Consider the following 144,179-nt stretch of genomic DNA (forward strand, 5'->3'; position numbering starts at 1 on the left):
AATATGCGGTCCGCTAGGACTACCCGAAAAAGATTGAGCAGGGTTCTTCCCACGGAAATGCATTTTTGGTCAGCTCCTTGAAGATTATAAACAAACACAAATCACTTCCCTTTAAAAGGGTTTTCAACGGACAGACAACCAAAAAAAAACCAAGCAGATAGAATTGCTTTTGAACATCGATCATCAAGCGGCGTGGGCCTACCTGGCAGAGTCTCGAGGAGTCGATCGCTTTCCAGCTCTTTCGTCTGACTTTCGCTTCCCAAATTTGTCTTCTGACTTTATCACTTGGAAATCTATACATCTTATATTTCCCAGATTGGTTTGGACAACCAAAAGCAGAACAACCAGTCATTTTGTTTGGCAATAAACAACATTCCCGTACCAAGCTGACGTTCACGCACGGTGAAGTTAGACACAAAATGGCGCCACGAAATCACGTGACCAGAAATCTCGGGTCAGCGCATGGCGCAACTCTCTTTATACAGGGACTCTAATGAAGGCTAGTGGAGGCTCGGCGCACGCTGGGTTGCTGGCCGAAACGTTGAGTTTTTAAAGACAAAGCTATAGGTTGGAGAACGGAAAAATGGATATCGTGGATATATATATATATATATATATATATATGTATATATATATGTATATATATATATATATATATATATATATATGTATATATATATATATATATATATATATATATATACACAAAGAATTAAGTTAAGCACCCCCCCCGTTTTTTTACAACCTCGCACATTACAAGTTTGTTGTCGTCAAAACAGTGTAATATACCCATGTTATTGCTATATTTTCTGGAGAAGTGATATTATGGTCACATAAAAACATAACGATCATGCCGTTTTCAATATTTTATTCTGAATAATTTAAGGTGAAATTTTTTGGGAATTTTAGGCATATTTTCACCTCAATTTAAGTATGGAGCTATAGGTCCATCACGGACAGTGTGGATGACGTTTATGTTTTCTAACGTACAGTCATTGTTCTGAGAAGACCTCTAGCGATCTTTGCGTCAATAACGTGTGTAGGACCCACGTGATCGGATCACTGACTCAACCCTACGTCTCATAGACCCTGTAAGCCGTCGTATGCGTTGCTGTGGCAGGTTGTTCCATTCCCGATGTAATGCACGTTCCAATTCATCCAGATTGGCTATTGGAGGGACCATCTTCGCAATTTGTCGTCCCAACATGTCCCGAACGTGCATTACATCGGGAATGGAACAACCTGCCACAGCAACGCATACGACGGCTTACAGGGTCTATGAGACGTAGGGTTGAGTCAGTGATCCGATCACGTGGGTCCTACACACGTTATTGACGCAAAGATCGCTAGAGGTCTTCTCAGAACAATGACTGTACGTTAGAAAACATAAACGTCATCCACACTGTCCGTGATGGACCTATAGCTCCATACTTAAATTGAGGTGAAAATATGCCTAAAATTCCCAAAAAATTTCACCTTAAATTATTCAGAATAAAATATTGAAAACGGCATGATTGTTATGTTTTTATGTGACCATAATATCACTTCTCCAGAAAATATAGCAATAACATGGGTATATTACACTGTTTTGACGACAACAAACTTGTAATGTGCGAGGTTGTAAAAAAACGGGGGGGGTGCTTAACTTAATTCTTTGTGTATATATATATACATACATACATACACACACACACACACACACACACACACACACACACACACACACACACACACACACACACACACACACACACACACACACACACACACACACACATCATCATCATCCATCATCTACTTTCTAAGAGAGCCGTTGGTCTGTCTGTCGGTCTGTGTCGCCATTTCTCTCAGAGATGCCTGAATGGGTCTTCATCAAACTTTCAGAGGTTCATCGGTGAGTGCCTGGGAGTGTTTTAGCCAAAAAAAAAAAACAATTGGGAAAAAAAATTCGTTGTTTTGGATTTTTAAAAAAAAATCGCTTTAGTGCCGAAACCTTTTAAAATTAATGTCAGTTAAATACAAGTACACATTCGCATAAATAAATGCAAAACAATCACCAGACATTTGAACACAAATAAATCAAACAATTCCGGAAGTGTACAAAGTTGGTGGTAAAGCTTTTTCTTCTTCCTGAACGAGATCATAATTAAATCAGAAACGTGATGAACGGTACATTCATCAGAATATATTCAACGAAAAGTTAAAATGATGATTTGACATTTGTGATGGATTCTGATTTGGATGTAATTGCTTTTCCATTATATTTTCTCTCATTTCAAATATGTCAATGGTTCTTTTTCTCTTGAGCAACGCCGGGTACACCAGCTATAAACGCGTATGTACTTTACTCGGGGTACAAATACAAACACAACTTTGTCTGGGGGGTAAAATAAACTATGTGGCCGCGGCCTCATTCGGGGATGTGGGGGACTGTGAGAGGGGCGTAAATTCTCTATGTAAATGTATATGTCGATGTCGATGTGCCACCATTACCAGGTGGCGCTACCGTGTAGCGCCACCTGGTGATGGTGGCAGAGGGTATTACAATTTCCTTTTTTACAAATGCAACACTGAGGTTAAAGTGCACTATGCACAGGTAAAATTTTCTCCTTCTCATTCCCCTTCCCCCAAAACGTAGGGGCCTATCAAAGCCACACCCCGCCTCTACCCCCCCAAAAGATGTATATGTCGTATATCTTTCCCCTCCCTCTCCCCTCACCTCTCGCATCCCTCCCCCTTCCACTCTCCCCACTCCCTTCCTCACCCCTCCCTCTCCTGCCTCCTCCCTCCCATACTCCCCCCCCCCCCCCGCCACCCACCCGCCCAGCAATGCCGGGTACTTCTCCTCATAGACTTCTAAATATAGCAGGATATCTCAAAATGTAGTAGACGGATGATTTTGATTAAATGTGATTCTATGTTGTGATTTTCTGGTCTACTCTGGGATAGAAAACGTAAGCTGTTCACCTGGCGGAGGTATGCTCTCTAGTCAGTGCCGTTCTAGTTAATGAGGTTTTGACATGGAGAAGACCAAGCAGAAGTTCTATCATAATCAGGTAGTGCAAAAGCGGGTCAGCAGGCACCTCTAGTTTAGTGTCAACAGGCACCTTTAGTTTAAGGTCAGCAGGCACCTCTAGTTTAGGGTCAGCAGGCACCTTTAGTTTAGGGTCAGCAGGCACCTCTAATTTAGGGTCAGCAGGCACCTTTCGTTTAGGGTCAGCAGGCACCTTTAGTTTAGGGGGAGCAGGCACCTTTAGTTTAGGGTCAGCAGACACATTTAGTTTAGGGTCAGCAGGCACCTTTAGTTTAGGGTCAGCAGGCACCTTTAGTTTAGGGTCAGCAGACACCTTTAGTTTAGGGTCAGCAGACACCTTTAGTTTAGGGTCAGCAGGCACCTTTAGTTCAGGGTCAGCAGACACCTTTAGTTTAGGGTCAGCAGGCACCTTTAGTTTAGGGTCAGCAGGCACCTTTAGTTTAGAGGGAGCAGGCACCTTTAATTTAGGGTCAGCAGACTCCTTTAGTTTCGGGTCAGCAGACACCTTTAGTTTAGGGTCAGCAGACACCTTTAGTTTAGGGTCAGCAGGCACCTTTAGTTTAGGGTCAGCAGACACCTTTAGTTTAGGGTCAGCAGACACCTTTAGTTTAGGGTCAGCAGACACCTTTAGTTTAGGGTCAGCAGACACCTTTAGTTTAGGGTCAGCAGACACCTTTAGTTTAGGGTCAGCAGGCACCTTTAGTTTAGGGTCAGCAGGCACCTTTAGTTTAGGGTCAGCAGGCACCTTTAGTTTAGGGTCAGCAGGCACCTTTAGTTTAGGGTCAGCAGGTCCGCATGGAACCATTTGTAGGCTCTAGCCAATGGGTTCATGGTTAGATCATACAAAAACACGAGTCGACAAGGTCATACGTGCTCCGAGCAGGTAACCGTTGGTTTGCTATGTGCACGAAGCAGATATTGGAAGCTCAGAGCATGATGAGCGCAAGGACGCTTCCTCCCCTTCTCTTGTCACCGATGATGCTCTCTGTTGTGTTTGGTGATCAGCTCCACGAGACTGTTACCTACACTACTCGCTCAGGCCGTGTTGCTATTGTTAAACGTCCGGACAAACTTAACCTTTGATTGAATTTTCATCCTGAAAGAGAGGAGCTTTCATGTAATGCTCCAAGTAATGCAGTTCCTGCTACATGTTTGTGTGTTGGCTTCATTTTTTTAGTACTTAATCGAATAATTAAATAATTAATCGATTAATTGATTAATTAATAAATCAAAAATAGCCTATGCAGTCAAATCACTTGGTCATTAACATGTCCAAATATCAGCTTCCTAACTCAAAAGGTACCTGAGATAATGGCCAGAAGAGAAAGGAAATGTATAAGTACTTAATTAATCGCTAATAATTAAATAACTCATCAATTAATTGATTAATCAAAAAACAAAAACTACCGTTTTTGACAAAGCACTTGCTCACGATTGTGCCGAAATTTCAGCTTCCTAGCTAAAACGATGGCTGAGATATCGCCCGGACAACCAAGAAAACAACCAGAGTGAAAGCTGAGTACTCCCTTTCAGCGTGCGTCATTGCCGAGCCCCCATCGGTGCCCGGCAATGACGATTTGCAATGCCTGGAGATGGCATAGGAAAGGAGCGGTGTACAATAGGGGGGTAACATTACATTTGGCTAAGCTATCTATAGCACTCTGGTTCAAAATAATCCATGATTTTCGTGATCTGGCATGTACTGCATGTATGATCATTGATGGCGTGTATGATCATGGTGAAGATCAGGATCCGGATCCGGCGAGTAGAATTTTTTAAATGATTCTTCACCATTGAGTGATATGGCCAACCAGGTGGAGGTATGCTCTCTACTGAGTGCCGTTCTAGTTTTTAATGCATCAAACTCTATGAGAGTTGATTCTTGGAAGCTTTGTGCAATTTCATAAGATTTCGAAATGTAAACAAAATTTTGGCAAAAAAACAGTTTTGGTTTCTGTATTTTTTGGGGATATATATGGGTTTTATATGCATATGGAGCATTATTGTCTACAATTTGGTACTATCTAGACGAGTAAATATTAGTGTCTGCAGGTAAAAATTATTAAATTTGGAAATATCGCAAATCGCGCACATGAGCCGCATGCTCATAAGTCGGTTATTGAAACCTACAGAGAACGACAACAGGGCATTTCCATGATCCCAAAGGTCCCCTATAGCCAAATCAATATGTTCTAGGTCCATATACACGGATGTGTGAACGGAATTTATGAAATGGGTCCCTGGAGTTTCCCACACTATAACAGGACTGATAAAACAAATCCTGTATAATATATTAATAGTGATCACTTATAATCAATATTCGATAATCACTTTGCTTTGTTAATTAAAATTTATTTACATTGGTAGTTCACACGTGATAAAATATATTTCATTGATTGCAAAATTAATCAGACGTTGTTTAACCACTTTAATTGGACAGGAAGAGTCGTTTTAAGTTTGAATTTTGAATGTGGTGCCTCAACACGTTGGGAGGGAGGGAATCAATTCTGATTGGCTTGGTCGGCACGAATCGATTTCTCCCGCTTTCAGCACGTGATCTGTGCGCATGCGCAGTGATGTGCATGGGAAAAACATCGTAATTATAAACTGGGAATTACATAACTATTAAAGTGTTCAAACAGAAAATTGTACGCAATCCTATTTTGGACGGCAAGAGGTGGTTATCTTACGATTGTTTCTGGAATTCAGAATTCTGGAATATAAATTGCGATGTTCGATGATCGGCGTGACGCTTGGACCAATCGCGGTAAATTTGGATTGTGAACTGAAGAAGAAGAAGAAGAGGCGGATCCTTATAAAAGGCAGCCTGAAGAGGAAGACGGCGGCTCAAATAGGAAAAACAAGACAGCAAAATGGCAGCGCAAGTGTACGACTACATAGTGCTGGGAGCTGGAGTGCACGGCCTGTTCACTGCGCTCCAGCTGCTCCGCCACGAACCTGGAGCCAAAACACTTGTCCTGGAGCAGGTGCGTCCGAGCCGTTCTTGTGTATAAACCTGTCCATTCCCCTCGTATTGATCAAATGTCAAAAATCATGGAAGTAAATATTCCCAGTATGGAGAACTCGCCGGACAGTATGAGCGAAGTTAGGACATCATCTTTTTTTTTTTTTTTCATACTAAGTCGAGGCTCATACAAGGGCGAAAACTGAACCGCTGGGTGGTAATGTGGTATAATAACAAAAGTTTACTGTACAAGAGCCTTTATCCCTCTCCTAAAACTTGTGCCACTTCTGCGACCAAACTTGGAGGGACACAACTCGATAGGATAACATGTAATGTAATAATACTAATAGGGGTTTGGATGGACGGAAATCCTTTTTTAAAAAATACTATATGCTTAAATATATATATATATTGTGGCGGACACGAAAGCTCACTGGCGTGAGGGCATCATTCCACGCACCAAGTGGGCGGCGGCCACGCCCGAGGGGTAGGCATGGCCGCGGGATATACACTGGGCGCACAGCCCGGAGCGCGCCAGTGCAACAGTGACCTCTTTTAATAAAGACACTTAAACTTACCGCTTTGTCCGCTTCCTTCTTGTTGTACAAGTAAGCGCGCGTAGCACCGCGCTTCATTTGGTGACCCTCCGACGTTGGATCAGCCGTCGCTGACCGACCGAATACGCCATCGCAATGGCAAACAACGCGGTTACGATCAAACTCCCCGAGTTCTGGGAGACGCAAGCTGAAGTATGGTTCCTGCAGGCGGAAGCCCAGTTCCGACTTCGAGGCATCACGGTGGACGAGACCAGGTACTGCCACGTGGTCGCCTCCCTCGGGCCCGGCACGGCCGGCCGCGTCGTGTCGGTCCTGAGGAACCCACCGGCCGACGGCAGGTACGAGGCGATCAAGCGTCTCCTCCTCGCCACGTTCGGCCTCACGGTGGACGCTCGGGCCGACCGCCTCCTGGACCTCCCCGAGCTCGGTGACACGCGGCCGTCGGTCCGCATGGACCATATGCTGTCGTTGTTGGGCGACGAAACCCCGGACGCTCTATTCCGGGCGTTGTTTCGACGCCAGCTGCCGGCACGAGTCCGCCTCCCGTTGGCCGGTTCTGTGACGACGGAACCCCAAGCTCTCGCTGCCGAGGCCGACAGGTTCTTCGTGGCTTTGGACACCCAGGCGAGTTTTGGCGCAGCCGTCGCGGCTATCGGGGCTGATGCTGATGCACCACACCTCGTGGATCTCGAGGCTGATGCGCATTTCGTGTCCGCCGCCACGCCCCGCCCGCCGCCGCCGCCGCGGAGAAAACCGCGGACTCCGCCGCCTTCACCGCAAACCTGGTGTTTTTTCCACGCCCAGTTCGGCCACAAGGCTCAGCAATGTCGCCCGCCGTGCTCATTCGGCAGGTCGGGAAACGCCCGGGCCGGCCCTCGGTAGTGGCACTGAGCGCCGGCCGTGCAAACAGCCTACTGTTCATCACGGACACCTTATCCGGGCGCCGTTACCTGTGCGACACGGGAGTGCAGGTGAGTGTCGTTCCCGCCGGTACGTCCGACAAGCAGTCCGCGGGCCGGGGCCCCGCGCTGCTTGCCGCCAACGGTACGTCCATTCGCACGTACGGAAAACGCTGCCTTTCTCTGCGGTTCGGAGGGCAGGTTTTCCGGTGGTCGTTCGTCACTGCCGACGTGCCTATGGCACTGCTCGGCGCGGACCTCCTCTGTGCCAATGGCCTGTTGGTCAACGTAAAGCACAGAAGGCTTGTCCAGGCTGAGACGTTCAGCTCGCTCGTTTGCGCGCTGCCCGTCTGGTTGAGCGGCTTGCTGAGCGGTTCGGTTCCGGCCAGGTTCATCTGTATGCTTCCGGCAGCGAACGAATTCACCCGCCTCCTCGCGGGTTTCCCGGCCCTCACGCGGCCCACCTTCTCGGCGGGGGCCGTCAAGCACGGGGTGGAACACCACATCCCCACCGCCGGGCCACCGGTCTACGCCCGGGCACGCCGCCTTGAGCCGACGAAGCTCGCCGTAGCTAAAGCGGAGTTCGCTACGCTGGAGCGGCTCGGCATCGTGCGGCGCTCCGAGAGTGCTTGGGCGTCGCCGCTTCACATCGTGCCAAAGCCCGGCGGGGGATGGCGACCGTGCGGGGACTACCGGCACCTCAACGACGCCACCACCCCCGACCGCTACCCCGTCCCCCACATCCAGGACTTCTCTGCCCGGTTGGCGGGCATGTCCTCCTTTTCGAAGGTGGACCTCATACGCGGCTACCATCAGGTCCCCGTCAGGCCGGAGGACATCCCGAAGACGGCGGTCATCACGCCGTTCGGTCTTTTTGAATTTCTTTGGATGCCCTTCGGTTTGAAGAATGCGGCTAAGGCGTTCCAGCGACTAATGGGACAGCGTCTTGCGCGACTTGGATTTTGTCTACGTCTACCTGGACGACATCCTCGTCGCCAGCGCGTCCCGCGAAGAGCACCTTCACCATCTCCGCACGCTCTTCGAACGTCTGGGCCAGCATGGCCTCATCGTGAACCCCGCCAAGTGCCGGTTCGGCGTCGCCGACATCGACTTTTTGGGGCACCGTGTCACCAGGCACGCGGCCGTCCCCCTACCGGCCAAGGTGGAGGCGGTGAAGGGGTTTCCGTGCCCCCTCACGATCAAGGGGCTCCAGGAGTTCCTGGGCATGGTGAACTTTTACCATCGGTTCCTGCCCCGCATCGCCCAGCTCCTGCGCCCCTTGCACGAGGCCCTCCGGGGGAAGGTGACGGTGACATTACCTGGACCGAGCAGATGGACGCGGCGTTCGTCGGCGCGAAGCTCGCCTTGGCCAACGCACCATGCTCGCGCACCCGGCGCCCGATTCACCGATCGCCCTCACCACCGATGCCTCGGACTACGCGGTGGGCGCGGTGCACGAGCAATGGGTGCGTGGTGCTTGGCAACCACTGGCGTTCTTCAGCCGGCAGCTTCGCCCGCCCGAACGCCGCTATAGTACCTTCGACCGCGAGTTGCTCGGGCTTCACCTGGCGGTCAGGCACTTCCGCCATCTGCTCGAGGGCCGTGCTTTCACGGCCTTCGTCGACCACAAGCCACGCCTTCGCGATGGGCAAGGTCGCCGAGCCATGGTCGGCCCGGGAGCAGCGTCACCTCTCGGCCGTGTCCGAATATACAACGGACATCCGGCACGTCGCGGGGAAGGACAACCCGGTGGCGGATTGCCTTTCCCGGGCCGTCGCCCACGCAGTCCACCTTGGCATCGACTATGCCCGGATGGTGGTGGACCAAGCCGCCGACCCCGGCGTCCAGGCCTTGCGGACCGCCGTCACGGGCCTCCGCGTCACCGAGGTGCCGTTCGACGGCGCGGCCCTCTTGTGCGACGTCTCCCTCGGGCGGCCTCGCCCCATCGTGCCCGTGGGCTGGCAGAGCCAGGTTTTTGATGCCATCCACGGCCTGTCCCACCCAGGCACGAAGGCCTCCCAGAGGTTGGTCGCTGACAAGTTTGTCTGGCATGGCCTCCGGAAGGCCGTCCGCGGCTGGACCAGGACGTGCCTCGCGTGCCAGCGCGCGAAGGTGCACCGGCACACCCAGGCCCCATTGGCCCCGTTCACGGTGCTGGAACGAAGGTTCGACCACGTACACGTGGACCTGGTGGGACCTCTGCCCCCCTCGCGGGGTTTCACCCCATGTCCTGGCAATGGTGGACCGCACCACCCGGTGGCCGGAGGCCGTGCCTTTGGCGGCGACGACGGCGGCGGATGTCGCACAGGCGTTCATCGCCACCTGGGTCGCCCGGTTCGGCGCCCCCTCGGACATCTCGTCCGACCGCGGCCCCCAGTCCACCTCGGAGCTCTGGGGGGCGGTCGCGCGGGGGCTCGGGGTCCAGCTGCACCCAACCACGGCCTACCACCACCAGGCCAACGGCCTGTGCGAGCGGTTCCACCGCTCGTTGAAGGCCGCGCTCCGGGCCACCCTCTGCGACGGCGGCTGGGTCGACAGGCTCCCCTGGGTCCTGCTGGGCCTCCGGACGGCGCCCAAGGACGACCTGCGCGCATCCGCGGCGGAGTTGGTCTTCGGACAACCGCTGCGGGTGCCGGGCGAGTTCCTCCCCGACCCCACGGCACCATGGTCCGCGGCGCAGGAGCGCTCTGCGCTGCAGGAGACAGCCCGGAGGTTCGTCCCGGTGCCGCCGGCGCACCACGGGCACCCGCCTACGCACGTCGCCCTGGAGCTTCGCACCGCGGAGTATGTCTTCGTCCGGCACGATGCCCACCGGACACCACTGCGGCCCCCATACGACAGGCCTTTCCGCGTGCTGGAGACCGGGGCGAAGCACTTCACCTTGGACATCGGCGGTACTCTCGACCGCGTCTCGGTGGATCGCCTCAAGCCGGCCCACCTCGACGTGGACCACCCACCGCCGGTGGCTCGGCCCCCGCGTCGGGGCCGCCCCCCTGCGGGCGGACGCCCGGCACCGCCCAGTACCGCCGGCACGCTGCCCCCCGGTCCTGCACCCATCCCGGGTGCAGCCGGAGGCATCCCGGCTGGCATCCCTGCACCCCGGACGCCGCCGGTCGCCAGAGGGCGCTTCGGCCGAGTCATCCGTTTGCCCCGCAAACTGGCCCTCCAGGTGCGCGGGAATTCTGGGGGGGCGCGTGTGGCGGACACGAAAGCTCACTGGCGCGAGGGCATCATTCCACGCACCAAGTGGGCGGCGGCCACGCCCGAGGGGTAGGCGTGGCCGCGGGATATACACCGGGCGCGCAGCCCGGAGCGCGCCAGTGCTACAGTGACCTCTTTTAATAAAGACACTTAAACTTACCGCGTTGTCCGCTTCCTTCTTGTTGTACAAGTAAGCGCGCATAGCACCGCGCTTCAATATACTATTTTTAATATACCATAACAAGCTTTTTACAGTTTCAGGGAGTTTCACGACGAGTCAAGAAAGATTTTCAGGATGGAAGCAGACCTGGACGGGTCGCCACTGATATCGGATACTCAACTGAAGTTGCAGGAATTTCGAATTCGGCCAGGATGCTGGATATAACTTGCTGCCGCTTCGCGAAAGACTGTAGGGTTTTTATGCCTCTGCCGACGAAATCGCCGGAGTCATGTTTTAGGGTTGTCCGTCCGCCCGTAATAGGTTCCTGTTACATCCATAACTTGAGATGGCCGAAGGGATCTCAGTCAAAGTTGCTGCAAGTATGTATAATGATGTAAAGATGAACTGATTAAATTATGGGGTCAAGAGGTCAAAGGGCAGAGGTCACTTTAGGTATAAATTCTGTTACCGAACTAACTCGTGAATCAGTGATGGGATTTTGAGCAAAGTCGTCACAAGTATGTATTATGATGTAAAGCTGGACTAATTTGAGTTTGAGGTCAAGAGGTCAAAGGCCAGAGTCTGTAATAGGTTTATAACTTGAGAGCAGCTGAGGGGATCTAAGTCAAACTTGGTACAGGTATGGATAATGATGTAAAGATGAAGTAATTAGATTTCAGCCTCAAGAGGTCAAAGATCAGTGTGTAAAAGGTTTTTTGTTTTTTTACCCTGTTAACTTAAAAACGGCTGAAGGGAACGAAGTCAAACTCGGTACAAGTATGTATAATTATGTAATGTAAACGGATTAGATTATGTGGTCAAGAGGTCAAAGGTCAGAAGTCCCGTTAGGTAAAAATTGTGTTACCGCGCCAACTTGTGAACCAGTGATGGGATGTTGATCAAATTTGGGATAAGTATATATTAGGATGAAAAGCTTAACTGATTAGATTTTGGCATAAAAGGTCAGAGGTCATGTCAGTTAAAAATGTGATACTTGAGAATAGCTGAAGGGATTTAAATCAACCTTGGTGCAAGTATGTATAATGATGTAATAATATGGGCGGAGGCATATCGGTTGATGTCGCGATGTCGAGGAGTGCCGTTCTCGTTTTTAGCTCACCTGGAAAGAGGTTCAGGGGAGCTTATGCGATGGCACGTTGTCCGTTTGTCAGTCCGTCCATAAACACTTGAAACTTCTTCGAAACCGCTGATGGGATTGCGAACAAATTTGGCACAAATTATATCTGTTGTGTTCTGAGTAAAGTTTGTTCACGGCATTTTAAAAAGTTGGGGTCAACGTGAATCCAGCTTTGACCACCCCCCCCCCACCCCCAAATAGGAATTTGCTTTTTCCTCTGAAACTACAAACATTATTTCGATGAAACTTGACCACAACCTTCACCACCCATGGTATACCAAAGTTTGTTCAAGGCATTGGAAAAATTGGGGTCTGAGGTATATGGGGTTGGGAGAGGGGGGGCGGTTGCCCCCCAAAATAGGTATTTTCTTTTTCCTCTGAAACTACACACACAATTTCGATGAAACTTGACCACAACCTTCACCACCCGTGATGTAACAAAGTTTGTTCACGGTATTTAAAAAATCTGCCATTTTGGAGGTCGACGGGGAGTTTCCCCCCAAAATAAGTATTTGCTTTCGTCTCAGAAACTACACACACAATTTCGATGAAACTTGACCACAACCTTCACCACCCGTTATGTATCAAAGTATGTTCACGGCATTAAAAAAATCGGACCCTGAGGTGTCTACTCGGGGGTTGCCCCCCAAAATAGGTATTTGCTCTTTTCCCTGAAACTACATACACGATTTCAATGAACCTTCACCACAACCTTCATCACCTGTGATGTACCAATGTTTGTTCAAGGCATAAGAAAAATTGGGTTCTGAGGAGGTATACAGGATGGGGGGATGGGGGGTTGGGGTGGAGGGTTTGCCCCCCAAAATAGGTATTTTGTTTGGTTGTTTGTTTAAAGTTTTATGAATATGTTAGTATGATTATACATGCTGCCATTTCTTCTAGAAACCATTCAAATTGGTTTAAAATACCTTTAGTCAGTGCAGTATACTGTTTATTCTACCAGGTGAGTGCCAGGCATATTGCACCTATTTTTTAACTTCTACCACCAACCATTGTTGGCAGGAAGTTATTGGTGTTAGCGTCCGTCCGACTAATGGCACACATGTTGATGCAATGTCCAGCATGTGAAACACCATTACATTGGATCGTTTATAGCTGGGCTGAGAGTCAAGTCCAGGCTTGACAGCTCTAGCTTATGAATCCATTCCCTAAAATAATAATTGGCATTTTATAATTGATTGGATTTATAAAGTAATCCTCCCAACTTTGCTTGTGTATTTCTAATCATTATTACACTGTTACAGATTCATCATGGGTAGGGATCACGAGTGGAGTTGTCAAATCCACTATCTGGTCGATGATACCGAAGCCGACGAACCACAGATAACTCGGTGGCGTGGCAGGTTGCATCACAGATGCCATCTGAGATGCTTTATTTAGGTAGGATCCAGCGTCCAATTCTGCTTTACCTTCCCGGCAAATTAATCACCCCAGATAAGGACTGTGCTTCCCGACATGCCACCTTGATCAATTATGACTGAGCATTACCGTAGGTATAATGGTATATACACCGGCTAATGGCTAAGCCATATCGGAATGGCAGGGACGAACTCCATGTTACACACACTATGTTTAACCAATGGAGCTGACAATCGGACTCAACTATATTGAGTTTACAAAAGGCACGTATTTTCGAGGCAGTATCACACAAGATAATTCCTTACCCCTTGCACAGAAGCCCATTCTTACTCAGTCATTTACCACACGTCTACAAGTGGGCGTCTTGGTCATACCGGACACAAGGCAAGGAAGAGGGATAGAGAGAGGAGAGAGAAAAGTATGAGGCATATTGTCGGCCTCTCGCTTGCCGTACGTAAGTCGGCAGGCTCATGTTAGTCCCAACAAAAGAGGGGAGGGGGAAGGAATGAAGAAGAGAGGAGGTGGTGTGATGCAACGTGTGGGAAGAGGTACAGAGGGTTACTGGGATTTAGAAGGAAATAGCTTGAGGTGCGACAGTGTGCCCTGAAAAGGACAATGGGTAGTTGTTGAAAGCTCGGTGCGTTCAAAGGAAACAAAGTAGAGTAGGGATAGCAAGAGACGGATACCGTGGATCAGTGTGTATGTGGTCAACACGTCTGGGAATTCTCCGCTGGCTGGGTACTGTCACCTTCACGGAATCTGGCTCGCTCTCTCACACTCCTTCACCAGCCCTCCCCATCGCTACTGTCACCAGCTCATCCTAAATGGTTCACGAGTTTGTTTGTATAGATACAGAGTAGAGTGAGCTCTGTTCTATGCTCCGGTTCAGGTTTTTATAGGCTGTGGGGAGGCGTGGAGTTGTGACTGTGCTGCTTCTTCTGTACTGGGAAGCACTCTGGCATTGCCGCGATTCCACCTTCTCAGTCACTGATGGGGCCAGCAGGGTTTTGCCCTTCCATTGGACTGCTGCATCTCCCGGCGACATCCATTGGTTGCGCTCAGGTTCCGCAGCGTGTTGATGTTTCTGGCTGGTATTTGGCCAGTTTCAGCTGTCATAGTTGGATGGTGCAGAGGTCCCCCAGCAGTGCGGTTTATGCAGCGTGTTGACGTTTTTTCTGTCTGGTGTTGGGCCAGCCTCTCTGGTTTACAAAAAAACCAGATACAAAAACTGGTTTACAAAAACCTGGTTGGTTTTGTCCATTTGAGGCTGTTGCTTTTGTCATGTGGTGTTGTGTGAAGCGTGTTGTAAAACGTGTATGGATGCACTGTAGAGATGTGAGGAGATATTGAGAGCGAGATCCAGAGAGATAGAAAGATAGAGAGGCAAAGAGTCACAGTGGGGTTTGATTTTAATACAAACACAATGCATATTCCCTTCCTGCTGACACATGGGGTGGGGAGGGGGGCAATTTGGCTACACAATATACTACTGAAATAACTGCACTAGGGTTCCCTATGTCTTGGTATGTGCTTCCCTGGGGTCTATGAAAACCTCGACAATATTATAATTCGAGAGGTGTGTGTTTGTGCTTGTTTTCTATGCACTCATGAATTGCTAGAAGGAATCGGTGGAAAACTTGTTCTTGTCCTGGAGTGTTCACACCCCAAAGGTTTTAGGCAGTAAAAAAAAAAATCATAGTCCTCAAGGTGGGGTGAGCACCCTAATTCACTGTTATATAAATGTGCGGCATAGCGCCGCTCCCGGTGGGAGGTAGTCATACTAAAATATGCCATTTCTGGGGCATTATCCCATCAATAATTCTGGGGGAATTATCTCGTTTGTAAGGATGGGTGTTTGGCTTTTCTTTTCTTTTCTTTTTTCAAACTGTATTTTTGTCATTTTTTTTTAGTCTGTCACTGGACTTCATATTCTGTTTTTGACTGTCACGATACTTCCTTTCCAGTTTGATTTGGGACATGCACGTGGAAGCTCGCATGGAGCAAGTCGTATTATCCGTAAGGCATACACTAAACTCCATTATTCACAGATGATGGACGAAAGCTTCTCCATGTGGGAATCTCTTTCCCGTGAAGCTGGCATCAAACTCATTACGTATGTCAAACTCACCGAATACTGAGCACGTACTGAATTTCCCGGTCCAGACTGATGTGCTATTTATCATTATTATGTGCCCAAATGGTGATGCGTTTTGCATTGGCGTCAACTACTGAATGTTTGACTGTGTGTGTGTGTTGTGTTCCTCCCTCAAAGGCTTATGTGTCTATCTGGATAAGATCTACTAAGATTGGTGCTGTCTTTACCTCTATTTAGTATGTTATATAATAACAGCCCGGTGTTGGCTTAGCGGTTAGGGTGCCGGCTTAGGATCCTTGGATCCTGGGCTTGAATCTCGGTCGATCGCTGAATTAACGCCAGGGGGTTGACTCATCCTGTCATCCTTCCGAGGTTGGCAAATTGAGTACCAGTTCATTGATAATTCCCTGTGTGTCGCAAGAGGCGACTGACAGAGTTGGCAGCAGGAAGAGCATTTGGCCATAACACATTGCTTCAAAAAGGGGGCCACGGTGCCCGAAAAAGGCCAACCCCTGCTCTGTGGGGGAAAATGGCCTCTAAAGGTGGTTCAGTATGTTATATAATACCACTATGATCAGCTTACTACCTGTTCTGTCTGTCTATCCATTTCTTCTTCTTTTTAACCAAAGGCCCAATTTTTCGAAAATTGGAGTTTATGTTTGATGGTCTTTTTCTGTAAGTTGAGATTGTCTTCCACTTATCCAGACATCAATCTGTGTTCATTGAAAAGCCTTGTGATTGAGCCAGCTTTGGGCCAATGTTTCCATTCTGCTTGGAATGATTACCAACCATAATACTTTGACAATTGTGTCAATCCAGAGGTATTGCATTTTGTAAGCCTTGCATGGTTTTCACCAACAACAGCACACCCATTTCTACCTTTGTTCTTCTCGCAGACCCACAGGTCTGCTTATTCTGGGACCCCCAGATGACTCCGGATTGCAAACTGCAGGGGTTGTCTTACAACAGACACCAGGCAAGGATCAGGCAGCTCGAGTTCCCAGCCTGAACCCGCATGCCTCCTATGGACTATGGGACGAAGATGGAGGAGTCTTGCATGCGGAGAACGCTGTGAAGGCATTGCTGGTGATGACAAATTTTATTGTTTTTAGAATATAAACGTACATCTAAAATATTGTTCAATGAAATGATGGAAAAAGATGAAAGGGAATGATCTCGGGATGACGTAGTGATCGTTTAAAAAAAAAATTTATGGCACCCTTGCACGTTTTTCAAATAACTCACAATTTCTCGAAATACAAGTTGAAATTGACAAAAGTATTTGGTCTCCACAATTCTTTATTTCACTGTTAATATTACAGAACCTTTGTTTTTGATTCAGAACTTAATATATCCTTTTAAATCAGAAAATAAAAAGAAATTGCATTGAAAAAATTATTGACACCATCGACTTAATATTTGGTAGCACAGCCTTTGGACAAAATAACTGCAGTCAAGCGCTTCCTATAGCCATGAATGAGCTTCCTTACACCTCTCTACTGGCAGTTTGGCTCACTCTTTGTGTGCAAACTGCTCCAGTTCTCCCAGATTTGAAGGGTGCCTTCTCCCAACTGCTGTTTTCAGATCTCCCCACAGATTTCAATGGGATTTATATCTGGACTCATTGCTGGCCACTTCAGAACAGTCCAGTGTTTTTTGTCTTGAACCATTCCTGGTGCTTTTTGGCGTCAGGAAGGGCATCCGGCCATAAAAACATTGCCTCAAACAGGGAACCATGATTGTCATGGGGCCCGCAAGGCTAACCCCCGCTCTAGCGGGGAAAATGGCCTTAAAACGATCATTCTTTCATTCCTGGTGCTTTTTGAAGTGTGTTTGAGGTCATTCTCCTGCTGCAAGTTGTTATGACCTTTGACGGAGACCCAACTTTCTGACACTGCGTTCAACATTGGACCCCAAAATGCCTTGGTAATCTCCTGATTTCATGATGCCATGCACACATTCAAGGCACCCAGTGCCAGATGCAGCACAGCAACCCCAAAACATCACTGAACCTCCTCCATGTTTGACTGTAGTGAAGGTGTTCTTTTCTTTGAAGGCTTCATTTTGTTTTCTGTAAACTTACAGATGTGCTTTTAATGACTAAAGCCATGATTTGGTGTCATCTGTCCACAGGACATTCTCCCAGAAGGATTTTGGCTTGTTCAGGTGTGTTTTGGCAAACTCCAGTCAGGCTTTCTTATGTCTCTCTCAGCAGTGGTGTCCTCCTGGATCTTCCACCATAGAACCCCTCCTATCATTGAGTTGGCGACGGATGGTGCGAGTTGAAACTGTCGTACCTTGTGTGTCTGAAGGTCAGATTGTATATGTTTGGCAGTTGATCGAGGTACTTTCTCCACCATTCAAACAATCCTTCACTGCAATTTTCGATCAAGTTTTCTTTTGCGGCCACGTCCAGGGAGATTGGCTACAGTGCCATTGGCCTTTAACTTCCTGATAACATTGTGTATGGTTGACACAGGAACATCAAGGTCTCTGGAGATACTTGTAGCTTTGAGATTGTCCATGCTTGGCTACAATCTTGTGTCTGACCTCCTCAGACAATTCTCTGGTTTTCTTTCTTTTCTCCATGCTCATTGCGGTGCACACAGTGACACAAAACAGCAGAATGACTCCTTTTCTCTATTCAAACTGGTTGAATGAGTTATTTTTATATTGCAGGTACCTGCAACTCACCACAGGTGATTTCAATTCCAAAGTAAAGGAGAATCAGCTGCTTGAAATCGAATTATTTCTAACAACTTCTAAAAGGTGGCAATAATATTGTCAGGGCCATTTTAGGATTTCCCTGTGGAATAAGCGAAGATTTAGTAACTTTTTTCAGCTTTTTTTTGTTTTGTTCCACTGCAAACCAAATAATACATATGTGGATACCAGAAGATTTTTGAATTTCAACATTTTTCTGGAAGAAATGGTGCATTATTTGAAAAAAGTGCAAGGGTGCCAATATTTTTGGCCACGACTGCATGACACTGAAAATTATGGAGAAACTGAGAGACAAAAGCAGCATGAATGTTGAGAAGCAGTTGAACCCAGTAGTTCAGGAAGCAGCGTGGATGTAATTGCTGTAATGTGAGTGACATTGAGCAGATTCATGTCTAAAGTGGGAAATGTGAATGGGGCTGAAGTCATGTTGTAAGTGGGTTTGATGGTCAATCTTCAGTACTTGTTTGACCTCTGCAGGTGTTTCTGCAGAATTTATTATTTTCAAGATTAGCTGCAATATTACGAATTGTCACCTGTAAAAAGAAAATCAAGTTCATTCTTCTCTTTGCTCATCGGGCTGTGAATTGCCAAATTGCTGCTCATCCTGTTGTGAATCACCGGTGTGTACCCCGGTTTAGAATAGGTACACCATATCCCTGCGTGTCATAAGAGGCGACTAAAGGGGTTGGCGTCAGGAAGGGCATCCGGCCAGAAAAAACATTGCCTCAAAAAGAGAACCATGACAATTACGACTACATATGGGCAGGGTACAGCCCGAAGTACCCCGTGGGGGACCCCACTCCCTCTCGTCAAAACTCAAGGTGGGGAACCCGATCGAAGCAAGGGTGGAAATCATTCCATTCATGACGACGAAAAGTCTGATGCCCGACGTGGAGATCGGTTTCTGAGGTTTGGGACATGGAATGTAGGGACAATGACAGGGAGATCAGGAGAAGTGGTGGAAGTATTGGTCAGAAGAAGAGTGGACATATGTTGTGTGCAGGAGAGAATGGTGAAGGTGAAGGGTAGGCAGGGACAGAAATACAAGTTTGTGTGGCAAGGGTGCCTGGAGGGCGTGAATGGTGTTGGTGTCATGTTTTCTGAGGAGTTTGTAGACAGTGTGGTGAGTGTGACTAGAGTGAGTGAAAGGTTGATGATGGTGAAAATGATGATTGGAAAGCTCTTGGTGAACATCATCTCGGGATATGCTCCGCAGGTTGGTCGGAGCGATGAAGAGAAGGACAAGTTCTGGTGTGGTATAGAGAAGTTGATGGAAAACGTGAAAGATGAGGAAGTTGTTGTGGTAGGAGGGGACCAAAATGAACATGTGGGAAGGAGTATAGACAGTTTTGAGGGAGTTCATGGGGGTTATGGATATGGTGTGAGAAATGGAGAAGGTGAAAGGATTTTGGAGTTTGCTGATGGAGCTGATTTGTTGATTTATAATACTCAGTTCCAGAAAGAGGATAATAAGCTTGTTACATACACGTCAGGTGGGTCGACGACAACTGTTGACTACCTGCTGGTGCGTAGGCGAGATAGGGGGCACCTCCGGGACACAAACGTGATCCCGGGGGAGGAGGCTGTTTCACAGCACCACTTGGTTGTCTGCGACATAAGGGTGAAAGGTGCGTGGAGAGTTCGGCGGGTGAAGCACCAACCGAGAATGAAGGTGTGGATGTTGAAAGAGGTGACAGTGAGGGAGACATTAAAAGAGAGGCTGAGTATGGTAGAGGATGATGTGGTTGAGCTTGAAAGTGGTTGGATGTCAATGAAAGATAGTCTGTTGGGAGCCGTTAATGAGGTATGTGGATGGACAAAAGGACCACCGAGGCACTCGGAAACATGGTGGTGGGATGATGAAGTTGGAAATAAGATTGACGAGAAGAGGAAGAAGTTCAAGGAGTGGCAGAAGGCGAAGGGTATGGGGGCAAAAAAGGCAGAGCATGAAAGTTATAAGGCAGCCAAGAAGGCTGCAAAGAAAGAGGTAGCAAAGGCACAGGAGGCATGTAGGAAAATGTTCGGAGAACGCTTGGATTTGGAAGAGGGTCAGAGAGCGGTATTCAGGATTGCAAAGCAGATAGCGAAAGAGAGGTGTGATGTGATGGGAGTGAGTTGCTTGAAGGATGAAGTGGGACAAATCATTGTGGACCCAGATGGAATTAAAGGAAGATGGAAAAGATATATGGAAATGCTGTTGAATGCAGAGAATGAATGGGATGGCAACATAGAGAGTACCCCAGTTTTCGGACCGGCAGAGAAGATAACCGAGAAGGAAGTTGAGGAAGCGATAAAAGCAATGAAGAGTAGAAAAGCGGGAGGGCCGACGGGAGTTGTGGGAGATATGTTGAAGGCAGCGGGAAATTGGGGTGTGAAGAGAATGACAGAGATCTGTAATCTGGTGGTGAAAGAAGGCCGCATTCCAGTGGATTGGGAACTGAGTACCCTTGTCCCTCTATACAAGGGGAAAGGTGACCCTCTGGACTGTGGCTCGTATCGAGCGATAAAGTTATTGGGGCATGGAATGAAGGTATTGGAAAGGGTGTTGGAGAGGAGGATAAGGAAGAAAGTGAAGATTGACGAAATGCAGTTTGGATTTATGCCAGGAAGAGGAACGACAGACGCGCTTTTTATTGTGAGGCAGTTGCAGGAGAAGTATGTGGAGAAGAGGAAGAAGTTGTTTCTTGGGTTTGTTGATCTGGAGAAAGCATTCGATAGGGTTCCACGTGAAGTAGTGACATGGGCATTGAGGAAGTTAGGAGTGGAGGAATGGTTGATCAGAGTAGTGATGGCAATGTACAAAAGAGCGCGCACAGCTGTCAGGACGAAGGACGGGAACAGTTGTGAGTTTGAGGTGAAGGTGGGAGTGCATCAGGGGTCGGTACGAAGTCCACTCCTATTTGTAGCTGTGATGGAGGTGCCTGCTCAGAACGTAAAGGAGGGTTTACCGTGGGAGTTGTTGTATGCAGATGATCTGGTGTTGATTGCAGAAAGTATGGATGGACTGAAGGAGAAGATGAACAAGTGGAAGGAATGTATGAAGACAAAAGGTCTGAAGGTGAATATCGGAAAAACGAAGGTGATGGCAAGTGGTAAAGCATGTGGTGAGGTGGAAATAACTGGGAAGTGGCCGTGTGCTGTGTGCAGGAAGGGTGTCGGAGTGAATTCCATTCAATGTACAATGTGCGCTGAGTGGGTTCATCAAAAATGTAGTGGTTTGAGAGGGTCATTAACCAGTGTGGCAGCTACATTCAAGTGTAAGGTGTGCACAGAGGGAGCTGCAGATGGAGGAAATGTTGAGTTGGATCTTGGAGATGGCATGAAGCTGGAAGGTGTGAAAACATTTTGTTACCTCGGAGACATGCTGAATGGAGAAGGTGGATCAGACTCGGCAACGGTTGCTCGAGTGAGATGTGCATGGAAGAAGTTTAGGGAACTGAGTGGCGTGCTGACGAGGAGGGGAGTGTCGTTGAAGCTGAAGGGAAAGGTGTATGCTGCATGTGTGAGAAGTGTTATGATTTATGGGAGTGAGACATGGGTAATGAACGTAGAGCAGCAACGAAGGCTGGAAAGGGTGGAAATGGGACTGGTTGGCTGGATGTGTGGAGTATCGTTGAGAGAGAGAGGAAGACAAATGATGAATTGCGAAAGATGATGGGAATAGAGCCTGTGATGGTTGCTGTGAAGAGAAACAGGTTGAGATGGTTTGGTCATGTGTTGAGGAAGGATGAAAGTGACTGGTTGAGAAGAGTGATGGAAATGAATGTGGAAGGAAATAGGGGACGGGGAAGACCGAGAAAGACTTGGCTAAAGATGGTCGAAGAAGAAATGCGGGCAAGGGGGTTAACAAGGGGAGATGCAGAAAATAGGGCAAAATGGAGAACATTGTCATGGGGACCGCAAGGGTAACCCCCGCTCTTGCAGGAAAAATGGCCTTAAAATGCCTGTTGTGTTGTTGTTTCTGTTGTGAATCAATGAGAATGTTGAGTAACAATAGCTGTTATTCTGTAATCCGACCAAGCGGTGGTCTGTAGTCATTCACTCTGTCCTCTTTCCTAATTTTGAAAATCGGAGAAGTGTGTGTGTGTGTGTGTGTGTGTGAGTGTGTGAGTGTGTGAGTGTGAGAGTGTGTGTGTGTGTGTGTGTGTGTGTGTGTGTGTGTGTGTGTGTGTGTGTGTGTGTGTGTGTGTGTGTGTGTGTGTGTGTGTGTGTGTGTGTGTGTGTGTGAGACAGACAGACAGACAGAGACGTACCATGTATACTTCAAGCCCTTCTCACCTGGAATGGTGACTATAGATGCTCATGCCACACTAGCACTTGCAAGTGTCCTAACCAACAGGGCATGCCTGTCACACATGCATCCTGTTTGGATACCCATAGCCTCAAGTGGGCTGACGGTCATCTCTTGAGGTTGTAGTTCAGACCTCTGCTGATTTGAGGAAACCCCTCTGGAAGCCCACCTGATCTGAAATCGAAAAATGTAAGACCAAGCGATCCTGCAGACCATCGAGTAGAAGGGCTGTATCGGGTTTAAGAGCAATCGTGTGTAAATAAGAGACGAGTATAAAAAATATCAAAAAGTTAACAGATGACGGGACGGGTGAACATCACGACCCATTTTACAAGGTCATCTCTGACATCAAGATGAGATGATCTAATAATGTTTAGTTGTTGCTGCCATTGATCCATCTGGAAGGCACTGAGAGCCATCTTTGGGGTTCGTTCTCAGTTCAGAGGAGATTCCTTTGCATGGACGATGGGGTGAGAAAATAAATTTTCGTGGAAGTGGCTGTGGGGTCATCTTGAACTGAGGTGTTGTTGGTCTTTACCATTGAGTGGAGAGTGACTAACCTGTGTGCTGCTACTGCCATCTGGTGGTCATGCTTTGATGTTCGCGAGAGCCCCCCACGGAAGGTGGGGCGAATGATCAATACTTTGGAGAGCGAAGTTGACTTCCGTTTCCGGTCTTGCTGGCGAGGGTTCGTTTATTCTCAGCTCTCCATGCTATCCATCGAAATCGAAGTTAAGTAATTGTTCCCATTTGTATTTTCGTTTTAACTATTTATTTTATGGTGTATATTGTTGCGAATATGGAATTTGGCCTCCATATCCGCTTGTAAATATTCCCCTATTTCCCCAATACTCCCCAACTATCCCCAATCCCCCATTCCCTAGTCCCATTGTCTGTAAACAACAATCAGTAGAGCCGACCTTCCCCTTTTTCCCCCATTAAATGTCGTGCCCAGGTCCACCGCATCTCATGTAGACAACTTTCGGACATCTTGCTAGTTATTCTTAGTCTATGTCAGTTAAGGACTCCTTTCCATTAATTCTGACTCTTCGTTGCACCAGAATGTGATTATATGGCACCAGTAGTGAGTTTAGGACCTTTCCCATACCTCCTTCCATCTTCTTCCCCAAACAACAACTACAACTACAACTACAACAACAATTACAACAACAACGACGCTGCGCGGGGGGAGTGTGCGTCATCACACCGGCTCGGTTAGCCGCCATTGACAATGCGCGCCGGACCATGCGCTCCACGGGGTTACCACGAAGGGGCTCCTTGTCAGTCCCCCGTCGAGGGCGGAGCCGGTAACCCCCCCTGCACGCACCCAATGAGAGGCGACGTGCCGATTCCATCTGGGGCGGAGCTAACGAGCCGAGGGCGTGTCACTCCCCGCCGGAGATACGAAGCGACTCACCGGATGTGAGGTCAGATGCGCCCCCAGCCTGGAGAGAGAAGTTGCCACGTACGAGTGCTGAATACCTCCCCGCATCTCTGGACCGGACCGAGTCGATTCTGACCTTTGAGCCCAGGTGCACCTGGAGCCATCGATCCTGCCTTTCCTAGCCATCAATCCCCGTGTGAGTCAGCCTTTTGTCCCGTTTATCTGTCGTCTGTTGGGGTTAATATAAGATTGTGTCTAAGTGCTTGTCTTTCTATGCTGTACCTCTCGTCCTTGTAATCTAACCTTCCGTAACAATATAACCTCCTCCGGAGGTCTTGAGAACTGAACCCTGGTGTCGTGTCATTTGAATCCCAGCTGTGTGTCTTTTCCTTCATTGACCTAGCGTAGCGCGATTAGTCAACGTTCGGGTATAATCGGGTAACTTGTGCAGACGTGGTCATACCAAACCGCTCGGTAAATAACATCTAAGCCACGTCTGTAACAATTGGTGTCGAGGAGTGGAATTCGGACCCGGGACTAAATTTATTAGGCCCAAATTTGTAACAATTAGAATCGATTCGGAGCGCGTTTCCCGCGCGAAAGTATAACGGCGAAATTTGATTTTGTTATACGGAAATAAAAACCCGAATTTTGAAAGTCGCGCTATGGCAGACCAAGACAGCTGGGGTCCGGTAGGGGAGAGTGAGGCAGGGTCGGTCCAGGACCAAATTGAGGGACAAGAGGAGAGCGAAGCAGTGAGGGTAGCAGATTCGCAAAATAACGTCGTCACGCACGAGGTAACGGGCGCGCGAAATGGCGCCTCGCACATAGCTACGGCGGCCGCACCCGCTGCACAAGTGGGAGGGATGGCCCAAATGCAGGCCCTCATGGAGCAATTTATGGCGCAAATGCAGGCGTCCCTCAACCTGCAGAAGGACGATATGAGGGCTAATAGTGAGCAAATGAGGGCCGATAGTGAGCGATTGGGTGAGCGATTGGAGGGCCAAATGGGGGTAATGAGGGACGAAGCGAGGGCTCGGAGTGAGCAATTGGGGGTAATGGGAAACCAAATGGGGGTAATGGGAAACCAAATGGGGGTAATGAGGGACGAAGCGAGGGGTACCGGTGAGGGATTAGACAAGAAATTTGGGAAGTTAGACAATAATTTTGAGGAATTAGACAAGAAATTTGGGAAGTTAGACAATAATTTTGAGGAATTAGACAAGAAATTTGGGAAGTTAGACAATAATTTTGAAGGGCTAGACAACGGGATAAAAGAGGTGAAAAATGGGTTAATGGGGGTAGAAAACAGAATGGCCGCTCAAGAGAATCAAATGGAAGGGATGCAAAAGGGGTTAGAGGGGTTAGAAAACACCATGGAAGGCAAATTGAGGGACATGAGGGACCAAGCGGAAAGGGAAGTTAACCAAATGGGGCAGCAGATAGAGGGGGTCAGAATGGGGGTAGAAGCCAAACTGGATGCTCACAGGGAGGAAATGGAGCAGATGAGGGTGGCATCTGGGCAGGAGATGCAAGTGATGGGAGAGGAGATCAGAAGAGGAGTGAGTGAGGAGGTCGGAGGAGTGCGCGAGGAGGTGAGGCACTGTAAGGAGCACATGGAGAAGGAGGTGAGAAAGGGGACTGTAAAGTTACAAGGGGGCATAGAGGTCCTGACGCAGGAGGTGGAACAGCTGACGGAGGGACAAAAAGAAGTAACAGAGCAGGTTCAAAGGAACACTGCGGTAATAGGAGGGTTAAGAGCGACACAAAATGACTTAAAAAATGACTTGGTAGCGACGAAGAGGGAATGTCAGATGGTACGTGAGGGACTGACAACGAGGCTGGACGAGGTGATAGAGGTAATGGAGACGAAGGACCGGCAGGTGAGGACGCACATGGAAACGGTCAAGGTAGCCATAGAGGATGAGCTTGAGGAGACGTACCGGGGAATAAAGGAGGTGAAGCAGAAACTAGAAGAAGTTGAAGAAGGGATGAGCGAAATTAAGAAGCGACGGAGAGGGGATAAGAAAGAAATAAAAGAGGAGATAAAAGAATTGGTCCAAAGTCTGTGTTTGGATCGTGATGATGTGCTCATTAACCGGATGAGGGATTCGCAGGTGATGGAGGAGAAGCGAAGAGGAAGAGGACCCGGTGTAAGTGGTGACCAATATGGTCGTGCGTATGATGCGCCAGGGGATTTAAGAAGCTTGGGGGTCGAGATAGACCCGGGTGTTCGTGAGAGGCCGCTGGTGAAGTGTGCGACAGGTCTGGTGTGCGAAAAAAAGAGGTGTGCGAGAAAGTCCGACTCTGGGGTGTGTGAGGAAAAAGTGCGTGCCAAGGAGTGAGGGTGCTGGCGAGAGTGAGTCGGTCGTAGCGCGTGTGCGAGGGGGCACATGGAAGCGCGGTGTGGTGAGTGTTACAGAGGATGTAACGGGAGAGTGTGCGCGAGAAAGGTGTGTGACGGACAGGTGCATGGGGAAAGAGTGCGCTGTCAAAAGTAAGGAAGAATGCACACCTGTGGTGAGTGTTACAGAGGATGTAACGGGAGAGTGTGCGCGAGAAAGGTGTGTGACGGACAGGTGCATGGGGAAAGAGTGCGCTGTCAAAAGTAAGGAAGAATGCACACCTGTGGTGAGTGTTACAGAGGGTGTGACGGGAGAGTGTGCGCGAGAAAGGTGTGTAACGGACAGGTGCATGGGGAAAGAGTGCGCTGTCAAGAGTAAGGGTGAGTGCGCTGTCAAGAATGGAGGTGAGAGTAGTGAGAGTGACAAGGAGAGTGAGTTGGTTGTGACAGGTGAGCGAGGATGTACACCTGGGATGGAAGGATGCACACCTGGAATGGTAGAGCGTGAGTGGGAATGCACGCTGGAATTGGTAGTGAGGCACGTGGTAGGATGTGCGAGTGAGAGCACACCTGTGATTGTCACAGAGGAGGTGACCGAGGAGGGGGCGCGAAGAGGTGTATTGGTGAGGTGTGCGAGTGACGAATATGTGCCAAGGTGTTCGGTGGTCAGGTGTGTGACCAAGGCTGTGAGTGGAATGAGTGTACCGAGGTGTGTAAGGAAAGGTACGAGGAGCATAGAAACGGCTGGAGGTGTGAGCAAGGAACGGGCTGCGGGGTGTAAGCATGCAGGTGAAGCATCGACGTTAGACGGGGTAGAGTTTAGAACGACTTGTAGCCGAGTCGGGCCCTCGGTGCGTGCTGGGCCTCGCTTTGAACGGCCGCGTCCGTGCTCCACTAGGCGGAGCGGGCAGCCCGATAGAAAGGGTCGTCGTGGCGACCACTTTTTGTTGAGGCATTCCGGCAGGCCGAGATCGAGCCATGGGATGGCTCCGTGCCGAGATGGTGCGTGGGATCTCGGCCCGGGTAAACCCCCGTCCCTGCACCGAGTGCCGGACGCATCCAGCCGCTGGCACAGAACAACCCGCATTCATGGCTTGGCTTTACGAAGCCGGGCTTTGGACAGGAATTGGCGCACCGAGAGGCATTCGTGAGTAGACTGGGTGATGAGGTTAGTGTTTTGGCCCCAAAATTAGAGAAAAATAAAATTTGATGATTGGCAAAGGATTGGCAGTAGTGATTGGCAGATGATGGGTAGTGATTGGCAAATTTTTGATTTGTTGAAATTTGATGTGCAAAATTGGTAGTGAGAGACCCCCGATGGGGTGGGATGGCAAATCTGCCACCCTTCCCATGCTGGGGGCAAATGCGCAATAGCTTATGGGGTGTATGGCAGTGAAAACTAGCCCGGGTGGGTTAGGTTATATTGATAGGGATCTAGCGAAGATGACATTAGGTGACGATAAGGTTAGGTAGTGACTGATACCTGTAGTGGGGACGCAGGTAGATTAGTATGGATGATAATGACGTGGGAGCGCAATAGTTTAAAGGGACGACTGGGAAGCGCAAGTTTCAGAAGGGAGTAGTTAGCTGAGATGATGCCGTGTGTGTGAGGATTGAACAGGTGAGAATGGAACAGGTGTGATTGCACAGGTGTGCAACTGGACAGGTGAATGGAGCAGTGTATGAGTAGTGAGTGTTGTGGATCAGCGCGAATGCGCTTGGGGAGAGAAGGGTGCAGGTGGCACCAGGTGTGAGAGCACAGGTGTGCAGGTACAGGTGTGTGGAGAGAGTTGGAGTAAGTGGTACGGAGTGGTGTGCATGGTGCGAAGGTGTGGATGGGGGAAGAGTGGACCCCTTTCACGAGTACCCGGGGCGGGTAGTGTAAGTGTTAGGCAGAGGGTATAGGTAAATTGTGGTTAGATATTGGCATCTGTGGTGCGGTTGCAGAATGGTGTTGTGGATGGGTGCATTAGTGTTGTGGAAATGGCTGGGCGTGTAGCCTGTTAGTGTGTGTAGTTGGTTGGGCACTCCACCACTGTGAGGATGTCGGCCAGGTGAGGCCGCAGGTGGGCTCTGGGAGCCGGTAGAGTTGTGGATGGGGCCCGAGGATCCGGAGGACGGACCCGGGTAGCCCAGTGCCAGAGAGGGCACCGAGTGGGGAGAGTGCGAGAGGGCCTTCCCCAGGTAGTTAGGTTAGGGTAAGGAGCAGGTAAGCTCGGAGGCAACTGCAGTGGTGGAGGTGTGCAGGTGGGTAGACCCGCTGGGAGAGGTACACGCCACAGCCCAGAAATTGTGCGAGGGCACCGGGAGATGAATCGGGGGAGTGAGACCCCAAATTGAAAAGCACCACAGTTTGGCCAATGGGAATTGGTTTTTAGAACCCATAGTGTAAGAGGGCCAATGGTTTGGCCGGAGAAAGACCCCGGGTAGTGTAAAGTTGTTAAAGTCACTTAGGAAATAGTTAGGATTGATGAACCTGTCGCACCATACGCAGCCACTTACCTGTGATGATGATGATGACTCCACACCTGTGTTTTCTTTGTTTGTTGCAGGAAATGAGATTGCTGTGGATTTGTGAGACGCATCACGATGTGGATGAGACATTGGGGTGATTCCATCTCTCCCTCCCTAGGAGGGACTGATGATGAATTGGTAATGGCAAATTTTGATGGTGAGAGTTGAAAATGGCAAATTTGATTGGTTAGGAGGGAGAGAAGACGAATTTGGTTTATGGGAGGAACGGGGAAGACAGTAGGGATGTTTGTTGATTTGTAAAGTAGATGTTTATGGGTAGTGTTGTGTTGTGTGGATACAGTAAGGGGTAAGGGAGGGGCCATGTAGGTTACCTGGTGGGGGGGGGGGGGGGGCGTACGATAGGAACGTACCTGTCTCACCTGGTTCCCATGTGCCCCCAGTGTGCATCATCTTATATTGCGTGCACTTTTGCGCCCTTACCACCTTACTCACTTGTCTTCTTCTTTTGTCTCCCACCTCCGAGGATCTGGCTTTGGGGTAGAGAGAGAGGAGAGAGAGGTGCTGGCTTCGCAGTTGTGGGCCTGCACTTTCGCTGTTTGCTGCTTGGATCGATACACCATATGGACCGCAATGTTTGTGGCCACCCACAATGGACCGCAGCTCTTTTGCGGCCAAGCACCACCCGTGGAAGGACCTATGGGTCAACGTGGCACCTATGCCAAACAGGTGAACCACTAACAGTTGGCCCCCTGACGGCCACAATAAAGAAATGGACGCGGTTGGCGCCTTTCTTTATTTTTAAAAAGAAGTAAGAAGGCCAAGTGCACCACACGAAGGCAAGACCAGCGGCAGAACATCGGCCGGCTGCGACACCACACAATGATTTATAGACACTTTATTGGTGCACCGGATGGTGCTCACTGTGTGATGGGGTGGTGCTTGATGCTTGGAAGGGGTGCTCTGCACATTATTAAAGGCCGTAGGCCACAGAGCACTCGTGGGTTGGTGTATCGATGCTAGCATGCGTGCTCTCTCTCTATGCATAACATCTGCATGTGTTCCTCCAAAAACAGGTCCTGGATCGTAGTGTAAATATCAGCGTAGTCTTGTGTAAATAATGCTCCCTACCGGCTGTATGTTTAGTTTGAGGATTCTTTCCGGATTCGGTTATCCTGTGGGTGTGTTTCTGTGAGGAGAAGGGTGCAACGTCGCAGGGGGACATATTTACTCATTTGTGAATATCTGTAAAACTGTCGCACTCAGGGTAGAGTTAATAGTAGAGGGAACTACATTGCGTGCCACACTAAAGTAGGTAAAAATTTATCGGGTCGGGACGCCCCGAGGGTAGAGAAGGGTGCAATGTTGCGAATATGGAATTTGGCCTCCATATCCGCTTGTAAATATTCCCCTATTTCCCCAATACTCCCCAACTATCCCCAATCCCCCATTCCCTAGTCCCATTGTCTGTAAACAACAATCAGTAGAGCCGACCTTCCCCTTTTTCCCCCATTAAATGTCGTGCCCAGGTCCACCGCATCTCATGTAGACAACTTTCGGACATCTTGCTAGTTATTCTTAGTCTATGTCAGTTAAGGACTCCTTTCCATTAATTCTGACTCTTCGTTGCACCAGAATGTGATTATATGGCACCAGTAGTGAGTTTAGGACCTTTCCCATACCTCCTTCCATCTTCTTCCCCAAACAACAACTACAACTACAACTACAACAACAATTACAACAACAACGACGCTGCGCGGGGGGAGTGTGCGTCATCACACCGGCTCGGTTAGCCGCCATTGACAATGCGCGCCGGACCATGCGCTCCACGGGGTTACCACGAAGGGGCTCCTTGTCAGTCCCCCGTCGAGGGCGGAGCCGGTAACCCCCCCCGCACGCACCCAATGAGAGGCGACGTGCCGATTCCATCTGGGGCGGAGCTAACGAGCCGAGGGCGTGTCACTCCCCGCCGGAGATACGAAGCGACTCACCGGATGTGAGGTCAGATGCGCCCCCAGCCTGGAGAGAAGTTGCCACGTACGAGCGCTGAATACCTCCCCGCATCTCTGGACCGGACCGAGTCGATTCTGACCTTTGAGCCCAGGTGCACCTGGAGCCATCGATCCTGCCTTTCCTAGCCATCAATCCCCGTGTGAGTCAGCCTTTTGTCCCGTTTATCTGTCGTCTGTTGGGGTTAATATAAGATTGTGTCTAAGTGCTTGTCTTTCTATGCTGTACCTCTCGTCCTTGTAATCTAACCTTCCGTAACAATATAACCTCCTCCGGAGGTCTTGAGAACTGAACCCTGGTGTCGTGTCATTTGAATCCCAGCTGTGTGTCTTTTCCTTCATTGACCTAGCGTAGCGCGATTAGTCAACGTTCGGGTATAATCGGGTAACTTGTGCAGACGTGGTCATACCAAACCGCTCGGTAAATAACATCTAAGCCACGTCTGTAACAATATATTGTCTCCCGACAAAGATTTTCGGTGCAAATCTTTCATACCTGTATTGAAAATCGTGTTAATTCGGGTCGTGTTTTGAGGCCTTGTAGTTGTACAGTGAACACTGTACAACCTTGAGGCTTTGTTTTTCTCTCAGCGGTCCGTGTTTTTGTGATCCAATAACTTTCGTTCTCTGTTTTCCCAATCTTTTCACCCCATAGCCCTCTTCCTTGTGTAAATCACAACTCAAAAAAATCCAAAAAAAAAACATTTCCTTCTCTGTTCTCATTCGTTTATTCATTCTTATTCGTTTGGTCGTTCGTTCTTCGACCACGTGTTTCTCCCCCATTTCCCCAGATAGATTGTCAAATTTCAACTCGTTATTTTATCGTCCATGCGTTATTGTTTTGACTAGGATGTGCCCGTACGTGGGTGCCCGTTCCGTGGCCAAAAAAAAAAAAAAAAAAAATTTCCAAATTTAAATCAAGTGTACCTCCCTGTCTTTGCTAGCCATGACATTCGATGCCATTGACCATTGCCACTCCTACGCCACGGTGAGGCGACAGGGTAGGATTTGTAGGAGACCTGAAAGTGCAGTGTCAGTATGTATTCCATGTTCGAATTGTTTTAGTTTTAAAATAGTTAAAAAAAAAAAAGGTTTGCAAAGCATATCACCAAATTGAAACAGAATTGAAACAGAGCAGAATTCGTTATTATTATTATATTACTACAAATTATTACAAATTATTACATTACAAATTTTATTCGTTAATGTTAATTCCCTGCCATCACCCACTGCCATCACCCTCTGCCATCACCCTCCCATCACCCTCCCATCACCCTCCCATCACCCTGCCATCACCCTCCCATCACCCTGCCCCATCACCCTGCCCCATCACCCTCCCATCTCCCCCCCCATCACCCTCCCATCACCCTCTGCCATAACCCTCTGCCATCACCCTCTGCCATCACCCTCTGCCATCACCCTCTGCCATCACCCTCTGCCATCACCCTCCCATCACCCTCCCATCACCCTGCCATCACCCTCCCATCACCCTGCCCCATCACCCTGCCCCATCACCCTCCCATCTCCCCCCCCATCACCCTGCCATCACCCTCTGCCATCACCCTCTGCCATCACCCTCTGCCATCACCCTCTGCCATCACCCTCTGCCATCACCCTCTGCCATCACCCTCTGCCATCACCCTCTGCAATCACCCTCTGCCATCACCCTCTGCCATCACCCTCCCATCACCCTGCCATCACCCTCCCATCACCCTGCCATCACCCTGCCCCATCACCCTGCCCCATCACCCTCCCATCTCCCCCCCATCACCCTCCCATCACCCTGCCATCTCCCTCCCACCACCCTCTGCCATCACCCTCTGCCATCACCCTCTGCCATCACCCTGCCATCACCTTGCCATCACCCTCTGCCATCACCCTCTGCCATCACCCTCTGCCATCACCCTCTGCCATCACCCTCTGCCATCACCCTCTGCCATCACCCTCCCATCACCCTGCCATCACCCTCCCATCACCCTGCCATCACCCTCCCATCACCCTGCCCCATCACCCTGCCCCATCACCCTCCCATCTCCCTCCCAAACAAAGAATAATAAAAATTGTCTACATGTACATTGTACACACCTTTATGTCGTTAGCACCACTTCATAAACAACATTGCAGAGGAAACGGCGCTTCTTCTTTGTTTCCTCGTCCTGGGCAAGAATGCGGAGGCTGCTGGATCTGCCAACCCTACAGGTCGCCACGTAGAACTGGCAATGGCTGAAGAAGTCTCTTGGGCAGAAGATCCCAACATGGTGTAGCGACTGCCAAAAGAAGTTGTGCACTTATTTTGATGAAATCTTTTCGTAACAATTTTTCTTCAATCAATAAATAAATAATAAGAATTGTCCACATGTACACACCTGTATGTCGTTAGCAGCTCTTCATAAACAACATTGCTGAGGAAACGGCACTTCTCCAGGAGATCCTAACATGGTGTACAACTGGCAAAAGAAGTTGTGCACTTTTTTTGATGAATTCGTTTCGAAACAATTTTTCTTCAATAAATAAATAATAATAAAAATTGTCTACATGTACATTGTACACACCTTTATCTCCTTAGCACCTCTTCATAAACAGCATTGCAGAGGAAACGGCGCTTCTTCTTTGTGTCCTCGTCCTGGGCAAGAATGCGGAGGCTGCTGGATCTGCCAACCCTACAGGCCGCCACGTAGAACTGACAATGGCTGAAGAAGTGTCTTGGGCAGAAGATCCCAACATGGTGTAGCGACTGCCAAAAGAAGTTGTGCACTTTTTTTGATGAAATCTTTTCGTAACAATTTTTCTTCAATCAATAAATAAATAATAAGAATTGTGCACATGTACACACCTGTATGTCGTTAGCAGCTCTTCATAAACAACATTGCTGAGGAAACGGCACTTCTCCAGGAGATCCTAACATGGTGTACGACTGGCAAAAGAAGTTGTGCACTTTTTTTGATGAATTCGTTTCGAAACAATTTTTCAAATTTTCAAATTTCAAAAAACAATTTCAAATTCAAACAAAACAATTTCAAAATAAATAATAATACAAATTGTCTACATGTACATTGTACACACCGTTATCTCGTTAGCACCTCTTCATAAACAACGTTGCTGAGGAAACGGCGCTTCTTCTTTGTTTCCTCGTCCAGGGCAAGAATGCGGAGGCTGCTGGATCTGCCAACCCTACTGGCCGCCACGTAGAACTGACCATGGCTGAAGAAGTCTCGTGTGCAGAAGATCCCAACATGGTGTAGCGACTGTCCTTGGGATTTATTCACAGTCATGGCAAAGCAGGGTCGTACCGGAAACTGCCGACGCCGCAGAGTGAACGGGAACATGTTGTCAGATGGACTCAAGGTTATGCGTGGAATGAGCAATGTGCGTCCAGAATTGACACCCATCACAGATTGTGCAACCAACAGATTTGGAAGGATCTGAAGTATGATGTACCTTGAGCCATTGCAGTGCCCGCTTTGCTGGTCGAAGTTTCGCAGCAGCATGATTACCATACCCACCTTGAGAGAGATTCGATGTGGCGGCATACCAGATGGACAGAGGGTGTTCAGGAACTCAGGCGGATACAAATGATCACCCTCAGATTCCGCGCTCAGATTCCGCTACAGCAAACATGTTCCTCCCCTGGAAATATGGTCGTCATGTAGGCATTTACCTGATCGACTTCGGAATTGGTCGGACATAGTATAACACGCTCGCATAGCCACTTGGGGTTGCTAATGTTGTTATGCAAGTCTTCGTACACCCAAGTGACAATATCCTGAAGTTTTTCACCTGGAAGAATGAGCGGTTCCCTGAGCTCAATAGCAAATTCACCCTCTTCTGGATTGACAGGAATCTTCCCTTCACCCAGATCCAGCAGGAATTTTGCAAAATCAGATTCGTCCTGTTGTTCTCCAGCACCCTGCATGATCCTCATGTTTACTCTGAGATGAAGTATCTGCACTTTTCTCCACAGGTATGAGCTCTTGAAGCACCTTCCAACTATGTCAATACGGCTACCGTGTGGCACAACAGTAAGGATCTGCCTCCAGTCACCACTGAAAACCATTGCGATGCCGCCAAATGGGTCCTCTGAGCCCCGAAGCCACTGGAATGTTCGATCTGCTGCCTCCAATGCGCGACGATCCATCATTGAAACCTCATCCACCACCATTAGATTAGTCATGCGTATGAGTGCTGCAGTGGTGTCATTTTCACTGATGTTGCAAGTGGACTCATCAGTGAGAATGAGAGGACACTTGGTCCTACTATGGAAGGTGGCCCCTTTAGGCAGCAGCGTAGCTGCAATACCACTTGCAGCAGTTGCAAGAGCCACTTTGCCCATTGCTCGCACTTTGTTGAGTATATGAGACAATGTGAATGTTTTCCCAGTCCCACCACTTGCATCAACTGCAAGCATGCAGCCATGTCCGTGTTCCACACTCCGCATCACTGTATCGACAACAACGCGCTGCTCGTCATTAAGAAGGCACTCTGTTTGAGCGATGTGAGCCTCAAGTTCTCCTATATTGTGCACTGTTTCGTGCTCGATGACGCGCGGAATGCGAGACTGGAAATGAACTGGTTCAGGCTCAGGAAGGCCAAAGGTCTTACTGAGCGAAAAGCCGTGGCACTCAACTTTGTTCCTCAGCTCTAGTAGCACTGCACTCACAATGCGTCCATTTGGTTCATTCACACCTGCTGCACGATGAAGTCCTCGCACAGCACATACTTGTGCCTTTCCCAGAACTGCACCTGGTTGCCTCTGAGAACGAATATGAGCATGTTGGCAAATACTTCGCGGACTGCAGGGCCAAATGCAATATTTGCAGCCTCTTCCATAACAGAATCCACCTCCTGGTCATTGTCAACGATGCCATATGCAATGCAGGCTGCCAGATAGGTCTCCATGACCCTACCACCAACACGACGGAGATCCTGAAAGCATGTGGGGCCAGGCACGCGGTACAGTAGCATGCGGAGATAGTACAACTTGGCAGTATGTGAGTTGACGGGAATAATGGGGAGCCGCCCAACCGTATCAGCCTTACGGTTATCCTGGAAACTCAGCCTTCTCTTCCGCAATTGAAACCTTTTCCTCAAGTAGGTGAAGTGTTGGAATACATCTGGATATAGAACATGACGCATGTGTGGATGGAGATTCATGGCTTCGAAAAAGGCGGTGAGGGTTGTTGCAGGGGGTCCTGACTCTGCCACGTTCTGTACGGCACCTTCGTCATTGAACGTGATCACCTGCTCATCCTGTCGATGGAGTGCCAGCATCTCGACTGGTGGGTACTTGCGTTGAATGGGGAAATCGTATATGCGCCAGTATCCCTCAGATGCGGTGATGTAACGCCCTAGTTCGTAGCGTGCCACTTCATCATGTCGTAATGCCTCTCGCATCCTCTCATGAGGCTCAAGTCTGACCAGGCACTGGTCCGGGCCCTTTTCAAGGTATTTGTACAGGTACTTGACACAGGTGACAGCACAGACGATCTCAAGGTTGATGTGAGCATCGTACCTGAGGACAATATATGGATTGTAAGGCACAACCCATGCATTGTTAACTAATACGTTAGCACCGCCTCGTATTGTCTTCATGATGGGATCACCAGGTGCAGCTTCTGCCCGTCTTCTGTACAGGGGATAGGAGTCATCAGAGAAGCTTGTCGTTTGTCGTAGGGCTTTGGGATAGTCCTTTGTGCACTTCCGGTCTGCCATGCAAGGGCTCAAGATGTTCCATTCCCCACATGGGCCGTGAATCATGTGTGATGTCACAATACGGTGTAGTTCCGGATTTGTGAGTCTGTCAGGAATCTCAGCAGAGACCACGCGATCGACATCTGCTGGTGTTCTGGGCTTGTCGCGAGGTACCACGGTCAGGAGCATGTGTATATGGGGAAGGTGACGCTTTTGCGTTTCCTTCACCATCACGTAAGCGTCCACATGCCCCAAGATGTCATGCTTGAGGATGTCTGCGAGGAGTGCTTCCACCTTCATATGAAACACCCGGGCGATGATATCAGGTCTTGCATTGGGTGGCTGACCCTCAAAAACCGATTCTTTAATTTCTGGCCACTTTGGGTTGCAGGTGAATGTTAGGAAAAAGTCTGGCTTTCCCTTGACTCGGACTAAAGCCATTGCATCCTGAAACTCTTTGGCATACCAACGTGGCGACCCATAAATTGACGGTGGCAGAATGGTGAGGCGTCCAGGTAGCACCTCAGCATCACTGTTCAACGCATCAACGATGATCTTATACTTTTCTGCCTTAATTGACTTCTGGTTGCAGCGAATCCAAGTGAGACGGTGTGACTCAATTTTTGCCATCATGTCGCATACGTACTGCTGTGTCAACCTTCCACCACGAAGCAGTAGATTGAAGTGATGAGTAGGATCACGTACTTGTAGATGGTAGCGGTAGAAAGTTGTTGGCGTTGTCCCTGCCAACTCAGTGTGGTACCCCTGAGAGCCGCAGGGTAGCAGAAGTATGTATGATAGTGGGTCAAACGCTGGATGCATGGCGTCTATTGTCTGTAAACCTCCTCCTCTGAGGTGAACAGCGACTGCCAGCCTTCCAAACTGCTCAGTTGTCATTGCCCCTGGAGCAATGACAGCCACATCGCTGTCTGGGGAGGGAAGGTTGACGGTACCATGATGAAGGTCTCGGCGCCGCGTGCGACCTGTTAACACAATATTCAGTTCATTGGCGCTATCATTATGAACCACATACTCAATGGCTGATTTGAATTGCTGGACGTATGGGTTGCACTCATGAATGGCCTGTTGTGCTCTTAGCAAAAACTGCTCATTCAGGCCACTGTTCGAGGTGTGGGCACGACGATAATCCAGCTCATGGGCTGGATCGTGAAAGTAGATCTGAGCAAAGCATGGGGTACAACCCAGATCGGCAAGAGGAGCACCAATGTAATGGTAAACCTTACCTTGTATGCGCACTCCAGGATTGAAGCCAGGCATACGTATCTCTCGGACACCGATACTTGCCATTGCCAGCGCGTTGTTGTACTGTTTCGCGTGCTTCACAAAGGCCTGGTTAAGGAAAAGGTTTTTAATAGCATCTGGAGGATGTGATGGAATTGAACCGGGTTTTGGATTCGTAGGATCATGCATAAGATCGACCTTGCCGTGGTTGCAGCAAAATCCTCTTCTCTCCTCATTCCACACCAAAGCAGCACAATGCGAGCATTTAGTGCATTGAAATATTGAGGTCCTGCTCAGCGCGTGCCTGTACTCACCATGAAGTACCTCTCGGAAGAAATCGGTATCATCGTATCGAGCAAGGTTGCGATTGTCATGGCGAGCCTGCTCTAGTCTCACACGGTGTACATCCTGATGGCGCAGGGCATCCCTTACTTGCCGGTCTTCTCGCTGGTGAGGGATTTCTTCTGCACGACGCCTTGTCTCGCGTCCAGTGTTGTCTGCCAAGCGAGCAGTCCGTACCTCATCCGTTTCTTCTGCACGACGACTTGTTATGCGTCGAGTGTTGTCTGCCAAGCGAGCAGTCCGTTCTTCATCCGTTTCTTCTGCACGACGACTTGTTATGCGTCGAGTGTTGTCTGCCACGCGAGCAGTCCGTTCTTCATCCGTTTCTTCTGCACGACGACTTGTTATGCGTCGAGTGTTGTCTGCCACGCGAGCAGTCCGTTCTTCATCCGTTTCTTCTGCACGACGACTTGTTATGCGTCGAGTGTTGTCTGCCAAGCGAGCAGTCCGTTCTTCATCCGTTTCTTCTGCACGACGACTTGTTATGCGTCGAGTGCTGTCTGCCAAGCGAGCAGTCCGTTCTTCATCCGTTTCTTCTGCACGACCACTTGTTATGCGTCGAGTGTTGTCTGCCAAGCGAGCAGTCCGTTCTTCATCCGTTTCTTCTGCACGACGACTTGTTATGCGTCGAGTGTTGTCTGCCAAGCGAGCAGTCCGTTCTTCATCCGTTTCAGCTGCACGACGACTTGTCACGCGCGTAACGTCGCGTGTCAGGCGAGCAGCTCGTTCTTCGTCAGATTCCATTGCGCGTGCACGCCGTGCAGCTTCGTTCCTTCGTTCTCGTAAACCACGACTCGATTGGGGCATTGTATAATAGATAATAGAATAGATAATAGAATAGAATAGATAGATAGAATAGATAGATATAACAATAAGACAGTGGGAAGATACAATCGAGACAGTAAGTCGGCACTTTCGTAAGGCCGGAAGTGAAGTCCTCACTGTCCGGAAGTTCGCATGTCGCAGTTACGATTATTCGCCATTTAGTGTTAAAGATGCCCAATTATTCAATTAGCGCCAACGTATTTTGGCTGTTTGCAATTTAAGCGCAAGGAATCAATCAATTCAATGAAAAAAATGAAAAGGAAAAACACGCAACAACAACGCAACAACGTGTTCCGTGATTGGCTGCGGGAAGTGAGGTCTTTGGCTGATGGGTGATTGGCTGCCGGAGGAAGGTCGCAAATCGCAGTTACGATGAATCGCAAATTAGTTTTAATTAGTTTTAAAACATAGTTTAACGGCAACATAGTTTGCCGACGGGAAATAAATGAATACGCTCTCAAATGTGCCATCCGAGGCAGAGTCTGTTCGCCACGTTCGGCACACGTGATAGCTCGCTGCTCTCTGATTGGTTGAATCGTTTTTTGGACATAGCTCGGTAACTACTTCTGCGATCGCAAATTAGTTTTAATTAGTTTTAAAACATAGTTTAACGGCAACATAGTTTGCCGACGGGAAATAAATGAATACGCTCTCAAATGTGCCATCCGAGGCAGAGTCTGTTCGCCACGTTCGGCACACGTGATAGCTCGCTGCTCTCTGATTGGTTGAATCGTTTTTTGGACATAGCTCGGTAACTACTTCTGCGATTAATTTAAAACCTTGAAAAGGCACATCCTCGGGTCCCCAGCAATATACCTGGCAAGTTTCAAGTATATCGGACCGGTAGTTGTCGAGAAACAGCGGTCACAGACAAACATACAAACATACAAACAAACATACACACAGAGATTAGTGGAATTATAGATAGATTATTCAATTAGCGCCAACGTATTTTGGCTGTTTGCAATTTAAGCGCAAGGAATCAATCAATTCAATGAAAAAAATGAAAAGGAAAAACACGCAACAACAACGCAACAACGTGTTCCGTGATTGGCTGCGGGAAGTGAGGTCTTTGGCTGATGGGTGATTGGCTGCCGGAGGAAGGTCGCAAATCGCAGTTACGATGAATCGCAAATTAGTTTTAATTAGTTTTAAAACATAGTTTAACGGCAACATAGTTTGCCGACGGGAAATAAATGAATACGCTCTCAAATGTGCCATCCGAGGCAGAGTCTGTTCGCCACGTTCGGCACACGTGATAGCTCGCTGCTCTCTGATTGGTTGAATCGTTTTTTGGACATAGCTCGGTAACTACTTCTGCGATCGCAAATTAGTTTTAATTAGTTTTAAAACATAGTTTAACGGCAACATAGTTTGCCGACGGGAAATAAATGAATACGCTCTCAAATGTGCCATCCGAGGCAGAGTCTGTTCGCCACGTTCGGCACACGTGATAGCTCGCTGCTCTCTGATTGGTTGAATCGTTTTTTGGACATAGCTCGGTAACTACTTCTGCGATTAATTTAAAACCTTGAAAAGGCACATCCTCGGGTCCCCAGCAATATACCTGGCAAGTTTCAAGTATATCGGACCGGTAGTTGTCGAGAAACAGCGGTCACAGACAAACATACAAACATACAAACAAACATACACACAGAGATTAGTGGAATTATAGATAGATTATTCAATTAGCGCCAACGTATTTTGGCTGTTTGCAATTTAAGCGCAAGGAATCAATCAATTCAATGAAAAAAATGAAAAGGAAAAACACGCAACAACAACGCAACAACGTGTTCCGTGATTGGCTGCGGGAAGTGAGGTCTTTGGCTGATGGGTGATTGGCTGCCGGAGGAAGGTCGCAAATCGCAGTTACGATGAATCGCAAATTAGTTTTAATTAGTTTTAAAACATAGTTTAACGGCAACATAGTTTGCCGACGGGAAATAAATGAATACGCTCTCAAATGTGCCATCCGAGGCAGAGTCTGTTCGCCACGTTCGGCACACGTGATAGCTCGCTGCTCTCTGATTGGTTGAATCGTTTTTTGGACATAGCTCGGTAACTACTTCTGCGATCGCAAATTAGTTTTAATTAGTTTTAAAACATAGTTTAACGGCAACATAGTTTGCCGACGGGAAATAAATGAATACGCTCTCAAATGTGCCATCCGAGGCAGAGTCTGTTCGCCACGTTCGGCACACGTGATAGCTCGCTGCTCTCTGATTGGTTGAATCGTTTTTTGGACATAGCTCGGTAACTACTTCTGCGATTAATTTAAAACCTTGAAAAGGCACATCCTCGGGTCCCCAGCAATATACCTGGCAAGTTTCAAGTATATCGGACCGGTAGTTGTCGAGAAACAGCGGTCACAGACAAACATACAAACATACAAACAAACATACACACAGAGATTAGTGGAATTATAGATAGATTATTCAATTAGCGCCAACGTATTTTGGCTGTTTGCAATTTAAGCGCAAGGAATCAATCAATTCAATGAAAAAAATGAAAAGGAAAAACACGCAACAACAACGCAACAACGTGTTCCGTGATTGGCTGCGGGAAGTGAGGTCTTTGGCTGATGGGTGATTGGCTGCCGGAGGAAGGTCGCAAATCGCAGTTACGATGAATCGCAAATTAGTTTTAATTAGTTTTAAAACATAGTTTAACGGCAACATAGTTTGCCGACGGGAAATAAATGAATACGCTCTCAAATGTGCCATCCGAGGCAGAGTCTGTTCGCCACGTTCGGCACACGTGATAGCTCGCTGCTCTCTGATTGGTTGAATCGTTTTTTGGACATAGCTCGGTAACTACTTCTGCGATCGCAAATTAGTTTTAATTAGTTTTAAAACATAGTTTAACGGCAACATAGTTTGCCGACGGGAAATAAATGAATACGCTCTCAAATGTGCCATCTGAGGCAGAGTCTGTTCGCCACGTTCGGCACACGTGATAGCTCGCTGCTCTCTGATTGGTTGAATCGTTTTTTGGACATAGCTCGGTAACTACTTCTGCGATTAATTTAAAACCTTGAAAAGGCACATCCTCGGGTCCTCAGCAATATACCTGGCAAGTTTCAAGTATATCGGACCGGTAGTTGTCGAGAAACAGCGGTCACAGACAAACATACAAACATACAAACAAACATACACACAGAGATTAGTGGAATTATAGATAGATGTATATGCATGACTCACCATACAAAACATACACGACGCAACACGTACAAAATTTCTCGATGACAGCAAATAAATTAACAAGTTATTAGAACCTGGATAATATGGTACCAGTAAAATTCGCCGTGTTAAGCTGACCCACATTACCTACATTTAATAGCTCATTCATTTTATGTCCTGAAGGATTTACCCAATATTGACGTTTCATGCACGTCTTCCGAGCTTCATTGAATGCTGGACAGACAAGAAGATCATGAAATTCGTCACCAGTTGCACTAAATAGTTTTCTAAGTACAACTTGTTCTAAAATAAACTGCAATCTGAGGGGATTACGAAATAAAGTGTTCAATTTCCCTGGGAGATTATGCCAAAATGTTCGAGCCTGATATGCGGGATAAGTTGGAAAGCTTTATTTAATAATGTTATCTTCGTTTTAAAAGAGTTTCTGAGTTCGGCCAGGCAGGGGACCATAAGACTAAACGATACGAATGGACATCCCATCATCTAGTGTGTGTGTGTGTGTGTGTGTGTGTGTGTGTGTGTGTGTGTGTGTGTGTGTGTGTGTGTGTGTGTGTGTGTGTGTGATGGGAGTGTGTAATGGGAGTGTGTGATGGGAGTGTGTGATGGGAGTGTGTGATGGGAGGGTGTGTGTGTGATGGGAGGGTGTGTGTGTGATGGGAGTGTGTGTGTGTGATGGGAGTGTGTGTGTGTGATGGGAGTGTGTGTGTGTGATGGGAGTGTGTGTGTGTGATGGGAGTGTGTGTGTGTGATGGGAGTGTGTGTGTGTGATGGGAGTGTGTGTGTGTGATGGGAGTGTGTGTGTGTGATGGGAGTGTGTGTGTGGGGACTGTGTGTGATGGGACTGTGTGTGTGTGTGTGTGTGTGTGTGTGTGTGTGTGTGTGTGTGTGTGTGTGTGTGTGTGTGTGTGTGTGTGTGTGTGTGTGTTGGGGGAAAGACCTGGTACTGGGGAAAGAGTGAAGCCTGTGGATTATTCAAAGATACTGTTTTGCATTTCAGTGTTTCTTCAATACAAGACCTGTCGCTTCGCTGAAGGGAATACCAATGTTTGTGTAAAAAAACAAAACCAAAAAAAAAACGGTTGTTGTTAATGGGAAAAAATAAAATTAGGTGGTGTATGAATATCGGCCTGGCTATATACTCAGGGAGTGAAGGGGGTGGGGTGGAGAAGGTGTTGTTGGGATATTCATCACAGCCTTTATAGATGCTGAATTGTGAATAATATACAACACACTAAATGGAAGATCAAAATAAAAATAATTTCTCGCCCTCCCGCTCCCCCTATCTTCTTTCTTTTGATCAAACTGTCTGTCTGGCTATTCAGCATGGACCATGGTAGGAAACAAACATTGAGGTCTCCTCGTCTCTGCCTTGGTGTAAATGCTAAAAAAAACCAGGGCTTTCCTTTTCCTCGGCATAGTTGTGATGGCTAATCTATGGAGCAAGAACAAAAAGGATTCCTGGGAGATCCTGCCCTCTATGCGGGGATAGCCAGCGTTAACAAGTTATTAACAAGTGTTACGGATTCGTCACTTCCATCTTTGTGGTTTTCATCCACTGGAAGCATTTTTAGTTTCGTATACTATTATTGTTATAGTTTGAGTGTGAAATGGAGATAACTGTCTTCAAAGGTAAAATTAGTGTTTTAAAAGAAAAACGAAATGGATCGGGAGAAACCGGAAGAGAAGAGAGAAGCAGCGGATCAAGTGAGATCGGGAAAGAAAGGCCGATCTGCTTCGAGGTGTCGAGCGGACGCTGGTGGACGTTGGTCACGAGCGAATATTGGTTTCCCCGGGAAAGGGATTCCTGTGACAGTGTCGATATTACTGTGGCAGATAAACCTGCGTGACGGGTTTTGCTGTTGGTTCCGAAAGTGAATCATTGTTGGAGAGCAGGTACGCCTCCATTGCGGGCCCGTCCGCCATTTCATCTTGCACCAGCCATTGCACCTCGCTCCAGCCGTTAGCCTGGTTCTCGTGTGTGTCGTGGATTTCGCTTGGTAATTCGTGGCTCTCCGCTTGTGAGCCGTTGATCGTTCATGTCAGCGTCATTGTCTGGTGAACTGAAGGTGTGAATTCCCAGTCGCCTTTTGGGTGAACTTTTGCCTGACCGACGTCGACCCGACACCTCACCAAGCGGCTCCTCTGCAGCGTCGACTGTCAGCCGTCCTGGGTTCAGGTCTCAGTACGACCTGTTTTCTTGTGATCACCGGAGCGTGGATCGACTTTGGCCTGGTGTCGTGACAATGACTTTGAGGGTGTTACAGTTCGCTCACGTGGAGTACCCTGAGTTATTGAGTGAAGAAACTGGTGGTACCATCTTAGGAATTATATGGTGTTTGTTGTGCAATTGAGGTTTTATTGTACTTGTGCAATTTGTTCTTATTGTGTGATATTAATACAATACTTTGGTTTTGTAACAATTGATTGGTGTGGTTTCACCATTGGTCATTGGCACACATAATAGCACATCTTTCTGCTGTGACTCCTTTCGGGGCTCGGAGGTACACCGTGACCGGGGTTTGGGGAGGAGCACGTAACAGAAATTGGCGGCTCGTCCGGGATCGAATTCCCGAAAATTCCCAAAATTCCCAAATTTTGAATTTTCTAACATTCCCAAATTTGTATTTCTGAAAATTTGGAAATTTTTGTGTGAAGGTTAACAGGTGCTAACTAAAAGTCACCATGGTGTTTGACGTAGAAAAGTTTGTGACGTCCCCTAACGAGGCACAGTTCCAGGCGTTAAAAAGATCGGAACTCTTGATATTGGCCAAATATTATAACTTGGAGGTCCGAGTTAGTATGAAGAAAGCAGAGATTCAGATATTGGTGGTAGAATCTCTCGTGGGACAAGGAACATGGGAAGAGGTAGCCTTGGATTGGTTACCAGAGGAAAAAGGCAATCTGGAGCTCCGGAAAATGGAGATGCAACTGCAGGGCCAGGAAAGGTTAAAAGACTTGGAATGGAAAGCAGAAAAGGAAAGAGTAGAACAGGAACGAGAACTCGAGGAGAGAAGAGCAGAGGAAAGGAGAGCCGAAAGGGAGTTAAAGGAACGGGACATGGAGTATCAGAGGGAACTTAAACTCAAGGAGCTTGAATTACTGGGGGAATGGAGAGAAGTAGTATCCATGCCGGCTAGTTCGACAACCAGTCAGAACTCTTGGGATGTTGGTGGGCATGTGAGGCTGGTTCCACCCTGAAATGAAAAGGAGGTAGCCAAGTTATTTTTACACGTTGAGAAGGTGGCTCAAATGTTAAAATGGCCTGTGGGGTCCTGGACTATGTTAGTACAAAGTGTTCTGGTGGGTAAAGCTCAAGATATCTATTCGGCTTTACCGATTGACCAATGTGCAGATTATGAGATAGTGAAGAAAGCCATTCTCAAAGCCTATGAATTGGTCCCTGAAGCTTACCGACAAAAATTTAGGAATACCAGGAAGAGGGAGAGTGAGATCCATGTGGAGTTTGCCAGAATGAAGGAAGCTATGTTTGATAGGTGGTGTGACTCGATGGAGATTGGGAAAGACTTCAACCGTTTACGACAATTGATCTTGGTGGAGGAATTCAAACAGTGTGTCCACGTGGACATTAAAGTGCATCTGGATGAAAAAAAGGTACCGGAGTTGTATGAGGCAGCACCAGTGGCAGATGACTATGCCTTGACACACCGGATGGGGTTCCACAAACCTAACTTCCCGCCTAGAGTTAGCCAGGGGAGTTACGGTAAATCAGGATCGGAGAACAAAATTTCATGCAGGCGGCCTAGAGAGGACTATGGGGAAGAATCGGATACTGCGACTTTTTGGGATCAGAAGACTGCAGTTCCAAGGCAGACCTATCTTCCGGGGGGCCCGAGGCAGACCATGGGTTTTTCCTCCGGGCCTACTTGTGCTTTTTGCAAGAAACCTGGGCATTTGATGTCCCAATGTTCCGCCCTGAAAAGGAAAAATCAGGATCTGAGTCAGGTTAGTGCAACTCCGAATGCGTTGGCCAATGCGAGAAATCGTCCTTGGAGGACAGTGCCTTGTGAAGGTTCCCGTGCCAAAGTTACGGCATCACAGAACGACCTTGTCCAAGAGGGTTACAAGCCTTTTATTTCCGAGGGATTTGTGTCACTGGATGGGGACTTAACGAACCAGAGACCTGTTAGGGTATTGAGGGACACAGGAGCACATCAATCTTGGATGCTTGAGGGCGTTTTGCCATTGTCGGAGAAGACGGCAACTGGGGTTCGTGTTCTCTTACAGGGGGTTGGTGGCTATGTTAAAGCTCCCCTTCATGTCATCCATTTAAAGTCTGAGTTGGTGTCAGGACCGGTCACTGTGGGGTTACAAGCCACTCTTCCTGTAGAGGGAATCTCTTTTATTATTGGGAATGATTTGGCCGGGGGTCGAGTTTCTGGTAATCCGATGTTGGTTGAAAAGCCCAGTATGGAAAATAACACAGCACAGTTAGAGCAGGAGATTCCAGGTATCTTTCCATCCTGTGCAGTGACTCGTGCTACGGGTAGGAAGTGCTCTGAAGAGAAGGAGAAGGAAGGTGATGTGGATTTGGGTTCCATAGAGATATTGGAGGAAAAGTCTGGAAGAGGTAATAGGAAAGGGAGTGACATCAAGGAACCTAAGGAAAAGGTGGCATCTGGACCAAAAGAGAAAATGGAGTGTCCGTCAGAGACATCTGGGAACGAGGCTGAACAAACGGTGCTTGTCCGAAAGAGACTTGTTCAAGAACAACACAGAGATTCGGAGCTCCAGAGTTTGATTGATAAAGCCATTACAGAGGAAGAGGCTATGAAGGTACCTGTTGGTTACTTCATGTTAGGGGAAATACTCATGAGAAAATGGAGACCACCAGAGGTGCCAGCAAATGATGAGTGGAAAGTTCATTACCAAATTGTGGTGCCACCGCCGTACCGGAAGGAGATATTGAGTTTGGCACATGAGACACCTTTGGCCGGGCACCTTGGAGTGAACAAGACATGTGACAGAATTTTGGTACATTTTTTCTGGCCAGGATTGCGATGTGATGTGGCGGAGTTCTGTAAATCTTGCCATTCTTGCCAGCTGGTGGGAAAACCTAATCAGAAAGTCCCTTCTGCACCTTTAAAACCAATTCCAGCTTTTGAAGAGCCATTCAGCCGAGTCATTATTGACTGTGTAGGCCCTTTGCCTAAAACTAAGGTTGGACATCAGTATTTGCTGACCATCCCATCATGTGCGCTTCCACGAGGTTTCCAGAAGCAGTGCCTCTTAGAAAAATTACTGCGGCAGTTATTGCGAAGGCCTTGATTAAATTTTTCACTTTGGTTGGCCTACCTCAGGTCATCCAGTCTGATCAGGGTTCCAATTTCATGTCAACGCTTTTTCAGCAAGTGGTACACCTGTTGGGAGTGGAGCAAGTAAGATCAAGTACTTACCATCCCGAGAGCCAAGGGGCCTTGGAAAGGTTTCACCAGACATTGAAGAATATGATCAGAACGTACTGTTTTGAATGTGACAAGAATTGTGATGAGGGAATACCCTTATTGTTGTTTGCTATGAGGGAATCTGTTCAGGATTAATTGGGATTCAGTCCTTTTGAACTTGTGTTTGGGCACACCGTTGGAGGACCATTGAAATTGGTGAAAGAACAGTGGCTGCAGGAGGAGTCGCAGTCAACAGTGGTAGAGTATGTGTCAACGGTTAGGCACAGATTGGCAAAGGCTTGTGAAGTTGAGAGGAAACTTGAAAGTGACACAGGATAAAATGAAAGTGAGACGAAATTTCAGTCCTGTGGACCGGGTGTTAGTGTTGCTTCCTGTTCCAGGTCAGCCACGACAGGCGAGGTATTTTGGTCCCTATGCAATCGATAGGAGGGTTAATGAAACAGATTACTTGGTGACAACTCCCGACCAACGGAAAAAGCGGCAGCTGTGTCATGTCAACCGACTGAAGAAATATTATGAGAGGAAGCCTGTGGAAAAAATGGTTCCCGTCTCACCTATAGTCGGGGTGCAAGAGAATCCAGAGTTAAAAGTCTTCACTGATCACAACCCCTTAACCTTCATTTAAAAAATGAAAAATAAAAACCAGCGGTTGATGAGATGTAGTTTGTCTTTGCAGGAGTTCAACTTGGAAATTGAGCATGTAAAGGGCAGGGACAATGTCGTTGCCGATGCTTTATCCAGAGTGAACTAACTTTGAAAATTCCTGCAGGTTGTTTGGAAGTTTTGTTGCTTTCTTCTGGGGAATATTAGTTATTGTTGCTCACGTGAGTTGATCAGCCATCGGTTGATTGGTAGTTTTGGGTGTGAGTTTTACTTTTATTTGTTAAAGAGGGTTTTTGCATGAAAAGAAAGTTTTCACTATGTTCAAACTTTCTTTCTTGAGGGTGGGGAGTGTTACGGATTCGTCACTTCCGTCTTTGTGGTTTTCATCTACTGGAAGCATTTTTAGTTTCATATACTATTATTGTTATAATATTTTATAACTAAAGGTGGTTTTTATACTATTATTGTTATAGTTTGAGTGTGAAATGGAGATAACTGTCTTCAAAGGTAAAATTAGTGTTTTAAAAGAAAAACGAAATGGATCGGGAGAACCTGGAAGAGGAGAGAGAAGAAGTTGATCAAGTGAGATCGGGAAAGAAAGGCCGATCTGCTTTGAGGTGTCGAGCGGACGCTGGTGGACGTTGGTCACGAGCGGATATTGGTTTCCTCGGGAAAGGGATTCCTGTGACAGTGTCGATATTACTGTGGCAGATAAACCTGCGTGACGGGTTTTGCTGTTGGTTCCGAAAGTGAATCATTGTTGGAGAGCAGGTACACCTCCATTACGGGCCTGTCCGCCATTTCGCCTCGAACCAGCCATTGCACCTCACTCCAGCCATTAGCCTGGTTCTTGTGTGTGTTGTGGAATTCGCTTGGGAATTTGCGGTTCTCCGCTTGGGAGCCGTTGATCGTTCATGTCAGCGTCATTGTCTGGTGAACTGAAGGAGTGAATTCCCAGTCGCCTTTTGGGTGAACTTTTGCCTGACCGACGTCGGCCCGACACCTCACCAAGCGGCTCTTCTGCAGCGTCGACTGTCAGCCGTCCTGGGTTCAGGTCTCAGTACGACCTATTTTCTTGTGATCACCGGAGCGTGGATCGACTTTGGCCTGGTGTCGTGACAATTACTTTGGGGGTGTTACAGTTCGCTCACGTGGAGTACCGTGAGTTATTGAGTTAAGAAACTGGTGGTACCATCATAGGAATTATATGGTGTTTGTTGTGCAATTGAGGTTTTATTGTACTTGTAGAATTTGTTATTATTGTGTGATATTAATACAATACTTTGGTTTTGTAACAATTGATTGGTGTGGTTTCACCATTGGTCATTGGCACACATAATAGCACATCTTTCTGCCGTGACTCCTTTCGGGGCTCGGAGGTACACCGTGACCGGGGTTTGGGGAGGAGCACGTAACACAAGTTGATCAGCTTATTAAAAAGTTGGCATTTGCAGTTTCACCACGTGTGCCCATGTACCCATACACAAACCTTCCTTCCAATTTTTTTTTTTTTTTTTGCATCACGTGCCTTCCTGAGAGTTCTCTGAATCCACCGTCGTTGGTTTTATTGAAATCCGTTGATCTCTTCTGAAGTTGTAGCATGACAGATAGACACAGCTCATTTTATAACATAGATGATCATAGAGCCATACACTGTAAGAGCCAATAAAGGTGTAGGGTAAACTCTGATGTGTTGTAATGTATGCACTCATATCAGGCATGCAACAAGAGAATGCTGCAGGTCATCTCCCAAAGGTGTCAGGATCTGGGTGCCGATGGCTGCTAGAGCAGTACATGAATGGGACTTCACTTGGACTGCCAACCACGTCAAAAGCCTGGACTCTAATGGGTTCTAAATGATCATTCTAAAGGGTAATTTCAAATGTTTATATGGGTTCTAAAGGGTTCTAATGGGTTCTAAAGGGTAATTCTACAGAGTAATTCTAATGGGTTTCATTTATTTCTAGGCTTTGCCTTTTTCATATTAAAAATGCCAAACTGAACCGCTTCCTTCGGACACGGGTGCGATTTATTTATTTATACCAAGTCTATGATGTCAAATTTGAACCACTCATATTTTCACTTTTGTAAGAAACCTGGTATGCTTCTTAGTAAATTTTAATCAACATTAACTACTTCCAAGGTTAGTACTACTGGTTTACTTTTATTAGGTAATGAACTATTTGAATAAACAGAGATCCCCTCATGGCATTACCATGGACCAGCACCCAAAGGGGTGGTTGGTCACAGAATAAATTTTACATATGTGTGCAGGAGGTTGTCCGCCAACGAGGTGGGGAGGTGCAAGATGGATCTAAGGTGATTAGGATACAACCCGGCTCTCCACTGAGGCTCGAGGTAGAGGCCATGGGCTGGTACACAACCCGTGCATTGATACTTACACCTGGTGCATGGGCTGGCCTGTTGCTCAAACAGCTTGGTTTGTGGGCTCCTCTGAAGGTATGATCTCTTATGAAATTGATTGAATTTGGATCTTTTTATCACATGACGTGTCTCTCTCTATAAGGTATTTCATATGTTATCCGTCCAGTTGATGTCATGATGTAGACCCATGAAGTCGTCTGCTTGACCTGCGCAATAAAATTATTGCTCAATTTTGAGCATTATGAGATCGATATTGAAGGATCATTACTTTTACATTTCAAACTAGAACGGCACTCGGTAGAAATCTGCTCCCAGACAGTCAGGCAAAGAGAGAGGGAAACATAATCGTTAGTGATGGAGGTATGTACAAAGTCTCACGCATTGAGTCATGTTGTGACAATAACAGTCATGTTCGGTGGAGCTTTTATCTTTGCACCTGCCAAAAAAATGTAACGTGAAAGTCAAAGGTATGCAAAATCACAATTCTGCCCATTTAGTCTGTGCCATATCAACATGCCATTGCTAAAACGCACAAATCTTTATGCCAACACAACACACTAAAACTGAGGGGTTCTTGTTATCTCTTCAAAATAAAAAATGGTTGAAAAGGATTTGTGTTAGTTCAAATGAAGAAAGAATATACTCACTCACCCAGCCTCAAACCACTCTCACACATACCTGCCTACTCTCCCCAATCTGCTCAAATAATACCCAGTTCAATATGATGAGAAGAGTATACACCTCTTTTCACTCTATTAAAGTATTTATTTTATTTTCCTTTTAAAACTGATCAACTGTCCTTTAGCCTACTATTCCTGTATTTTTGCCCCATATTAATTATGCTCTCTACATGAAAATTCTATCTTATCTTGCTTCTGGATGACTTTTTCTACAACTTGACTTCGTGTTGCCTCCTTGTTATATTGCAGGGGGTCAGCTACCTGGAACATGTCTTTAACGCAGGAGTATTCTTTTCTGGTATTCTATGCTCTATTCAGGAGTACTCTATGAATTTGTTTTTTCACTCGGTCCCTCTGCAAGAACCGGCTTTCAAACCCGCCCCACTCCCTTTCCTGAGTATATTTCTCTGACCAGTTATTGGAAGAGGTGTAGGTGCTGAAGCTCCATGGCTTCACAATACATCGCAACCTGTTTTCAGCAGCCCACGTCACCAAACTGACTTCTAAAGCAGGTTGATTGATGCCTTTGTATTCTCAGAACTAAGTCCATTCTGAGCAGCTCAAAGTTCACTACACTATAAGGTCCTACAAGTCGACTCATCTCCGGCCTTGCTCCCCCTGCTCTGTCTGTGTTCTGCCCCTCAAATATTCCTGCAGGACGCATAAGATCTGCCTGCAACCCTCTTCTGGTGAAACTGCCAAAATCAAGACTCTCTGCTCACCTTCACTCCTTCTTTCCTCTTTTCTCCTGCCTCTGGAACAAACTCCCACACTCTCTTCAATCCCACTCTCCCTCTAGGTCTTTAAAACAGCAGTTCACCACCATCTCTTATCTTCCCCCATCCAAAACCTTGATATTTTCTACTCCCGTTAAAACACCTCAGATCCTCCTCTTTAAATCCACAACTTCTTTCCTGAAATTCCTAGAAGTGTTCATTTGCTTTATACCGTGTACCTCACTCTCCTCCCCCATCCACAGTTCTACCGACGTCCCTGTTCTCTTCTGTTGTTGTTCTTGTGTGCTTCCCTCTTTCCCGCCGCTCCCTTCATTGCATGTTTTATGTGTCTGTGCATCTTTTCATGTTCAATGTGTTAGCTCTTACACGAGCCTCGATTCTGTATACAAAAAGAAAAAAAAATGTCTCTCTGTTCCCTATTCATTTTCTTTCAGTCTGTGAACTTGCTCCCCTCTGTCCTTTTGCTCCTCTAAGGGGTGTTGCAAAATAAGTGATACTTTTTTCCCCAAAGATGAAATGAAGTTTCAATCGGATGAAAATCCAACCAAAGGCTTTATTTCATTCAAAAATTAAAAACTCACGTTTAATACGCGTCAATATGTCCACCATTAGCTTCAGAGCCATTTGAAGTCGACTTTTAAAAGATTTCAGCAAAGACACGAACATTAGTCGCAAATATGACGGAGACAACACGCAGGCAACGTGTGCGACACGTCATGATGACGCACGCGAAATTTGAATTCAAAAATCGCGGACATGTGGTCAATACAATCTGGGGGGAAAAAGTATCATTTAATTTGCAACATGTGGTCAATACAATCTGGGGGGAAAAAGTATCATTTATTTTGCAACACCCTATATAGCGGGGTGGCTTGGGGTCAATTTTCAAGATTACCGTTACCGGGCGGACAAAAGCGCCATTTTTGGTGTGAGGCTTCCTTAGGGTATATCAGTTGATTTTAGCCGAGGAGCCCTCTCGAAATATGTACGTAACCATGGTAACACAAACAAATCCAAGATGGCTGCCGTTCATGATAAAATACCAATTTTCTTGGGTTGTAGTTGTTAGAGGAAAGCCAAATTGTATCAAAATATTACTTAAATATCAGAACCATGTCCTCAACATGTTCGGTCACCCTCCTGAAATATTAAAGTAAAACATAAAAATCCAAAATGGCCGCCATTTATGCTGAAATAGCAATTTCCTTGGTTTTTAGCGGTCATACGATGGCTAAATTGTACCAAAGTATGATTATATTATACCAGAATATTTTTATTGAAGCCCTATTTTTAAAAAAGATACACAAATAACCTACCACATATGGACAACATGGTTGTTTATTTCCCGTAGGTCTAAAGATCAAAGAAATCAAACTACATAATATTGACTGCAACATCCAAACTAATTGAATTTAAAAGTGATCTAAACTATTTTTTCTCAAGATAGTGCGTTCTTGAGACAAGGGTTTGAACATGGAAATAATGTGAATGTTTTAATTATGCTTTTATCCTAACCTTAATGTGACCCTTGTGGGTATCCGTAGTTATATACCTAATTTAGAGGGCGACATTGTGACTACAGGCTGTCTTTACTATACTGCTAAGCACATGTATTGGTGGAAAGTTTTCTGGCCTCCTTTGTTAACAATCTACATATTTTATGGTAAGTAAGCAACTTTTCAAGTTATTGAAGTCTCTGCCTGACCCTATCAAGGAAGAGTTTGAGAAACAATGCCACTGGGTCCTTTCTAAAACCAGCAAAATATTCTCTACTATCCCATTTGACCAAGCTCATGAACAGGAGAACGCGAAAGTCAAAGGCTCTGGTGGTTGTATTGGACTCACAGGAAACCCTGTCGCATTTAGATGCTGGATGTTAACAGGTCCCGAGTTGGCCAGATTGCAAACACAGTTTGAGGAAGAATACTTTCCCAATGATGACCCAGATTTTCGGAACCATGAACAGGGCCTTGCATCACAAAAAACATTTCAGAAGGAAGTAAACAATCTTTCTGAAACCTTCAACAGAATGGGAAACCCCTTCCTTGATGATTTTGAAGAGCTAGTGACACTCGACAGTCGCAATTGCATGGATGAGTCTGTAGTATCCGCACTACGCACATTGGAAGACACAGGCATAAAGCAGTATCAGGAGTATGTCAAGAGTGTACTTGAAGATCGCAGCTGCTCTATACATGACCCAATCAAGAAGAACTCACTGGCTCTCTTCAAGAGACCTAAACCCAAGGCCCCGACAAAGCAGGGGAAGAAGATCAAAGTGCTCCAGAACAATGTGGCACTTTTTGGCCAGTTGTACATTGCCATGCAAAGTCGCGAGGGTGACCTGAAGGAATTCTTTGCCCATGAGATACAACCCTTTCCACCTTCTCTCTCAGACTTTGGTAAGCTGCATTTACCAAACACAAAGTCCGATCCACTGAAATGTATTGAGCAGCCCGAGCAGCCTGAGCCACCTTCAACCTATGACTGCATTGTACTGGATGGTGCTGTCATTGTGCACTGTCTGCCGACTACTGCAGTCAGCACGTTCATTGAGTATGCAGACAAGGTGTTCATCCCCTACCTGGTGAAGCAGCTACAGAATGCCACAAGGTTGGATGTTGTGTGGGACACATACATTCCAGACAGTTTGAAGGAATCAACCCGGGAAAAGAGAGGAAAGGGTGTGCGCAGAAAAGTGTCCGGCCAAACCAAGCTTCCAGGCAATTGGATGGACTTCCTCCGTGATCCAAAAAACAAACAGGAGCTATTTGCCTTTCTGACGTCCAAGGTTGCCGAGTTTACCTTTCCATCAGGCAAATCCGTGTACATCACATCAGGTGAATCTGTAGTATCCACAGGCACCATCAACGCCATGCTGAACTGCAACCATGAGGAAGCAGATACGAGGGTCATAATGCACATCGTGCATGCACTAGAGCAAGATATGAAGACTATTAAAGTGCGCACTGTTGACACAGACGTTGTAGTCATACTTATTGGTACATTTTATGATCTCATGGTCACTCAGCCATTGGTAGACATCTGGGTTGCCTTTGGAATGGGTAAGAATTACAGATTTTACAGTATCAATGCCATATGTGACAGACTTGGGGAAACAAGATCACAAGCTCTACCAGTATTTCATGCCCTTTCTGGATGTGATACCACATCAGCCTTCCAAGGTAAGGGCAAGAAGTCAGCCTGGCAGGCTTGGCAAGCCTATGAAGACATCACAGAAACATTTGTGTATCTGGCTCGTCACCCCTTTGAGCTTCTTTATACAGACGCTGATCACTTCCAGAAGATCGAGAGACTAATCATCATCTTGTATGATAGAACAAGTCCCTTGAGCTCCGTCAATGAAGCAAGACAGGAACTCTTCTGCCAGAAGAATCGATCAATGGACAGAATACCACCCACACAGGATGCTCTTCTTCAACATGCCCGGCGGGCATTGTACCAAGCCGGAATCTGGACAACCAGCACACAGACACAGCAAGTGGTTCCTTCTCCACAGACATTTGCATGGACCAAGGTGTCAGATGTATGGGTACCAGTTTGGATATCAATGCCAGAGGTTTCCAGAGCATGCAGAGAACTAATCAAATGTGGTTGTAAAGGAGACTGTACCACATGCAAATGTGGCAATGCCAATCTTGTCTGCTCAAAACGTTGTGTTTGCCCATGTATTAAATAGACAAGTAAATAAGAACATTGCAGATGTCTAGATTACTGAGAAAGTAAGGATTTGCACATTGCACACTGAACATTATAATATACTTTTGTTCAACAGAAATCCCCCATGCTCACTACTGAATGACCAAAGTACTTGTACACTCAATTTTTTAAAAAATTTTTCTTTAAAAGTTGATGACTGAGGTCAATTATATCATGTAGTGGTTATAAGTTTCATGATTGTGTGGCTACAAATTCCCCTCATCCCAAGTGGGACTGGGAGGTTTTTTTTAGACCAGGAGTATTGTAATATATAAAGCTATATCAATATGCAGTACCAGAGACTTTTGGGGGCATCCTCATTTTTTCAAAAACAAATGACATACTTTGCTTACATGTACCTCCAAGTCGGCTTTTTTTTGTTTCAGTGTTTTGTTTTGATTAATGTGCAGCCTATATCAGGTGTACATATGTACTTAATAGTCTAGTCCAAGCTGGATCCGACCAGAAAGGATAACCATTAGGAGTGCAAAATATCGAGCCCAAGAATTGGGCGTGTCGCTTTTTGGATGTCACGCCTACCATTACAATCAGTATCCACTATAAACCAATGAGAGGTTTAGATTAAGTCTTAATCTAAACCTCTCATTGGTTTATAGTGGATACTGATTGTAATGGTAGGCGTGACATCCAATAAGCGACACGCCCAATTCTTGGGCTCGATATTTTGCACTCCTAATGATAATGTTGTATTTCCAGGGTACAATGTTTACAGCTTATCATTCGCAATAATTGATGACCTGGAGTTATAAGCAATGTATTCAAGCCAAAAGCTTCCCCCCCCCCCCCCTAACATTGAGGATGCCCTTCACATGAAATCACTGAATGTCCCTTTAAATTTACTGGTGATATTGTAATATCAAAATACACATTCAGTGTCCTAAAAATTTATATTTTGATACCAATTTTTGCTATCCATGACTTATATAACCCGGGAAATGTGTTTTTAATTACTGGATGGCGGCCATTTTGGATTTTTTGGTTTTACACGAATACGCGTAAAAATTCGCGAGGGCTCCTCGGCTAATATTGATTAATAGGTCATTAGGAGTGTTCATGCCAAATTTGGTGATTTTGTCCACCGTGTAACGGTAATTTTGCTAAGCCACCCTACTAATATGACCTTTCGTTTCTATAAAGTAAAAAAAAAAAAAAAACATTTTGTATTTTGTTTAATATCTAAACTACATTTCTTCTATCCTGGCACCACGTAATCACTTCTCCACTGTAAAAAGGCCTGTTTTTATTTAATTTTTCCAATTTCACATTGGTCAACATGTGGAACATTTGCAAACCCATCTCGCATTAGGCAAAACTGACAATGTAAAGCTGCCATTATTGTCACACTCCATTTTTACCCTCGCCAGAGGAGAGGGTATTGCATTTGAGTCTGTTTGTCTGCACAGAATAAATATGATTTTCTCTGCAACCGTTGGTCGGATTGACAGGAAATTTTCACAATATGTGCACCACCACCTGTATAATTTTTTAATGATAATTATGACGTTGTAGGTCACGTTGTGCGGGCACCATCTTGGAAAAACCGAAAAACTTTGCACCTATATCTCCAAAAGCGCTGCATAGAAAAAATTGAGACATGGCTCATTGTAAGGAACTCTCCATGGGGAATAAAATATGTTCATGATGATGTCATACTGTCATAGGTGCCTCCATTATGACGTCATAATTCGACAAGTAGAAAACTTTGTCCGATCAAGGTGAAATTTCTTGAGCATCAAGGGATATATTGGTGGAGAAAAAAAATGATGACGTCGGAGGTCACGTGGTTGGGCCGCTATATTTGTTTTTAACACAAAAGCCTTACAAATCACTAAAAAAACGTCCTAGCGAGCGTTTGCAATCTCTGATTCCTCTTTCTTGTTCTGTTTGTAAGTCTGTCTTTTCCTTTATAGCCCATCTTGTATGAAGCCTGATGTTGGCCTAACGGCTAAGGTTGCTGGCTTAAGATCTTAGTGTCTTGAGTTTGAGCCCCTGTCATACCGTAGATTAACACTAGGTGGGTTGTCTCAGCCTGTAATCCTTCCGAGGTTGGCAAAATGAGTGCCACCTTACTGGGAAGAATGAGCCATTCCATTATTCTGTGTCAGAGTGGTGACCTGTCCAGGATTGTGCACAATAGCCTAGGAAACTGCTTCGGCAGCCATATGCATCTGAAAATGCAAAAAGCGTGGTTTTCTTCTTCTATCTTGTATATCTTTAGAACAGAACAATGTAGGGTCACTAAACTTGGCAGACATAATAGTGGCTCCATGGGAGTGCCATGATATATTGTAGCAGCCTAATGTAGCTATTATGTATCATTTCTATAATATGAGAACCAAAGATAAATGTAACAGTTGTGACCTTATTATTTGCAGAGCTATTGCTACCCTAATCATGGTGTCTCTGCTGATGCCTAATAATATTGTTACGGGCCTGTCATCGGGTCACAAGTGGCCTCTCTTTGACCTGCTTCTCGACCTTTGATCCTGAAGTCGCAAGCCACAGTTAATTCCATGGCCTGACACATTGCTAAGCAACTGTGGATGTTGGTTGAGTAATTAAATCTAGCAGGGTCTTCACACTCAGCGTTGCGTTACCTTACTTCTTTTTTTTTTTCTTTTTTTTTTTGTATACAAGATCGAGGCTTGTGAAAGAGCTAACATTAATCACACAAAAAGTCAAACCGACACATAAAACACAAAATAAGGGGAGCGGTAGACAAGATGGGGAGAGAGGGGGAAGGACACAAACACAACATTTGAGAGCAGGGACATCGAGAGAACTGTGGGAGGGAGAGGGCTTGGGGGGAGGTGGGAGAGGTATAAAACATATGGATACTGCAAGGACTTCCAGGAAAGAAGTTGGAATTTCGAAAAAAGTGTATCTGGGGTGAATTAGCTGGGGTAGAAAAGATCAAGGTTTTGGATGGGGGAAGATAAGAGATGGTGGTGAACAGCTGTTTTAAAGACCTGGAGGGAGGAGTGGGATTGAAGGGAGTGGGGGAGTTTGTTCCAGAGGTGGGAGAAAAGGGGAATAAAAGAGTGAAGGTGAGCAGAGAGCCTAGATTTTGGCAGTTTAACCATAAGAGGGTTGCTGGCAGATCTTGTGCGACCTGTAGGAATATTTGGGGGACAGAGCACAGAGAGAGCTGGGGAGCAAGGCCAGAGAGGAGTCGGTAGAAGACAGAAAGACCACCAACCTGCCTGCGGTGAGTGAGTGAAAGGCCCTCGGAGTTAGCTTCATCGCAGGAGATTCCAATGATTCTGAAAGCTTTGGCTTCAACATTGTGAAGCCGAGCTAGGTGTGAGACAGGAGCATCTGCCCAGAGGGGGGAACAGTATTCCATTGAGCTGTGGATGAAAGCCTTGTATGTGGTGAGGAGCTCAGGTGTGCCAAGGAAGGACTTCGCACGACGGAGGATGCCCAGTCGGTGACTGGCTTTGGAGGCCAGCTTGGAAATGTGGTTTTCCCAAGAAAGATCATGGCAGATAGTGAGACCCAGAAGCTTGAGCGACAGAGCTTCTTGGAGAGGATTGTTGAGAAAGTAGATGGGAGGGTTGTCCAGTCGGTCTTTTCGGAGAGACATAGTAAGAGTGTGAGATTTGTCAGGATTGAAAGACATGTTCCACTTGTTTGACCAGTCTGTGATTTTGTCCAGGTCTGCAGAGACTCTGATTTAATTACTCCACTGGGGGAACCGTGATTTCGACTCCACACACTGTCTTGAACCTTGGGTGTGAGTCAGCTACTTAATGGAGCGAATTGATGGGGTACAACCTCCCGACTATTGCACGCTATCTCTCACCAATGAAGGAAAGAGTCAATCGAGCAGGTTTGGAAACAACAATTCTTCTATTAACCGGCAAAATAAACGGGCACGTGTTTACAAGCAAATATTTACAGGCATTGCAATGTCACACAAGAATAGTCGTACCTCTCTCTAGCACTCAAAGAACCCCTTATACAACCGGCTTTAAACAAAATACAGACAGGTTCCACATTCATCCAGGGAAATTGGATAGAAAAGGGGACAGAAAGAAAGAAGTCGCAGCATATTGGTGACCACTTCCTCACCCGTACGTGAGCAGGCTTGGCCCCCGCGGGTCCCAAAGATGTGTCGATGCAGGTGGGAGTTGCACTGTCGTGTGCTTATTAGCTCTGAGAAGAACTGCTGGGGGTCTCATGTCATTTTTGATGTTTATCTTAATAATTGCTTTCTCACACTGCTAAGTACTCGAGTGTTTTGCGCAATTATTTGTTCATCCTTTTTCTGTTACATGCTGCAGAATCCTCCTATTAATAGAATAGCCTTGCCCACCTACACTTCTTTAGAGTGCTTGGTAATTTAACCCAAAATAATTTGTGGAATCATTACCTCCACCACTGAAGGTGGACGTAGGTTATGTTTTCACCCCTGTTTGGCTGTCTGTTTGTATGTCTGTGAACCGGATATCTCAAAGTTATAGATGGATTCAGATAAAACTTGGATATGTTGGGTGTGTGAAAAGGAAGAATTCATTCGATTTTGGTGAAGATCCGAATCCGCATCTGGATGCGATAATTTTAATTATTGAAGTGATTCTTGACCATTGAGAGAATAGGCCAAAAGCGATTATATAGCATGATATTTCAAAAAGTTGTGGACGAGTTGTGACAAAACTAGGTGGATGAGTTGGTTCGGTGACAAGAACGAGCCAATTCGATTTGGGTTTTGTTCAGATCCGGATCCAGGTTTGGCCTCTCGGTGGGATACAAAACGTAAACTATTCAGCCTGGCAGAGGTATGCGCTCCATCGACTGCCGTTATAGTTCGGTGGTCATGGAAATGTTTTCACCCCTGTCTGTCTGTCTGTCTGTGAGCAGGATATCCCAAAAATTTGTGGTCAGATTCAGACGAAACTTGGTGGACAGGTCGTGTGTGTGACAAGGAAGAATTGATTCGATTTTGGTGAATATTTGTATCTGGAACTGATACTTTTTTAAAGTGGTTCTTCATCATTGAGTGATGGGTCCAAAAACGATATATTGTATGGCATACTATTTAATAAACTTGTGGACGAGTTTTGACAAAACTAGGTCGATGAGTTGGTTAGATGACAAGAACAAGCCAATTCGAGTTTGGTTCAGTTCCGGATCCAGATCCGATCTATCAGTGGGATACAAAATGTAAACTGTTCAGCCTGGCAGCGTTATGCGTTCTACTGAGTGCCGTTCTATTCATATCCGCTTCATTTTTTTTTCTTTTATTATGAGGACACCAACTTATGTTCTACTTCAGTCTTGTTCTGCCTGAGAAAAAGTTTTAAACTTGCTGATGGAAACGGAATCAGATCTGCAGGTGAAGTGGAAAAATCCTGTTTTGACATATTGTGGCTGATTCTTGGCTCTTTCTTGCTTCCTGCTGCTTGTTATGGTATTAATTTGCATGAAATGTGTTGCACCCGCAGGTCATACAGGTGGATGTGTGCTACTGGCGAGAGAAGGAGCCAGGCCAACACAGTGTGGAGAATGGCTTTCCTTGCATTATTCATTTTAATTCTTGTGGTGATGAGAAGTCGATTTATGCTCTGCCACCCATAGATTATCCTCACCTGGTCAAGGTGTGTTCTGCAGCTCTCAAGGATGATTGAGAGCAAACCCTTTTATTTTTGACTGTGCTCTTTAGTTTATGCTCTCCCTCACTCGCGTATAAACTTCATTTGTCCCCTCCCCTCCCACAAGTGTTTTTTTTTTTCATTTCAAGTTTTTACCGTGTTAGGATTGGTTGCTCAGACACCTTAAAAATAGATTGCTTAATTATTCCTGATTGGTATTGGTGACCTCATGTGAATTTGACTGCATATTTTCGAGCCATTTATCAGGGCCATTTATTTATTTTCCGCTCCTCTTTCCAGACTCCCCTTAACATGAAAGAATGTTTGACTCCCTTCACTCTATTTTTTTTTTCCCGATGATCGAGGCTCATGGAAGAGTGAGGAGACAGAGTGTAAAAAAAAAAAGGTAAGAAATTGACAAGTGGGGCAGTGGTGGCACAATTGGACACAATAGTTAAGGAAATGAACGAGCAGGAAAAGAGGACAGGTGGAATCCCAGGAGCTTGCAGTTAAGAGAGGTAGATTATGTGCTGTTAATGGGGGTATAAAATATTCCGTAGGGTTGAGGAATGACAGGTGCTGGCGCACCGCTTTGAAACACTGGAGTAGATCGCAGCCTCTGGAAGGTGTTTCCAGAAACGGGAGAAAAGAGGCACAAAGAGTTGAGTTGTGCAGTCTGCTTGGATTTGGAGATTTGGGGATTTGGGGAGTTGGCGAGGGTTACGATGAGAACATATCTGTTCTGAAGTTTCTGGGGGTTGGGGAGTTGATGGGCTCAAATAGCAGAGGGAGGAGGAAGTAAAACTGAATAAGAGGGGGGTAAAAGAGAAGAGGCCACCGATCTGTCCGTGATGTGAAAGCAATGAGTCTTGAGGTTCGGTTTCATCACTTGATATTCCAATAATGTGGAAGTTTTAGATTCCACAGATGCTCTTTGGTCCCAAGTTTGCCATTCTTCTTCCCATTCTCCAAAATCCCCCCACCCCTACGTCCCAGCCTCATATTCCCCATATAGTCCTCTTCCTTTCCTTTTTCTATTTTATCTAAAGTCCTTTTTAGCTCATCTGCAACGAAGTTCTGGGGAGTTAATGCAATGGCACGTCATCCGTCCTTCAGTCCGTAAACACTTGCAACTACAACGAAATCCCCCCCCCCCCTCCTCCCTCCACCCCCTCAGGGCCAGATTTTTTTTTAATGCCGTGAACAAACTTTGGTACATCACGGGTGGTGAACGTTGTGATCAAGTGTCATCAAAATACTGCGTGTAGTTTCAGAGGAAAAAGCAAATTCCTATTTTGGGGGGTCAAACCTAGACCCACTTTGATTCCCGGTAGACCCCCTTAGACCCCGATGATATTATTATTATTATTATTATTTTTATTTATTTATTATTATTATTATTATTTTTTTTTTATGCCCTGAACAAACTTTAGTCACAACATACCAAATATCATTTGTGCCAAGTTTCGTGATAATCCCATTATGGATTTTGGAGAAGAAGTTGCAAGGGTTTACGGACTGACTGGTGGACGACGCGTCATCGCAGGCATAAGCTCCCCGGAACTTCGTTTCAGGTGAGCTAAAAATCGAGCCCAATGTCCACGAGGGGGTGGGTGGATGAAATTCCGATGAATTTCAAGCAATTTCGATGAAACTTTACTACAACCTTCACCCGTGGTGTACCGAAGTTTGTTCATGGCATTAATAAAATCAGCCCCTATGCGATTTTATGGGGAGTGGGGAGGGGGGGGGGTTGCCTGTACCCCCAATAGGTATTTGCTTTCTTCAGAAACTATCTTGAAACACACAATTTTGATGAAACTTCACCACAACATTCATCACCTGTGATGTACCATTGTACCAATGTCTGTTCAAGGCATTAGAAAAATTGGGATCTGAGGTATACGAGGTGGGGGTTGCCCCCCAAAATAGGTATTTTTTGTATGGTCTTTTGATTGGTTAGTATGACCTGTCTTATAGCAACTATTGAAATTGGTTGAAAATATTGCGATACTGTTTAAAATGCCTTTAGTCGGTGTAGTATACTGCTTTATTCTACCAGGTGAGCGCCCAGGGGTATTTCCCCTATTTTTAGCTCACCTGGAACGACGTGCAGGGAAGCTTATGCGATGGCGCGTCATCAATCAATCAGTCTGATTGATTCAGTCAGTCATTCAGTTATTCAGTCATTCAGTCATTGATTCACCCAAGTCATTCAGTCAGTCAGTCCGTCAGTCAGTCCGTAAACACTTGCAACTTCTTCTCCGAAACCGCTGAAGGGATTGTGACCAAACTTTGCACAAATGATATTTGTTGTGTTGTGACTAAAGTTGTTTCACGGCATTAAGAAAATCTGGGTCTAAGGGGGTGTTTAAAGGTTTAAAGGGGTCAAAGTGGATCCAGGATTGACCCCCCCAAAATAGGAATTTGCTTTTTCCTCTGAAAGTACCCACACTATTTCGATGAAACTTGACCACAACCTTCATCCCCCATGATGTACTGAAGATTGTTTATGGCACGAAGAAAAATTGGGGTCTGAGGAGGTATACGGGGTTGGCAGAGGCGGAGGTGGGTTGCCCCCCAAAATAGGTATTTGCTTTCTTCTTGGAGACAGAAACTACACATATAATTTCGATGAAACTTTACCACAACCTTCATCACCCGTGATGTACCAATGTTTGTTCAAGGCATTATAAAAATTGTGGTCTGAGGAGGTATACGGGGTTGTGGGGTGGGGTGGGGGGTTGCCCCCCAAAATAGGTATTTTTTTTTGTTTGTTTAAAGTCTTAAGATTATGTTAGTATGATTGTAAATGCTGCCTTGTGTTCTAGAAACCATTCGAATTGGTTTAAAGTACCTTAAGTCAGTGCAGTATTCTGTTTATTCTACCAGGTGAGTGCCAGGGTATTGCTCCTATGTTTATCTTTTACTCAGTACTCTTCCAATACTCCCCTCCTTGCCTTTCTCTTTCACATTCTCATCTGTTCTCTTCCTTTTGTCAATTTAATTTCTCTTACTTTCCAACCCCTCCTTTCTAAGTGTGCACAATAATTAGTCTATGGTTTCTTACCTCTCCCCTTCCTTTGAGTACCTAATATGTAAATGTTACATGATGTAATATCAGTTTTTAATTTAAGCTCACACAACAACCCATTGCTGTTGTTCCACCTCCTCCCAAATGTTCTACGAACACCATCGTTTTTACTTTTCCTCTGAATACTATCTGCTGAACTACTACAGCTGTGCGGCCACTTTGGAATGGAAGTTCACCCAGACACAATGGAACGGCATCATGATGCACAATCTCTGGCTTTCCTGTCAGCGTATGTCGCAAACCACCTACCCAATCTTGATAGCACTCCAGCATGCATCGATTCGTGCCTTTACACGGTCTGTTGCCTTTACCTTCATCATTGTCATTGCAGTGGATAATAATGTTTATCTTATAATCAACATGATTTTCAATGTTGATGTTTTTTTACATGTGTGTGTGCGTGTGTATATATATATATATATACACACACACACACACAGTCAGACCCCGCTATTCACGGGCGATACGTTCCTGGAAAATCCACGAATACAACAACAACACAACATGCATTTTAAGGCCATTTTCCCTGCCGTGGCGGGGGTTAGCCTTGCGGTCCCCATGACAATCTTCTCCATTTTGTCATATTTTCTGCATCTCTCCTTGTTAACCCCCTTGCCCGCATTTCTTCTTCCACCATCTTTAGCCAAGTCTTTCTCGGTCTTCCCCGTCCTCTACTTCCTTCTACATTCATTTCCATCACTCTTCTCAACCAGTCACTTTCATCCTTCCTCAACACATGACCAAACCATCTCAACCTGTTCCTCTTCACAGCATCAATCACAGGCTCTATTCCCATCATCTTTCACAATTCATCATTTGTCTTCCTCTCTCTCAACGATACTCCGCACATCCACCGAACCATTCGCATTTCCACCCTTTCCAGTCTTCGTTGCTGCTCTACATTCATGACCCAAGTCTCGCTCCCATAAATCATAACACTTCTCACACATGCAGCATACACCTTTCCCTTCAGCTTCAACGACACTCCCCTCCTCATCAACACGCCACTCAGTTTCCGAAACTTCTTCCATGCACATCTCACTCGAGCAACCGTTGCCGAGTTTGATCCACCTTCTCCATTCAGCATGTCTCCGAGGTAGCAAAATGTTTTCACACCTTCCAGCTTCATGCCATCTCCAAGATCCAACTCAACATTTCCTCCATCTGCAGCTCCCTCTGTGCACACCTTGCAGTTGAATGTAGCTGCCACACTGGTTAATGACCCTCTCAAACCACTACATTTTTGATGAACCCACTCAGCGCACATTGTACATTGAATGGAGTTCACTCCGACACCCTTCCTGCACACAGCACATGGCCACTTCCCAGTTCTTTCCACCTCACCACATGCTTTACCACTTGCCATCACCTTCGTCTTAACTATATGCACCTTCAGACCTTTTGTCTCCATACATTCCTTCCACTTGTTCATCTTTTCCTTCAGTCCATCCATACTTTCCGCAATCAACACCAGATCATCTGCATACAACAACTCCCACGGCAAACCCTCCTTTACGTTCTGAGCCAGCACCTCCATCACAGCTACCTCCAATAGTAGTGGACTTAGTACCGACCCCTGATGCACTCCCACCTTCACCTCAAACTCACCACTGTTCCCGACCTTCGTCCTTACAGCTGTGCGCGCTCTTTTGTACATTGCCATCACGACTCTGATCAACCATTCCTCCACTTCTAACTTCCTCAATGCCCATGTCAATACTTCGCGTGGAACCCTATCGAATGCTTTCTCCAGATCAACAAACCCAAGAAACAACTTCTTCCTCTTCTCCATGTACTTCTCCTGCAACTGCCTCACAATGAAGAGCGCGTCTGTCGTTCCTCTTCCTGGCGTAAATTCAAACTGCATTTCGTCGATCTTCACCTTCTTCCTTATCCTCCTCTCCAACACCCTTTCCAATACCTTCATTCCATGCTCCAATAACTTTATCGCTCGGTACGAGCCACACTCCAGAGGGTCACCTTTCCCCTTGTATAGAGGGACGAGGGTACTCAGTTCCCAATCCACTGGAATGCGGCCTTCCTTCACCACCAGATTACAGATCTCTGTCATTCTCTTCACACCCCAACTCCCTGCTGCCTTCAACATATCCCTCACAACTCCCGTCGGCCCTCCCGCTTTTCTACTCTTCATTGCTTTTATCGCTTCCTCAACTTCCTTCTCAGTTATCTTCTCTGCCGGTCCTAAAACTGGGTTACTCTCTATGTTGCCATCCCATTCATTCTCTGTATTCAACAGCATTTCCATATATCTTTTCCATCTTCCTTTAATTCCATCTGGGTCCACAACGATTTGTCCCACTTCATCCTTCAAGCAAGTCACCGCCATCACATCACAACTCTCTTTCGCTATCTGCTTTGCAATCCTGAATACCGCTCTCTGACCCTCTTCCGAATCCAAGCGTTCTCCGAACATTTGCCTACATGCCTCCTGCGCCTTTGCTACCTCTTTCTTTGCAGCCTTCCTGGCTGCCTTATAACTTTCATGCTCTGCTTTTTCTGCTCCCGTACCCTTCGCCTTCTGCCACTCCTTGAACTTCTTCCTCTTCTCGTCAATCCTCTTTGCAACTTCATCATCCCACCACCATGTTTCCGAGTGCTTCGGTGGTCCTTTTGTCCATCCACATACCTCACCAATGGCTCCCAACAGACTATCTTTCATTGTCCACTCCATTAGAAAATCCACGAATAGTGGAATGGAAAAAGGAAAAAGGGGGGATAGGTTCCTGAGTCACGAAAATCCGCGAATAGAGAGGACCAAACCGCGAACGGTGAGGCAAAATCCGCGAATGGTGACGCAAATCCCGAGAATGTTGACGATAAGCCGTGAAGGTTGATGAAAGTCGCAGAAATGGCGAGACAAACCCTGCGAATGGCGGCGATAATCCGCGAAGGTGGATGAAAGTCTCGGAAATGGCGGGACAAAAGCCGCGAATGTTGACGATAATCTGCAAAGATTGATGAAAATCTGCGCATGGCGGTGATAATCCGCGAAGGTCAATGAAAATCCCGCGAATGTATGTCGCGGCATTGTTTCAATGGGGGAAAAGGGGGATACGTTATAGCTTCCCGGCGGTTCCTGATTCAAAGAGGAAAATTTTTAAAGAAAAAAAAAAAAAAAGGTTTTGGACCGCAAATGCACATGATTGCAGTTTCATAAAAAATGCTTACAAATTTTTTAAAACGTCAATACAAGGTACTATTTCCAATTTATTGAAGGAAGCCGCTTACAGTTTATTACCATACCAAACTTTATTACCATAAAAGTGCTTAACCATACCAAACTGTGAAAGTTAAAAAAAACACAACACCATCATGTACCGTTTAATTTTTTTATTTTACAAACACGCGCAACTTTCAAATGATTATGATGGTGATAAATTAAAATCCCATGAATTCTTCGAACTTTAAGGGCGACCCAAATGATTGTGCAGCAAAAATCGTGCACTAAGGGAGAGCCAGGAGAGGTAGGAGAAGGTGAGGACGCTGGTGAGAATGCTGGTAAGGACACTGAGTGTGAGGAATGCAGGAGAGGGTGCTGGTGGTCTTGAGGTGGAGGGAGCAGGGCTGAAGAAATGGGTGATGGGGAGCTGCCTGACACATTGCCCAACATTTCGATGCATCTCTTTGTACGGGAGCAGCGCATCATTCAAGGCCCTCTTGAACTTGAGGTACCTCTCCACGACTGGGTCAGCCCTGTCCGCAAGCGCCTGCATGCCATGCAGCAACTCACCCAGGAACTGGGATGTGAGGTTAAATCTCGGCACCTCTGCCTTATCACTGCCTGCCTCCTCCTTCTCGGAAACCTTTGGAATGGCCTCCAACTCCTCCTCGGTGAGTGGGTTTAGGGAACGGTTCAGCTGCTTCAGCATCATGGTTTTCAGCATGAGGTCCCTTGTCTGCGTGTTGACCGCAATCCATATTCTGAGAGTCTTCTCCATCCTTTCCATGTGGACATTCTGGACATGGGTGATCACCTTCGTACTTGATACAGCGCTCGCTGAAACGTTCTCACGAATGGCCTTCTCCTTCTTCCCCGATGTAGCGAACGGTGGATTCGTTGACGCCATAATGCCTGCCCGCAGAGCCGCACTCTCCTCTCGAACGCCAGTCAACCAGCTCCACTTTCTGGCTAAGGCTCATCACTTTCTTCTGCCTCTTGTCGTCGACGCATCCCTGGCACTGCTCTTGGGAGCCATAGTTGAACGATGAGCAGGGAGAGTCCAAAACAGGTCAAAGCAACAGGATGAGAACAATGATCGAGTTTGAGGACAGTCTGTATATGTAGGATTGCGAGCATTGTGGGTATTGAGCCTATCTGCTAATTTCAATACTGTACTGTATAGTAATGAATTTAATGAAGCATTTACATTCCATAACTTGTGGGGTTGACTTGTTTTCATCACTGATGGAATATCCCCCGAAGCGTTTTCATTGTGTAACATATCTGATGTTGCTTTACCGTAAATTGAAAACTGTAATCGATTTAATGAAGCGTTTGCATGCTATAATTTGCGGAATTGACTTGTTTACACATCTGTTGCGATATCCAGCGAAGCTTTCGATTATAGTCCAGCTAAAATTTGCGGCTGCAAAAGCCATGAAAATGCATATAACACCCCAGGTCATGCTCGCGGCTCGTTGATGTTTTTTTTGCGTATGTGCGGCCAGCTGCTTTATGCATGGCTGGTGAAAGATGGGTTTTATAAATACGGTACTGTATGTCAAGCTAGCGGCTGCAGAAGCAGGTCATGCTCGTGGCTCGTAGAAGATCTGTTCGGTCTAGGTGCAGCTGCTTCATGCATGGCTGGTAAAAGATGGGTTTTTATAAATGTGTCATGCTCGCGGCTCGTGAAATTTTTTTTTTCTTGCGATTTCGCGGAACACTGCCACGAATAGAAGAAAAAAAAACCGCGAATTTGCGGGACACTTTTCTGTGAATAGAGAAACATGTCGCATTTTATCAACTGCGAATACGCAGACGGAAGCCAAACAGTTAAATCTTGGTTTCATCAGACCACAGAATCTTGTTTCTCACAGTCTGAGAGTCCTTTAGGTGCTTTTTGCAAACTCCAAGCAGGCTTTCATGTGTCTTTCACTGAGGAGAGGCTTCCATCTGGCCACTCTGCCATAAAGCCCAGATCGGTGGAGTGTTGCAGTGATGGTTGTCCTTCTGGAAGTTTCTCCCATCTCCACACAGGATCTCTGGAGCTCAGCCAGAGTGACCATCGGGTTCTTGGTCACCTCTCTTACCAAGGCCCTTCTCCCCCGATTGCTCAGTTTAGCCGGGCGGTCAGCTCTAGGAAGACACCTGGTTGTTCCAAACTTCTTCCATTTAAGAATTATGGAGGCCACTGTGCTCTTGGGAACCTTCAATGCAGCAGAGATTTTTTGTGTAGGCTTCCGCAGATCTGTGCCTCGACAAAATCCTGTCTCTGAGCTCTGCAGGCAGTTCCTTTCACATCATCGCTTGGTTTTTGCTCTGATATGCAGTCAGCTGTGAGACCTTATACAGACAGGTGTGTGCCTTTCCAAATCATGTCCAATCAATTGAACACCATAGAATTATAACCAGGCTAAGTCACATTTTAGTCATTTCGAGAAAAACGTGAAAAATATTTTGAAAAACGTGAAAAACGGGAGAAAAAAATAAAAAGTGACTTAGCTTGGTTATAATTCTATGGTCTTCAATTGAATTTACCACAGGTGGACTCCAATCAAGGTGGAGAAACATCTCAAAGATAATCAAGAGAAATGGGAGGCACCTGAGCTAAATTTCAAGTGTCATAGCAAAGGGTATGAATACTTATGTCAATGTGATATTTCAGGTTTTTATTTTTAATAAATTTGCAAAACTTTCTAAAATCCTGTTTTCTCTTTGTCATTATGATTATGGGGGTATTGAGTGTAGATTGATGAGGGAAAACAATGAATTTAAAAGATTTTAGCATAAGGCTGCAACATAAAGAAATGTGAAAAAAGTGAAGGGGCTGAATACTTTCTGAATGCACTGTGTATATACAGACTTGGCATTTAATATGGAATATTTTTTTTTCTTGACTTGGGTTTACTTTCTTAACTCAGTATATCAATCTAGTGAGTTTCTTTTACACTTTGGTGATTTATTTGTTGAAAGAACCATGTCACTGATTGTCTGTCGCAGCAAAAAGTTAACAACAGGATTATATCACAGGTGGCGTGGCAAAATGTACGGAGAGGTGCATTTGATGATTGGCTTCACAGTCATGTATACAGGGGTTGTTGCGTTCTGTATTAGTGGAAAACAACTGCTGCACGTCTCCAAAAGTTATTGCCGCTTCCTCTGGAGATGGTCCGTCAACTCGACAATGCTGTTTGTCATGGAGTGGTGGCTTTACGAAATTACGGCATGAAACAGCGTGCTATTGCTCGGTAGTATGGCATCACTCAAGGTCAGGTGTCAAAGATCCTGAAATGAAATGCTCAGAGGGGTGTCCCGACTGCAATACCGAGGCCAGGACGTCCCCGCAGAACCACAAGGAGGGATGATCGCCAGCTGCACCGGTTAGTCCACAATGGCCGTACCAAGTCAGCTAATCGGCTTAGGGCTGAGAGGCAGCAACTGACAAATGTGCCTGTATCCAGAAGGCTAGTGAACCAACGACTGGTTCAAGCAGGCTATCGTGCCAGGCGTCCCCTGAGAAAGCCACGCCTGACCAGACAACACCGCCAGCGCCGATTGCAGTGGGCCAGAGAGCACCGTCAATGGCAGCCAGGACACTGGAATCACGTGATCTTCAGTGACGAGTCTAGATTTCTGGTCTATCGTCAAGATGGCCGCATCCGAGTGCGCAGACAAGTGCATGAAGCCTACAACAAAGATTGTATAGTGCCAAGAGTCCAAGCTGGAGGTGGTGGGGTGACCGTTTGGGCTGCTTTTCATGCAGGGGGCAAAACTGACCTGGTTGTTCTGAATGGAAACCTGAACCAGTTCAAGCACAGGGCCATTCTGGAAGAAGCATTGCTTCCATTTGCTCGTGCAGCCTTTCGAGGAAACTTTGTCTTCCATGATGACAATGCACGGCCTCATCATGCTCGCATGATCCAACACTTTCTTGCTGACCGTGGTGTAGAGCATATGGAGTGGCCTGCCATGTCCCCGGATATGAATCCGATAGAGAACTTGTGGGCAGAATTAACGTGTCAAATCGACCACTTGGACCAGCAGCCGACCTCTGTGCGTGAATTGCAGCAGGCTATTGTCACTGCATGGCAAGCGATTCCTGTCCAAACCTTGGCAAATCTCGTGAACAGCATGCCTCAACGTGTACGTGCTCTCCTGAATGCTCGTGGGGGTTACACGAAGTACTGAACTGTAATTTTACTGTCCGTAATCCCAGTCGTAATTTAACTTTTGTTTTTGTTAAAAAAAAATGTGGCTAATGTGCAAAATAAAGAGATACTTCTGGAAAACGTACAGAAGTTCAACACAGTACTGTCCATGAATTGAGTTCGATATCAGTTTACATCACTTTCAAGGATCAATTTATTTGTTTCGAAATGTCAAATGTGGTTTTTGTTTCTTTTAAAGGTCACATTAACAAAATCTAGAATAATTTCAACATAATTCCAATGAACTTTTGGTTCTAAGACATCTTGAAAAGTAAGTTCACCCCCACAAAAAAAATATTCCATATTAAATGCCAAGTCTGTGTGTGTGTATATATATATATATATATATATATATGTGTATATATATATATATATATATATATATATATATATATATATATATATATATATATATATATATATATATATACAGTGAAACCTTGACTTACGAGTTTAATTCGTTCTGTGACCGAGCTCGTAACTCAATTTGCTCGTTTCTCAAATTAAATTTCCCCATTAAAATGCATTGAAATGCTATTAATCCGTTCCAGCCCGCCAAAATCCACACCAATTTTTTTTTAAATATACAGTATATATAAAAATATCTCGCGCTTTATATTTCACCTGTATGCAGCATACAAGTTGGCAGGATGGCCTGGACTGGAGGTACGCACACTTGACTCTAAACTGTCCAGCCTGGGTTTGAATCCCGACCCAGCTATAACCTGTCATGGGTGAATCACAGGCAGGGTGATTCATCAATGTGTGTACCGCTAAACTGGGCGCCCCGTTTGCGTCCCATTAGTTGTTGGATGTTAAGGATCTCACCGTGTTTTCCACAAAGAGAAGGCGAGCTATCGCCGGCACTCTGAACAAGTTGTGGCCTGGCATGCTCTTCTCCTCTGCCGTTATATACGTCCTCCTCGGCATCTTTTTCCAGAAGAGCCCTGTCTCGTCACAGTTGAAGATTTGCTGGGGCATGTATCGTTCGGCTTCTATCAGTTCGGCAAAAGTTATAATAAAATCTTCAGCTGCCTTCACATCCGAGCTTGCTGCCTCACCATGCCTGACGACGGAGTGAATGCCGGTCCTCTTCTTAAAATTATCAAACCATCCCCGACTGGCTTTGAATGACTTCCGATGCCTCGTCCGTTGATGTTCCCGCCGCCTGCTGCACCAAATCCCCGTAAATGTCTCGGGCCTTCTCACACATGATGTTCTCGGTCACGGTATCTCCTGCGAGCTGCTTCTCCGTCAACCACACAAACAACAACTTCTCCATCTCTTCATGGACAGAGGTCCGGAGCTTTGAAATAATCGTAACGCCCTTGGCTGGCGTTATAGCCTTTATCGACTCCTTCTGCTTCAAAATCGTACATATCGTAGAAGTACTACGATCGTACTGCCTCACCAAGTCGACAACACGCACACCTCGCTCATGTTTTTCGACGATTGCGTGTTTTATATCCAAGCACATCATCCTCTTCTTCTTCTCAGTACTGCCCTTGGCACTCAATTTCTTAGGACCCATGGTTAAAACTAAGAAATTTTCCAAAATAACCAACATCCGAAAACAAAGCAGCAGCGATATACGGCAGCAGCGTTTTCCGTTATTTTGGAGCTTACGCCACCCGCCACCAGGTGGGTTCCGGTCACGTGGTTATCTTGCCGTGCAAGCATCTCTGCCGTATATCGCTGCTGCTTTGTTTTCGCATTTTGGTTAGTTTGGAGCTTACGCCACCCGCCACCAGGTGGGTTCAGGTCACGTGGTTATCTTGCCGTGCAAGCAGCTCTGCCGTATATCGCTGCTACTTTGTTTTCGCATTTTGTTTATTTTGGAAAATTTCTTAGTTTTAACCATGGGTCCTAAGAAATTGAGTGCCAAGGGCAGTACTGAGAAGAAGAAGAGGACCGGCATTCACTCCGTCGTCAGGCATGGTGAGGCAGCAAGCTCGGATGTGAAGGCAGCTGACGATTTTATTATAACTTTTGCCGAACTGATAGAAGCCGAACGATACATCCCCCAGCAAATCTTCAACTGTGACGAGACAGGGCTCTTCTGGAAAAAGATGCCGAGGAGGACGTATATAACGGCAGAGAAGAAGAGCATGCCAGGCCACAACTTGTTCAGAGTGCCGGCGATAGCTCGCCTTCTCTTTGTGGAAGACACGGTGATTTTTTTTTTTTTTTTTTTTTGTATACAAGATCGAGGCTCGTGAAAGAGCTAACATTAATCACACAAAAAGACAAACCGACACACAAAACACAAAAAACAAGGGGAGCGGCAGACAATATGGGGAGAGAGGGGGAAGGACACAAACACAACATTTGAGAGCAGGGACATCGGGAGGACTTGGGGGGAGGTGGGAGAGGAATAAAACATATGAACACTGCAAGGACTCTGGGGTGAATTACCGGGGGTAGAAAATATCAAGGTTTTCGATGGGTCATTGATGAGGTCATTTCGATGAGGTCATTGATGAAGACCAGAAATAGCACAGGGCCCAGAACACTTCACAGATCCTTAACATCCAACAACTAATGGGACGCAAACGGGGCGCTCAGTTTAGCGGTACACACATTGATGAATCACCCTGCCTGTGAAACACCGACATGACAGGTTATAGCTGGGTCGGGATTCAAACCCAGGCTGGACAGTTTAGAGTCAAGTGTGCGTACCTCCAGTCCAGGCCATCCTGCCAACTTGTATGCTGCATACAGGTGAAATATAAAGCGCGAGATATTTATATATATATATACTGTATATTTAAAAAAAAATTGGTGTGGTTTTTGGCGGGCTGGAACGGATTAATAGCATTTCAATGCATTTTAATGGGGAAATTTAATTTGAGAAACGAGCAAATTGAGTTACGAGCTCGGTCACAGAACGAATTAAACTCGTAAGTCAAGGTTTCACTGTATGTGTATATATATATATATATATATATATATATATATATATATATATATATATATATATATATATATATATATATATATATATATATATATATATATATAAATATAAAATATTTCGTGGGTTTTAATCCTTCTCCCAGGAATAAGCACCTTGTTAAACTCGTACAGTGTACCAGAGTTTCATTTATAGATAAGGATACATGCATGGAAGACGTGGCGTGCAGGCTGTAGTAACACCACTTCGTATGACATCATGGTTCTTACACAGCCGTCTCCAACATCTCTGCGAGCCACAATCTGTAGTTGGCTTAATATACTTTCCTCAAAGATCAAAGAACTCAAAACAATGTCCCAAGTTCATCCCTACCCAATGTTAGACTGCTGTCTCGAAGAGAAATTGTACAAGGCAGGCTAAGCCTCACAGGGAAAGAATGTTTTGCAAGGTCAAACATGGGATATTGTCAACAGTTTTCTCAAAGCCAGACAACCAGATGCCGGATGGAAATAGGTCACAGTGTGACGCTGCTGCTACCATCAGGATAGGAATTAATGAAATCTTCTTCAATCTCCCCTTTAATAAACATCTTAAAAAGAAGAGATTTTTATTGTCACCCGTGTACCACTAGGGATTTCATCGAAGTACTTGTCCGTTATTCGCGATTCACCTTGTACCTCATAGAGTCAGGTGAAGGACCCCCCCCCCCCCCTTCCGTCAAGGGAACTCACTCGTGCAATGGGGTGGGCCAGGCCCCTCCATATGAAGCGGGGGCGGTGAATCGCAAACAATAGGCAAGTACCTCCATGCTCCACTTCCCCTTAAAGACTTTGTAGACCTAAAGAGAAAGAGAGAATTTCCGTTACAGGGTGACAATTTAATCACAAAGTGTACGAAATATATAGAAATGGTTATTCATTTGCATATGTAATTTATAAATGATTAATAAGTAAATATTGGCCTCCACCATATAATTTTGAGGCTATATAAAAAGATTGCAGAGTAATGAAGGAAAAGTCATTTGAAAGCATGTGGGTAGACCAAGGTCTCCCATACAAGAAGCAAAAACAACCAAAGGCCCATTACATAGGCAGGGTCTTTTAAAATTACATCACAAGTATAAAGCAAATATCCAGTTAGTAGCAGGCATCTCCTTTTATTTTTCAATTGAAGCGAAGTGTTAATAAAGCTCTTTGGTTGTACAAGGCAGTGTAATATTTTTGAAATATGGTGGCGACCAGCAACGCCTTTTTAAAAAAACACAAGACACCCTTCTTGAAGCTTTCCCCTTTTAGGAGTCGTGCATGACCCCCTCTTCCAGCGCACACAGATGGTAGTGGGCTTCAAGTCCAATGTTGCACAATCTTCGCCACTCACGCTCGCTTGAGTTGGAACCGTCAGCCTGCTCCAGAGCTGTTCCCAGCTCACGCATGGTTTGTATAGCTAACTCTTGGATACGGGCTATCGTGCCGGCTGTGCAAGATTTAGCTAACTCAGGGTCAAGGGTTGAGGGCAAGGCGGAGTGGGAAGAGGGAGGTGGCAGATCTTGAACCCTCGCACCATTCTTGTACAGGGGTGAAAGGAGTGGCAGTTCTCGTGCGTCTGTGGGGATGTCTCGTGCATCTTCCCCCAATTCCCGGGCCACCATATTTTGTTCACCTGTACCTACATCACAAAACTTGCTGATACACACACGGATCAACTTTCAAGTATCCAATAACAAGGATGATCGTGATTAGTCCCACGGCCAACATCAGCCAGTAAACTATCTTTGCTCCCCATCCTATGAAGATGCTTTCTAACAAGGCACCTATAATGGTGTCTAATTTGTGATATACCAGACTTCTCTCTGTCCAATCTTTCATCCTTTCAAATTGGTACTTATCTCCCTCATATTCTTGATGGCTGCCTGCACTCCCTGCATCGGGTCTGGAATCCATGCACAACATCTACCTTCCACACTTCCGCAAACTCCCGCCTTCTCTGCTAAAAGTAACTCAAGTGCCACACTGTTCTGCATTATCATTGTTCTCATCTCCACCGCAGCATTTAACAATGCATGATCTGCTGCCATCGACTCATTGGCCACCCTCTCCAACACATATGCCAGCTTATCTATTCGATAACTGTTCATCACCGTACCTGCTCCTGGAAAGAAAAAGCTTAGTGCCTGCAATGCCGTTTGGCCGTCTGCATCCCATGAGGCCCTCTTTCGTCTAATCTGTCTGGCCTTCATTACATACTCTTTTTCCTTGAAGGGTATCTGAGGGACTATGTATGCTAAATAGCAAGTCCCTACCCAACCTCATGGCAGGTATGGGCAAGCTTTATCACCACATATGAACATTGTCCCACGGGGTCGAACCATAGAGCTTGCGATGCAATGTCCATCCAATTTCATACTCACTTTTGCATGGGTCCATCATTCAGTAATATGATTACCTCCCAGCCCTGATTTAACCTACTCAGGGTCCTCTGGCATGTTGAGTTTCCCATAATGTGGCATGAATAGTTTTTATATCCCAGGCTCTCTAAACAAACGGGTCTTCGTCTCTTCTCTCACCAGATGTATGGCCCTGGGCATCTGCTCCTGTTGGGTTTTGGATAGCATCCTCCCCTCTTTTAACACTGGGCATACTTCCTCCTTGTCCCTAAAGGCTGCTCCTCTCATGGTCTTAATCTCTAAGCAAGAAGCCCCACTAAGGGTGTTATCTCCGAGGGAATACCTACTTATGCCGTTCTTGTTCTCCAAACAAATCTGGGTCATGGGGAGAGGAATTGCCCTCATGTTGATTCCCTTCCTTGACAGTGGGACAGGAGTACATGCTCAACAATTAGACTTATTGAGGGCAGCAGCTACCTGCCTCGATACCTGCCAATAGGTGTTCCACTCATGTTCGTGCTCCTCGACCTGCTCGTGTTCCTCCTGCACCATCCAAATACGCTTGCCATTGTTGTACAGCACCTCCATCGTGAGCATACCATTTTGGTACAGCCACTCTTTAACGAGCTTACTATCATTGTACCAGCGCTCTTGCCTGAGCTCATCGCCTACACGCATCAGGGCCTGGGCAACTCACCATCATAGAATCCACGATGAATTCTTCATTGTACAAGAGGGTGCTTGAGGATAATGTGAGGCCATCTGTCGGAAAGTTGAAGCTCAACCGAAGGTGGACCTTGCAACATGACAATGACCCGAAACATACCAGTAAATCCACCAAGGAATGGCTGAAAAGAAAGAAATGGAGGGTTCTGGAATGGCCAAGTCAAAGCCCTGATCTAAATCCCATCGAGATGTTGTGGGAGGATTTGAAACGAGCCGTGCATGCAAGAAACCCCTCAAACATCGCACAGCTAAAATAATTCTGCATGGAGGAGTGGGCAAAAATTTCTCCCAGTCGATGTCAGAGACTGGTAGACAGTTATAAGAAACGCCTACTTGAGGTTGTTTCTGCCAAAGGGGGCAATACCACCTATTAGAGCCAAGAGTGTACTTACTTTTTCCACAGAAGGAAATGGCATCTCTGTTAATTTTGTTGAATAAATTATTGCAAAGTCAATTTTACATTGTTTTTTGTTCAATTAGATCACCTTTATCTATAGATACTGTTTAAATGAAGATCAAATATTGATATGTCCACATATGTTATAAAGATTTTAAAAACATTTCATGGGGTGTACTACTTTTTCCACATGCGAAATTTGCATTTATGTTTATTTAAATTATACATTGGACTACAAAATGTAAATGTTTCATGATATTTGTTATATTATATCACCTTTATCTATCAATATTGTTGAAATGAAGATCAAATAGCTGTATGTTGAAAAAGTCAAAACTTTACATGGGGTGTATTTACTTTTTCACGTGACTGTATATATATATATATATATATATATATATAAATATATATACTAGACGACCCATGACCCGTTGGGTCAATGTTATTATATATAATTAAGGGGTTACCATGGTTACAGTGGGGGTCAAAGGTCAACCTATGGTGAAGATATATAATTTTCTCACACTTTCAAATAGAGAGGCAAAATGCCATATAAAACTAAATTTACTGGTTCTAATTGCTTTTATTTATCAATCCTCACATAGAAGAGCAGTTTTTAGTAATGAGCAGTGAGGAGAAGACCCCTCAGCCAATGATGCCACCCCGCAGCCAATGATGTGACCCCTCAGCCAATGATGCTGACGACCCATGTCGCCCCTCAGTCAATGATGCCACCCCGCATCCAATGATGCCACCCCGCATCCAATGATGCCACCCCGCATCCAATGATGCCACCCCTCAGCCAATGATGCCACCCCTCAGCCAATGATGCCACCCCTCAGCCAATGATGTCACCCCTCAGCCAATGATGTCACCCCTCAGCCAATGATGTCGACCCTCAGCCAATGATGTCGCCCCTCAGCTAATGATGTCGCCCCTCAGCCAATGATGTCACCCCTCAGCCAATGATGTCACCCCTCAGCCAATGATGTCGACCCTCAGCCAATGATGTCGCCCCTCAGCTAATGATGTCGCCCCTCAGCCAATGATGTCGCCCCTCAGCTAATGATGTCGCCCCTCAGGTAATGATGTCGCCCGTCAGCCAATGATGCCGCCCCTCAGCCAATGATGTCGCCCCTCAGCCAATGATGTCGCCCCTCAGCCAATGATGCCGCCCCTCAGCCAATGATGCCGCCCCTCAGCCAATGATGCCGCCCCTCAGCCAATGATGTCGCCCCTCAGCCAATGATGTCGCCCCTCAGCCAATGATGTCGCCCCTCAGCCAATGATGTCGCCCCTCAGCCAATGATGCCGCCCCGCATCCAATGATGCCACCCCGCATCCAATGATGCCGCCCCTCAGCCAATGATGTCGCCCCTCAGCCAATGATGTCACCCCTCAGCCAATGATGTCACCCCTCAGCCAATGATGTCGCCCCTCAGCCAATGATGTCGCCCCTCAGCCAATGATGTCGCCCCTCAGCCAATGATGTCGCCCCTCAGCCAATGATGCCGCCCCTCAGCCAATGATGTCGCCCCTCAGCCAATGATGTCGCCCCTCAGCCAATGATGCCGCCCCTCAGCCAATGATGTCGCCCCTCAGCCAATGATGTCGCCCCTCAGCCAATGATGTCGCCCCTCAGCCAATGATGTCGCCCCTCAGCCAATGATGCCACCCCTCAGCCAATGATGTCGCCCCTCAGCCAATGATGTCGCCCCTCAGCCAATGATGTCACCCCTCAGCCAATGATGCTACACCTCAGCCAATGATGCCACCCCTCAGCCAATGATGCTACCCCTCAGCCAATGATGTGACCCCTCAGCCAATGATGCTACACCTCAGCCAATGATGCTACCCCTCAGCCAATGATGCTACCCCTCAGCCAATGATGTGACCCCTCAGCCAATGATGCTACACCTCAGCCAATGATGCTACCCCTCAGCCAATGATGCTACCCCTCAGCCAATGATGCTACCCCTCAGCCAATGATGCTACCCCTCAGCCAATGATGCCACCCCTCAGCCAATGATGCTACACCTCAGCCAATGATGCTACCCCTCAGCCAATGATGCCACCCCTCAGCCAATGATGCTACCCCTCAGCCAATGATGCTACCCCTCAGCCAATGATGCTACCCCTCAGCCAATGATGATGATGATGCTACCCCTAGACGACCCATGACCCGTTGGGTCAATGTCAGTTTGAATAGATATGAGAATAGAACTAAAGCGAACGCTGGACATCATCAGGGAGATTATTTGGGCCAGCAAGCCATAAGGCTCACCTCTCCAGCGTTCTAAATCACTTACCTGTGACACGTGATTTCGGCCCTTATCTCCGATCACGTTGACGGAAATCACCACAGCATATCGTCAAGATCCCTCCAAAAGGCTCGTCTTTGTCACATACATCACGCAACGTGCGATCCACAGCCTCGAAACTCTCTCTCCTGATCATAGGACACTCATCCCACACGATGAGTTTTGTACTTCGAAAGAGGTCTGCGATAGTGGAATTTTTATCGATGTTGCATACGCCATCTTCCCTCGGTGTCAGAGGGATTTGGAACCTTGAGTGCGCTGTTCTTCCACCAGGCATGAGGGTAGCAGCTATGCCAGATGAGGCCACCGCAGGGGGCAACTTCTCCACTCGCTCTCACTTTAGAGAGAATCAGGTTCATAAGAAACGTCTTCCCTGTGCCTCCAGGCGTGTCAATGAAAATCATTGATGACTGATTCGTGCGGATGTTGCTATTCGCGTCCATAGACGTGAGGTGTGATTCGTTGTCCGCGTCCGTAGCGCCGTCGGAGGGTTGATACGACATTCTTCCTGCAAATAGTATTGTGTTTGTGCTATCGTTTTGCCGATCATCAAATGACAAATAAATTACATTGTGAAAATTAAAGATTTCAAATAAACCTATTTAAAGTGTATGCGCATATAAATAATAAAAAAAATCGAAGAAATATCTCTCGGTAATTTCCTGAAACATATTTTACGCCCGGGTAATAATGTTGAATGAAATGACGAAGATATATACTGTATGCCTGTTATTTTAGGCGGTGTATTTTCGTATATCAACGTGGCGCGATTTTTAAAATATACCTCTGCAATTTCCCATGTGTGCGTGAATGTTCTCAATTATTTCTTTTACCGAGTCTAAAACCATCGACAAAAATGAAATCAGATGGCGACTTAGATTGAAGATAAAGGCGTGAAACAGACTCAATGGCCTTGAAGATACAAGCCTTTCAGAATTCATTTCGTTCTATAAACGGAAACTTTCATCGGATTTTCTTCCCGTTTTTTTTCAACCGAGTCTAAAACTATGTTGGCGACTGTGAAAAATGAAATGATATATCGAATTTGATTTGAAATAAAACTGAGAGAGCGAGCAAGACACCACGGGCCTACAAAACAGGCCTCAAAGCTATGCGAGTTAATAAAATGGTGGATATTACTACTCTCTCAAAGGGGTAAGCCATGCCCCCGGACCGATCGAATGTTACATACAAACACGCAAGATTTCAATTTTATAATTATATATATATATATATATATATATATATATATATATATATATATATATATATATATATATTGTTACAGACGCGGCTTTTAGATGCTATATTGACCGAGCGTTGGTGTATTTAACCGCGTCCGAACAGTTACTCCCCGATTAAAACCCGATTCCACCCGACGTTGACCAGATCGCCCCACAGATATTCAATCGGGAAATCTCTAAAGCGACCGAAAGAGAATGAAAAAGAAGAAGAAGAAGAATACGGAGGAAGAACAGATTTTATTATACACACACAAGCAATGGATGGAAGAAGCAGTAACACAGCGAATCGTTAACTTACACTATTCATTTTTACTTAGCCCCAAGACAACGAGTAGGACAGGACGTTCACACTTACACAGGGGATATATTGCAGGCAGGTAGGGCTTGAGATGGATTGCTTGAGAGGGAGGCAAGGTCGGGAGGCCGCAGTTCGCAATTCCTCGCGGTTTTGGCGGGAAACCCTCCATCGTGTCTCCACTGCGGTAGACGTCACGCGCTGGTTCGGCACAACTGCTCCTTTTCTTGGGGTGGGGCCGTCTCCCTCCTTTCAGCGCGTCTCTCCAAAGCTGGTTTCCTTGCCGAGTACCTCTCCTCTTTGGCTTGGAGCGTTTCGCATCTCACCGCTCCTTTTGGTGCAGCCTCTTTGCTCCTCTCCCAGGGTCATCTCCAAGTCATCTGGTAAAGCAGTCCCTTACAGTCGCTTTTATCACCTCGGGCGGAATTAAGCCGCCGGCTCCGAGGGCACGCCTACCGGGTCACTCACCGCGGTGTTGATTGGCTGTTAGGGCTGGTTCACTCCTTCCCTCTTATGACGAGGTGGAGACACGCCTTTCTTCCCCCAACCCTACCTCGTGGCCAATGGTGGTTTGAAGAAAACCGGCCAAAATGCGGAAGGCAATTGGAAGGGAGGTTTTGGGGAAATTGGAAGGGCCTACGCTTATTTCGTTTGATACAATGCAAAGTCAATCTAGTGGGAAACACATATTTAGCCTACATGGAATAAGGAAATACACTATTTAAAAGATATATCGTGACCTGCGTGTAAGTTTCATGGAATTAACTAGGATGCCGACTGCGACCATTATTTACATTAACAGGGTGTTACCGTACTTTTGTAACGTTCACATTGTAACGTTTCCACATTCGTTACACGGCACCCTCCTTTCTTCAGGCCCGTGCTCGGGCCTATTAAACTTTAACTTAGTGTGACACGTAGGTGTAATTCCCTCTACAATTAACCTGACCCTGAGTGTGACAATCTTAAAACACAAATAAGTATGTCCCCCTATTGCATTGCATCCTGTCTAACAGACTCAAGCCCACAGCTAACCGAATTACGGAATTATTCTCAAACTATACATTTACGGTGGGGAGCATTATTTACAATGACGTGATTTCTTATTTACAACGCAACCCAGGACCTGTGTTTTTTTTTTTTGTTTGTTTTTTTTTAGGGAACAAGAGAAAGAAATTCCTGTTGGGAGGGAGGAGACAGCACGCATTGCATCGATGCACCAGTACCAATACCACCAAAGCACCCAAAAGCACCAAACACCACAAAGCACCACAAAGCACCCAAAAGCACCATCTGGTGCGCAGTCACCATGGTTCATAATAAACACAACAAAACAACTGGTGGTGGTCTTCTCTTTCTCTGCTGGGCCGATGTTCTTCCCGACGTCTTCTGGCTTCATGCGGCCTAGTTGGAAATAATAAAAAGCACAACTTGTGTCCATTTTTATTTAGGGCCTCAGGGGCCAACTAAGGGTGGTCCACCTGTTTGGCATAGGTGCCACCTTACCGAGGTCCGCAAGCAAGATTCCCTGGCCACTATGGCCGGTCTCCAACAGAGGTGCCCTGCCCCAGAACCTGGGGTCCATCAAGTGGTACTTGGCCGCAGAACAGCGGTCCATACAGTGGTACATCAACGCAATGCATGCTGGTTCTGGGAATCTCGGGCGCACAATGGCCACCTCACGCACGCTCCCATCGGCACCCAATGGCGCACAGGTCATGTGGGAGACAAAAGAAAGACAATTGAGCGAGGGGTAAGGTCACAAGGGTACACGTCAATAAGGCAATGCAAGGCGAAATGCGTACGGAGGGCGAAGTGAGAAAGCTCGTCCCTACCGTACGTCACCCCCCTGTCACCTACCCTACCCTTACCCCATATGTACAAAAATCTACCCATTTACAAATTCGTCACTACTGTCACGTCTTCCCCATATTTCCCCTATACCAAATTCGTCTCCACAATCCCTTTACTTCAAAATTTGCCATCACCAATTCATCATCAATCCTCATAAGGAGGGAGAGATGGAATTACGCACAATGTCACACCCACGTCATGATGCGTCTCACAATCCAAACATTTGCATCATAAAAAATAATCAAAACATGGCATGGTGTGGAGTACCTGTCACCTCAGGTGAGTGGATGCAGATGGTGCGAGGAGATCCTTCATCCTAACTATTTTCTAAATGACTTTAACACACTTTACACTACCCGGGGTCTCTCCCTGCCAATCCATTGGCCAACTTACACTATGGGTTCTAAAAACCAATTCCCATTGACCAAACTGTGGTGCTTCTCAATTTGGGGTCTCACTCCCCCGATTCATCTCCCGGTGCTCTCGCACAATTTCTGGGCTGCGACGTCTAGCTCTCCCAACAGGTCTACCCACCTGCACACCTCCACCACTGTAGTTGCCACCCGAGCTTACCTAGCTCCTCACCCTAACCTAACTAACTGGGGACAGCCCCTCTCCTGGCTCTGTCACCCCATGGTGCCCTCTGGCACTGGGCTACCCGGGTCCGTCCTCCGGATCCTCGGGCCCCATCCACAACAACTACTACCGGCTCCCAGAGCCCACCTGCGGCCTCACCTGGCCGACATCCTCACAGTGGTGGAGTGCCCAAACCAACTACACACACTAACAGGCTACACGCCCAGCCATTTCCACAACACTAATGCACCCATCCACATACCATTCTGCCACCCGCACCACAGATGCCAATATCCAACCACAATTTACCTGTACCCTCTACCTAACACTTACACTACCTGCCCCGGGTATCCGTGATGGGGGTCCACTCTTCCCCCATTCACACCTTCGCACCATCCACTCCACTCCACAGTTTCCACCATACTCACTCCACGACCATCCATTCCAATACTCCATACCATTTATTCCATACAACCATTTATTTCACACAACCATTCTCCATTCACCTGTTGTTGCACACCTGTGCAATCACACCTGGTGCCACCTGCACCCTCCTTTCTTCCTGGACCATTTGGTCAACACAACACGCAATCACCACTACTCCCTCATACACTGCTCCACACACCTGTTCAGTTGCACACCTGTGCAATCACACCTGTTCCATTCTCACCTGTTCAATCCTCACACACACGGCATCATCTCAGCTAACTACTCCCCTCTGAAACTTGCGCTTCCCAGTCGTCCCTTTAAACTATTGCGCTCCCACGTCATTATAATCCACACTAATCTACCTGCGTCCCCACTACAGGTATCAGTCACTAACTAAACTTAACGTTACCTAATGTCATCTTCGCTAGATCCCTACAATATAACCTAACCCACCCGGGCTAGTTTTCACTGCCATACACCCCATAAGCTATTGCGCATTTGCCCCAATGTGAGGGATGGTGGATTTGCCATCCCACCACATCGGGGGTCTCTCTATCAATTTTGCTCGTCCAAATTCCAACCAATTCAAAGATTTTCCATTTACTGCCAATTCTATTCACTTTTCTAAATTTCGTTTCAAATCACTACCATCATCATCCGTCTACTTATTACATCCTCTCGGTGCGCCAATTCACATCTACAGCCCGGCTTCGTACAGCCGAGCAATGAACGCGGATTATTTTGTGCCGGCGGCTGGATGCGTCCCGCACTCGGGGCAGGGGCGTGGGCTTACCCGGGCCGAGATCCCACGCACCACCTCGGCGTGGAGCCATCCAATGTCCCCATCTCGACCTGCCGGCACGTCTCAACAAAACGTGGTCGCCATAACGACCCTTCCTATCCAGCTGCCCGCTCCGCCTAGTGGAGCCCGGACGCGGCCGTTTCAAGCGAGGCACAGCGCGGATCGCGTACGGCGGTTCTTTCGAAACCGCCGTGGTTCGGATCCCCGCTGGTCCTCGCGGCACGCGAAGCTGCCCGACGCGCACCGAGGGCCCGATTCGGCTATAAGTCGCCCTAACCGCTAAACCGGTTACCGTCGACGCTTCACCTGGATGCTTACATGCATACGCTACCCCTTTCTTGCTCATACATGCAGCCGTTTCCATTCTCCTCGTACCTTTCCTTACACACCTCGGTACACTCATTCCGCTCGCCGACTTGGTCACACACCTGACCACCGAACACTTTGGCACACATTCGTTGGTCGCACACCTCACCAACACACCTCTTCGCGCCCCCTCCTCGGTCACTTCCTCTGTGACAATCACAGGTGTGCTCTCATTCGCACATCCAACCACGTGCCTCACTACCAACTCAAATGTGCCTTCCCACACACGCTCTACCATTCCAGGTGTGCATCCTTCCATTCCAGGTGTACATCCTCGCTCACCTGTCACAACCAACTCACGCTCTACCATTCCAGGTGTGCATCCTTCCATTCCAGGTGTACATCCTCGCTCACCTGTCACAACCAACTCACGCTCCGTTTCACTCTCACTACTCTCACCTCCACTCTTGACAACGCACTCTTTCCTCATGCACCTGTCCGTTACACACCTTTCTCGCGCACACTCTCCCGTTACACCCTCTGTAACACTCACCACAGGCGTACACTTCCTCGTTACATCCTCTGTAACACTCACCACAGGTGTACACTCTCTCGTTACATCCTCTGTAACACTCACCACAGGTGTACACTCTCTCGTTACTTCCTCCGTAACACTCACCACAGGTGTACACTCTCTCGTTACTTCCTCCGTAACACTCACCACACCGCGCTTCCATGTACCCCCTCGCACACGCGCTTCGACCAACTCACTCTTGACGGCACACTCACTCCTCGGCGTGCACTTTTTCCTCACACACCCCATGGTCGGACATTCTCGCACACCTCTTTTTTCGCACACCTGACCTGTCACACACTTCACCAACGGCCTTTCACGAACACCCGGATCCAAACCAATCCCCAAGCCGACTGAAGCTTTCCTCACATCATATACATTGCCACTCACCTCCGTACTTCGTCTCCGCACCTCCTTTGCCACCTGCAAACTTTTTATTTGGTTAGTGAGCACCTCATCATGATTTGAACACAGACCTTGTACATATTCCATTACCTCCTCCTGGATTTCTCTCTTAGTTTCTGTCCGTCCCTTCTTAATTTCACTCACCTCTTCTTCCACTTCCTCTAATTTTTGTTTAACCTCTTTTATTTCTCGGTGCGTCTCCTCAAGTTCGTCCTCTAAGGCTACCTTAACCGTTTCGATGTGCGTCCTCACCTCTCGGTCCTTTGTCTCCATTATCTCTGTCACCTCGTCCACCCTCATTGTCAGTTCCTCACGTACCATCTGACATTGCCTCTGTGTCGCTATCAAGTCATTTTTAATTTCTTTTTGTGTCGCCTTTAACCCTCCGAGTACTGCAGTGTTCCTTTGAACCTGCTCCACTAACTTCGTTTGTCCCTCTGTCAGCTGTTCCACCTCCTCCGTCAGATCTTCTATTCCCCCTTGTAACTTAGCCGTATTATTTCTCACCTCTTTCTCCATACGCTTCTCACCTCGCTTTACCTCCTCGCGCAGCCCCGAAACCTCCTCACTTACCCCTCGTCGTATTTCCTCCATCTCTTTTGTAGATGCCACCCTCATCTGTCCCAATTCATCCCTCTGAGCATCCAGTTTGGTTTCTACCCCGATTTTCACCTCCTCTATCTGCTCTCCCATTTGTTTGATTTCCCTGGCAGATTGTTCCCCTATTTCCCGCAATTTGTCCTCCATCCTATTTTCTAACCCCATTAACCCATTTTTCACCTCTTTTATCCCGTTGTCTAACCCCTCAAAATTATTGTCTAACTTCCCAATTTTCTTGTCTAACCCCTCAAAATTATTGTCTAACTTCCCAATTTTCTTGTCTAACCCCTCAAAATTATTGTCTAGCTTCCCAATTTTCTTGTCTAACTCCTCAAAATTATTGTCTAACTTCCCAATTTTCTTGTCTAACCCCTCAAAATTTTTGTCTACCTTCTCACCGGTACCCCTCGCTTCGTCCCTCATTACCCCCATTTTTGCTTCTAGCCTCTCCATAAGGGCCCCCATTTTTCTGCTTTCCATTTTCTCACTATCGTTTTTTTTCTGCATTTCCACCATGAATTGGGTCATGAAGGCTTGCATTTGGGTCGCGCTCATTGGTTCCGCGGCCGTGGCCCCCTCAACCTCGTGCGCGAGAGCGCCATTTTGTGCGTCTGAAACCTCCGCAACCACATTGCCATTTTTCTCCTCCTCCCTTTCTTCCACATACATTTCCCCGAGGTCCTGGGTCGATTCCACCCTGTCTATCTCTCCCACCGACATCCGATCGCCTTGATTGTCCATGGCGCGATCTCAAAATTCGGGTTTTGCTTTGTAAAACAAAATAAATTTCGGCAGCTTGTAATTTTGAGCGCGTTAAGCGCGCTTCGGGTCCGATTTCGGGTCCGATCTCCCTCCTCGACACCAATTGTTACTCTAATAGTACAATTGGTGTTCCAAAATTTGGGCCTAGCAAATTTAGTCCCAGGTCCGAATCCAACTCCTCGACACCAAATTGTTACAGCCAATTTGTACAATTTGGTGTCCAAAATTTGGTCCAGGGTTCCAAATCCCCACTCCTGACTACCAATTGTTACAGATGTCCTCCATCCTTTTTAGATGCTAGAATGCTTTTAGATGCTATATTGACCGAGCGGTGGTGTATTTAACCGCGTCCGAACAGTTACTCCCCGATTAAAACCCGATTCCACCCGACGTTGACCAGATCGCCCCACAGATATTCAATCGGGAAATCTCTAAAGCGACCGAAAGAGAATGAAAAAGAAGAAGAAGAAGAATACGGAGGAAGAACAGATTTTATTATACACACACAAGCAATGGATGGAAGAAGCAGTAACACAGCGAATCGTTAACTTACACTATTCATTTTTACTTAGCCCCAAGACAACGAGTAGGACAGGACGTTCACACTTACACAGGGGATATATTGCAGGCAGGTAGGGCTTGAGATGGATTGCTTGAGAGGGAGGCAAGGTCGGGAGGCCGCAGTTCGCAATTCCTCGCGGTTTTGGCGGGAAACCCTCCGTCGTGTCTCCACTGCGGTAGACGTCACGCGCTGGTTCGGCACACCTGCTCCTTTTCTTGGGGTGGGGCCGTCTCCCTCCTTTCAGCGCGTCTCTCCAAAGCTGGTTTCCTTGCCGAGTACCTCTCCTCTTTGGCTTGGAGCGTTTCGCATCTCACCGCTCCTTTTGGTGCAGCCTCTTTGCTCCTCTCCCAGGGTCATCTCCAAGTCATCTGGTAAAGCAGTCCCTTACAGTCGCTTTTATCACCTCGGGCGGAATTAAGCCGCCGGCTCCGAGGGCACGCCTACCGGGTCACTCACCGCGGTGTTGATTGGCTGTTAGGGCTGGTTCACTCCTTCCCTCTTATGACGAGGTGGAGACACGCCTTTCTTCCCCAACCCTACCTCGTGGCCAATGGTGGTTTGAAGAAAACCGGCCAAAATGCGGAAGGCAATTGGAAGGGAGGTTTTGGGGAAATTGGAAGGGCCTACGCTTATTTCGTTTGATACAATGCAAAGTCAATCTAGTGGGAAACACATATTTAGCCTACATGGAATAAGGAAATACACTATTTAAAAGATATATCGTGACCTGCGTGTAAGTTTCATGGAATTAACTAGGACGCCGACTGCGACCATTATTTACATTAACAGGGTGTTACCGTACTTTTGTAACGTTCACATTGTAACGTTTCCACATTCGTTACAATATATATATATATATATATATATATATATGGAATTAAGCCGCCGGCTCCGAGGGCACGCCTACCGGGTCACTCACCGCGGTGTTGATTGGCTGTTAGGGCTGGTTCACTCCTTCCCTCTTATGACGAGGTGGAGACACGCCTTTCTTCCCCCAACCCTACCTCGTGGCCAATGGTGGTTTGAAGAAAACCGGCCAAAATGCGGAAGGCAATTGGAAGGGAGGTTTTGGGGAAATTGGAAGGGCCTACGCTTATTTCGTTTGATACAATGCAAAGTCAATCTAGTGGGAAACACATATTTAGCCTACATGGAATAAGGAAATACACTATTTAAAAGATATATCGTGACCTGCGTGTAAGTTTCATGGAATTAACTAGGACGCCGACTGCGACCATTATTTACATTAACAGGGTGTTACCGTACTTTTGTAACGTTCACATTGTAACGTTTCCACATTCGTTACAATATATATATATATATATATATATATATATATATATATATATATATATATATATATATATATATATATATATATATATATATATATATATATATATATATAAACATAATATAATGCTGGAGGCTATTTTTGTCTGCCATGAATTCCTCTCATCATCTGTTTGTTGAATAACAAATCCCTGCTGAGCTTCTGTTTTGTGCTCCTAAATGCACTTAATTCAGTCACAGACAAACTTGCTCTTCTTCTTTCCTAATTCTTTCAACTTCTTCTTAATTGCGCTTCATTTTGCCCCTTTGTCTCGAGCAGTCACCCTTGTTGAAATGGAGCCTCTGATTAATTTTGTCTTTTCTGTGGATACATGGTCTGAAGAAAGTAATTACATTACCCCATTCTGAAGTTAGGCTTGCTCTAAAATGTTCTAAAATGCAGTGATCACTCTGTATAACACTGAGTTGATTTTGAAAATATAATTACAGCCAAAGGTTGCATGTGCAACATACAGGAAGGTTCTGAATAATATCCTTCACTGGACTGTTCTCGTATGTTTATTTCTCATTTCAGAACACGCCAGACGCGGATTTCATAATTGACAAACATCCCAGATATGACAACATCATTATTGGAGCAGGTTTCTCTGGTAAGAACTCCCAGCCATTCTCCAGATATAAAGGTTTCATTTTAGTGCACATATTTTCTATATTTCAATAAGTACAGCTGATTTATCATATCGCATTCCTGAAGATTGGCCAACATCACAGCATAAAGCACAGAATATGGGATAATGTGCTCTGTTACACTTTTGTGTTGATGTGATTAATAAAAGGGCATCTGTCTGTGGAGACCGAATCAATGTGTGATCACATTGTTGTAAAATTAACTCTTTTTCTATGATGGAAATGTTTTTGTTGTTGTGGAAAGCAGAAAATAATACTGTTGATTATATTTGGAGTGATTTTCCTTGCTACAAACAAATATAACTGCTCAAATTGGCCAGTTTTTAATAGCATCACATTTAGAGCTCCTTGCCATGGTTGTTAACAAATCAGGTGTGAAGCTGCAAAATGCCAAAGCAGTTGCTCCGCTTCACCAATGGCCGGTTTTAGGCTGAATTGGCCTGCTATCGCACCTGAGCGGAGAATGCACGAAGCAGACTCGTGGTTTTCAGAAATAGGAATGATTTTTTGAACAGTCATCATGACACAAGCGGAGAATCTTGAACGTAGAAAAACACAATAAATAACTTAAACTTAGCCGAACTGCGAATAAGAACAAAGGCATCACGAGCACAACTCACTTGAACTGGACCAGGTTTTCAGGATATGTTTAGTCTCACTGGATAGTGACATGGAGAACTGCTGGCATGCAGCGAAAGTTCCTCTTCATCCAATGTCGGCAAGGCTCAGCTAATAGGACTCTGCAGCTGGGGATCTTGCAGGGAGTCGAGAGAGAGTGCGTGAGATGACTACTAGATTCCCCCTTTTATTGTCCCTCATGCTCCCCTTACCCCCTCCATCGGGATTACGCATTACCTACTCTGGAGTGCCGCCCAATGAATGGTGCTCAATACCTGGTGGAAACAGGCTTTGTGCTGCCGCCGTGACACTTTGCCACTTGATCAGGACCCGCTCCGGTTTCAGACGAGGGGGACGGTGGGGAACACCAGATGAGACATCCTTCAACACTAACAATTCATTCAGACACCACCATCCCCCCAGCGGTGGCAAGGACACCTTATCTTATTCTTTAACGGCAACGATTATTTCCATGTTCCTGTGGGGCTAGCCGAGGGAGGCTTGGCCCAAGTCTTTCACGAGCAGGCTGGCCAGACCTGACATCCGACTAAAGTTAGGGCATAAATACGGAATTTGCCTATGGTGCCGGTGATAGGTCGCCTATTCTTCATGAAGGACACTGACCATGGGATCTTCAACTAATGTCGGCAGACGGTAAACCCAGTTTACCATCTATCTGAGGGATGCCACGCACATTGATGAATCACCCTGCCTGTGAAACACTGGGATTGACAGTTTATAGCTGGGTCGGGATTCAAACCCAGGCTAGACAGCTTATCTCTCATCATTAATGTTAATACTGATTTGATCTCACGAGATCTTGTCGGGACAAGAAACTTTTTGTCGAAACTGTATTTATCTTACGTGTGTGTACCTATAGTGTGTCCCTTGGAAGATTATTGGTGTAAATCTTTCACACCTGTATAAAATCGTCGAGTATTTCATGCCGCGTTATTTGCGGGCTAGTTCTTGAAGCTTCCTACCTTGAGGCCTTGTTTTCTCTCAGCGGTCGATCGTGGTCCTTCTACTCTCGTTCTCTCAGTTTTTTCCCAGTCTTTTCACCCCCATACTTCCTTGTTTAAAATCTTAACTCGAAAATTTGCGCTTCCGGTTTCTCGATCGGGGTGGCAACTTTTGTTCTCTCCGGGCATCCAAAGTGAAGTTACTTTTCCATTCGTGTGTTTGACAAATTAGCACTCGTTATTTTATCATCTATGCGTTATTGTTTGTTTCGAGTTCGTTTTGGTTTGAATTTCCTGTAACTCGTAATAAATTAATCATTTTCTGTTTGTTCCGCATGTGCGGCCTTGTAGCCTGAGGCTTTCACCGTCGAAGTTTGTTCACTTAAGTTCCTTCCTTCGCTGTTTTTGCTTGGTTCTTAGATTTTTCCCTTCTCCCCCGAACTTCCCCGAACATCTACTATTTATCTAACGTTTTAATTCCCCCCCCCCCAAAAAACCCAAAAACAAAAACAAAAAAACAACAACAACATTTCCCTGCTCTCAAATGTTGTTTGTGTCCTTCCCTCTCTCTCCCCATCTTGTCTACCGCTCCCCTTATTTTGTGTTTTATGTGTCAGTTTGACTTTTTGTGTGATTAATGTTCGCTCTTTCACGAGCCTCGATCTTGTATACAAAAAAAAATAAAAAATAAAGAGAATGCTTCTTAAATCGATGCGCAATTTTTACAATGATAAAATCTTACGTAGCAATACAATCTAATGACTCGTGCACTTGTATAATTAAATCTGTGTGGCTAATCCAAGAAAAAAATTTGTGATATGCTTAATTACCACATGTTCTCGACTCGTAATTTTTGCAGGGCATGGTTTCAAGTTGGCACCTGTGGTTGGGAAGTTGCTGTCCGAGCTTGCAAGTGGCAGACATCCATCCTACAAACTGACACCATTTCGTATCGGCCGCTTTGCCCTCAAAGCAAATTTGTGAATTTGGTGTCCTGAAATTCATAAAACACGTCTGCTCAAAGCAGGTAAAAGCATTCCTTTGTAACGATAAATTCTAATAAAGCTCTTAAATTCCTCAGCTGTTTGGGGAGAATTTCCCTGATAATTTATAATGATTTGACACTTATTTTATTGATGTCAGATGGGTTCACACTGTTTCCATATCTGCTTTTGACCACTTCTCTTGACTACTCGTTGCTCCATTTGAGAGGTTGGTCTCATCTTGGGTTTGTAAGAGGATGTTGTGAACAGTTACCTGCCAAATGAAAACGAATCCAAGATGAAACGCCAGATGTTAATGTACCAAAATCAGGATGGCCAACAAGAGCTCTCGGCAATGAATATAAAAAAACGTTCTCTTTTTTTGTGTACAAGGTCAAGGCTTGTGGAAGAGAGCTAGAACACTGAACGGATTAAAAACTTGCTTAGAAAATGCTGTGATTCCAATCTTTTTTTCTTAGGTTGTGGGGTGTGGTGGAAAGGGGAGGGGAGAGAGGGGTGACTGAGGTAGGCCATTGGTTGCATAATTGTAAACCTCTTCCTTTGTATAGAAACTTTTTGTGACCATGAGATTTTAAAGTTAGAATGATTTTTATCCATCCAAATCATGTCGATGAATTGCTTTGATAATAAAAACTTTCTCTTTAGCATCCTCCAACATGTCCATTTATTACCTCTGCCACCAAAGGTGGACGGAGGTTATGCTTTCACCCCTGTTTTTGTTTGTTTGTCTGTGAGCAGGATATTCCATCGTATTTGGAAGAAACTTGGTGGAGAGGTTGGGTGTGTGACAAGGTAGAATTGACTCTTGGTTAAGACCTCGATCTGGATCCGGTTTCAATCATTTTTCAAGTGATTCTTCACCGATGAGAGATGGGGCCAAAAACGATATAATATACTGTACAGCAGGATATTTGAAAACGTTGCAGATGGATTCGGAAGAAACTTGGTGCACAGGTTTGGTGTATGACAAGGATGAATTGTTTAGATTTTGGGGAAGAACCAGATCCAGATCCTAGAATTTTTCAAGTGAGTCTTCACCATTGAGAGATAAAGCCAAAAACAATACATTGCACGATATTTCTAAAAGTTCTGGACGGATTGTGACAAAACTTGATGGTTGAGTTGGGTGCATGACAAGAACAAGCTGATTAGGGTTTGGTTAATGTCCGGATCCAGATCTGGCCTATCGATGGGCTACTTTTCATCTTTTTTTTCTGTAGTCCTTTTGTACAAATGTGGCAGCCGAAATCCGAGCCTCCGTTAGGTGCCCGCGGAGTGCGCACCCCGCTGGGGGCCACCCATAAATAGGGGCCTCCCACATCAGCTTTCTTTAAAGTCCAGTAGTGCAACATAGACGTTTCCAATAACAGGATCCTGCATGCCTACCGGCTCCCAATCGCTTCAATGATGCGTTTAATCAAAGTCATTATGTTGCACTTCACAACCACATGGCATACCTATCTGTAAATCTCAATTTTATCAATGAGGATGAAAAATGCAGTGAAACACGTGAAATTCGGACCTTTCGTAGCAGAGTTGTTGTTGTTTATGCGCTCACTTCGCTTTATTCTAAAATCTTAAATGGTTCCTGCTGCCATACATTAAACATCTTCATCCAATTCAGAAAGACAGACGGACTTTTAAAATAGAAACCTGTATATTGTTATGAATTTGGTAGAGCAATATGTAGAGCAGAGTAGATCTGAGTAGGTAAAATGCTCCGGGATGTCGCGATAGCTAGAACCCACTATGTACCTTTAAGTTAGTATGTGTAGGCGTATGCCGGGATAATTGCGTATATATTTCCTGTACGGGGACAGGAAGTGCTAAGTAGTTAGGGTGATAAGGGTAACTTTGTGTGTTTTCCCACCCCTGTGGTCAATCCAATGTCCCTTTTGGCATCGCACCTAGACAGTAGGAATTCATGCCCCTAGCGCACCTACATTAATTAATTCCCTTCCCTTTCACATCAATGGAACAACACCGACCAAAACGCACCCTGCTGAGACACGATGAGAAGGGGGTGGATCTTTTGACGTCATGGGGAAGGGCGGACGAATGGGGGTCACAAGAGGGCGTGATGGTGCGGGAGGGAAGTGACGACACGAAGGAGAAGAAGAAGAGTTCGGAGTTGGACATGAGGCAGAGCAGACGCCATTTGGGGGAGCTGAGAGGATTCAGTCGTGATAGAGTGCACTGGACATTTTTCCCCTCTAGTTCTTCCCTGCCTTCGTTCCCTCCATCTTCCCTGCGATTGGATCGCGTGCTTGCGTGGGCGGCTGTATTCCATTTGTGGCCTCTTGCGTACCATCGACCAACCATTCACGATCTCCAAGGCGCCGGGCAGAGACGACAGCCCCAGAAACCGTGGTCCTTCGGACGGGGCGAGCGTTTGATAGTTGCGGGGCGAGAGGACTGGGGTCGGCGAGCGAGTCGCGTCGGGGAGACCCTTCCCGCCCACGTGTCAGGGCCTAGCCATCCGAGGCCTGCACGATCTCCACGCCACGCTTCCGAGCGAGCAGAGCTAAGAACGCACCACACACACACACACACACACACCATCTTTGTTCATTTCGTCGTCTGCCCTGTGGTTTGTTTAATAACTCTGTTGAGCGGGAGTACTCCATATAGGGGGTTTAGAGCATCATATTTCTTTGTTCTCGGAACCGTTAATAAATCCTTATATTATTTTCTGAATATATCTGAACGCAGTTTCCTGTTGGATTTTAATAGATAAGGCTGCGGAGCTTTGCTGTGTCCCGTCCCTCCATTCCGCGCGTTTAACTTTAGTTTAAGTGTTTGATTTGGAATCCGCTATTGAGTTCTCGCCTCGGGAGTTAAAGCCTCGCAATTGGCTATCCGCAACTGTGGTGTTAATCGCGGTTGCGTGACAAGTGGTGTCGGATTCGAACCCGTCGGACAACTTTTTTGTCCGCGGCGAGACATCGACACGGTCGGGCGTACATTGCGCCCGACGTTCGAACGCAAAATTTTTATAGGCGAGGCGGAGAAATTTGTATAGTCAATTGGACATACGGAGCGCTATATTGCGTCTTCGTCAAATTTAAATTGTGTTCCTGGAATTATTAAAACTAGGGCATTGCCCGTACTATATCTATATCTAAAATTATATCCCCCCCCTCTATTTACATGAAATGGTTTGGTCCAAAGCGAACGGCTTGCGAGTACGGTGACAATCCCCCCCCTCTATTTACATGCAATGGTTTGGTCCAAAGCGAACGGCTTCCGGAGTTTGGTAAAGAAATCGCCATCGCGTGCACAAACGCGCAGGAAAGCGAATGAATCGCAAATTCGTTTTTATTAGTTGTAAAACATAGTTTAACGCCAACATAGTTTGCAAACGTGAAATAAATGAATACGCTCTCAAATGTGCCATCCGAGGCAGAGTGTGCCCGCCACGTTCGGCACACGCGATCGTTCGCTGCTCTCTGATTGGTTGAATCGTTTTTTGGACATAGCTCGGTAAGTAATTGTCCGATTAATATGAAACCTTGAAAAGGCACATCCTCGGGTCCCCAGCAATATACCTGGCAAGTTAAAAGTATATCGGACCCGTGGTTGTCGAGAAACAGCGGTCACAGACAAACAAACGTACAGACAGACAGAGATTACTGGAATTATAGATAGACTAGGGCATTGCCCGTACTATATCTATATCTAAAATTATATCCCCCCCCTCTATTTACATGAAATGGTTTGGTCCAAAGCGAACGGCTTGCGAGTACGGTGACAATCCCCCCCCTCTATTTACATGCAATGGTTTGGTCCAAAGCGAACGGCTTCCGGAGTTTGGTAAAGAAATCGCCATCGCGTGCACAAACGCGCAGGAAAGCGAATGAATCGCAAATTCGTTTTTATTAGTTGTAAAACATAGTTTAACGCCAACATAGTTTGCAAACGTGAAATAAATGAATACGCTCTCAAATGTGCCATCCGAGGCAGAGTGTGCCCGCCACGTTCGGCACACGCGATCGTTCGCTGCTCTCTGATTGGTTGAATCGTTTTTTGGACATAGCTCGGTAAGTAATTGTCCGATTAATATGAAACCTTGAAAAGGCACATCCTCGGGTCCCCAGCAATATACCTGGCAAGTTAAAAGTATATCGGACCCGTGGTTGTCGAGAAACAGCGGTCACAGACAAACAAACGTACAGACAGACAGAGATTACTGGAATTATAGATAGATTAATACGCGCGCGGGAAACAATCTTCCGGAAGGCGGATGTCGGAGATTGATGAGATGGAGGTACGCAGCGAGGCCTCCGTCAGCGTCGGGAGTGAGCCGGAAATAGGGGAATTTGATGCAGAGGTGAGCCTTGGAACCTCCCTCGTCCCGAGCACCAGCTTATGCCCCTCCCCTACCGGGGAGTCGGGAACAAGTGGGACGGCCCCTAGAGACGACCAGGCTTTAATGAAATTTTTAAAGGAATTAATGGATGCTCAGAGTAATAAAATTGATGGGCTGGAAAATAAAATGAGTAATGATATGGGAGAAATGGAAAGTGGGTTGGAAAATAGAATTGAAGGGATGGGAAATAAAATTGAAGGGATGGAAAAGAACGGTGAGCGAAACCTTGCAGAAATTCGGGGAATAAATGATAAAATTGATGGGCTGGAAAATAAAATGAGTAAGGAGATGGGAGAAATGAAAAACGAAATGGATTCCCAGGGGAATGAATGGAGGGAAGGACTGAAGGATATGAGTGACCAAATTAATGGATTAAAAGGGGAAATGGCAATTGTGGCAAGTGTACAGGGGAGCGGGGAATGTCCACAGTTGGATGGGGAATGTGTACAGGTAGATGGGGAATGCCTGCAGGTAAACGTGGAGTGTCCACAGGTGAGCGGAGAATGCCCACAGGTGAATGGGGAAGGAAATTTGGGATGTGAGAGTTGTAATGGGGAATGTTTCCCACATTCTGGCCTGGTTGTTTATCGGGACCGTGTGGATGTCACAACACCCCAACCGGGGGATGAATTTGGAATTGTGCAGCACCAGGGCGGTGGTGCGGAGCAAGAGGGGGTAGAGTTTTTGGGGGTCCGTGCAATGGAGCCGGACCGGGTATTTATTGGGGATATTGATCAAAGCCTGGCGGGGCCAGGAATGATTTGTGGAAATGATGATGATGAGGATGAGGATGATTTGATCCAGCGGCTGGAGACCTGTGACAGTCCCATGGAGGTAGAGCTTGTCCAGGCCCAAAGGAGTCTGGGGGAAGAGGTGAGTTGGTCCAAGGAGGTGGTTGGAATGACCGAGGGGACGCTCACCATACACTGCTATTTGGAAACAGAGGCTCCAAAATTGGACAACCAGTTGGGGGAGTGTGTTGGCTCCGGGCTGGATTTGGATCTTGGAGGATCGGGAGATAGAGCTTCTGGAGATTTGGTCCCTGTAGGGAATTTGGATCGACTGCAGGGAGGGGCAGAACAACCGGGGGTAGAGGTTGTTCCCTGCAGCTGCGGTTTGGCAGTGGGAATGAAAATTTGTAAAAGAAAATTTAAAATAAAATTACAATGGGAACTTGATTTGGAGCAGCCATGGTGGGGATTGGTCCCCGGGCTGCGGGATTTGGACATGGAGAGGTCATGGGTGATGGCCTCGGGCAAAAGTTGCCCCTTTCAAAATTTGGGTATGCCAGCCAGCTGGGAGGCTGTGATGGCGAGATTTGGACGTGGGGTCCATCCTTGGGTGTCGAGGTACGACCTGGGTCCCACGGGGGGTCTGGCGGAGTGTGGCGTCCCTTGTCCGTCGGGGGCGCCGTCCGAGCCGGTGGCTCGGGCCGGCAGGGTCACCGGACCCTGGTGGGGGTTAAGACCTCCAGGGGGGTCCGAGGTGGTTTCTCAAGCCTGGGATGGCAAATATTGAGGACCACTAGGGGGAGGTGTTGTGGGTCGCGCTTTGGTGGTGGCACTGCGGACGGCCAACTTGGGACTGATGTGGTGACCACCCGGGCATGCGACCTGGCACCCTCCTCCAGAGACTCTGGGACAACCAGCATGTGGTGACCTGGCATGGTGGTTGGTCTATGGACGCGGGTCAAACCGAATGGACAGGGATGGAGATAGCCTGCCAGACAACTATTGGGGCATCTGTGGAACGTGATGGTGTGAGTGACCTTCCACAGATGCTCCGTTATGATTTATGGACTCTCGGGTTGGGAAGAGAGCCATGGGGTTGATGAATGGGGAGATGTGTAACGAGCCGAGCATATGGGCCATGCTCGGCTGGCATGTGTATGGCAAAGCATCTTTCTTTGGTGAGGTTAGTAAAATGTGACAAATGTTTGGCATGGGTAATCTGTGGGTTAGATGCAAATTTAAGGGTGGATTTTGAAATGTCATGGTGGACACTGTACAGTGACGCCATTATTGATCCAGGTGTGCAGACCAAAGTGTTGGAGGCTGTGATGAAATTAATAGGGTAGCAAGACACAGCTTTCAACTGGTTGCGGGGGCAACTGTGCTGATATTTGGGACGCGGGGTTATGGGAATGTAGTTGTGTGGTCTTTGGGTCAACGTGGTGCTGTGCGTGTCCGAGGTGTGTGGACCATGTCTTCTGGGTGGATCTCCTGGTGGAGCATGGCTGTTGACTGGACCTTGGTGTGGTCAAGTGTGGGTGAGCACTGGGGGGGCTGCAGTTCTGTAGTCGGACTGGGGGATGATGGGGAGGTGCAGGGGATGTGGCTGTGGGGATGCCACGCACTGCGACCGTGCCCCCCAGGGCCGAGGTTGTGTGTGCGGTAGTGTGTGTTGTGGCAGCAAGTGCTCACCACATTGGCCAGCTGGGGCTGGTGCAGCTGTGTTCCTCGCAAGGGGGCCGAAGGATGGATGGTGGGTCGCACCCTTATGGACACTCGTGGGCCATGTTGGCGTTTTGACTGCTCACCTTGTGACCCTTGCACGGTAGAGGTGCAGAGCTGTCGTGGCCACAGGTGGTTGTGTAGTGATGTTCACCGTTGGATGCGGATCCACATACCTGCCAGTGTAGTGGGGACAAAAGAGAAATTTGGGAGTATTTGGTAGGCCCAATGTGAAATTTTGGGATTTTGAGGGTGGATTGCACTTTGGACCCGACCAACCTGAAACTACCTGCACTTGAGGTGAGTGTTTTGAGGAGTACTGTCTCAGGCTTCAGGACTTGCTTTGGAGATTGGGGACATGTAATTTGGAGTTGGGAGGCGGGTGAGAGTGATGACATGGCCGGTGGGGGGATGGAATGTGGGCCACACAGTGTCTTGTGGGTGGCGTATGTTTTTTGTGTTGTGGTTATGTGTTTTGATGTGGTCGTGAGAGTGGAACCTGGAGAGTGAGTGATGATTATTGGAGATAATGAGGGGTGATAATTGTGCTTTTGGAAATGTGCTTTTGGAAATGTGTAATGATTCAATGATTTGAACTGTGAATGTGATTTCACATGTAGCAGGCCATGGCAAACTTTGAAACACCTTTTGTACTACCATCATCTATAGAATTGTGCTGAGTTGTGTGGAGAATTGAATGGCAGCGGGGGAGGAAGTGTGTTTTGGGGTCTTGTGGGTGGGGAAGGTGTGTGTGTCCGCAGGTACAGAGCAAACTCTGAGGAGCGATGCCTGCGGGCTCCCCTCTGCGGCAATTACCCCTGGCAGCCGGTGGTAACTGGAAATTGGAGCTCGTTGGTGGTGGGTCTGGTTGGGTGCCGCGGGGTGAGGAAGTCCCCCGGTGACCCGTGTTGCTGTGCGGAGGCAGGAGGCAAAGGAGCCTGGTGTGTGTGGAGACCCTCACCGGCGAGGTAACGGCGAAAAGGGGCTGTTGGGCTGTCACGGGGCCAAGAGGTAAAGGGGGGGGGGGCAATGAACTTGTAAGTCGGTTGACTTGTTTTTGGGACTGCGGGCACCACAGCCTGATGCGCCCCCACCATCTTTTTGTGCAGTACCTCCCCGCTGCCTAGTTGAGGAATGCACACACGCACGCGAATGACATCAATGCCATGGTCCTGCAGGGGGGTGTATTGAAATAAGTGCTTTGTTGACTTTGGAAATGCCTTGATGATTTGGAATGAGGATGAGTGGTTAAGGGGTCTGTGTTGCATGAATGTGGGCGAAATCCACTGAGCCATGTCACTCACCTGCAACATCTGGACAGGGCCCGTGGAAATTTAGGGGTGCATTGGGATGGCCCCACAGGTAAGGTTGTGTCTTGTGGCATCCACCGGGGGACGTGGTCTGTAGACCGGGGTATGTACAAAGGCTAGAGTTTTGAGTTTTGGAAAGACGGTTAGGTTTTGTGGTTAAGTTAGTGTTGCATGTTGTTTGTTTCCTCCCTCCACAGGAACAATGAAGCAAATGTACATACTTGCATGATGGTTAAGGGGTTTAGCATGTTAAGGAAGTGTAGGTAGGTAGTCCGACTCACTTCCCACAGCCCTTCCTGATTTATTTCATAGGTTAATTAAGTGTGTGACAGTAAGTGTTAAGGCTGGAATGGTAGCGCCTGCGGTGAACCTTGCAGGAGCTACGGTTCCGGGGGGGGGGGGGGGGGCTGAGTTATGAATTTGGTAGAGCAATATGTAGAGCAGAGTAGATCTGAGTAGGTAAAATGCTCCGGGATGTCACGATAGCTAGAACCCACTATGTACCTTTAAGTTAGTATGTGTAGGCGTATGCCGGGATAATTGCGTATATATTTCCTGTACGGGGACAGGAAGTGCTAAGTAGTTAGGGTGATAAGGGTAACTTTGTGTGTTTTCCCACCCCTGTGGTTAATCCAATGTCCCTTTTGGCATCGCACCTAGACAGTAGGAATTCATGCCCCTAGCGCACCTACATTAATTAATTCCCTTCCCTTTCACATCAATCGGGACCGTCAAATCGGGACCGTCAATTTTTCACAACGTCAATTTCACATCAATTTCACAACAACACCGACCAAAACGCACCCTGCTGAGACACGATGAGAAGGGGGTGGATCTTTTGACGTCATGGGGAAGGGCGGACGAATGGGGGTCACAAGAGGGCGTGACGGTGCGGGAGGGAAGTGACGACACGAAGGAGAAGAAGAAGAGTTCGGAGTTGGACACGAGGCAGAGCAGACACCATTTGGGGGAGCTGAGAGGATTCAGTCGTGATAGAGTGCACTGGACATTTTTCCCCTCTAGTTCTTCCCTGCCTTCGTTCCCTCCATCTTCCCTGCGATTGGATCTCGTGCTTGCGTGGGCGGCTGTCGTGCCGAGGTTCGCCCCGTTGGTGGCCGTATTCCATTCGTGGCCTCTTGCGTACCATCGACCAACCATTCACGATCTCCAAGGCGCCGGGCAGAGACGACAGCCCCAGAAACCGTGGTCCTTCGGACGGGGCGAGCGTTTGAGAGTTGCGGGGCGAGAGGACTGGGGTCGGCGAGCGAGTCGCGTCGGGGAGACCCTTCCCGCCCACGTGTCAGGGCCTAGCCATCCGAGGCCTGCACGATCTCCACGCCACGCTCCCGAGCGAGCAGAGCTAAGAACGCACCACACACACACCCTCTTTGTTCATTTCGTCGTCTGCCCTGTGGTTTGTTTAATAACTCTGTTGAGCGGGAGTACTCCATATAGGGGGTTTAGAGCATCATATTTCTTTGTTCTCGGAACCGTTAATAAATCCTTATATTATTTTCTGAATATATCTGAACGCAGTTTCCTGTTGGATTTTAATAGATAAGGCTGCGGAGCTTTGCTGTGTCCCGTCCCGCCATTCCACGCGTTTAACTTTAGTTTAAGTGTTTGATTTGGAATCCGCTATTGAGTTCTCGCCTCGGGAGTTAAAGCCTCGCAATTGGCTATCCGCAACTGTGGTGTTAATCGCGGTTGTGTGACAATATTTATGTTTAAAAAGACCTTTATTTATTTCCAAGTATAATCGATCATTTCTTCTTGTTTCTCTACTTTTTCCAGTAATATCCCTACATCCTTTTTCATTTGAAAAAAAAGAGGTTTTTTTACTTGTTAAATATCTTTCCAACGACCTCAAAGTATATGGAATGAAATTTACTATGAATTATTTACTCGATTTTACGTCATTTCCTCCATCTTGCGGAAGTACCTTTAGGACGCGAGTCAGCGTTATATTCTTTCTTAACATACTCGGCATTCGGCTCACATAAGCTATGCTGCTCTATGAGTTTGGCTGACACTGCAAAAAGGAAAGGATGCTAAATATTACAGCGAGGCAATGGGCCTAGTGAAGGAAGTGGGGACTTCCAGATTCCTCATGTATCTGGTCAGCTGGTACGATATACTTGTCCAGATCAACTAAGTCAGCAAGGTATTGCAGTCAAAGGACGTGCAGTTGGATGTTGCATTAGACGTAATCCAGGCGTGGCTCACTTTCGCTCACTTCACCTTTTCAAAGGCTAACTTTTCTTACGAGTCTGCAGATGAACCAGTTTGAGACCCACACCCACAGACAAAGTTCAAAGTTGAATTTTTCTACAGGATTATTGATGTTTGTCTGACTGCACTGGACAGGAGATTTGAGCAGATGCACTGCATCCTACAGCCATTCAACTTTCTATTTAACATCACAGCCACGAAAGCTTTAAGTGACAATGATCTTCGAAAAAGCTGGAACGACCGACATATCCAGTTAACTCATTGCAATTCAAGCGATTTGGAACCCATCAAGCTACTGGAAGAACTCAAGCTTCTGCGCAACTCAGTGCTGGAAATATGTTCTCCACTTGAAACACTGAGCTACATATATAACTAAAAACTCCCTCATTGACACTTATCCAAATGTACACGTGGCTCTGAGGGTTTTTCTGACGATGCTGGTTACTGTTGCATCTGCAGATTGCTGTTTCTCAAAGCTGAAGCTCATAAAGAACGACTTGCGCTCTACAATGTCACAGGACAGACTGTCACACCTGAACATCATCTCAATCGAGAAGGACTTAGGACGAAGACTGAAGTATGATGACATTATTTACAACTTTGCATCCAGGAAAAGTTGAAGGGTGAAATTGTAAAGTATCAATGATTGTTGTGTGTGTGTGTGAGTCATGATATTTTGACTCCATGACTCATACATGTTTGATGCTCTTCTCTGCATCCCCTCAGTGAATATCTGAATAATTTATCTATCTATAATTCCAGTAATCTCTGTATGTGTGTTTGTTTGTTTGTCTGTGACCGCTGTTTCTCGACAACCACGGGTCCGATATACTTTAAACTTGCCAGGTATATTGCTGGGGACCCGAGGATGTGCCTTTTCAAGGTTTCATATTAATCGGACAATTACTTACCGAGCTATGTCCAAAAAACGATTCAACCAATCGGAGAGCAGCGAGCTATCGCGTGTGCCGAACGTGGCGAACACACTCTGCCTCGGACGGCACATTTGAGAGCGTATTCATTTATTTCACGTTGGCAAACTATGTTGCCGCTATGTTGGCGTTAAACTATGTTTTAAAACTAATTAAAACCATTTCATGTAAATAGAGGGGGGGGGGGGGGGGGGATTGTCACTGTACTCACAAGCCGTTCGCCGTTCGCTTTGGCGTTGCGAATGGACCAAAACATTTCATGGACCAAACCATTTCATGTAAAGCGTTCGCTGGACCAAAACATTTCATGAACCAAACCATTTCATGTAAATAGAGGGGGGGGGATTGTCACCGTACTCGCACCCACGTACCCACGTACCCACGTACGGGCATTGCACCCACGTACGGGCATGCCCTAGTATCCATAACAGACCAATTCCACCACATAATACTTCAAAATAATTATATTTTTGAGCACTTTTCGGAATGATGTGACATTCACTTTGTTCTGTTCTCGAGTTGTTGCCTTTGGCCTTTATTTGCAGGAATTCGTCATTTTTGTCTGTTCAGTCTGTACTACATCTGTGCCCAGTTTGTTGGTGATCGGCAAAACGGGTCATTATTGACAGAGCTATGTGCGTATAGATATATTCAGAAATCATCAGATCTGCATTTGCTTTTTCCATCGTGAAATTCGAATAAACGACGTCATTTTTCCTGTTGGAATTTCTCCTCTCGTAATTTTATTTTAGCGATTGATTGGGGGTTTTTAAGAGGGTTCCACAAACTAATTTTGAAGGATTTCTGCAGCTCAGTTTCTGAGATATAAATATATAATTTTAATGTTTGGATTTTTGGTCACTGATTTTTAAGGTCAAATTTGTATTTTTGTATCCCAATGGAACCTGACAGTCAATTCCTCAGTCAGATTTGATTTGATGTGCCTTAATTCATAGATTTGATGTGCTTTAATGCAAAAACCCACTTCTTTCTCTGATGATTCATTCCAGAGTTATTGTTAGAAATGTGATTTTCACCCTTTAATGATGACCTTGACATTTAACTTGGTTAATTGTTGGCCACATATCACACTCTCGTTGACCCACACTACTATCCTATCAAGTTTGGTTACAATCGGTACAGGCATAGCCGAGATACGACAATACATTACCCATGATGATGTGTAAAGACAGATACATGCAGAGACTGACAGAACTGGTCATTCTAATACTTTGCTAACCCTTCTGGAACCGAGGTATGAATCGATTCTTCGCCTGAAGATCTGTCACCATATTATTAGCCCTCCAATAGAAAGGGCCCCCACGTGAGTTTTGCAGCCCCCTCCCCCACTTGAGGTTTGCAGGGGGGCACTCACATACCCAGCGGAGGCTCTGGCCGAACTGAACTGGCCGAACTGGCCGAACTGGCCGAACTAAACCATTGATTGTGCCAAGTTAATTGACTGAAAATAAAGCAAGGATTCAGGGCAGCCGTCATTAGCAGAAGTGAACGTTGGGTAACCTTGGGCAATCTTGTTATTTCGTTGACATGGAATAGATGACAGTACAGCGTACTTGGAATTCAGAAGGGGTGATCCACTTTACCTTGGTTGAGTTTGGCTTATAGTTACTGTATTTGTCTATTATTACTTTACAAGATAAACGAATAAAATATTTACTTCGTCCTTGTGAATATGTAACCTCTAGTCTCACTCATACTCAAAGTTTCAGACTGTGCCTTCTCATTGAAGGGAAAAGTCGTTATGTTATCAGCATTTCTAAGGAATTGAAGAGGATGATTGGGGAAGAGGGTTACAAGATAATTTTGGTATATAATACACAGTTACAAAGTAAAGCCAGATTATTTTTTTTGTTAAGCCCCTGTTTTGTTTTTTTAAGTGGTTTATTTTTTTTGTTACAAAATAGGTTGTAAAGAAAACTAACATGTGCATATTGGGTTAGAATGCAATGACAATAACCTTTGCGTATTCATCGTTGTGATCAATGTAAGGGGTGTTGCAAAACATTTTACCTTTTTTCCCCCTGAGAACCCGTTACGGTTGTGCACGCATTCGGGGGAAAAAAAGGTAAAATGTTTTGCAACAACCCTTACCATTTAGAGGTGCTGTGTGGCTTGTTGTGTTTGTTTTGTGTCTGTGCGTGTTTATTTGTTGCATTTGCATGTTTGCATACGTGTTGGTACTTGTTTGCATGCATGTGCCTATACAGTGCCTTCAGAAAGTATTCACACCCCTTGAGTTTTTCACATTTTTGTTGTGTTACAGCCTCAATTTAAAATGGAGTACATTTGCATTTTTTGTCACTGATCTACACATAATACCCCATAATGTCAAAGTGGAATTTTATTTTCAGAAATTTTTACAAAATAAAAATGAAAAGCTGAAATGTCGAGTCAATTAGTGTTCAACCCCATTGCTATGACACTCAAATTCAACTCAGGTGTATGCAATTGACTTTGACCATCCTTGAGATGTCCCAACAACTTGACTGGAGTTCACCTGTGGACAATTCAATTGATTGTACATGATTTAGAAAAACGCACCTTTCTATGTAAGGTCCAAAGGTTGACTGCAGGTCAGAGCAGAAACTCTACCATGAAGTCCAATAAACTGTCTATAGAACTCAAAGATAGAATTGTGAGGAGGCATAAATCTGGGAAGGGTATAATGATTTCTCGTGTTGAAGGTTCCCAAGAGCACAGTGTGCTCCATCATTAGGAAATGGAAAGAATATGCTGGACCAAACTTCCTACAGCTGGCTGTCCGACCAAACTGAGCAAGAAGGACCTTGGTGATCAGGTAGGTGATCAAGAAACCAATGACCAGTCTGACAGAACTACATAGGTCCTTGGCTGAGATGGGAGAACCTGCCGGAAGGACAGCATTCTCTGCACTTCACAAATCTAGGCTTTATGGGAGAGTGGCCAGACAAAAGCCACTCATGAGAAAAAAACCCACATGAAAGACAGAGCATGGTAGAGGATTTTTTGCTCTGATGAGACAAATTGACCTCTTTGACCTGAAGGCAACCTTTGGAAATCGAGCACAGCTCATCGAACACTATCCCTGCCATGAAGCATGGTGGTGGCAGCATCATGCTATGGGGATGTTTTCAGTGGCAGGGAATGGGAGACTTGTAAGGACCAGTACACCCGTTTACTATGGGAGCTGCAGGGGGAGTCATGTTATTATCCTTATTAGTCCCCTACCTGTGTACACCGTAGGGGACTATAGGTTTGCACTCTGTCCCTCCGTCTGTCAGTCTGTTGGTCCATCAGTCCGTCACGCAAAGAACAGCTTTCCGGACTTTTTTTCCCTAAACTCTTAAAAGTAATGATTTCAAACTTGGCACATGGTTTCCTCATGATAAGTTACAGATCAAGTTCGAACTTCACGACGTTTCGATCATTTTTCACAAAGTTATGGCACTTTGAACTTTGGGAATTTCCCCAACAGTTTTCCGGACTATAATTTGGAGTGCGGTAAGTCATAATACTGTCTTCTATGACAGTGCTACCCAATGCCGGTAGGGGACATGTATTGCAGCGCAATACTCAGAATGCTTGTTATTATTAATATTGTTATTTTAGATCAGGTCATTGAAAAGATCACACCATGCCTCACCATTTTAAATTCCCGATAATAAAATTTACTTCTGTGGGTATCGTGGCTTTGCTATAATGTCATTAATGATGGGCTGGAACAGTTTATTCAACGGTGCAGCCTCATGAGTATGCCAAAGTCTGAAGCATCGGCCTAGTGTCAGGTGTGCTTCTATCTTCTTTATTTATTAGACATCCTACGGATGTAAATGGACACTTGCTTTGCTCTGCATGCGTTGCACATCATGCACATCATATGCAGTGAATTTCACCTCACTCCGCCTTGTATTTATTGTAATAAAAAAACGCTGTTGTACACGGCCCATGAGGCTCGGTTTGCAAGCCGCAATTGCAATGTTTGTTTGCAATGCTTGCAAGTTTGCAAGTCGCAAGTCGCAAGCCGTAAATCTGCATTTGCAATGGAGGAGACGCCATTACTTTTTTATGGAAAATGGTTTACAAGTTTGTTTTTTTTAATCCTCGAAAAAATAGACCGTAGTGAACACACATTCGTGTTAAAAGGTTGGTCCATAGAACCTACCTTCATGAAAGGGGACAGACATCTGTAAAAACTCACAAACATGTAACCTGACATTGTGTTTTATATGGTAAATGTTAGATCAGGTCATTGAAAGGATCAGAACATGCATGACATTATGACGTGTTAGATCAGGTCATTGAAAGGATCAGAATGTGCATGATATAATATGTTAGATCAGGACATTGAAAGGATCAGAACATGCATGACATTAGATCAGGTCATTGAAAGGATCAGAACATGTATGATATTACAGTTGTGGCCAAAAATATTGGCACCCTTGCACGTTTTTCAAATAATGCACCATTTCTTCCAGAAAATTGTTGAAATTAAAAAATATTTTGGTTTCCACATATGTATTTCTTTGGTTTGCAGTGGAACAAAACAAAAAAGCTGAAAATAATTACTAAATCTTAGCTTATTCCATGCAGAAATCCTAAAATGGCCCGGACAATATTATTGGCACCTTTTAGAAGTTGTTAGAAATAATTAGATTTCAAGCAGGTGATTCTCCTTTACTTTGGAATTGAACTCACCTCTGGTGAGTTGCAGGTACCTGCAATATAAAAATAACTCATTCAACCAGTTTGAATAGAGAAAAGGAGTCATTCTGCTGTTTTGTGTCGCTGTGTGTACCGCAATGAGCATGGAGAAAAGATTTTTTTTTTAAACCCAGAGAATTGTCTGAGGAGGTCAGACACAAGATTGTAGCCAAGCATGGACAATCTCAAGGCTACAACTCCATCTCCAAAGACCTTGATGTTCCTGTGTCCACCATACGCAATGTTATCAGGAAGTTTAAGGCCCATGGCACTGCAGCCAACCTCCCTGGACGTTGCTGCAAGAGAAAACTTGTTCGAAGATTGCAGCGAATGATTGTTCGAATGGTGGAGGAAGCACCTCGATCAACTGCCAAACAGATTCAAGCTGACATTCAGACACAAGGTACGGCAGTTTCATCTCGCACTATCCGTCGCCAACTCAATGAAAGTGGGTTTTATGATAGGAAACCCAGGAGGACCACACTGCTGAGAGAGAGACCAAAAAACAAAACACCTGAACAACACCTGAACAAGCCAAAATATTTGTGGGAGAATGTCCTGTGGACAGATAAGACCAAATTATGGCTTTTTGGTAAATAACATCATCTCTATGTTTACAGAAAACAAAATGAAACCTTCAAAGAAAAGAACACCTTCCCTACAGTCAAACATGGAGGAGGTTCAGTAATGTTTTGGGGTTGCTGTGCTGCCTCTTGAATGTGTGCATGGTATTGTCCTGTGGCTGGCTCTCAGTTAACACCGAGAGTACGCCACGGCTGGCAATCAAGCTTAATGAAGGCATTATCCAATTGATGGCGGATGATACGCGAGACGGAATGAAAAATACCTACTCACCTGGACGGCCGGCGAGCAGGCATCTTCACCCTGCAAATTAATAAACCACATGAAACGGAATTTATGTACAAAATAACACGGCTTTATTGCCCGACCCCGAGAACAAAGAACGCGACCATAAATAAATAATATTCCTAAATCGGGACGTCCCCACACCTCACTTCAAATACAAGCACAGGGGAAGAATTAATCAAATAAAACGTTGTGTTCTGTGGTGCGGCTTAGCTCTGTCGGGATGCAGCGTCCGTCAGGAATTGTTAGGTCTGAGCACGTCGTCCAGGCCCCAAGTGTGCAGTCCGGACGTGGCTCCGATCGGCGGGAACTAGGTCTCGATGCACCCTCGTTCGCGCTCCACCAGGCCCACGTACGCCGCCGCGGCAGCTTCGCCTGCATGGTCGTTGCTCGCACGCGAGGTTCCGTGCATGAACAACCCGAGAGGATGAATGTCAGCGCTCCACCGTCTCTCCACCATTCGTCATCGCCCAACGAGCAAGGGTCCAACGGAAAGAGATCCATCGCAAGAGAAGGCAAGAAGGGAAGAGAGGTCCAGGCATGAAGGAATCCAAGGATGAGAGGGAGGAAATGTTGGCCAGCGAGTCGTTTTACTGGCCGTCTCATGACGTCAGCCCTCTTCCTCTCCAATCCCTGCCTCGCCTCTTGACCCCTCGAATGTTCTGATCTCGTCCGTCCCCTCTCATTGGCCGAGCGCTTCACACCCTTCATGTCATGCCATCGGTCGGTGGCCAATCAGTGTGTCGCTCCCTCCACCTTCCTTCCACCAATCACGGGGAAGCTCTCCGCCCCTCCCCTGACCAATCACAGTCCTTCCCGACTCTGCCAATCGGCGGCCAGCTCTTACCCTTCCCCCGACCAATCACGAGTCTTTCTGGGCGTGTCCATTGCCTGTCTGCTAGACGTGTGTTGCCATGCCAGCTGGCGATGCGGCTGGCTGCGGCTCCATTGGCGGTGCCCCAAACTGGCTTCCTGTGAGTCGTATTGTTATTGTGGTGGAGGGGGAATTTAAGTAGGGTGTGGTGCGTGAATGGGCCTAGCTAATGGCTGTGGGTGTGTTGCCATATGGGACACAGGTATGATCACAAGTTTGACATACCGGGGAATTAGCATAATCCCTACTCTACCTATCACACGATCATCCTTGTATGATCACAAATATACACGATCTGACAAACTGCATAAACAGATCCCTGACTAACTGTACATCGAAATGGTTCTTCTTCTTCATGACATCAGAGCACCTACCTATGCAGATCTACCTGGATCTATATATCCCCCTACCCAAAATTCATAATAGTATCATGAAATCAGGAGATTACCAAGGCATTTTGGAGCACAATGTTCAACCCAGTGTCAGAAAGCTGGGTCTCCGTCAAAGGTCATAACATCTTGCAGCAGGACAATGACCCCAAACACACTTCAGAAAGCACCCAGGAATGGTTCAAGACAAAACGCTGGACTGTTCTGAAGTGGCCATCAATGAGTCCAGATGTAAATCCCATTGAACACCTGTGGGGAGATCTGAAAACAGCAGTTGGGAGAAGGCACCCTTCAAATCTGGGAGAACTGGAGCAGTTTGCACAAGAAGAGTGGGCCAAACTGCCAGAAGAGAGGTGTAGGAAGCTCATTCATGGCTTTAGGAAATGCTTGACTGCAGTTATTTTGTCCATAGGCTGTGCTACCAAATATTAAGTCTTGGGTGTCAATAATTTTGTCAATGCCATTTGTTTTTCCTTTCTGATTTAAAAGGATATATTAAGTTCTCAATCAAAAACAAAGCTTCTGTATGTTATATTAACAGTGCAATAAAGAATTGTGGAGACCAAATACTTTTGTCAATTTCGACTTCTTTTTAGAGAAAATTGAAGTGAGTGAGTGAGTTATTTGAAAAAAGTGCAAGAGTGCCAATATTTTTGGCCGTGACTGTATAATATATTAGATCAGGATTTTAAAGGATCAGAACATTCATGACATCATGACATGTTAGATCAGGTCATTGAAAGGATCAGAACATGCATGACATTATCACATTAGATCAGGTCATTCAAAAGATCAGAACATGCATGACATTATAACATGTTAGATCAGATCATTGAAAAGATGAGAACATGCATGACATTATGACATTAGATCAGGTCATTGAAAAGATCAGAACATGCATGATATAATAATATGTTGGATCAGGTCATTGAAAGGATCAGAACATGCATGATATTATAATGTTAGATCAGGACATTGAAAGGATCAGAACATACATGACATTATGACATGTTAGATCAGGTCAATGAAAGGATCAGAACATGCATGACATTATAACATGTTAGATCAGGTCATTGAAAGGATCAGAATGTGCATGATATTATAACATGTTAGATCAGGTCATTGAAAGGATCAGAACATGCATGATATTATAATATGTTAGATCAGGACATTGAAAGGATCAGAACATGCATGACATTATAACATGTTAGATCAGGTCATTGAAAGGATCAGAATGTGCATGATATTATAACATGTTAGATCAGGTCATTGAAAGGATCAGAACATGCATGATATTATAATATGTTAGATCAGGACATTGAAAGGATCAGAACATGCATGACATTATAACATGTTAGATCAGGTCATTGAAAGGATCAGAACATGCATGATATTATAATATGTTAGATCAGGACATTGAAAGGATCAGAACATGCATATAATATGTTAAATTAGGTCATTGATCGGATCAGAACATTTATGACGTGTTAGATCAGGTCAATGAAAAGATCAGAACATGCATGACATTATAACATGTTAGATCAGATCATTGAAAAGATCAGACTGTGCATGACATTATAACATGTTAGATCAGAACAGGCATGGCATTATAACAAGTTAGATCAGAACACGCATGACATTATAACATGTTAGATCCGGTCATGGAAAAGATATCATTAATATTATGCCATTATCATGTCTCATTACTTTTGTAAGGAGAAGGGTCTTTGGAAAAACACCACAAAAAATGCCTTGGAAGAACACGTTTCCGGCAGGAAAGATCGTGGTATTAATCCTTGTGCGGCATATAGACTACAGTAGATCTACGATCGGGTGCATTCAGCGACGTGATAAGCATCGAGTGATGTTCGGATTCCTCCAAATTTCTTTGTTTAGTGTTAAACAGCATTAGCGACTGTTTAAAAAGTTGATCGTATGTGTTTGTGGTTTATTTATTTTTTTACTTCTGGTAGAGGCCGTTGGCCCGTTGCTCCCATGAGAACGCCATGATAAGCTATTTTATTTATAAACGTTGACACGGCGTTTGTTCAAGGAGGTAAAACCCCCTTGGGGAGGTGGTACATTATTATTATCGATATTGTTTTGTAATCTATATTATAAGGCAGGAGTGTCTGTCCATCCATCTCCAAACTACTCCCTCAGTTTTGGGGCTAGCCCCGCCAAACCCTCTGTGGAACGTTTTGGTGTCCCAGCGGATATTGTAAGGTAGGTAGATGGTTTCATAAATTCCTCAAAATTATGATTTTGAAATTGACTCCATACTGAACTGCTCCAAATCCGGAAGTGAACACATGACGATAATGAACTGGTTTTATAATATATCAATACAATCGTCATTTAACACAGTATTTTGTTATTGTATCAATTTATGATTGGAGTTATGCTGTTTGGAATTGAGTGAATACAATTATGATTTTGAACTTCCAACCGTACGGAACTGCTCCACATCCGGATGTAACGTCATCACGGATTTAAATATTTGTGTTATGCACCATCGGTAGATTTGCCGCATCGACCGATCGCGCTGCACTATCAATGGATCCATCGTTCATGCAGGCATCGGTAGATGGCGCAGGCATCGATCAATCGCGTATGTGACCAGCTTGCGAGATACTTAATTGCATCCTTTGTTTGTCCTGTCTTTGTTCTAATGACCAGAAAGTGAGATACTTAATTGCATCCTTTGTTTGTCCTGTCTTTGTTCTAATGACCAGAAAGTGAGATACTTAATTGCATCCTTTGTTTGTCCTTTCTTTGTTCTAATGACCAGAAAGTGAGATACTTAATTGCATCCTTTGTTTGTCCTGTCTTTGTTCTAATGACCAGAAAGTGAGATACTTAATTGCATCCTTTGTTTGTCCTGTCTTTGTTCTAATGACCAAAAAGTGAGATACTTAATTGCATCCTTTGTTTGTCCTGTCTTTGTTCTAATGACCAGAAAGTGAGATACTTAATTGCATCCTTTGTTTGTCCTTTCTTTGTTCTAATGACCAGAAAGTGAGAAACTTAATTGCATCCTTTGTTTGTCCTGTCTTTGTTCTAATGACCAGAAAGTGAGATACTTAATTGCATCCTTTGTTTGTCCTGTCTTTGTTCTAATGACCAGAAAGTGAGATACTTAATTGCATCCTTTGTTTGTCCTTTCTTTGTTCTAATGACCAGAAAGTGAGATACTTAATTGCATCCTTTGTTTGTCCTGTCTTTGTTCTAATGACCAGAAAGTGAGATACTTAATTGCATCCTTTGTTTGTCCTTTCTTTGTTCTAATGACCAGAAAGTGAGATACTTAATTGCATCCTTTGTTTGTCCTGTCTTTGTTCTAATGACCAGAAAGTGAGATACTTAATTGCATCCTTTGTTTGTCCTGTCTTTGTTCTAATGACCAGAAAGTGAGATACTTAATTGCATCCTTTTTGTCCTTTCTTTGTTCTAATGACCAGAAAGTGAGATACTTAATTGCATCCTTTGTTTGTCCTGTCTTTGTTCTAATGACCAGAAAGTGAGATACTTAATTGCATCCTTTGTTTGTCCTTTCTTTGTTCTAATGACCAGAAAGTGAGATACTTAATTGCATCCTTTGTTTGTCCTGTCTTTGTTCTAATGACCAGAAAGTGAGATACTTAATTGCATCCTTTGTTTGTCCTGTCTTTGTTCTAATGACCAGAAAGTTAGTTGATTTCACAACTTTTGGGTCATTTTCATGCGTTGTGGCTCATCACTGGCCTATATAATGGGTCCTCTTTCTCCTGTTTGACTTACACTTCCCATTGAGTGATAAGACGATACAACATGGATGATAACTTCATACGACATATCCAGGAAATAGCCGACAGCCCGATCGGATGATAGAGCGCGATCGATCGATGCCTGCGCCATCTACCGATACCTGCACGAACAATGGATCCATTGATGGCGCAGCGCGATTGGTCGATAGAGCGCGATCGATCGATGCCTGCGCCATCTACTGATACATGGACGAACATTGGATCCATTGATAGCGCAGCGCGATCGGTCATAGCACAAATCTACCGATGGCGCATAACATTTGTTTATGTCACTGATGTTGGTAAAAGTTTATTATTTATATCAATGTTATTTAATTTGTGATTGGAGTTATGCTGTTTGAAATTGAGTTAATACAATTGTGATTTTGAATTTCCAACCATATGGAACTGCTCCATATCAGCATGGTTTTAAATATTTGTTTATGTCACGAGTGTTGGTAAAAGTTTATTTTTTATATGAATGCTATTTAATTTCTGATTGAATTTGTGCTGTTTGGAATTGAGTGAATACAATTACGATTTAGAATTTCCATCATACGGAACTGCTCCATATCCGGATGTAACGTCAGCACGGATTTAAAATTTTGTTTCACGAGTGTTGGTAAAAAATATTTCATATTCATGCTATTTAATTTGTGATTAGAGTTATGCTGTTCGGAATGAAAATGGAGATATTGAGATAAAATCAATGAGGAAATGCCGTGAGGGTTTCTACTTTCTAACCATGACATTCACGGATTGCCATATGCAGATCCGCCATTGACTGGGTATAGAACCATTCAAACAGTTATGTTTTTCGTGCAAGTCCTTCACGAACCTGCTGTCCATGCTTGATGTTCAACTACAGGTGGCACAGGAATGTGGAATTTACTGGTTCCTGGTTTAGCATTCACCATTTCCGCATTGTCTGTATGCTTTCGGCTCCTTAACTCGCTGGTAACATCTTACTATAATTCACCAAATGTCCATCTGTCTGGCTGTCTGTCTGTTCGAAGGTACCATAAAAACTGCTGAACCGATCGCAAAGATATTTTGGGTGGATAATACTGGGATCACCAGGAGTAAAATAGGCTATTTAGTTTTCCCAATTTCAGCTTTAGTCTCCAGCATTCTCAGGTTTGGACTTCCGCATAACATTCGCGTTCGCATAACGTTCATTGTTCTCATTGTGACGATGTTGTTTTCCCGGTTGCCACACAAACGGCTGCACCGATCGCTGCACAGCTGCACCGATCGAACTCGGTGACCTCGGACAAAGACCTTTTATAAGGACACGGGTTGAATCCCTGCTTGAGAGAATTCCATCCCCCTCCCGCAATCACGGCCGTCTCTCCAACTTACAATCCTACGAGATATGCGGAAAGGACGACCCAAAACCAATATAAACATCATTAAACATCATTCGTATATAAACATCATTAAAAGTAAATAATGACCTCGGCCAAAGTTCAAACGACATTTAATCTCCACATGAGAGAATTCCACATAGCTATTTGGGCGGTGAATACGCTAACAGATCGCTGTCTCCATCGATCTTGCCAAGGCCGTAACACCTATCGGCTCAAAATCCTTTTAACTGTTCATTTGGTAGTTTTTACAATGAAGGAAACACGTATCGGGAGTACATACGACATCGGGAGTACTAACTGCACGCGTCTTCAGTATCAAGCTTAAATCTGTCATGGCGGATCTGAAGAGCGGAATGCTTGGAGAAGTGGTGGACTACTACGGCATGAAGGAGGATCAGAAACGTGGACTCGCACACTGCCACATCCTGCTGATACTTGCTCCCGCATGACGTTATTTTTCCGGGTGCCGCACAAACGTCTGCACCGATTGAGATTTAACGGATGTTTATATAAATCGTTTAAAAGAAAAGAAGCCTTCAATTTCTCATATTTATCCTTTTCATTTGGGCCTCCCAATTGAAGCCCCGCCAATAGGGCGGGTACCGTTGCTATACGGAAAGGACGACCCAAAAACCAATATAAACATCATTAAATATTATTCCTATATAAACATCATTAAAAGTAAATAATGACCTCGGCCAAAGTTCAAAGGACATTTAATCTCTACATGAGAGAATTCCACATAGCTATTTGGGCGGTGAATATGCTAACAGACCATTTGGGCGGTGTATATGCTAATACGCCGTAACACCTATTTGAAACACGATGGAATAATATTTTGATGATTTGCATGTGATATGATTTAACGGATATTTATATGAATCGTTTAAAATTTTAAAAAGCCTTCAATTTCTGATATTTTACCTTTTCATTTGGGCCTCTTAATTGAAGCCCCGCCCATAGGGCGGGTACCGTTTCTAGTTAATATTATGCTATTATTTTTTATCATTCTTTTTGTTATTATAAGCGGCCTTGGAAAAAGGCCACGATAAAGCTAACCTCACATGAATATACACCTCAACACACATCCCCATTGGTGGCAATGGTGGGGAAAACTTGCTTGGGGGAGAAACCCCCTTGGGGATTGGGGCAAATGAATGTGCTACAACCTTCATTGTGTAACCCAAAGTAATCTTGTCAAATTTGTTTGAGATTGGATAAATAACGACCGAATATATCACGGTCAAAAATCGTGAGACAGACAGACACCAAATTGCGTATTTTAGTAAGATAGAGGGAACAATGAATGGAGCCAAATACAGGCAAATCCTTGAGGAGAACCTGCGTCAGAGTGCAAAAGACCTTGGACAGCGGCAAAGATTTACAGTCACGTGAAAAAGTAAGTACACCCCATGTAAAGTTTTGACTTTTTCAACATACAGCTATTTGATCTTCATTTCAACAATATTGATAGAAAAGGGATGAAACTTTCATAATATAACAAATATCATGAAACATTTACATTTTGTAGTCCATTGTATAATTTAAATAAACATAAATGCAAATTTCGCATGTGGAAAAAGTAAGTACACCCGATGAAATGCTTTTTAAAAATCTTTTTAACATATGTGGACATGTCAATATGTGATTTTCATTTAAACAGTATCTATAGATAAAGGTGATCTAATTGAACAAAAAACAATGTAAAATTGACTTTGCAATAATTTATTCAACAAAAAATTAACAGAGATGCCATTTCCTTCTGTGGAAAAAGTAAGTACACTCTTTTTGTATACTGAATCGAGGCTCGTGAAAGCTAACATTTATTTCACAAACAAATCAACCAGACAAACAAAACACACAAAAAGAGGGAGGGGAAGACAAGATGGGGAGAGAAGGGGAAGCACACAACCACAACATTTGAGAGCAGAGAGAAGTGTGGGAGGGAGATGGCTTGGGGGCAGGAGGCGTGGGAGGGGGAGGGCGGGGGGGGAGAGGTATAAAACACAAGGGGACCGAAATTAGCGGGGGTAGAAAAGATCAAGGTTTTGGATGGGGGAGGATAAGAGATGGTGGTGAACAGCTGTTTTAAAGACCTGGAGGGTGCAGTGGGATTGAAGAGAGTGAGGGAGTTTGTTCCAGAGGTGGGAGAAAAGAGGAATGAAGGAGTGAAGGTGAGCAGAAAGTCTTGATTTTGGCAGTTTAACCATAAGAGGGTTGCAGGCAGATCTTGTGTGACCTGTAGGAATATTTGGGGGACAGAGCCCAGAGAGGCCTGGGGGGGGCAAGGCCAGAGAGGAGTCGGTAGAAGACGGATAGGCTCTAATAGCTCTCATAGGTGGTATTGCCCCCTTTGGCAGAAACAACCTCAAGTAGGCGTTTCTTATAACTGTCTACCAGTCTCTGACATCGACTGGGAGAATTTTTTGCCCACTCCTCCATGCAGAATTCTTTCAGCTGTGTGATGTTTGAGGGGTTTCTTGCATGCACAGCTCGTTTCAAATCCCCCCACAACATCTCGATTGGATTTAGATCCGGGCTTTCACTTGGCCATTCCAGAACCCTCCATTTCTTTCTTTTCAGCCATTCCTTGGTGGATTTACTGGTATGTTTAGGGTCATTGTCATGTTGCAAGGTCCACCTTCGGTTGAGCTTCAACTTTCCGACAGATGGCCTCACATTCTCCTCAAGCACCCTCTGGTACAATGAACAATTCATAGTGGATTCTATGATGGTGTGGTGCCCAGGTCCTGATGCAGCAAAGCTGCCCCAAACCATAATATTTCCACCACCGTGATTTACAGTTGGTATCAGGTTCTTGTGGTCAAATGCTGTCTTTGGTTTTCGCCAAACATGTCTTCTGGTACTGTGGCCAAATAGCTCTACCTTTGACTCATCTGTCCAGAGCACATTGTTCCAGAAGTGCTGGTCTTTGCCGAGGTGTTCATTGGCAAACTTTTTAGTCTTGCCCTGATGTTCTTTCTGGACAGCAATGGTTTCCTCCTGGCACACCTCCCATGTAGATCAAATTTGTGCAGCCTCTTTCTAATGGTAGACTCGTGCACTTTGACATCAACAGTGGCAAGAGCTACCTGTAGGTCCCGTGATGACATTCTGGGGTTCTTAGAGACTTCTTTCAGCATCTTGCGGTCTGCTCTCGGGCTGAACTTGCGGGGGCGGCCTGGCCTGAACAAGTTGGCAGTTGTTTGGAATCTTCTCCACTTGTAGATGAGCTTCCGGACAGTCGAATGATTGATTTCAAATTGTTTGGAGATCTTTTTAAATCCCTTCCCAGACTCGGAGGCATCTATAACCTTCTTTCTGAAGGCCTCAGAGAGCTCTTTTGATCTAGGCATGGTGACGCCGCACACTTCAACAACAAAGAGCAAACAAAACTAAATGTCTGAGGCTTAAATAAGACAGGTTCCTCCAAGATCCTCTCTAACGATGTTCTAATCATTTGCACCTGAGCTGGTGCACCTGATTCTAATTTTAGGTATTTGAAGAAGTGATAAATGTAGGGGTGTACTTACTGTTTCCACATGCGAAATTTGCATTTATGTTTATTTAAATTATACAATGGACTACAAAATGTAAATGTTTCATGATATTTGTTGTATTATATCACCGTTATCTATCAATATTGTTGAAATGAAGATTTAATAGCTGTATGTTGAAATGTGTTGAAAAAGTCAAAACTTTACATGGGGTGTACTTACTTTTTCACGTGACTGTATGGTCCAACAGGACATTGACTCCAAGCATACAGCCAAAGCAACACTGGAAGGGTTTCAGAACAACAATGTGAAAGTCTTTGAGTGGCCAAGCCAAATCCCAGACTTGAACCCCAGTGATAATCTGTGGAAAGACTTAAAGATTGCTGTTCACTGACGCTCCCCATCCAACTTGAAAGAGCTTGAGCAAATCTGTAAGGAAGAATGGGAGAAACTCCCCAAATACAGATCTGCAAAGCTCAGACATACCCAAGAAGACTCGAAGCTGTAATCACTGCCAAAGGCGCCTCTATAAAGTATTGACTCAAGGGCTGAATACTTATGTAAGTTAGATATTTCTTTATTTAATTTTCAATAAATTTTAAGCATTTCTAAAAACATGTTTTCACTGTCATTTTGGGGTGTTTTGTGTAGATTGGTGACAAAAAAATTAAATTTAATTCATTTTATATTGAGGCTGTAACACAACAAAATGTGAAAAAGGCAAGGGGTGTGAATACTTTCTGAAAGCACTGGATATGTGCTGGCTCAAGTGTTTGTGGTTGTTGTTGGATGCAGTTTTGTATTTGTTCACTTTGTGTTTATGCAGTTGTTTACGCTTGCTTGTATGCATGATCTGTTAGGTTCGGACATTGACCTTCAAAGTTAAGGTGGTTGTTCTGTACAGCCTTATCCAGTTCGGTGTAGCAACATATGGGTAGATTTTAAAGGTGCAAGACTGGTTTCCTTTGTCGAAGTTCGTTTTAAGGTAGTTCATATTATCAAGTCAAAAGCTTTCATTGTTACATTTTTTTAATTCATGGTATCATTTGCAACAACTACAGAACCCATTAAAAATCTTTTCTTGTGCAGCTGTTTGCTGTGATTTTTGCAGGCTCTGCATGGCCAAGCTTTGCTTTACTGTGTTAAGGACTGTGCAGGTAGGTGGTAACATGAGATGGGCTGTGTACCGGGATGCGGCACATTCGATTTCTGAAGCGTCACACTCTTGGATTTAAAGTTCAGCGTCACGTACTCTCCAGCGAACTGAGTGGCCATAGTCAGCGGTCCATGCAGCAGGCTCTCTGTGGCACAATGTAAATTGGATTTGAGAAACTGTACAAGCCATTTTAGGTAAAGTTGTTTGTCAATCTACCCCCATGCATTTTGTCAGTAATATCTGCATTATGTGATTATGTGCTGGCAAAGTGGCATTGTACTGCTTCACAGACGTTGCCTCAGGTACCTGTCAACTGGCAATATCAAGTGAAGCTGTTTTGGTAAAGACCTTTATAATGCGTCTCTACTGAATTATTGAACTAATTACGACAGAGCAGTGAAAGTCATTGGAATAATGAATATAGCTCTTAGATAATTTAGCATTCAATTTCCAGCGGCCTGTGGGATAGCTTCGAGGTATGCACACTTGCCTTTGAGCTGTCTAGCCTGGTTTTGAATATCGGCCCAGCAATAAACTGTCATCTTGGTATTTCTCACTGATGGGTGAGACATCAGAGTGTGTGTGTCATCCCTCAGAAGGACTCTATGCCCAAGGCCCAATCCAACAATGCTGGCAGTAACCTCACTGGCATTATAAAATGGTAAAAAGACTGTGTAACTGATTCCTTGTCAAGCATAGCAGAGAAAGACAGAGACAGAGAGAAGCACTCTCTTCACATCTTCAGCTGCGTAGATCTGCCGAGGTAGTTTTTCCTTTACGCTGGGGCACAATCCTGGACGGGTCGCCACTCCGACATAGGATACTCGAAAGGTTCATTCTTCCCAATAAGCTTGCACTCAATTTGCCCATCTTGGAAGGATGATAGGCTGAGTCAACCCATCCATCTAGCGTCATTAATAATGGCACAATAGGGGCTCATACTGAGGACCCTAAGATCTTAAGCCAACTACCTTAACCGTTAAGGCAAAACCAAGCTTAGAGATAGAGACAGGTAGAGATATTACAACAATGCATTAAACAGCCTGGCTATGTGTGATTGGTCACCCTTTTTTTTCAGACCTACTTGTGATCATCCTTGTGGGCCCTTCCCATCCTGTTTCTTCCCTTGATGTTTATGGTGCTACTTGCCATCCCAAATTGGATTTTAAAGGTAGCCGGTTTCTTGTGTTATCCTTTCCTGCCCAACTGTTTACGAGTATTGTAGTGAAATCGTATTCGTACTAATGCTGAACCCAGGTGATGATCGTTGCTCGCTGACACCGCTAGGGGCGCGGCTATAAGACCCGCTGCGGTCGGTGCTCAGGGGGACTTCTCCTGTGACATGTTACATCTAGTGGACTCGCTAACGGTACACCTGCATAGAATATTAAGCTTGCTTGCATTGAATGTTATGGATGGACCCATGTGATGCCAAACCTTATTCCTATTGCATTTCCTGTATTACAGAATGATGTCATGGTCTTAATGGAATTAAACCACCAGATGGACTCAAGTTGTGGACCCGACTGGTTTTTCACAACACTTAATTCCATTAACGATCTACCGACATGGCGGGCAACAAGACGCTGGTGGTCACACCATTCTGCGCCGACCCGCAAGCCTCGGATGGTGGACTGCAACTGAAGCACTGGCTGAAAACGTTGGAGAACCATTTCGCTGAGCCTGAGACCGAGCCGACGGCTGTCGCGAAGCTAGCAACGCTGCACTCAAAAATCGACTACAAGGTGTACAATAGCATCGCACAATGTGCGACGTACAACCTCGCGATTGCGGAGCTCAAACGATTGTACATAAAGGAAAAGAGCCCGGTGTATGCTCGGCACTTGCTACTAACGCGACGCCAGCAACCCAACGAGCCGATGGATCACTATGCCCAGGAGCTCCGGCAACTCTTGCTAGACAGCACCCGGGAGCCATGGACTCACGAGCAGGCTCAGGATGACCTTCTCCTAGACGCCTATGTCGCTGGGGTCTCCTCTCAGGACCTAAGGCTCAAACTCCTGGAGAAGACCGACCTGACCTTCGCTGCGGCACTCGAGCAAGGAAAGGTACACACTGAAGCGCGGTTGCAGTCGAACGTCTATGATCGCACGCGCCTCTTGGCGGGAACCTCGCTCCACACGGCCGAGAGTGCTACCGCCGAGGGAGCGGAACTGCTCGCGGAACTCCAGGATGCTCCGGAGGAGGATCCGGTCCTGATGGCTGCCGCAACGGCCAGACCCAAGGCCTTACGCGGAGCCACCTGCTATTTCTGTGGGGGACAACGTCATCCCCGGGCCATGTGTCCGGCTCGGGACGCCATATGCCATTTGTGCTCGCAAAAGGGGCACTACGCAAAAGTGTGCCGGAAAACCGCACGCAGCTCGCGGCCGCGCGCGACCTTGAATGGGCTCATTGCGGAGCCTACGAGCCGAGCTCGGAACACGGCGCCTTACCTGGCTTTGAAGGACAGGGCCCCTCTTCGCGGGCCCCTGGTCGCTCAATCGACCTTGGCGAGAGTCACCGAACAGCCACAACAGTCTCATCCTCAATCGGGCACGGCACATGCGTCCTTGACCAGACTCCGGGCCACGCGAGGGGCTTTGGAGCCTCGCCAAGCCCCAGCGGTACGTTCTCGTCGTGTCTCTCAAGAGCATACAGCGTCCACTGGCGGCGACACGATTTCGGTACCAACTACGGTGGCCCTCACCCGTCAAACGGCGATTTCGAATACTACGGAGGCCTATACCCGTCAAAATCGTCAAACGGCGATTTCGAATACTACGGAGGCCTATACCCGTCAAAATCGTCAAACGGCGATTTCGAATACTACGGAGGCCCATACACATCAAACGGAGATTTTGAATCGCAAAACACCGGAATGCATGGGAAAGCTCTCTGATGGCTTTAACGGATTCCCCATGGACAACGAATACTCCGGCAACGACCGCAAAACTGCAGATTGCATGGGAACACACCCTGGCAACTTATACGAGACTCCACGGGCACCCTCTGACGCCCGGAAAACTGCCGCTGGCATAGGATCCGCCCGCGAGGCTCGGCCGAGCCACTCGGGAGGTTCGGTCCCACTCCCAGCAGGCTCGTCCGGCCTGGCTCAAGCCCTTATTCCCCTCATGGTCGAGGGCCATTGTGTGCGGGCCTTGGTGGATACAGGGTCTACGGATAGTTTTATCGACCAGCGACTAGTGCACAGGCATGGTTGGCAGGTCTTGAGGTCTACGAGACGGATCTTCATGGCTTCCCAGGGACTTCGACTCAGCACGAAGGGGGAATGCCGATTGAAACTCGTGATAAAGGGACGGGTTTTCGCAGATGTACACCTTATGGTCTTACCTGCTTTATGTGCTGATATTCTGTTAGGACACGATTTTCTTCAGCGACATGGACGTCTGGAAATGGAGTTTGGTGGGCCTGACACGCTTGTTGTGGGGGCTGACGCGCTTGCTGTGTGTGCCCTAGCGAAAATGGAAATCCAGCCGCTTTCGCTGTTCCCCAATCTAACCTCCGACTGTACCCCTGTCGCGGTAAAATCACGGCGCTACTCTCGAGCAGACATGCAATTCATTGTGGATGAAACGGCTCAGCTCTTGAAAGACGGTATCATAGAACCTAGCCGGTCGCCGTGGCGAGCCCAGGTCTTGGAGGTGCGAAGCGATGCACACCGCAGACGCATGGTAATCGACTATTCCCAAACGATTAACCGCTTTACACAGCTGGATGCCTACCCCCTTCCGGGGATGGACGCGCTGGTGCGACAGGTGGCCCAGTACTCGGTCTACAGCACTCTCGATCTCCGTAGTGCATACCATCAGATCCCCATCTCTAGGGCAGATCGTATCTATACCGCATTTGAGTCGGGGCAACGGTTGTACCAGTTTACTCGATTGCCTTTTGGGGTAACGAACGGGTTCTCCTGTTTCCAGAGGGCCATGGATGACCTCATTGCGAGGGAGAACTTAACCGATGTTTTCGTCTACTTAGACAATCTTACGGTTTGTGGGTATGACCAAGGGCACCATGATGCTAATCTGAAGCGCTTATTCGAGGTCGCGCAGAGGTATCACTTAACCATGAACGAGGATAAGTGTCAATACTCTCTACGCAAGATAGATCTTCTGGGGTACACCGTGACCCATGGCTCTGTCGCTCCGGATAAGGAGCGTCTGCGACCTTTGCTCGACATGGCCCCTCCCTGCGATCGGGCGTCCCTGAAGCGCGCCCTCGGGCTATTTGCCCATCTATCTATAATTCCAGTAATCTCTGTGTGTCTGTGTGTCTGTGTGTTTGTCTGTGACCGCTGTTTCTCGACAACCACGGGTCCGATATACTTGAAACTTGCCAGGTATATTGCTGGGGACCCGAGGATGTGCCTTTTCAAGGTTTCATATTAATCGGACAAGTAGTTACCGAGCTATGGCGATTTCTTTACCAAACTCCGCAAGCCGTTCGCTTTGGACCAAACCATTGCATGTAAATAGAGGGGGGGGATTGTCACCGTACTCGCAAGCCGTTCGCTTTGGACCAAACCATTTCATGTAAATAGAGGGGGGGGGGGGATATAATTTTAGATATATATATAGTACGGGCATGCCCTAGTTACTCCAAATGGGTCCAAAAGTTCTCTGCGAAACTTCGCCCCCTTGTGGCCTGCGACACATTCCCTCTGCGTCCGGCCGCATTGGCGGCCTTTGGAGGCCTTAAGGCCGACATCGCCAGTGCCACTGTGGTGACGATCGACGAGAGCGGATCTTTCGTCCTCGAAAGTGATGCCTCGGATCAGGCCATCGCGGCGACCCTCTCCCAAGGAGGGCGTCCGGTGGCTTTCTTTTCATGGACTCTTACCTCCGCTGAGCGGAGACATTCGTCTGTCGAAAAGGAAGCGTATGCGATCGTCGAGTCTATTCGGCGATGGCGCCCGTACTTACTCGGGCGATGTTTCCAAATCATCACGGACCAGCAAAGTGTTGCGTTCATGTACGACACATTACACGCCCAGCGCATTAAGAATGAGAAAATCACTCGCTGGCGTATAGAGCTTGCCGACTTCTGCTACACTATCAAATACCGCCCGGGGAAGGATAACCAGGCCGCCGACGCCTTATCGAGACCGGCTACGTGTGTGGGTATCGCCACTTTGGAGGGCCTACGCGTGCTGCATGCCACTGCGGGGCATCCGGGGGTAACGCGTTTCGCTCATTTTGTGCGGCGTGGCAATCTACCATACTCGATTGACGATATCCGCCGTATCTGTCGCGACTGCGCTATATGCGCGGAAATCAAACCGCGTTTCTATAACCCACCCATGGGGACTCTGGTTAGGGCTACGAGGCCGTGGGAACGCTTGGCGATGGATTTCAAGGGCCCATTGCCGGTATCGAGTAACTCTCGCTATCTGCTCACTATCGTCGATGAGTACTCGCGATTCCCCTTCGCTTATACGTGCGTGGACATGACTGCTGCCACGGTAATGCGATGCTTACAGAACTTGTTCTCTATGTTCGGGTACCCGGCCTATGTGCATACCGACAGGGGTGCGGTCTTCTTGTCTCAGGAGGTGCGAGGCTATCTGCTCCAAAATAACATCGCTTCTAGTTACACCACGCCGTACAGACCCCAGGCAAATGGGCAGATCGAACGCTTGAACGGGATTATATGGAGGGCCGTCATGCTCAACCTCCGGACCCTCGGCCGGGGCCTCGATAAATGGGCTTGGTCACTACCTGCGGCGTTGAACTCGATCAGGGCTCTACTGTGTACGGCCACCAACCAGACTCCCCATGAGCGACTTTTCCACCACCCCAGGAGCACGGGGTGTATACGGTCTTTACCCAGTTGGCTCGCTGAGCCCGGGCCGGCCTACCTCAAACGGGCGGTTCGCACGAGCAAGTACGACCCCTTAGTGGACAAAGTGCAGATACTCCAGGCTAATCCTGAGCATGCTCGTGTGATGACGGCTGATGGACGTGAGACCACTGTCTCCGTACGTCATCTTGCCCCATGTGGGATCGCCGACCCTTGTAGGGAATCGGACGAACCGATCGAACCAATCTATGAGACTATGGACTCTTCCAACGCTCCCGTCGCTGAAAGTCTGCCGACCCTCCCCTCGCCGCATCTACCCATGCCCGAAGGCTTGGCGGTACCCCCTTCGTCACCTGACTCCGGTAGCTCCTCCGACGCCGGGTCTCTGGGATACGTGATGCCGTACCCGGGGAATTTCGGAGGCGTGCTGGCAGAGAAATTCGCCGCCCGGACCGGTACGGTTGGGTCGACTGATACCATGTTCCTCACCCTGTTAATGCTGACGCTCGCTCGATTCTCGCCGCTCTGCAGTATAATTCTAACGGTGGGGAGAATGTCGTGAAATCGTATTCGTACTAATGCTGAACCCAGGTGATGATCGTTGCTCGCTGACACCGCTAGGGGCGCGGCTATAAGACCCGCTGCGGTCGGTGCTCAGGGGGACTTCTCCTGTGACATGTTACATCTAGTGGACTCGCTAACAGTACGCCTGCATAGAATATTAAGCTTGCTTGCATTGAATGTTATGGATGGACCCATGTGATGCCAAACCTTATTCCTATTGCATTTCCTGTATTACAGAATGATGTCATGGTCTTAATGGAATTAAACCACCAGATGGACTAAAGTTGTGGACCCGACTGGTTTTTCACAACAAGTATCATCATCATTTTGTGTACGACACACAGCTCCTGTTTTTCATCGTTGTTGGGATTGCTGCTGTGCTGCTCATTATTTTGTGATTTATTCAAGGTCTGGCGATAACGCCCCTATTCTTCAAGAACGATTTTAGGTGATCTTTAACGTCCATCAATACGAGCAGACGGGGTGCTCAATTTAACAACCACCCGAGGGATGGCACACACAGAGGCCTCACCCTGCCTGTGAAACACCAGTGTGACAGTTTATAGCTGGCTCGGGAATCAAACCTCTCAAAACAAATTGAGATAAGTGCGCCACCTCTGCACCATCCTGTCATAAGAAAAAAACATAGGGGCAATACCCCTGGCACTCACCTGGTAGCATAAACAGTATACTGCACCGACTAAAAGTATTTTAAATCAATTTCAATGGTTCTACAAGACACGGCAGCATGTAGAATCATACTTACATAATCATAAAACTTTAAGCAAACAAACAATAAAATAACTATTTTGGGGGCAACCTTCCTCCTCGCAATATCCACGCTATTTTGGGTACCTCGTCAGACATCAATTTTTCCAATGCCTTGAACAAACATTGGTACATCACGGATGATGAAGGTTGTGCCTGAGAAAAATAGGAAATGCCTATTTTGGGGGGCAAGCCCCCCCATAGGCCACCTAAGACCCCAATTTTTTAAATGCCAGGAACAAACTTTGGTACAACACGGGTGATTAAGGTTGTGGTCAAGTTTCATCAGAATTGCATGTGTAGTTTCTGTGAAGAAAGCAAATACCTATTTTGGGGGGGTCAAACCTGGACCCACTTTGACCCCCGGTAGATCCCCTTAGACCCAGATTTTTTTTAATGCCGTGAATAAACTTTAGTCACAACATAACAAATATAACTTGTGCCAAATTTGGTCGCATCAGCGGTTTCAGAGAAGAAGTTTCAAGTGTTTACGGAAGGACGGACTGACAGACGGACGACGCGCCATCGCATAAGCTCCCCTGAACTCAATGGGAAGCTAAAAATCTCATTTTATGGGCTACAACACGGCGAATCAAAAGGTTTATCTGAGGTTCAACTATCTCAAAGTATTCAGAGACATATAAGTTGTATTTCCATTGTTCAAGTAGGCCTACTTATGTCTGAACACTGTGTGCATTACTGTACGATAAGAAGCAAAGTGAACCCACCAAAAAGGCCCGTAGTTTGTGTTGAAAATCCATTGACGTCATCCAGGAAGACGGAGAGGTCTGGTTGTCCTTGAGGACCTGTCTTCTTGGTAATGCGCAACGTGATGTTTTTACCGATGTACATTTTTACCTCATTCGGTAAAACATTAACCACGATGGGTCCAAACTTGGAGAAATGTCCAATTACTCTCGTCTCGTTCAGCCACACCGATAAGTCACCATTGATTCTCAGGGCCTGCATCTTCGGTTTTGTTGTCATCACGTACACCATTGAGATGACAGGCTCTTCATCCTTGAGCTTGTTGAGGTTGACCATCAGCTTCACCCCTTTAAAATTGGAATGCACACATTTATTTATGCAAATGTTGCTTTCAGAACAACTTGACAATCACAAATGTATTTGTTAGCCGTGTTGTCGTTGGGTTCCATTCCTTTATAATAGCTTATAATGTACCTTCCGATTCATCGTGGAGTAGAGTCAACCAGGCTTTATCTTCACCCTCTAATGTGATGCAGATTGGAGGAATGTGAACAACAGCTGAAAACTTTTCTAGGAGAGAAGGAATAAAATGAGCAACTTCATGTAAATACTCTTTTTTGTACCTGGTCATAATAATGTAGGGACTTCCGAATGTTCTATTAATAAGGCACTGACATGACAATAGTCGGAGGCACACCAATCAGATTAAACTCCATCTTAGTCAATTCTGATTGGCATGACGTGGATTATTTTATCTCGTTTTCAGGTCAGGTCAGTCTCTTGACTGCCACTGGTAACATGTAACCCAGTGATACCTGCCGCATTGTCGGGCAGTCGGTGACTAAACGGACCACCCTCACTGGCTTCGCCAGTGGGAGGGTGACTGTGCCACCCTGCAGGACTAAAAACAATACTTGTTGAAGGGTGGATGAGCTCCCTTCGGGAGCCAACAGCCATCCAGTAAGGAGATGGTGTCTCCTACAAAACACCCATTCGGTTGGACAACCACTCAGGGTAGTACTACCGTTTGGACTTAGGAGCGTTAAAGTGGTGCCCGGAACCATGTTACACACTCCGTGTCAGGATTGTTGGTCTTACTTTCTGCCTCACTCAAACTGCAGTTACGGGCCCAGCTTTAATCTCTCTCTCTTACAAACAAACATCATACACTTTTCTTACTCATTTTCACTCCTCACCTTTACATTCTCTCTCTTTTATTTATCTTTATGCAGCTCTTTTATTTAAGGCCTGGCCTCAATGAGGACTGTATAGTCTGACTGGAGCCTTCAACATAAAAAAGATAAGAAAGAACAGTAATAGGAATGCATCACAACTTCCGCCGGTGAGGTGGTGTACGTTATGTTTGTTTTCACCCGTGTCTATTTGTCTATTTGTCTGTCTGTCTTGAAAGTATGATATCTTAAAAAGTTGTGGACGGATTTGGATGAATCTTGGTGGACATGTTGGGTGTGTGACAAGGAAGAATTGATTCAATTTTGGTGAAGATCTGGATACGAGAATTTTTTTCTTAATTGCAGTGATTATTCACCATTGAGAGATGGGGCCAAATAGATACAATATACAGCATGGTATTTCAAAAAGTTGTGGATGGATTACAACAACACCTGGCGGATGAGTTGGTTTGGTTACAAGAACAAGCCAATTCGATTTTGGTTCAAGTCCGGATCCTGCCTATCAGTGGGATACAAAACGTAATATGTTTAGCTTGGTGGAGGAATGTGCTCTACCAAGCGCCGTTCTGGTGTTTGTTGGTTCCTGAAGCTTTTTTTTTTTAACGAATGAAAAACCCAATAGTCCAATAATTATTCATATAACCTTTTGACCGCCCCTTGAAAACCTGATTAGGTCAGCATCAGCCTTGGCATTGAAGCCAAAAATGGATTGGGGAAGACACGTCGTTGCAGCATTTCAACAATTAAAACATTTGATCAGTTTGCAAGATTAAAAAACATGCATTTCATCAAGGAATTTGTTTCGCAACAAGAGCAAGTCATCTAAATAATATTTCATCTCATCTTATTAACCTCAGAAGGATAAAAATACCCTATCCATCCTTGGCGTTGGGGGTGTCAAATATCCTGCCACCTTTTGCACACATACAGACTTGGCATTTAATATGGAAAAAAAATTTTTTTCTTGACGGGTATATCAATCTGGTGAGTTTCTTTTGCACTTTGGTGATTTATTTGTTAAAAGAACCATGTCACTGATTGTCTGTCGCAGCAAGAAGTCAACAACAGGATTATATCACAGGTGGCGTGGCAAAATGTACGGACAAGTGCATTTGATGATTGGCTTCACAGTCGGGTATACAAGGGTTGTTGCGTTCTGTATTAGTGGAAAACAACTGCTACAAGTCTCCAAAGGTTATTGCCGCTTCCTCTGGAGATGGTCCGTCAACTCGACAATGCTGTTTGTCATGGAGTGGTGGCTTTACGAAATTACGGCATGAAACCGTGCTATTGCTCGGCAGTATGGCATCACTCAAGGTCAGGTGTCAAAGATCCTGAAACAAAATGCTCAGAGGGGTGTGCCTACTCCTTTCAGAGTGTCAGACGGGTGTGCTCAGAGGGGTGTGTCTGTATGATATGAAATCTTTCCTCTTCTCCAATGGCTTGATCTCTGATCATCAATTTGGTTTCAGACCTGGACACTCCACTCTGGACATGCTGCTTCTGCTTTCTCAACAATGGATGGAGGTCCTCAATGCCAAACAGGAAATTAGAGCAGTCTCCCTTGACATATCACGTGCCTTCGATACAGTCTGGCACCCCGCTCTGCTCACCAAACTCTCCTCTTTTGGTATCCATGGAAATCTCCACGCATGGCTGGCGGACTTCCTCTCTAGTCGTAGTCAACGTGTGGCCCTGAATGGGTTTCTCTCATCTCCTCTTCCTGTTCAGGCTGGAGTTCCCCAAGGCAGTGTTCTGGGCCCTGTGCTTTTTCTGGTCTTCATCAATGATCTCTCTGACTCTCTTGAAAATCCTCTCTATCTCTTTGCTGACGACTCTACTCTCTGTCGCTCCATTCTTCATCCCTCAGATCGGCAGTCTGCAGCCTCCTCACTCTCTGCAGACCTTGACAAAATCACAGACTGGGCAAACAAGTGGAACATGTCTTTCAATCCTGACAAATCTCACACTCTTACGATGTCTCTCCGAAAAGACCGACTGGACAACCCTCCCATCCACTTTCTGAATAATCCTCTCCAAGAAGTTCTGTCACTCAAGCTTTTGGGTCTCACTATCTGCCATGATCTTTCCTGGAAAAACCACATTTCAAATCTGGCCTCCAAAGCCAGTCGCCGACTGGGCATCCTCCGTCGTGCGAAGTCCTTCCTTGGCACACCTGAGCTCCTCACCACATACAAGGCTTTCATCCGCAGCTCAATGGAATACTGCTCCCCCCTCTGGGCTGGTGCTCCTGCCTCACACCTAGCTCGCCTTCGCGCTGTTGAAACCAAAGCATTCAGAATCATTGGAATCTCCCGCGATGAAGCTAACTCCAAGGGCCTCTCACTCACTCGCCGCAGGCAGGTTGGTGGTCTTTCCGTCTTCTACCGACTCCTCTCTGGCCTTGCCCCCCCAGCTCTCTCTGGGCTCTGTCCCGCAAATATTCCTACAGGTCGCACAAGATCTGCCTGCAACCCTCTTTTGGTTAAACTGCCAAAATCAAGACTCTCTGCTCACCTTCACTCCTTCATTCCTCTTTTCTCCCGCCTCTGGAACAAACTCCCTCACTCTCTTCAATCCCACTCCACCCTCCAAGTCTTTAAAACAGCTGTTCACAACCATCTCTTATCTTCCCCCATCCAAAACCTTGATCTTTTCTACCCCCGCTAATTTCACCCCAATTCCCCTTTTGAAATACCAACTTCTGTCCTGGAAGTCCTTGGTGGCCTTGTGCTTTATACTTCTCCCTCCCCCCCCCCCCTTCCCATGCCTCCTCCCCCCGGGCCCTCTCCCTTCCACACATCTCCCTGCTCTCGGTTGTTGTGTTTGTGTGCTTCCCCTTTTCTCCCCATCTTGTCTTCCGCTCCCTCTTTTTGTGTATTTTGTTTGTCTGGTCGATTTGTTTGTGAAGTAAATGTTAGCTCTTTCACGAGCCTTGATTCAGTATACAAAAAAAAACAAAAAAAAACTCCAATACCGAGGCCAGGACGTCCCCGCAGAACCACAAGGAGGGATGATCGCCACCTGCACCGGTTAGTCTGCAATGGCCGTACCAAGTCAGCTAATCGGCTTAGGGCTGAGTGGCAGCAACTGACAAATGTGCCTGTATCCAGAAGGCTAGTCAACCAACGACTGGTTCAAGCAGGCTATCGTGCCAGGTGTCCCCTGAGAAAGCCACGCCTGACCAGACAACACCGCCAGCGCCGATTGCAGTGGGCCAGAGAGCACCGTCAATGGCAGCCAGGACACTGGAATCACGTGATCTTCAGTGATGAGTCTAGATTTCTGGTCTATCGTCAAGATGGCCGCGTCCGAGTGCACAGTCAAGTGCATGAAGCCTACAACAAAGATTGTATAGTGCCAAGAGTCCAAGCTGGAGGTGGTGGGGTGACCTTTTGGGCTGCTTTTCATGCAGGGGGCAAGACTGACCTGGTTGTTCGGAATGGAAACCTGAACCAGTTCAAGTACAGGGCCATTCTGGAAGAAACATTGCTTCCATTTGCTTGTGCAGCCTTTCGAGGAAACTTTGTCTTCCAAGATGACAATGCACGGCCTCATCGTGCTCGCATGATCCAACACTTTCTTGCTGACCGTGGTGTAGAGCATATGGAGTGGCCTGCCATGTCCCCGGATATAAATCCGATTGAGAACTTGTGGGCAGAATTAACGCGTCAAATCGACCACTTGGACCAGTAGCCGACCTCTGTGCGTGAATTGCATCAGGCTATTGTCACTGCATGGCAAGCGATTCCTGTCCAAACCTTGGCAAATCTCGTGAACAGCATGCCTCAACGTGTACGTGCTCTTCTGAATGCTCGTGGGGGTTACACTAAGTACTGAACTGTAATTTTACTGTCCGTAATCCCAATCGTAATTTAACTTTTGTTTTTGTTAAAAAAAATTTTGGCTAATGTGCAAAATAAAGAGATACTTCTGGAAAACGTACAGAGGTTTAACACAGTACTGTCCATGAATTGAGTTCGATATCAGTTTACATCACTTTCAAGGATAAATTTATTTGTTTCGAAATGTCAAATGTGGTTTTTGTTTCTTTTAAAGGTCACATTAACAAAATCAAGAATAATTTCAACATAATTCCAATGAACTTTTGGTTCTAAGACATCTTGAAAAGTAAGTTCACCCCCACAAAAAAATATTCCATATTAAATGCCAAGTCTGTAATATGTTGTTGCTGAAAGTAGTTCCAGGGGTTAAGATTGTATAGTTTAGAAATAGTTATTCCCTTAGTGTATGTATTAGCACACGGGTGAGCTAATTTAATTGTGATGAAGGATTATCTGTCTATTTGGCTAGAAAGCTGTCATCTTCCCTCCCTAATGTATGTGCCTAGCACTGCTTTTCCCTTGAAACCCTTTTTAATGTTCTTTCCTTTGTAATCTGTCTTGTATGTCCTTTATTGGGAACCAGTGAGCCTCAAACATTTGAAAAGAGTTGAGAGGCTCAGGGGCAGGAGTTTGCCCTGAGTTACAGCCAAACTACCAATCGATGTGGGGAGACGTCACAAGGTGGGGCGTCTGAGAGGGCGTCAAGCCTACAAGCCTATAAAAGGCCCACACATGCACAATGGCTGTTCCCAACTCATTCCCAGTTCTCAGTCTGGTTGCCAGAGTTTGAGAGAGGTGTCACCAGATTCTGAGAGATATTCCCAGTCCACCAGTTGCCCGAGTCCGGAAGAGGTCATGTCATGGTCCGGTGGGAGTTGATCCCATCGAGTGAATCGGTGTGGCAGAGCAGAGGGACCAGCTAGTTTGGTTTATTTTCCACATCTTGTGCAGGTGTGCATTGGGCCCCCGTTGCTGAGCTGTGGAGCCGTTGGCTCTGGATAGAACTTTATGGCACCCTAGTGGGCCGTAACCGGTATTTTTCTGTCATATCGCTTCTTTTGATCTTTCTCCTGTGGGTCCATTAAGGTTTATTTTGTTCATTAAGGTTTATATTATATCCGTACAAAACCCATGGTGCGTTTTTTGCAATTTTGAATATAAAATGTTTGCATGTTCCCTGCCCCCCCTCTCCCTTGTCCCAAACACACGTGAGTGAACTGGGTCTGCTTTGAGTTTATTGAGTCACCACGGTCAATAAAATTGAGTTTATAATTACTATAAATGACAGATTTGGCGGGAAAGATAGCGTTTGAGACAAACCCCCTCCGCTATCAGGCCAGACGAACAACTCTCAAGTCGCCATTTTGAGTGGCTACGTGCGAAGAAGAATACGTCTGTTGCTCGATCGACCTCGGACGAACCAAATTGATCGAGGAAAAGGTGTGATTAGGCCCTTGATACGATTCAGTGTGGCAGTGCCGATTGGCTGACACAACTGCCAAAACAATATACAGACTTGGCATTTAATATGGAATATATTTTTTGTGGGGGTGAACTTACTTTTCAAGATGTCTTAGAACCAAAAGTTCATTGGAATTATGTTGAAATTATTCTAGATTTTGTTAATGTGACCTTTAAAAGAAACAAAAACCACATTTGACATTTCAAAGCAAATAAATTGATCCTTGAAAGTGAGGTAAACTGATATCGAACTCAATTCATGGACAGTACTGTGTTAAACTTCTGTACGTTTTCCAGAAGTATCTCTTGATTTTGCACATTAGCCAATTTTTTTTTTAACAAAAACAAAAGTTAAATTACGACTGGGATTACGGACAGTAAAATTACAGTTCAGTACTTCGTGTAACCCCCACGAGCATTCAGGAGAGCACGTACACGTTGATGCATGCTGTTCACGAGATTTGCCAAGGTTTGGACAGGAATCGCTTGCCATGCAGTGACAATAGCCTGCTGCAATTCACGAACAGAGGTCGGCTGCTGGTCCAAGTTGTCGATTTGACACGTTAATTCTGCCCACAAGTTCTCTATCGGATTCATATCCGTGGACATGGCAGGCCACTCCATATGCTCTACACCACGGTCAGCAAGAAAGTGTTGGATCATGCGAGCATGATGAGGCCGTGCATTGTCATCTTGGAAGACAAAGTTTCCTCGAAAGGCTGCACGAACAAATGGAAGCAATGTTTCTTCCAGAATGGCCCTGTGCTTGAACTGGTTCAGGTTTCCATTCAGAACAACCAGGTCAGTTTTGCCCCCTGCATGAAAAGCAGCCCAAACGGTCACCCCACCACCTCCAGCTTGGACTCTTGGCACTATACAATCTTCGTTGTAGGCTTCATGCACTTGTCTGCGCACTCGGACGTGGCCATCTTGACGACAGACCAGAAATCTAGACTCGTCACTGAAGATCACGTGATTCCAGTGTCCTGGCTGCCATTGACGGTGCTCTCTGGCCCACTGCAATCGGCGCTGGCGGTGTTGTCTGGTCAGACGTGGCTTTCTCAGGGGACGCCTGGCACGATAGCCTGCTTGAAGCAGCCGTTGGTTGACTAGCCTTCTGGATACAGGCACATTTGTCAGTTGCTGCCACTCAGCCCTAAGCTCGATTAGCTGACTTGGTACGGCCTTTGCAGACTAACCGTTGCAGCTGGCGATCATCCCTCCTTGTGGTTCTGCGGGGACGTCCTGGCCTCGGTATTGGAGTAGGGACACCCCTTTGAGCATTTCGTTTCAGGATCTTTGACACCTGACCTTGAGTGATGCCATACTGCCGAGCAATAGCACGCTGTTTCATGCCGGAATTTCGTAAAGCCACCACTCCATGACAAACAGCATTGTCGAGTTGACGGACCATCTCCAGAGGAAGCGGCAATAACTTTTGGAGACGTGCAGCAGTTGTTTTCCACTAATACAGAACGCAACAACCCTTGTATACCCGACTGTGAAGCCAATCATCAAATGCACCTGTCCGGAGATTTTGCCACGCCCCCTGTGATATAATCCTGTTGTTGACTTCTTGCTGTGACAGACAATCAGTGACATGGTTCTTTTAACAAATAAATCACCAAAGTGTAAAAAAAACTCACCAGATTGATATACTGAGTTAAGAAAGTAAACCTAAGTCAAGGAAAAAAAAATTCCATATTAAATGCCAAGTCTGTAGATGCCTCCAAGAGCCTCAGTTTCATGAACACTCAGAAAGTTAGTGTGTAATGGACATGTGTGAAAGTTTTCATCAAAGTACTACAACCTATTTTTCTTTCAGAGCATTGTTTGTGGTAGGAGTGAGCTCGTGGCTATAGTGAATTATTCTCTGAACATAATGGCAAGCAGTCTGCAAACTGAATTGCCACTGTTTATTATCGTTTATTTAAACTGAAATGTGACATTGTTAGCCAATCATTTATACAAAATTACAATTCCCTTAATCGTAGCCCGAAAATTGTGAAACTTACAAACCCTGCCTATTGCTTAGGTAATGTATAGCATTTCGTGTACATTACTATAAAATACATACGTCTTCATATGAAGTGTTAATTTACCATTGGATGGGGTGCTTGTTGTCGAGGTTACACTGCGTGTAGTAAATGAAGGAGCTGGAGGAACATATGTTGCCGCCATGATTAAATCGTCTGCTTCTTCTATGAAATCGTGTAGTTTCAAATCTATACCATGGGAGATTTAAAAAAAACAACAACATTTTGATGTGAGAGAGTTTATTGAAATAGGCAATGCATGGAATGGTCTTCTTGGAGAGGGAGTAGCAAGTGATACAGTACTGGTAGTTTAAAACTGGAATGAGATGGGTCATACACCTAGAAGCACGGGCATTGAGGGATGCATGGACAATGGCGGGACAGATAGGTGGTAGCTTAAAGGTATGGATGGGTGATTGTACACATAACTAGATGGTATTCATAGAATACTTACCCTGCGCAGTAAACTTGTTGAGAGCCAACTTATGACGTCATAATTAAGGCACCAATGACGTCATCGTCAACAACACTTATTCCCCATGTCGAGATCTTTACAATGAGCCACGATATTTACAATAAGGCAAATATTTAATCTCGATTTTTTTTTTTCCTATATCTTCCACTTGTTACCTCTCCTCAACAATGGGGCAATACATAACATAGGGGCAATACCCCTGGTGCTCACCTGGTAGAATAAACAGTATACTGCACTGACTAAAGGTATTTTAAACCTATTTCAATGGTTCTAGAAGACAGGGCAGCATGTACACTCATACTAACATAATCATAAGACTTTAAACAAACAAAAAATACCTATCTTGGGAGGCAACCCCCCCACCCCCTCCCACCCCGTGTACCTCCTTAGGTTTAGAATTGTGACCTGTAATTTTTCCAATGCTTTGAACAAAAATTGGTACATCAAGGATGATGAAGATTGTGGTGAAGTTTCATCGTACTTGTGTGTGCAGGTTCTGAGAAAGAAGCAAGTACCTATTTTGGGGGGCAAGCTCACCCATAGACAACCTTAGACCCCAATTTTTTTAAATGCCAGGAACAAACTGTGGTACAACACGGGTGATTAAGGTTGTGGTCAAGTTTCATCAGAATTGCATGTGTACTTTCTGAGAAGAAAGAAAACACCAATTTTGGGGGGCAACCCTCCCCCCCCCCCCCGTAAACACCCAAAGGGGTAGATTTTTTTTTAAATGCCATGAATAAACTTTGGTACATCATGGATGGTGAAGGTTGTGGTCAAGTTTCTTCGAAATAGCGTGTGTAGTTTCAGAGGAAAAAGAAAATTCCTATTTTGGGGGGTCAAACCTGGATCCACTTTGACCCACGGTAGACCCCGTTAGACCCCGATTTTTTTAAATGCCGTGAACAAACTTTAGTCACAACACAATAAATATAATTTGTGCCAAATTTGGTCGCAATCCCATCAGCGGTTTCGGAGAAGAAGTTTCAAGTGTTTACGGATGGACGGACGGACGACGCGCCATCGTATAAGCTTCCCCTGAACTTCGTTCCAGGTGAGCTAACAAAAATAATATGAAAGTGGTGAATAATACATATAATTGGCAATTTTTTCCCCCTTGTACCGTTAAAAGGATAATCCAATATGAAGGTCAAAGGTCATTTTATAAAGCAAAAAAAAAAAAAAAAATTGCACCACTTTCAAAACCTACATCCACTCTGGTGATGACCCCCATATATGTACCTAACACCAACAACCAATGAAAATTTTCTTCCAGACAAAGTAACCCAACTCCTTAAATACGCCTGTTTTTCATTTTGGCCCGTCTACTAGTGCAGAGCACGATACTTGCAAAATCCACCCCAACCCCCAAAAAGAAGAGTTGCCATGAAGTCATCAAGTTATCCATTTCATTAGGATTAAAATTGATGAACTTGATCACAACTTGGATATATCATATGAAAACTGATTATTTTTCAGATGAAAATTGATGATTTTAGAAGTTTGACCTTGAGTTGACCTTTTGACTTCAAAAATAGTTGGTTTCCCAATTCAGTGATGCACTATGCAATTGCTCTCTAATTTTCAGGTTACTCAGATGAAAATTGACGATTTTGCAGATGAAAATTTATGATTTTAGAAGTTTGATCTTTGACCTTTTGACCTCGAAAATGTTTGGTTTCCCAATTAATTGACTCAATATGCAAATACTGTTCAACTTTCAAGTCAATCAGACGAAAAATGACGATTTTAGAAAATTGACCTAAAAAATCAATAGGCTTCTCATTAGTGATTAACTCTACAACTGAGTAATGTTTCATGACGATTGGTTTAGAATTGTGACCTGTAGGCGATTGACAGACAGATGAAAAATCACTCATAGAGCGACATTTGGCAAAACAGAACAAAGCAGAATGGCACTCAGTGGAGCATCCTTTTGACCTGAAAAATAATTAGTGGTTGAATTCAGTGACCTGATATGTAAATCGTCTTCAAAGTTTAAGTTAATCGGATGAAAATTGACAATTTTAGAAATTCGGCCTATGTTGACCTTTTGGCCTATGTTGACCTTTTGGCCTATGTTGACCTTTTGGCCTATGTTGACCTCAAAAATAGTTGGTGGTTGGTTTCAGTAAGCTGATGTAAAAATCCTTTTCAAATTTCAAGCCAATCGGATGAAAATTGAGGCTTTTAGGAATTTGAAAAATGTGGTTGACCTTACCTCGAAAATAGTTGTTGGGTGAATTCAGTTCACAGATATGTAAATCCCATTCAAATTTCAAGTGAATGGGATGAAAATTGAGCATTTTGGAAATTTGAAATTGTTGTTGACCTTTCACCTATGTTGACCTTTTGGCCTATGCTGATCTCAAAAATAGTTGGTGATTAAATTCAGTTAGCTGCCATGAAAGTCCTATTCAAATTTCAAGTCAATTGGATGAAAATTGAGGATTTTAGAAATTCGAAAAAGTGGTTGACCTTTGGCCTATGTTGACCTTTTGGCCTACGCTGATCTCAAAAATAGTTGGTGGTTGAATTCGAATTGCTGATGTGTAAATCCTCTTCAAATTTCAAGTCAATCAGATGAAAATTGAGGATTTTAGAAATTTGAAAAAATGTGGTTGATCTTTGGCTTATGTTGACCTTTTGACATCAAAAATATATAGGAATTTGTTGGACCACGAACTCTACCATTTGGCGAAGTTTTGTGAAGATCGGTTTAAAACTGTAACCTGTAGGCAAGTATAAGTGAGCGGACAGACAAACACACAAACCGGAGTGATCAACATACTTGCAAAAAAAAAAACATTTTTGCCTCGAAATGAAAAATCACTCATAGAGCGACACTTGGCAAAAGATAACACAGCAGAATGGCACTCAATAGAGCATCCTTTTGACTTCACAAATAATTGGTGGTTTAATTCAGTTAGCTGACATGAAAATCAAATTCAAATTTCAAGTCAATCGGATGAAAATGGAGGCTTTTAGAAATTTGAAAAAAGTGGTTGACCTTTGGCCTACGTTGACATTTTGGCCTACGGTGATCTCAAAAGTAGTTGGTGGTTTAATTCAGTGTGCCGATATGTATATCCTATTCAAATTTCAAGTCAATCGGATGAAAATTGAGGATTTTAGAAATTTGAAAAAAGTGGTTGACCTTTGGCTTATGTTGACCTTTTGAACTTTTAACCTCAAAAATATATAGGATTTTGTCGGACCACGAACTCTACGATTTAGTGAAGTTTCGTGAAGATCGGTTTAAAATTGTGACGTGTAGGCAAGTATAAGTGAGCGGACAGACAAATGAAAAATCACTCATAGCGACACTTGGCAAAACAGTACAAAGTAGAATCCGCCCAGTAGAGCATTCTTTTGACCTCAAAAATAATTTGTGGTTGAATTCAGTGACCTGATATGCAAATCGTCTTCAAAGTTTAAGTTAATCTGAGAAAATTGACAATTTTTGAAATTTGGCCTATGTTGACCTTTTGGCCAATGTTGACCTCAAAAATAGTTGGTGGTTGGGTTAAGTAAGCTGATATGCATATCCTATTCAGATTTCAAGTCAATCGGATAAAAATTTAGGATTTTAGAAATTTGTAAAAGGTGGTTGACCTTAGGCATTTGTTGACCTTTTGGCCGACGCTGATCTCAAAAATAGTTGGTGGTTGAACTCAGTTCGCCGATATGTAAATCCTATTCAAATTTCAAGTCAATCGGCTGAAAATTGAGGATTTTAGAAATTCGAAAAAAGTGGTTGACTTTTGGCCTATGTTGACCTTTTGACCTTTTAACCTCAAAAATATATAGGATTTTGTCGGACCACGAACTCTACCATTTGGTAAAGTTTCGTGAAGATCGGTTTAAGATTGTGTCCTGTAGGCAAGTATAAGTGAGTGGACAGACAAACTAACACGCACACACACACACACACACACACACACACACACACACACACACACACACACACACACACACACACACACACACAAAAACCGGAGTGATCAACATACGTGCAAAAAAATAAAAATTGGCAGACAGACAGAATTCAATAACAAACAGGCAGACAGACAGAATAACGCTCAGGACCAACAAATATACATGCTTGAAAAAATATTCGATTTTGCAAGTAATAAAATACACTGGTGATAGTGCAGCAGATAAACTCAGATATACAACTCAGACTCAGACTCAGATCGCACTCAGACGCAGATAAACTCAGACTCAGATATACTCAGATGTAGAAGGTTTTGTGCATTTTATGGTACAAGCATGGAATTTGGCACAATGATTTTGTATACGATAACGGTCATTTTAAGATCGGTAAATTATGAATAATAATGGTCTTGGTACTGATCTTTGAGGTATCCCACTACTTACATCCTCCCAGCCAGACATCCTCCCACTCACTGCTTCCTATCAGTAAGCCAGTTTCCAATCCAGTTAGCCACCTGAACCGCACCTCCGCAAGTCCTCACCTGAGCTAACAACCTCCTATGTGATACCTTATCAAATGCCTTCTGAAAGTCAAGACTTCCTACATGCACTGCACCCAATCAGAAACTACTTAATAGTCTCAACTCTCCGTAATAAATATGAGGAACTCTAATAAATTCGTTAAACATGACCTCCCTTTGGTAAATCTATGTTGACTGCTTTTAATTCGTTTGTATTTCTTTCAATGGTTCCTCATCTGGTCTCCAAAACCTTTCCTATAACTGAAGTCAAACCAGCAGGTACAGTGCATTCAGAAAGTATTCAGACCCCTTCACTTATTTCACATTTCGTTATGTTGCAGCCTTATGCTGAAATCGTTTAAATTCATTTTTTCCTTCATCAATCTACAATCAATACCCCATAATGACAAAGAGAAAACATGATTTTAGAAAGTTTTGCAAATTTATTAAAAAGAAAAACTAAAATATCACATTGACATAAGTATTCAGACCCTTAACTCAGTACTGAGTTGAAGCACCTTTGGCAGCGATTACAGCCTCGAGTCTTCTTGGGTATGATGCGACAAGCTTTGCACACCTGGATTTGGGGATTTTCTGCCATTCTTCTATGCAGATCCTCTCAAGTTCTGTCAGGTTGGATGGGGACCGTCGGTGGACAGCCATTTTCAGGTCTCTCCAGAGATGTTCGATTGGGTTCAAGTCAGGGCTCTGACTGGGCCACTCAAGGACCTTCACAGAGTTGTCCCTAAGCCACTCCTGCGTTGTCTTGGCTGTGTGCTTCGGGTCATTCTCCTGGAAGGTGAATCTTCGGCTCAGTCTGAGGTCCTGAGCGCTCTATTTCAGGTTTCCATTAAGAATATCTCTGTACTTTGCTCCATTCATTGTTCCCTCAACCCTGACCAGTCCCCCAGTCCCTGCTGATGAAAAACACCCCCACAGCATGATGCTGCCACCACCATGCTTCACCGTTGGGATGGTATTGGGCAGGTGATGAGCGGTGCCTGGTTTCCTCCAGACATGACGCTTAGAATTGAGGCCAAACAGTTCAATCTTGGTTTCATCAGACCACAGAATCTTGTTTCTCACAGTCGGAGAGTCCTTTAGGTGCTTTTTTGCAAACTCCAAGCGGGCTTTCATGTGTCTTTCACTGAGGAGAGGCTTCCGTCTGGCCACTCTGCCATAAAGCCCAGATCGGTGGAGTGTTGCAGTGATGGCTGTCCTTCTGGAAGTTTCTCCCATCTCCACACAGGATCTCTGGAGCTCAGCCAGAGTGACCATCGGGTTCTTGGTCACCTCTCTTACCAAGGCCCTTCTCCCCCGATTGCTCAGTTTAGCCGGGCGGCCAGCTCTAGGAAGTGTCATGGTTGTTCCAAACTTCTTCTATTTAATAATTATGGAGGCCACTGTGCTCTTGGGAACCTTCAATGCAGCAGAAATTTTTTGTAGGCTTCCCCAGATCTGTGCCTCGACACAATCCTGTCTCTGAGCTCTGCAGGCAGTTCCTTTGACCTCATGGCTCGGTTTTTGCTCTGATATGCATTGTCAGCTGTGAGACCTTATATAGACAGGTGTGTGCCTTTCCAAATCATGTCCAATCAATTGAA

General features: G+C 45.8%; 2 protein-coding genes and 1 long non-coding RNA gene across 60 annotated transcripts in view; 2 read left to right on the plus strand and 1 right to left on the minus strand.

Moving 5' to 3' along the window:
* Nucleotides 1-5,827: 5,827 nt before the first annotated feature.
* PIPOX (pipecolic acid and sarcosine oxidase) lies at nt 5,828-93,954 on the plus strand. Of its 9 annotated transcripts, none has more exons than XM_078776298.1 (9): nt 5,844-6,021; nt 15,299-15,447; nt 16,326-16,515; nt 50,227-50,436; nt 60,967-61,119; nt 64,354-64,503; nt 90,614-90,689; nt 93,166-93,333; nt 93,769-93,954. In XM_078776298.1, the coding sequence occupies exons 1-8, from the start codon at nt 5,908-5,910 to the stop codon at nt 93,288-93,290; spliced, it is 1,167 nt and encodes a 388-aa protein (XP_078632424.1). In that variant the 5' UTR covers nt 5,844-5,907; the 3' UTR covers nt 93,291-93,333; nt 93,769-93,954. The 9 variants fall into 9 exon arrangements, with proteins under 9 accessions (XP_067969255.2, XP_067969253.2, XP_078632424.1 ...); XM_078776300.1 differs by having other exon boundaries at nt 50,251-50,436; nt 93,450-93,954; XM_078776299.1 differs by having other exon boundaries at nt 50,251-50,436.
* On the plus strand, nt 67,789-70,090 carry LOC144891798 (uncharacterized). Its single transcript, XR_013623134.1, has 2 exons — nt 67,789-68,059; nt 68,271-70,090. It is a non-coding gene; the product is annotated as an uncharacterized LOC144891798 (long non-coding RNA).
* A 27,146-nt stretch (nt 93,955-121,100) lies between the features above and the next one.
* Nucleotides 121,101-144,179, minus strand: part of LOC137425109 (inter alpha-trypsin inhibitor, heavy chain 4) — a 332,019-nt gene continuing 308,940 nt past the window's right edge. For all 50 annotated transcript variants that reach the window (XM_068113193.2, XM_068113169.2, XM_068113208.2 and 47 more), the window contains 4 exons: nt 137,710-137,832; nt 129,583-129,678; nt 129,129-129,455; nt 121,101-121,390 (listed from right to left, as the gene is read on the minus strand). In XM_068113193.2, the coding sequence (XP_067969294.2) occupies nt 121,224-121,390; nt 129,129-129,455; nt 129,583-129,678; nt 137,710-137,832 (713 nt within the window). In that variant the 3' untranslated portion in view covers nt 121,101-121,223. The remainder of the gene's footprint in view (nt 121,391-129,128; nt 129,456-129,582; nt 129,679-137,709; nt 137,833-144,179) is intronic.

This window comes from Myxine glutinosa, chromosome 4 (genome assembly GCF_964187855.1).
Source record: "Myxine glutinosa chromosome 4, kmMyxGlut1.1, whole genome shotgun sequence".
NCBI lineage: Eukaryota > Metazoa > Chordata > Myxini > Myxiniformes > Myxinidae > Myxine > Myxine glutinosa.

Coding starts and splice junctions, on each gene's coding strand:
- PIPOX (XM_068113152.2), top strand. CDS start 5,908: ATGGCAGCGCAAGTGTACGACTACATAGTGCTGGGAGCTGGAGTGCAC. Junction 15,448..16,325: donor GCTGGCATCAAACTCATTAC/GTATGTCAAACT, acceptor TTCTTCTCGCAG/ACCCACAGGTCTGCTTATTC. Junction 64,504..90,613: donor TCGATTCGTGCCTTTACACG/GTCTGTTGCCTT, acceptor TTCTCATTTCAG/AACACGCCAGACGCGGATTT.